At 47.8% G+C, this 131,695-nt stretch overlaps 2 protein-coding genes across 3 annotated transcripts; both read right to left on the minus strand.

The window, feature by feature from the left end:
• Positions 1–1,007: 1,007 nt before the first annotated feature.
• On the minus strand, positions 1,008–109,270 carry ACOT7 (acyl-CoA thioesterase 7). Of its 2 annotated transcripts, XM_073316626.1 has the most exons (10): positions 109,158–109,270; positions 89,666–89,783; positions 82,406–82,562; positions 70,699–70,790; positions 59,694–59,808; positions 55,052–55,066; positions 53,856–53,942; positions 37,284–37,400; positions 21,309–21,493; positions 1,008–3,113 (listed from the first exon to the last, which is right to left on the minus strand). In XM_073316626.1, exons 1-10 carry the CDS (start codon positions 109,208–109,210, stop codon positions 3,009–3,011), a joined length of 1,044 nt encoding a protein of 347 aa, XP_073172727.1. In that variant the 5' UTR covers positions 109,211–109,270; the 3' UTR covers positions 1,008–3,008. The 2 variants fall into 2 exon arrangements, with proteins under 2 accessions (XP_073172727.1, XP_073172728.1); XM_073316627.1 differs by lacking the exon at positions 55,052–55,066.
• A 19,543-nt stretch (positions 109,271–128,813) lies between these two features.
• HES2 (hes family bHLH transcription factor 2) lies at positions 128,814–130,803 on the minus strand. The gene is made up of 4 exons (XM_073316912.2): positions 130,672–130,803; positions 130,411–130,506; positions 129,731–129,824; positions 128,814–129,380 (listed from the first exon to the last, which is right to left on the minus strand). The coding sequence occupies exons 1-4, from the start codon at positions 130,765–130,767 to the stop codon at positions 129,100–129,102; spliced, it is 567 nt and encodes a 188-aa protein (XP_073173013.1). The 5' UTR covers positions 130,768–130,803; the 3' UTR covers positions 128,814–129,099.
• Between the last annotated feature and the right edge of the window lie 892 nt (positions 130,804–131,695).

Here is a 131,695-nt window from a genome sequence, read left to right on the forward strand (position 1 = left end):
ATTACAAATTGAATGAGCCAACAATCTGATGCAGTTGCAATAAAGGCTAATATTCTGGGGTATATGAATGGGAGAGTTGTATGTAAGATGGGAGGTAACTATCCCACTCTACTCAGCACTGACGACGCCTCAACTGGAGTCCTGTGTTCTGGGTGCCACACTTTGGGAAAGATGTGGACAAATTGGAGAGTCCAGATAAGAGCAAAAAAGAAAAGTGATAAAAGGTTTAGAAAACCTGACCTATGAAGAAAATTGTCTAAAACTGGGCATGTTTAGTCTTGAGAAGACTGAGGGGGGCATTTGTTAAGTCTTCAAGTATGTTAAGGGCGATTATAAAGAAGACGGTGATCAATAGTTCTTCATGTCCACTGAAGATAAGACAAGTCATCAGCGTAATCTGCACCAAGGGAGATTGAAGTGAGAAATTAGGAAAAACTTTCTAATGCTCAGGGTAGTTAAGCTCTGGAACAGGCGTCCAAGGTAGGTCGTGGAATTCCCCACCACTGGAGGTTTTAAGAATCGGTTACAAAAACACCTTCCAGGGATGGTCTAGGTTTACAGGGTCCTGCCTCAGCACAGGGGGCAGGACTAGATGACCTCTCAAGGTCCCTTCCAGCCCTACATTTCCATGATTCTCTGACTGGCACACTCACCTGTCAAGGCTATGTGTTTTCACCTCTTTTACCTGGTTTATTGAGGAGATTAGAGTTGTAATTTCAATGCAGCTTCTAATGAGAGCTTCTTAACCCTTGGGGGGGGGGGGGGTGAGTGACCACAACACTAATGACACAAATGAATTCCATGGGGATTATCCGAAGACACTCAGTATGAAGAGCACTGCACATTTTAGTCCTGCAGCTCCTGTTCCAGGGGCATTTCCCATTCAATCCAATGAACACATTAGCCCAAGTCTAACCCTGAAGAGAACTCCTGGGACACCTTGGAATGATTATTTAGACCACACACAATTTCTGAAAAGAAAAAAATGACACCCTATTTCCTTCAGCTGAAGACTGACCGATTTTATTCATGTCACAGTGCACCCTAAATAACTTAGATGTGCACATAAATATTACATAGATTTGAATGGAATGAACTGAGAGTCCCATACAATACTGAGTAGCATTTATACTTGAGTAATATAAATAAGCTTTGGTGTACATATTTTAGGACATACTGTAGATCAACACTGCATTACAAAAAGTCATGGCCCTGTGTATTCTTTGGTATGCCCGTTGCTTTCTGTGCCACTCCACCTATGGCAGACTGGAGTTATTTTATTGAATGGTGTTGGAATGAATAATACCCGGTGTACAGTAACCTGGTAGTATTTACTTGGACATAAATTCAATTTTATGCTGCTCCTACATATTCAATGTGCCTTTTAGAAACATAAAACACAGCTGTATTGCAGAACTTGGCCTTTGGGAAGCTAGTGGTTTTGGGGAGTAGGCATGGGCCTTTGGCATCCAGAAAGGCACAGCAGTTTGCCTGGAATTATGGAACAAACATTAGACTGGATGTTTCTGCTAAAACTGCTCAGTAGTTTAACAAAAAAGTGTGGGCTGGATGAATGGACGATAAGGTGGATAGAAAGTTGGCTAGATTGTCGGGCTCAACGGGTAGAGATCAATGGCTCCATGTCTAGTTGGCAGCCAGTATCAAGTGGTGTACCCCAAGCGTCGGTCCTCGGGACGGTTTTGTTCAATATCTTCATTAATGATATGGAGGATGGTGTGGATTGCACCCTCAGCAAGTTTGAAGATGACACGAAACTGAGAGGAGAGTTAGATACGCTGGAGGGTAGGGATAGGATGCAGAGGGCCCTAGACAAATTAGAGGATTGGGCCAAAAGAAATCTGAGGAGGTTCAGCAAGGACAAGTGCAGAGTCCTCCACTTAGGACGGAAGAATCCCATGCACTGCTACAGACTAGGGACTGAATGGCTAGGCAGCAGTTCTGCAGAAAAGGACCTGGGGTTACAGTGGACGAGAAGCAGGATTCGAGTCAACAGTGTGCCCTTGTTGCCAAGAAGGCCAATGGCATTTTGGGATGTATAAGAAGGGGCATTGCCAGCAGATCAAGGGACATGATCATTCCTCTCTATTTGACATTGGTGAGGTCTCATCTGGAGTACTGTGTCCAGTTTTGGGCCCCACACTACAAGAAGGATGTGGAAAAATTAGAAAATGTCCAGCGGAGAGCAACAAAAATGATTAGGGGACTGGAACACATGACATATCAGGAGAGGCTGAGGGAACTGGGATTGTTTAGTCTGCAGAAGAGAAGAATGGGGGGTGGGATTTGATAGCTGCTTTCAACTACCTGAAAGGGGGTTCCAAAGAGGATGGTTCTAGACTGTTCTCGGGGGTAGCCGATGACAGAACAAGGAGTAATGGTCTCAAGTTGCAGTGGGGGAGGTTTAGGTTGGATATTAGGAAAAACTTTCACTAGGAGGGTGGTGAAGCACTGGAATGCGTTACCTAGGGAGGTGGTGGAATCTCCTTCCTTTGAGGTTTTTAAGGTCAGGCTTGACAAAGCCCTGACTGGGATGATTTAGTTGGGGATTGGACTTGAGGTCCCCTCCAACCCTGATATTTTATGATTCTAATTCAAAAACTGATTTAAAATTGGCATCATTACGGTTCAGATTTAACATTCAATTGTGACGAATGGTGGCACAGCTCAGACTTCAGAACGATTGTTTCAGTTTATGTGTGAACGCAAAAAGACAAACACTCCATCTCAACGCTTGAGTCATATCTGAAAGGCTCACTTTAAAAAAAACAAAAAGGAAAAACTTATCTTCTGGAGTACAATTCTGCCGCACAGAATGAATTCTGCCACCATTTGCACAGGTACAGGATCAATGAATACACAGGGCCCAATGAACACTTCATACAACACGAGTGAAAGGTTAGTTTTATTTGTCCAAGTAAATAATTCTAAAGTGGTTATGTTTATTTCTAGGCAGCTCTGCCATAAATATTTAGGTCCAAGATGAAGGGTCATTGTTGAGTGAGCGGTTGCATCTGTGCCTGCCTTTTGGCTTTTGTTTGAAGATATCTCCCTTTTCCATCTTCAAAACGTCTCTTCTCATCTTCACTTTCTACCTGTTGATCAGAAAATCAAAAACCTGAATATTATTTCTGTTCTCTTTTGGATGCTTGCGAGTCTGACAGCGAGCTCTTAGCTTACTTCATAACAATTCAGTCAACATTCTAGTCTGCCTTCCAGCCTGAAAGACCCCAAGGACTTTGCAACTATGGGACAGATTCTGACCTCAGCAGCACCAGGGCAAATCTAGGGTAACTCCACTGAAGTCAAATGGAGTTACTCCCATTTACTGCAGCATAACAGAGTAGAAACTATTGACAGGAATCTGATCATCCACCCCAGGGAGAACAAGCATAGGAAATGGCTTGGAGAATTTATGCAGGAATTTAAGATAAAAAAGCTCTTCCATGAATCTTAGGGGTGAGAAATGAGTGCACTGCAAGCCCGAGTGGCCACACATAGCAGCAGACAGTCTCTGCCCGGCAGACATGCTTATTTCTTTATAGTTCAGAGATGGAGGATATTCAGCAAACTGATCCACAGCCAACAAGTGCTAAAAGGAGATCACCTTCAAGAGACGCTTCCAACTGAATGGCATGCAAACCACAGGAGCCATGGAAGGTGCCCTAGTGTCATTAAGAACAGCCCTCAGCCTCCCTTGCAGGCCACAGACACACCTTTTGTAGGAGGGGAATGTTCTGTTTTGAACGAAGATCTTTTCTTAGTTCAAAAGCTGTGGCCCTTCATTGCTTTTTAAAAGTCGATCACCAAATAAAAGCCCTAGGAGCCCTGCAGCCGCAAGGAAGCCAGCAGCCTGAGATTCCTTAAGTTAAAAGGCAGCAAGAGTGCAAGTTTGTCAAACGTTACAGGGAATTCACTTATTTATGTACAGAGATGTTTGTTAAGTGGGTTAGCCAGGAAGGTAAATCAATTTCTCAGACACGTATGGCAGCTTTTAATTTCTTAGCCAAGTACACACTGCCAAGTCCCTGATGGGATAACATCTTCATGGCCATTCATTTTATAAATTACTGAATTTGTTACACTTTAGGTACAATTTACATGGTTTTATAAACACTCTGCAGAACACTTGGCTGTAGGTAACCCTGCTAATAGGATTTGGATGAACAAATTCATTTCACAATGAAGAATGCATCAGCAAAGTTATCAGTGATTTTGGGTTACAATCAGAGGCTAGCAGCAAGAGAATATTAAAATCATATTCTCTCTCGTTTAGACAGCACCAGGGTGAATGCTGCACTTTCCAGACAGAGCCCGGCACAACCCCAGACTTCGGGAACTTGCAGTCCAAGGACTCAAGCCTGCAAACCCTTATGCACATGTGTAACTTAGTAGTATCATCAACCCATAATGCCTCCCCAGAGCACCCACCTTTGGGTCCATCAAGTCCTTTAGGACCGGATGGTGAGGTCCAACACATTGACATTTCTGCTACTGGCTCTAACAGAAACAAGTCAAACCTCTTGGAGCCCAAACAAACAGGTTTGTGTATAGTGAAAATATCCTGCAGGAGCTAGGAGACCAAACCAGAGCAGGGAGTCTTTACTTCCAGATGTTTCAGAGTAAGAGGCTATTGGCAAAAATGACTAGAATGAGCTTTTGAATGTATGGTTATAGCAAACCCTTCCTCTCACAGACATCTCAAACTGCTCTCTACATGCCCCCAGGTCCCAGCCTGGCAGCCTCCCAGCCAGCAAAACAGCAGCTCTGGCGCAGTTCAAACGCTGGGGCGAGTTCTCTTCTGAAATGGGCGATAGAACCACACAGCTAGAGTTGGTTTTTCCAAGTCGCTTTATTATGTTCCCCACCCCCACCTTTCTTCAGTGTTGTCTATGGGATGGGCATTTTCTTCAGGCTGCTATGCCTAGCTTGGCCCAGTAAATGGGAGTTGAGAGTGGGGCAGAAGGAGGTCACTTATTTATAAGCTACTGAGTAAAAAGCCCCTAAAACCTTTGGCTTAAGTTTTCAGCAGAAGGCTCATCTATAACGTGTGTCTGCAATCCCTTGTCACTTGGATAAACTCATGAGCTTCCCCTCAAGGCTACGTCTACACTGCACACCCCTGTCAGTGGTGTAGCTCCATGCTGCAGTGAAAAGCAGGCTAGCTACACATGTCCGTGAAAGGCTCTGGCAGGGGGGAGGCTGAGCTTTTCCGCACCTTGGGAGTCGTTCCCCGATGCCATATTCTTTTCCTGTGGTGGGCAAAGGCTCCAGCAGTGCGGAGACAGCAGGACACTATACAGGAGAAAACAGCAGCACAGATGGGATGCACAGCTTGGGCAACTGGGGAACCACGTAAGTTACATACCGTGTCCGTACTTTACTTGTCTTAAGCTATGCCTCACTGTCTATACTGCTACTTAAACCCGTGCTTGGGGCTTCCCGAGTACATGCTATGCATGCCACCAAAAGAAGCGTGCAGTGCGGGTGTAGCCCAGCAACCAGTGAAATCTTAGACTAGAGACTCACACGGCTTTCCCAAGCAATGTTCATACCAAGATTATCCAAACACCATGTGCAGAGACAAATCTCACATGCCAAGCGTGCCCTGGCTGAAAAATCTGTCAGTGCAAGAGACATGCAGGCCAACCCTTCATGGCTTAATTGCAACCAGCAAAGGGGACGTTCATGGATCACATTTATTTATTATGCATCATCTTGGTCCTGTTTTTCAGCCACAAGAACAGCAGTATGAATGGATTGTCGCTTTCAAGGATGCTCCTTGCTGAACCATTAGCCTACATTCTTTGTAAACAATGGGAAGCTTTTCCTAGCCATACAGGTAGTAACAGCGCACTAATTGACAAGACAACGGCCCTGTTGAGGAAGAGGAGTAGAGAGAAGCTTGTTTTCTGCGTGGGCTCCACTCTCCATTATTGTTTTCCTGGCTGTAAATGACAAACAAGTAAACAAACACGACTAATTTAGCTGAAGTGCTCTGGGAGGTGAACACCGCTGCACATGCAGAGAGAACCACTCCAACAGTGGCTTGAGAACAATTAGAGTCACCCACAGCAATTCAGAGAAGGAAACCTGATACATTCCTGAGCACTCGTTGGGCTGGCAGTGCAGGAAAGGCTGCAGGGTGCTAGCTGCAGAGCTCAGGCCTGGTGCCTTCACCTCTCCCGAGGTGATTCTCTCAAAGCGCCCTGTGTATACACCATGGATATCCAGCAGATCCAACTGGACTCGGTACCTACAGTTCTTCCCGTCTGGAGCGTGTGACCAGCAGTAAATGCAGGGGCTCAGAACAGCCTTCTTAAAACGAAAGTACTGTTAGTGAACTACAGGAGCAAAGCACTAGATGAGACTAAAAGGATTTTAACAAAAGGTTTTTTTATTATTATTATTTATATGCTACAGCTTTATTTCAGTGTCCACTTCACTTTTCTGGTTTGGGCATACAGGCACATGGATCTTACCTAGAGGCTTGCCATTCCTTAGCAGAAACTCTGGGCAGGTCCCACTTCCCAGACACCCCACACTCCAGAATCTGGGTTCACCTTGGCTTTCCTTTGTCCTTAAATCCAGACAGCAGCCCTCTGACGCAGGGTTTGTCTACACAACAGTTGTGTCAGTCTCACTAATGTGGCTCAGGGCTGTGAATCAGCCTCTCTCAGGGAGGTGGTTTTATTGTGCTGCCGACAGCCCTATTCTGTGCTCTCCCAACAGCAGAAGGCAGCTGCACGATGTGGTGCTTCTCGTGTAGACTAGCCCTTACTTTCCAGGGTGGGACCTGTTGCCCCAAACCCGTTTGCTCACAGGGGGTAGAGTCAAAGCAAAAGGCTCCTGCACTGACTCACACCACCCCTAATATTTGCTGAGAGAGGTCTTATCTCACGTCATTGTGTTGCCTTCCTGTTCGGTTCCCAACCCCCCTGGGGGTTTAGTCCAGGACAGCCATACAGTAAATATCCCATTAACCAAGTCAAGAAACCGTATTCTTAGCTTATTACACAGCAGCTCCATCTCTCCCACAGTGGGATCCAAATTAAGTCCTGATTTCAGTCCTTTGCCACCAGCCTCATCTGTCTAGCAGTTGACTGTACATATCCCTCTGTCAACACTGCTAATACAGCCATTGTGCCTCTGATGGCCACTTACAATTACTTCCCAGGTTGGGACGAGGTGAGGGAGGTTGGTAGGGCTTGACAGTGCAGTAGGGGCACTCAGAGGAGTGCCTTCTGTCCCTGCTGCCATCGCCACTCTATCAGGGGATGGGCAGGAGAAACTGAAAGGCCATCTCCCAGCTGGAAGGGGCTCAAGAATCCCACTGGAGAGACCTTGTGTTGCTCTTAATTCGCTGTGCGACGATTGATGGGAGCTACACACAAAGGCAACAGAAGCTACTAAAACACTTTCACAAACTCAAGTAACTGTTACCCCAGAACAGTGGGGCTGCCCCAGGGCCAGGGAGCACACAGCCCACATGGACAAATGACCATCCGCACGCTGCTCACCAGGAGGCTTTTGCAGAGCCGGCACAGAGTTTGCGTTAATGCTGAACAAGCAGCAACCTCTCCCCCGAGCTGAAGTTGAGGGGACTAGCCTCCGAGCAATCCTGGAAACATTTCTTCCTACCACTTGAATTATGGAAGGAACGGCCAAGGGCAAAAATATAACCATGAATCAGCCGTTCAAGGGGGAATTGGAGGGGGTGGAGGCGACTGACCTGACTGAACAGGAACTCCGATGCATCCGATGAAGCGAGCTGTAGCTCACGAAAGCTTATGCTCAAATAAATTGGTTAGTCTCTAAGGTGCCACAAGTCCTCCTGTTCTTTTTGCAAATACAGACTAACACGGCTGTTACTCTGAAAACTGAACAGGAAAAGAAACTCCATCTTTAAGGGGAAAATAGTGCACTAGTTTCACAGAGATGAAGGGCAGAAGGGACCATGAGATCATCTAGTCTGACCTCCTGCCTTTCACAGGCAGGAACATGTCACCCCGATGTGGAGCCCAGTGACGAAACTAAAGCAGTTTAGTCAGCAGGAGAGTAACTGTTGTGTGCCCCAGGCTGAGAACAGGAGAGACTGAGGCCTCTGGAACAGCAAGGGCTCAAATAGGTGAGATATGCCTCGAGGATCCCAGCCTGTGATCCGGGCCTGTCACTGCAGAGGAAGGTGAAAACCCCCAAGGGTCCCTGCCAATCTCACCTGGGGGGAAATTCCTTCCTGACCCCAAATCTGGCAGTCAGCTGGACACTGAACATGTAAGCAAGACACACCAGCCAGGCCGCTATAAATAGGATTCTCTGGACTAGCCCAGACAACTGGCCCACCCCAGCTGGCATCCTGTCTCTAGCTGTGGACAATCTCTGATGTTTCAGAGAAAGGTGGAAAAACAGCCACCCAGATTGCAAATGGGTGTTTGGGGGGTGGGGTGGGGAATTCCTTCCTGACCCCTGCAAGTGACATGCTGAAGCTCTGAAGCTTGAGACTCCAAGGCCAGATGGGACCACCACAGACATTCAGCCCGTACCCACGTCCACTGTCCCCAGCCTGCAAACCTCTCCCAGACACAACTTTCAGAAAGATATCTAATCTTGTCATAAAGACTCCAAGAGCTGGAGAGCCCACTGCCTCCCCAGTAAACTGTTCCACTGTTTAATCACCCACACTGCTAAGAAGCTGCATCTTATATCAAAGTTGAATTGAATCTTGTTGCGCCTCTGTCAGCAAGGTTGAAAAGCTTCTCACGATCAGATCTCTTTTCCATGCGTCAGCAGCACCCATGCACCACGATCAAGTACCTCTAAACCTTCTCTTCAGTACGCTGAATACATTTAACTCCTTAAGCCTTCCAGCCCCGGACCACGTTTGTGGTCCTCCACTGAACTCTCTCCAATATCTCCACACCCTTCTTGAAGTGTGGTCACCAGAACTGGACACAGTATACAAGCAGCAGTCTTACCAGGCAAGACCACTTCCCTATCTCTATTCGATGTTCCCCTTTTTATACACCCAAGGGCCCCATTAGCCCTTTTCGCCACAACACTGTACTGAAAGCTCACACTGAGAGGATTATCTGCAACGACACCCAAGTGCTTTTCTGAATCACTGCTTTCTGAGACAGACTTCCATCCTGTATCTATAATTGGCATTCTTTGTTCCCCGATGCAGGTACCTGGCATTTGCCTGTATTAAAGTAAAAGGCTAATGGAGTGCCCATCTTTAAAAAAGGGAAGAAGGAGGATCCTGGGAACTACAGGCCAGTCAGCCTCACCTCAGTCCCTGGAAAAATCATGGAGCAGGTCCTCAAGGAATCAATTCTGAAGCACTCAGAGAAGAGGAAAGTGATCAGGAACAATCAGCATGGATTCGCCAAGGGCAAGTCATGCCTGACTAATCTAATTGCCTTCTATGACGAGATAACTGGCTCTGTGGACGAGGAGAAAGCAGTGGACATGTTGTTCCCTGACTTTAGCAAAGCTTTTGACATGGTCTCCCACAGTATTCTTGCCAGCAAGTTAAAGAAGTATGGGTTGGATGAATGGACACTAAGGTGGATAGAAAGCTAGCTAGATTGTCAAGCTCAACGGATAGTGATCAATGGCTCCATGTCCAGTTGGCAACCGGAATCAAGCGGAGTGCCCCAAGGGTCGGTCCTGGGGCCAGTTTTGTTCAATATCTTCATTAATGATCTGGAAGATGGAGTGGATTGCACCCTCAGCAAGTTTGCAGATGACATTAAACTGGGAGGAGAGGTAGATATGCTGGAGGGTAGGGATAGGATACAGAGGGCCCTAGACAAGTTAGAGGATTAGGCCAAAAGAAATCTGATGAGGTTCAACAAGGACAAGTGCAGAGTCCTGCACTTAGGACGGAAGAATCCCATGCACCGCTACAGACTAGGGACCGAATGGCTAGGCAGCAGTTCTGCAGAAAAGGACCTAGGGGTTACAGTGGACGAGAAGCTGGATATAAGTCAACAGTGTGCCCTTGTTGCCAAAAAGGCCAATGGCATTTTGGGATGTATAAGTAGGGCATTGCCAGCAGATCGAGGTACGTGGGGATTTGTCCTGCTTTGAGTAGGGGGTTGGACTAGATGACCTCCTGAGGTCCCTTCCAACCCTGATATTCGATGATTCTATGATCCTATGATCATTCCCCTCTATTCGACATTGGTGAGGCCTCATCTGGAGTACTGTGTCCAGTTTTGGGCCACACACTACAAGAAGGATGTGGAAAAATTGGAAAACATCCAGCGGAGGGCAACAAAAAAGATTAGGGGACTGGAACACATGACATATCGGGAGAGGCTGAGGGAACTGGGATTGTTTAGTCTGCGGAAGAGAAGAATGAGGGGGGATTTGATAGCTGCTTTCAACTACCTGAAAGGGGGTTCCAAAGAGGATGGATCTAGACTGTTCTCAGTGGTAGTAGATGACAGAACGAGGAGTAATGGTCTCAAGTTGCAGTGGGGGAGGTTTAGGTTGAATAGTAGGAAAAACTTTTTCACTAGGAGGGTGGTGAAACACTGGAATGCGTTACCTAGGGAGGTGGTGGAATCTCCTTCCTTAGAAGTTTTTAAGGTCAGGCTTGACAAAGCCCTGGCTGGGATGATTAGGTCGGGATTGGTCCTGCTTTAAGCAGGGGGTTGGACTAGATGACCTCCTGAGGTCCCTTCCAACCCTGATATTTGATGATTTTATGAAAATACATTTTATTGGATTGTTCCATTTAACCAGGTGATTCAAATCACTAACAGTAAGCTGTCCCCCTCCTAGAAACAGTCCTGCTTATTGATACTTCCCTATTGTCAGCTACATTCTGGGATTATCTGTGAGACAATTTTAAATCCAGCTAATGTGTTAATTCCATAGAATTCAAATTTTTTAATCAAAGTATCATGTGGTACTAGGTCAAATGCCTTGGAGAAACCCAAGTATGCCATATCAGCAGTTACTTCATCAGCCAGATCATGTTTTATTTAAGACTATAAGGTGGGAACAGAAAAGCACTCACTCAGATGCACAAAGGAACAACAAAGACTCAGGAGAATATTGTGTGTGGTCCCACCTGTGTGACTCTGGGATTTTAACATCAAACACTAGGCGACTGAGAATCACAGGACCTTAAAGGCTTATAAATTGAAGTTCTAACTAGTAATACTAATGGTGGGCATCTGTTACCAACCCCCGAATTCCCTCAACTAGCACATGGCAAAAATTAAAGGCAATGCAGCACCTGGTGCAATTGCCTGGGGGAATCGATTAAAAATGTATAACCCTGAACTACATGGGAACAATACAGATTAATTATTAAATTATTGCCCAGAGATACACAGATGTATCTGCCAGTCAGCTCCAGGAGCTGCATCTGACATGGCTGCTCTGGGCCTGCCAGGGACAGGAGCTACTCTGCAGCTGAAACATATGGGGCTGAGATCAATGTGGAATGTCAGAGCCCCCAACCAATGACCCTACAGTGACTCAGGACACTGCTGTCTGCTACAGCACAAGGGGACTTGCCATCCTTTTGATGTTAAAAGTATCTTCACCCACATATTTTGCTGATGTTGCATCATCTGCCCACACAGCCCCTAATGACCTAGTATGGAAACTAAATCATGCTCGACGGAACACCTGGAGGTGCTAACTTTTGAGTGAAATGAGACAAAAAGTTAACACCAACTCCAACCACTGTTTTGTTTTTCATCTCTTTGGGCACGTTTCATCTTGCATAGCAGGGCAAGTCCCATATCAGATCTAAGGTGAACTCCAGAGGTTTTAAAAGAGACTCAGTGGAGATTTGGTGCAAGGACCAGAATCACCTCATCAGCTGAAATAGAAATTCTGGCCTTGGGGTTGCCAGTATCTCTAGTTAAACTGTAAGCACTTTAGGGCAAGGACAGGAGGATTGAGATAGAGCAAGAGACATGCTTCCTACACAGACTGCTGGCTAGCAGTGAACACCTGACCTGGAGTGGCAAACTCTGCTTCCCTTGCCCGGTAACATGCCATGCTACTGCTATGCCAATAGAGTCAGCCCTGTCCACTCCAGCACTAGATGGATCACATTCACATTCTCTGCAGTACACAAGGGTTTTGATGTCCCTTTCCACTGGACAGAATAATACGGATGTAAAAACCAGCTGTTTTCTAAAAGCAATTACAAAGTAAGCAAGAACATTCCTTTCCAGAGCAGATGCTCACTACTGGGGAGCCAAAAAAACCTGGCTCGCCTTCGGATTCAGCATCCTCCTGTGACTGGAGTTTCCGCAGCGTTTCTGAAGCGTCTGGCACACGGGGCCAGCTATGCTGCACTCAAGCAGGCTGCTGCTCAAGAGCGGCACAAAGAGCTGGTGCACACACCTAGACAGGCACCCTGAAGGCCGAGTTTGGGCTGGCACTCAATTAGTAACGTGCCATTAAAATACAAGCCCTGCTGGAGTGTCCCTGATGCCCCGGTGGTATCAAGGGGGTAGAAGGACACACGCAGCCAGGGTAAGGCTGAGTCCACACTTCCATTTTTCAGACTTGAGGGGGAAAGGCCTGAGCTGGTAGTAGCCTGGCCTACAGCTATATCCAATGGGAGCGAAGGGCCTGAAAATTCCAGTGCAGGCTAGACCAAGGTCTTCAAAGGCAGCGGGCTGTTTCGTTCCCCTGGACCGAACAGAGGAAAGATAGCAGCCCTGCGCCCTGGCCAGGGCCGCCTGTTTCGCCTTGCTGCTCTCCAGGGCAACGGGGGCCAGAATCTGCCCTGTGGGAGCAGAAAGCTTGGCCTGCAGCATGGACTACATGCCTGTTAGCACCTGCAGATATTTTACATTATTCAAGTGACGCTCAGAAGCCACCACTCTGCTGCTTTTCTCTTGCTACACTGACAAAGTAATGGGAGACGAAGTGCCATCTTGCAGCCCTCCACACTCCAGCTGGCTCTGGGAGGTCACTCCCCTCCTCCCTATAAAACACTTACTTTTCAGAAGACACATGCATTTTTAGAATGCCAAGTACAGCTGCAGAGAAAACAAGCGAAGGAGTCTCTGGACGAGTCTGAGTGCGTCTGGCTAACAGTGCCATGCAGCAGACAGCACAGCTCATCCACTTTACCACAGACCATCTGAGCTGGCTACCATTTGGCAGTAAATACACCAGGGAAAAGGAAGGGAGCGGCGGGCTGGATCTCAAAGCAATACATGGAAATCTACAATTTCACAGACTTTAAGGCCAGAAGGGATTATAATAATAAGCTAGTCTACCTCCTGCATAACACAGGCCAGAGTTTTACCCAGTGATTACTGCATCAAGCCCAACTATTAATGGACAAGATACAGCATCCTTTAAAGAGCAGCCCATCTTGACTTAGACTCCAGGTGGTCAATTTGCCACCTCCCTAGGTAATCTGTTCCAATGGCAGATTTACCCTTGCTTAATCTGTGTCTTATTTCCAGTTTGTCAAAGTAAGGGTGGGTAAAGAACAGAGCTCCACAGAAAGGCCACAAAACTGTCCAGAGTCACAGGACCTAGTGCCAGGAGTGGGCTCAGAACAGGGGTCCAGACCCAGACCCTGCCCTATCCACTCAACTAAGCTGCCAGCCCAGACTTCCAGGCAAGCAGGGCTGGAGGTTCTAGTATCTGTTGGTGCTGCCTCCTACAAAGGTCCCTTGAGAGGGCCATTAAATGCTCCCAGCTCTGCCCCAGGCCTGGAAGGCAGCCTGCTTAGTGAGAGCAGCTGAGTTTGGCCCAGAATTCTCATCTCCCATATGGTCTCCAGCCTGGCCCCACTGCGTGTGGGTGTAAGACTAATCTACAGTGGAAAACATTGTTCTAATTTTCCAATAGGAAACTTGCAAACAAAGCGCTTTGGCATTTGCCTTTCCTGTGTGTGATTTGAGAACACACCCTGATAACTTGGCATATGAAATAAGTAATGAAGTTCACAATTAGCAGAGTCAATAGCCTGTCTGTTTTAGAATGAATGGCTGTCTAGGCTGATCAGGGCTTCGAGGGGTGGGCAGAACAATTTCCTGTAAGCCTGACAGTTACAGACCTCTTTAATTAGTGAAGTCTTACAGAGAAACCTCACTTGAGTTTATAATGGGAAACATAAGGCGTCTCTGGATGATAATGAGTGCAATTAAAACTTGTGTCTAGATTATTTTAGATATTTAATTGAGCAGGGCAAGCGAGGTATTGCCGAGCTCTGCAATGACTTGCACCCTGTGCAAACCCACTGTGCCAGGCAACAGCCAGGGCAGAATTCAGCCCTATGGCCACAAACATGTATGGTCACGAGGCATGTGAAATGCACTGATATTAGCGTCCGGGGGACATAAGCACGTTGGTGATGGTTAGCTGCTGGAAGCCACCATTCCCAGCCAGGACCTATGTGAAAAACTCTGGGCAGAAACTGCCCAAGGCCTTTTGTTTAGCATGTGGTAAAATACCCACTCATGTGCACCGCTGAGGTACAGCAGAGTGGCACTGGACAGTAGATGCCACATCGCTGCCTGTTAAGCCACCAGAATTGACATGGCTTTGCACCAGCTAACACACTGCACTTCCTATAGGAACAAGGCTTAATGAAGCAACATCTCATGGAAGATGCTGGAACTCACTGCAAATGACATTACTGCACAAATATCCCAGTGCGCATCATCCCCATCCCATTCCCATCACTTTCTAAAGGTTGAATTAAATTGCTCATATTGGGGACTTTCAAAGCAGAGGAAGAGGCTGATCTCACCATCAGCCAGTTCTTAAAATAAAGATGCTCTTATGAGTGGTAACTAATCTCATAGGCCTTATCAGCAACTCTCTTTAAACAAAACAGACCCATGTGAGAGGCCGATGGAGAGAATATGCTGCTGAAATATGAACTCCCACAATAATGAAGTTGCTATTTATATTTCACGAAACAGGCTCCTAATCTGAACATTAAAACCCAACAGACTTCCTGCTCCTCTTCTGGGGCTTTGCTAAATGAGTTCTGCTCTGAGCTCTGCCGTTACTGGATAAATGTGCCAGTAGCTCCATGCAATGCTCATTTACAGCACACTGCTCTTAATCACACCCAGCGAGCCTGCAGAAAGGGAGTACATCTCCTCCAAAACCCTTTCATTTTTAAAGCAACGTGCTTTGCATATTTCCTTAAAAGGTCTTTGTGCTCCAAGGTGGTCCCGCTATCAACAATCCCAGTGGCTACGCACAGTCCAGCTAAACATCTCCTCTGGGACTTGGAGGAGGGATGTTGCACATTAAACAACTCAAACACTAGCCAAATACTCCCAGGTGGTTAGTCTTGAGTCTGTGTGATTAATATTTCTTTCCGTGGGTAGAAAGAAACCAAATGTGGGCACAGAGTGAAATCCCCCCAAAGCACTGCTTAAATCCCATGTGAGCCCTCCAAACAGGGTTTAAGGAGAGCATGGGTCATGTGCAGGCCCTCTGCTGAGGAGGTAATTCCAGCTACTCACCAAGGATAGGGAATGTCTGCTTAGGGGTCTGGGCCGGGATTGGGAGTCAGGGATCCCTAAAATTGTAACTCAGGAAGTGGGGCATGTAATACAGACCAGCTGCACAGAGTTTGTCTTCTGATCAAATCAGATAATGGTTGTGAAGTACTATATAAATGCCAACTATCAGCTTGATAATGACTCCATTTGCTATAGACCTGAGCGGACTCGGGGGAGAGAAACAAGGATGGGAGGAGGATAGAAAGCTCAATGTTCCTAAGTCAGCTACATTTTAAAATGCCTGTTTCAGAAGTTTGAGGGCAGCCCTCTGCTGCCTCATGACACACATCAACAGGATGCAAAGAAAGTAACTTGACAGACAAAGGCAAATTCATCCAAATGAAGATAGTTGGTGCCTAAAATCTCCACAGTTGGTATAAAAGTATTTTCCCTGTGGGAAAACACTGAAAATGTCTGTGTGAGAAGGACAGCCACATCGGACACACATGTGATGGGCACACTGTGAAAACACAAACAACCTGAAATGGCCCCTTTACAATGTAACAGGACAGGCTCACTAGAGCTGGCTGTGCCTCAACAATCTAACAGAAGCTTCAGGTGCCCCAGTTGGTAGATTTTAGATGAATGCAACTCCTACACAAATCATATTCTTGATGTATTTTGAACAATGTCTGTTCATGTCATTAGCAGAAAAGGGCTGCAGTCAATGATTCTATAAGGGTACTAGTAATTGTCTGGAAGAACAAGCAGCCAAAACTCCAGCTTAGGGCAGAAACTCCCTTTCACTCACCTCTGGTGTGCTTCTGTATCATAGGACACCATGAGATCATTCCGATTCTCCTCTCACCTTGGGGCAACTCCCTGACTTCACTGGAGTTACTCCCTCCTGACATACACCACTAGGGACATGTTCCAATCAAGCCGCTTATAGCTCACCGTAATGCTGGATTTGGACAGTTTCACACAGCCCCTGAACAGGATTTTAATATACAAGCACAGTGACAGAAATCTTTTATTTTTAAATCTCAATTGGAGAAACGCCTCTCAGTTCTGCCTAGAAAGAATTGGCTGATACAGTGCCTCACAAACCCACTTCCTTTAATGTCCAGCAGGATTTCACCTTTGCACAACTGTTAATAAGCATAATTTTAGGAGACCCATTGTGGCTGACAGTGTCAATATATATTAAGGTCACCATCGCATATGGTTGCGCATTAAAGGCTTTGCTAGGTAAAGCAGTAAAGACTATCCGTATGAGTTGATGGTTTTGAGGGGTGATCCTGCTTCATATACCCCTGTCTACTCAAGTGTCTGCAATCCAGAGCTCAGGCAGGCAGGATGAGTATGGTGCTGTTTCCCCCAATATCATTACAGCCAGCTATGCTTTTCCAGCTGGGGGGAAAACAGCACTTCTTTTAAAAGCATTCAATATGCAAAAAGAACTTGAAGTGGGAGATAAGTTTGACATCATCAAAACCAGCATGGGAATCATGTTCTGTGGGTGTTGATACAGGCATCAGCATGATGCTCAAGGTAGCACAGAGCAAATCATGAGCTTTGTGATGTCAAAATTCTACTAAGTTACTCTATAATATTCAAAGGAACAAGTTCACAAAAAATAGCACATTTCATTCTAGTAACATTCGCATTCCTTCAATTATTCAGCAATTTGAAAAAAGACCTCATGGAGTTTAATTTCAGCTAAAGACGGTAACCAGAACAATGTAAAGGTCTGAAGCAAAAACATGAGTGCAACTCTCTGCAAGCAAACCAGAGGATTTTTGCAGCCCGTTACAATAAAATTGACCCAATTCTCCCCTCTCACACACTACTTTTCACCAGTGTAACACCACTGCAGTCAGTGGTGAAAATCTTATGGTTCATTCTTTAAGCCATACAGTCCTCTACCGTCTCTAAAATTGGGCAAGTTAAATATGCAGTATTGTATCTTCAGGAGGCAAATACATGACTGCAGGATGTCTCGCTACCAGATACTTGAATGTGAGTGTCTGGAATTATATAAAGCCTCTAGATTTAGAGACTGGGAAATGACTTCTTCACTCATTGCCTTTTCTTTCTGATGGACAGGATCCCTGAACTGAAAGATATACAGCTGGCCAGACTACAAACACTTATTGCCCCATAGAAATGGAGTGTTTTTATTAGTTTGTTGTTGTTCAGACTTTCTAGCTGTGACTTTAAAAGCCATAGCACCCAGGAATTGTAACAGGTGACTCACCTCGAGGAGTGTGGCTGGCTCTGAATGAATCCAGGCAAGATGAAAGTGATGTTTGGTGTCCCAGGACACCAGGCGAGTGTCATTCAGTATCCAACCACCCCACAGTGGGTCCCCAGCTACAAGCCGCTGTATAGTAAGTTACCAAGTGAGACAGTCATTTCATTGTTTGTTTTTTTCATCTTTCAGATAAACAAAGAGAATATATGGACCCTACAGAAACTAGCCCAGAAATACCAAGCAGGGCCCCTTAAAAATGTATGGGATAAGAGTGATAAACAAACAGAGACCCTCAGACCTGTCAATATACAGCTTCCACTCAAAGAAAGCATTAAAGAGCAGCAGCTATCAGGAATTAAAGCTTCTTCCAAGCAGCACATTAAAAATGTATACAACAGGTAAATACAGGTGTGTAAAAATACATAAATGCTACTCTGCTGGCTAAGTTATAATTAGCTGACAAAATGCTGGAGTGCAGAAGGGGATCTACACGGTATAAAATATTAAATCAAGAAATAACTCCAAGTCAGCAGTGCTGCATTATATGTCAAAGAACAGTGGATCAGGAGAGCTAAAAATAAATGGGAAGGCTGAAGCAGAATTGACAGTAGCAAATGGGGAAAGGGGTTCATCAGCAACATACAGACATGGGATGAGCTACAGCTCGGGAGGTTCCAGGGGGCCAGATTCCTTGCTTCATTCATAAAACATTCAAATCTCTACATAAGCTTTTACAATTAACAAAGGAAGAAACGTGAATGAAGCTGAATTCAACATGAAACAATGGGTGTTACCATTCTCTGTGTATATAAAATCTCCCCACTGTATTTTCCACTGAATGCATTCGATGAAGTGAGCTGTAGCTCACGAAAGCTTATGCTCAAATAAATTGGTTAGTCTCTAAGGTGCCACAAGTACGCCTTTTCTTTTTGCGGATACAGACTAACACAGCTGCTACTCTGAAACCTGACAATGTTTATACTTAAATCTATTCATTTTGAAGGCTGTTAAGACTGACACTTGCTTTGGAAACTCTTATTTATGCTTATATTTTTCTGATGAATAACTGAAGGAAAGAGGTCTTGTTGGACAACAAAACCCGAAGGACAGCACATAAAAAGCTGAAGTCTGTAAGATACTTGGTCTTTAATGAACAAGAAATGAGAAGCTTGTAACCTTGAAGCAATGAGCCGAACATTTGTTTTTAGAAAGACATATTTGCAAGTGCAGTTTGAAGGCTTTGTGTTAGCTGTTTACTAAAGACAAACCTCCCCACAGCATTTCAAGTGAAAGGAACAGCTACAGACACTTCTAAAACCCTTTGTGCTGTGGCAGCGACCCTCCAAGGAGCTCTCGCACCCCTGGAGTCATCCAGATCACGACAGAAAAAATCAAACATTTTACAAAGGTATTTTGGGCCTTGCTCCCCAGAATTAGGGTTAGGAGCCATGTCATCTTTGTCCCTGTGTGTTTGTACCACTGGTGAGCTGGTATCTATCAATGAGATGCAGGAGCACAGAGGCAGGAATTCAAGTACAGGTGAGGTTTCCCCAAACTACAAAGGGCAAAAAGTTTGCCTTTCCTTTCCCATGACTCTGAGGGGGAATTTGCCCACTCCAGTATTGATAAAGCAGTCAGCGACAACTAGGAGAGAACATGGAAATGGAAGAATGCAGGACAAGAAGTGATATGGCCAGTGATGTTCTGAACTCATTCAGCTACTGCTCCCCAAAGAAAAGCAGCCGTGACATTACTGGCTCGCTCCTGGTTCCCCCTGGCTCCAGACCAGCTGAATCACCCAGAGCGCTGGGGACAACTACTCCCTTGCCCTCTCAGGGTAGCATTCTCTGCCCTGGGAGCTATGGCCATTTTAAACAACAGTAGAATACTGAGGTGTAACTGCATTAACAGATTGGACAGATGTAGACAGTTATTAAGGCTAAATGAAACTGGCACAGCAGAGCAGAAATGCAACACTGGACAGTGAGCGGATGACAGCAGCCAGAATTTGGCAAGTTCACATGCTAGCAAATAACTCACATTCACATACCTAAGGCAGCGGTAACATTTAGGGCGTAGGACAGGGGCGGGCAAACTTTTTGGCCCTTGGGCCACATCTGGGAATGGAAATTGTATGGTGGGCCATGAATGCTCGTGAAATTGGAGGGCTCCGGCTGGGGATGAGGGGTTTGGGGTGTAGGAGGGTACTCCAGGCTGGGACCGAGGGTTTTGGAGGGCGGGAGGAGGTCAGAGGTGCAGGCTGTGGGTGGCGCTTACCTCAAGCAGCTCCTGGAAGCAGCGGCATGTGCCCCCTCCAGCTCCTATGTAGAGGCACAGCCATCCGCAGGGGCCTCCCCTGCAGCTCCCGCAGCAGCATGTCCCCCCTCCAACTCCTATGGGGAGGCGTGGCCAGGTGGCTCTGCACGCTGCCCTGTTGGCTGGCGCCACACCTGCAGTTCCCATTGGCTGTGGTTCCTGGCCAATGGGAGTGTGGGGGTGACGCTTGGGGCAGGGACAGCATATGGAGCCCCCTGGCTGCCCCTACACATAGGAGCCGGAGGGGGGACATGTCGCTGCTTACGGGAGACGCGCGGAGCCACAGCATGTGCAGAGCAAGGCAAGACCCTGGCCCCACTCCCCAACCACAGCACCAGAGCAGGGCAAGCTCCAACCCGGCTCCCCGGCAGTAGCTCAAGGGCCAGATTAAAATGTCTGCTGGCTGGATTCAGATGCCCAGCTGGCACTGGGAGAGTCATCTATAAATAACCCCTTTCTTACCTTGCTGTCCAGGGGCTCCAGAAGCTGCCCATCTGTGTGTGGGGGGGGGGTGGGGGTGGGAGAGAGAGACTACCTGGAGTTGGTTGTGCGTGTTAGATCCCCTTAAAGAGGGATCAAAACCAAGCAGAGAAACACCCAAACACCCTGCAGACTCAGCTTTGGAGAACTGCACAACCCTGGCGTGGCTCCTCTTGGCACGTCTCAAGGCAGGACAGTTGCCTTTTGCCTCCCCTGGGCATCCAAACTGTGACAGTGAATCAGCCTGCTGGGACATTTTTCTTGTGTACTCAGTGGTTTCCTAGCAATCACTGTGGCTCCGCAGGCCAGACAGCCAAAGCTGAGTCAAGGGCTCCAAATGTGGTCATAGTCTATCGCTGATCTCCTGTGTTATTCTGCAGCAAAATTACAGGCTTAAGATGGGGAAATGCCAGGAAAGACGTGTGGGCTTTTGACCAGACCTGCTCAGCCCAACACAAATACGAGTCTGACCAGAGTAGCTAAGAACAGGAAACGTACAGGAAACATGAAGCCCACTGGCCAGGCAGGCTCCATCCTCCCTAACACCATGACTCTCCTGAAAATTGGCTCATTCGAGTGATTCTAGCCTCAGCACAGAAATAGCCCAAATCACCCTTTTCAGAGCTACGGGGGCGACCAGAAAGCACTGGGTAGTACCTTCTGTTTGTGAAAGGAGCGAGGCCTTACAACAAGAAGTTATTCCTGTGCTGCTCCACAACCCGGGGCTTCACATAATGCAGCACAAAGGTTGAGCTCTTTAAATGAAGAATTCTTACCACCAGCTGTGGAACAGGTAGAGGCTTCCCCTCCTTGCTCAGGGATACATAGGTAAAGAATGCACTGACAGCGCGATATCTTTCTTTAGGCTCATCAACAAAAGGATCAGCATCAACGAAGACCTCAATCTCCATGGATTTATTGCTCGTGAAGGTCATGCGTCCGGAAATAGTAATGATACAACCTGCAAAACACAGATGGCTTGGTTAATCAGTGGCTCCCACAGTGGCAGCAAGAAACAATAGCCATCCATTACTTAGACTGTTAAAACACTATACGGCTAAATGGGCTAACATTAGGGTTAGGAGCAACTGAAAGGCTAGACCGATTTTTTGTTAGGTAACAAAAGAGGAATGACAAGTCTTGGAATATTTCTTTCCAATTGTCGCTGTTATTTTTGTTTCCCTTTCTCTGGTTGTGGGAATTTCCACACTCCAGGATGGCACTAGCCAGCTGAGAGGAGTAACTGATATCTCGTCTAGCCAGGCAAACTCAGTCTCTATCTGGAATGTCTGCAACCAAATGCCAGTCAACCTACAGTACCATATCCTTTATTAAGGTGTCAGCAGTCAACCTCCACTATGGAACACCTTTCACAACAGGCTCTGACTGCACCCCGAGCACCCGTGTGAGCTAAGAGACATAGCGATTTCTCCCACCACTGAAATGCATCCATCTCTCAGGCAGAACATGGCTGCTGTTAGCACAAGAGCAAAACAATACCAGTTTAGGACAGGAAACGAGGAATACAATTTACAACGGGAAGCTCAGGGGGAATTTAGGGAGGTAAGATATTTGGAATTTGGTCATATCATGGCAACTCCACTATTCTACTAGCAGTGCCATAGGAGCTACAAAGGACGACAAGAGATCAGGATTTTGGTTTTGTATCTTCTCTGTAATACAGCATTGCTTCCCATCACCATGCTGGGGCAATGACTCCGAGGGAAGAGTAGCACCAACCGAATCACAAAAACACCTTCCTGGAGCGTCCAGCCAGGCAGTTTCCCTTCAGTGCACAGCCCTGAACAGACCCAACTAAGCCTGAGAGATCAGATAGGATCAAAGCACAGGGGGTATGGAGTATGGCTGGAGGAGTTCACGTACACGGAAACCAGAGCAGAACAAACATTGGCTGCATAATGACATTTGTTGAAATCTGCCTGTAACCTGCTGACCTGAAATGTAACTATTAATTCTAGGGCCAATCATTCTGGATTTTAACCGAAGGCATAGTAGGTAAACCACGTTCCACCGCATGCACGGATATCAAAGCGAGTTAGTTGGGATGTGGAGCTGGATACTTCAGCAGAGAAAATGGAGCTGAGCTCTCCCAGGACTGGTACGAGGAGAGGTTTTTCTGGGATGGGAAAGAAGCTGTAGTAGTGTGAGGGACCTTGCTATGTAGTATATTTAAACATCAGTCCTGTGCTTAAAGGCAGGAAGGGGTTCTTTGTCACATCATATTTCGGCAATGGGTCAGGGCGACAGGGGCTCCACGGCACTGAAAAAGGTCCATGTAGCTTTAAGATCTACCCTGGGCTGATACTCAATGTTCTGTAGCAATAGCAGGAGAGATGGGGCATGAAGGCAGCCTTGGACAGGCTGTTGCACACACAGCTGTAATGACAGTGCGTCCAACATCAAAGCATTGTACAAACGTTAGCCAATCCTCAACCGCCCACTGAGGCAGGTGAGCATGAACCTTCTTTCAGAGACAGGAAACTGAGGCACAGACACACCAGGTATGTCCAGCTCCCCAGAGTTCAGGCCTAAAACTTAGGTGTTCCTGTTTCCCAGTCCTGAGCTCAATCCATTAGATCACAGTGCCATGAGGTCTGGCAATGGGGGAGGTTTAGGTTGGATATTAGGAAAAACTTTTTCACTAGGAGGGTGGTGAAACACTGGAATGCATTACCTAGGGAGGTGGTGGAATCCCCTTCCTTAGAAGTTTTTAAGGTCAGGCTTGACAAAGCCCTGGCTGGGATGATTTAGTTGGGATTGGTCCTGCTCTGGGCAGGGGGTTGGACTAGATGGCCTCCAGAGGTCCCTTCCAACTCTGTTATTCTATGATTCTTTGATGCTAGAAGAGGAAAGAGGAGATGCACTGTTTGTATACCAGGACTATGGATGGACTCCCCTACACACTTTAGGCCACGACTGACTGCCTCAAGCAATGAGCATGCATAATATGGCAGCTTTTGGGGGCACAGCCCCATGGAGAGGCCTAAAGTCCTTCTACCCCATCGCCCTGAGAAAGTGTTCTGTTTTGAACACACTTCCCACATTAGGGACATTCCTGAAAATACACGTCTATGTGGAGCAAAACCGAACAGGCGGAGTCTCTGGCAGACTCAGGAGATGGTCTCCACGTGCTATGCAGACAGAACGCATTAGTCGTAACTAACGGTTCGCAGCATACGGGTCTTTCGGAAAAGTTGCAGTTCACCATAGAATCTGAACTTGGAGTGCTGCAGCAAGTCCCTCTGTTCAGTCTCCCGCCGAACCTACTCCTCATTCGCGTTGGCTTAGCCAAATGCAGATGCACTTCACATTTTTAACAATTAAACTTTTTTTTGAAGTGGGATTGCACTTTTATTTCAGTACAAAAATACAGTCTCTGCCCCTTAAGTGGAAGAACCAATGCAGCACATGGACTAGTGACTAGTAATTTAGGAGACAAATAGTTAAGGGAGGAGATGTGCAGAAAATCAGCGACGGATAGATTCACCTAATGAGTTTTGATATTTAAAAGAAAAACCAGCAGGCTCCCCATGCTAATCATTGCCATGACCTATCATTTGAAACCTACTTTATAAGACGAATAAGTAGAAATGAATTCCAATATATTTCACTTATAATGGAACACAAATACGGTCAAACTCCACAATGAAGATAATCACATTTTCTCAGAACTGTTACAGAACAGCAGAATTCTTACCAGACTGCAGTAATGTAACTTAAATAGCTCTCAGTGCTAGTTTGGCTGTATGATAAACGTACTGCAGGTCAATTGTATTAGAATCTCTTTCTGGACTATGGGGCTCCTGTCTTAGCTTCTTTGTTTTCTGGGACTCCATTACATCCTGTTACTGTAACATTTCTGTGCACATCTTGAGACCAAATGAAGGTAGGAACTGCCATATTAGAGCAGGCCAACGGTCCATAATATCCAGGCTCCCATCACAGGCCACAGTCAGTAGCTGATGCCTCAGAGGAAGCCAAAGTTCAAACCGAACGTGCACTGTGCTTCACATGGGGGACCAAGCCAACTCTCCAACACATCCCATACGGAAAGAATGGCTGCACTATGGTACACTGCAGCGCTCCCTCTTTCTCGGGTTCTGAGGTATGGAGAAGGACAGAGTGCCTTCAGGGTAAACCTAATCAGAAAGGGGAAACACCACAAGGATGGACACCCACAGCCTTCAGCCACAAGCCCCTTACCTAAATGGAGAGACGTCATCTTGCCTAAATCAAACGATTGCCAGGTATAAAGTCCAATGGAACAGCACTGCAGAGCTTACAGCACCAAAGTAACACTCAGAACCTTTCACCAGGGAACAGGGACAATGTTTTGGGCACGTACAGCCCTTTCCCTGTGCATCGTGCCATGAAAGGGTAGGCACAAATTGCCACCTCATTTCTACCATGCTAAGGTGCCTCGGGGCTTGCCAAATCATTTAGGTGATTATGAAGTGCTTATTGAACCTATAACTGTGAACTCTCTACAGCTGTCACTGAGTTAATGCAACCCACCAGCATGAAGAATCCTACACACTGACATGCCGAAAAGGATATTTCGCTTTCAATACATGTCATTAACAATGGTCTCATTTAGGGATTTATACTCACTGCATTCTTGGTAGGATGTTCCAGAAATCCCCCAACAGACAAATCACAGATATTGAGGGGGGTGAACTTTGCTTTTTCCAAGTGCCAATCACACCAAAATGTCTGGCATCAAACAAGTCCTGACAATGGCTAACCAAACCTTCACAGGGGAGATACAATCCCAAGAGTAGATTTCTTGAAGTATTTGCTGCTTAAATGACCTTGGCCCTATAGGAAAGATTTTTCTCTGTGAATAAGGGGTATGGTAAAGTTACGTGTGTCTGGAGCTGCTGGATTAACATCAAAATTTAATATAATCAACTGCCAAACATTTCAAGACTGCCTGCATTGCTTGACTAAGATTGCAAATAGTTGTAGGAGATCATGCGTGTTTACACAACACCTTGAAACCATGCACCAGACTACACAATAGAGCACCGTAAGTATGTTATCCAAAATAGTTACTATAAAAGGTAGTAAACTATTCCAAAGGCATTCAAGAATGCATGTGATCTCACTTAGGATTGAAAAAAGGAAACCTACAAAGCCACAGAATTAAGTCCTTACTTCCTGTAGGAAACAGAGACCTCGCCATCTTCCACTCCAAGGGCAGGGCACACTTCAACTGTCCTTCAGCATGAGCACAGAACACCACGTGTATGACGTATTTACCACGCGAAAGCCCTACCAGTACAAAACACTCCACTGCACATACAATTCTCCCCCTGGGAAAACTGAGAGAAAGCAAACCACCCGTAACAGATGGCAGTCGCGTTGCTTGATGAGCTACTGGAAGCTCGTGGAGGAGGTGGCTAAGACCCCAAATGGAACCGAATTAGGCTGCCAGCAGCAGCAGCTGGAAAAGGAGCAGCAGCTAAAACCGTGAAGTCTGCTTCTCTTCCAAATGACACAACTGGCGAAGTATTGATGGCATATCACCAGGTATAAATGCAAAGAAGAGAGTGTCGCTTCTCTCAAGCTGGTACAGTCGATCCCTACGTAACATGCATATTACGTGCACGAGGGGATCTTGTATACTTCAGATGAAAAAAAACTGCTTGAGCCAGAGGAAACAAAGTTAGGAATTCATTGAAAATTACGAAGCAAAGGCCAACTGAAGTGGGAAAACATGTCCTACCCTGCACTGAACGAGCCGGACCCAAGTTGGTCTCATGTGACGCTCGTCAACGTAGAGTCATTACTTGAAAAATCGTTACAGTATAAGCCCGTCCGTGGTGGAGCTGCCCCTCTAAATTCATGTAATTTTAAACTCAGCTGTCCAAGCTGCCACCTCGAGGGAATCCCCGCCGGGTAACAGTCAGTCTAGCACAAACAGGTCTCGGGAAGAAGGGGCAGAAAATGGCCACCATTTTTTCCCCCCTTACCCTCACTCAGTGAGACAGTGTCTCTCATGCTCACACATACAGAACAGCAGCACTGTTAATCAACTAAGCAACGCAAGGTCTGTCTTAGAAAGACAGTTATTTGGATCAAGAGGTGAATTCACGTTCATTCCTTCCGGTTTGAAAATTACGCTGTAAAACACCCTGCTTCCAAAACCCACAAACATTCTGGCTTAGGAGAGGGAGGAAGGAGGGAAAATGGGCAATAATTTTTTAGGAAGTTTCTCTGTGGGTAAAATTCATCCCTCCCTGTGCAGAGGCCAGCAGAAAACCTATGAACTACTGATGTCCCATTTATGCCCTACTTTGGAGGACTTAATCACAGTCCAGGACCTCTGCATAGGGATGAATCACTAAAATTTGCAGGGCCTGCAAATATCTGGGAGGAGTGAAACTAACTGGAGCTAACTCTGAAATAGACAAAAGTACATAAAAAGCTGGTTTACTTTTCTCCCCCTCCTCCATGGTATTTTACGGACCAGAGTGGAGAGAACAGAGGAGGGGGAAGAGTTTGAGGTTTGATTACTTTTAAAAAGGAGAGTATGAAGCTGGCAGCATCTCTCACCCTTTTAGTTTGCTGGAATTCTCTCTCTTCACTCACAGATAGCTTGGAGGGTCAGCAGGGCTATGACTGTAGGCTCAGTAGTATCCAATTCTAAGGTCTCTCCACAAGACAAGAGCCTCAAAAGGTTGCTGTGCAAACAGACCCTTCATTTTTGGTTCTCCAGCCAAGTCTAAACTGCATGTCCTGCTTTAACCTTCCCATCCATCTGGTATCTTCACTGCTTTACAATTCCTTTGCAGCACTGCAAGCAGCATCACTACTGAGACTAGAACAAGGAGTCCACACAATGAATAATTCACAGTCCCAGCGAATGCAGACAAGCCTTCTTGGGAACCCAGCCTCCCCCAAATGCTCCACTGTGAACCTTTAGCCAAAATTCTCAATTTGTGACACTGGAATCACGTTCCCAGCTGACAAGTCAAACACAGGATTGTGACCTCAGGTAGGGAATAAGCAGGAGATGAACCTCTCAAAGCACTGAAAAATCACATGCTCCTACAAACGGGCCTACAGGGAAGAAACAAAGGAGGCACTGTAGGAGGTAGAGACCACTCTGAACAGAATTTTTTACGACTCTTCTGTGATATTAATAATCTGGGATTTTATTGCTCTTCCTGGAAAGTTTCTCTGCCTTCATTTTGTTTATTTCATTATTTTGTATTACTCTGCACACTTTGCTCCTCCTTCAGCAAATCCCGACTGTGCCAGGCTGCCCTAAATATTGCATGAGGGAGTGACTCAGATGTGCTAGCCGTTTGGTCAAAGCACTGTAAGCTTTCAAACTTGTGAAGAACATAGGATAATAAATAAAGCTGTGTCTCCCCCTGAGCGCCCAGGAGATGAATGAGCATTCCAGATAAGGCCCAGCCATAACTGCCTGGATCCTGCACGAACCCAGACCATACTCTTCCAGATATCTGCTATGGAGGACAGGAGAGGGGGCACACCATTGGAGGTGGCTATGGGTGACGGAAAGGGAATGCTCCGCCAGACAATACAAGGCTACTCCAGATTAAAATAGTTTATTTACAGTTGTTAAAAATCAAGCCCAGGCTCACATCAGCAGCCAGCACTTCACAACTTCCTTCCTCCAGTCCAAACCCCAGTGGTCCTGAGCATTTGTCACCTGCAGCCAGCTTGAAGGAGCATCAGTATGAAATCTAGGATTTATTTAAATAAAGTTACAAGCAGTTTCTGGTACCTCACCAGCCTGAATCTGCCTGCCTAGGAAATCTGTTGTAAAAGCACAAGCTAGTTTTTAAGAGATGTTTCTCTCTCCTCTATTGATGGATGACGAGACTCATACAGGAAAAGGGAAACTACTGACCAACTACCCCGGGGAGAGAGTGAAACTGGCTACACAAAGTGCTGCCAAATGCAGAGTAAACTGAAAAGAGAATTTTTTTTCTTTAATCCTGTAGGAATCTCAGGACAGGGCTACACTTGCAGATGTAGAGCGCTTTGAGGTAAACCCACCTTTGGAGAGCACCGTAGGGAAAGCACTGCAGTCTGTCCACACTGACAGGAAGAAGCACACTAGCGTGGCCACATTTGCAGCAATTGCAGCAGCATTGGGAGCGGTGCATTGTGGGCAGCTATCCCACAGAGCACCTCTTCCCATGCTGGCACTGTGGCTTGTGGGAAGGGGGGACAGGACCCAGAATGCCCTGCACCAACGCCCCGTGATGCATCAGTTCACATCCCAGCAATCCCTGTGCTTCCATCCACATATGGCGCCATCTTTCAACATTTTTTGTACTGCGCGTGCTGTCTTCCCTTTCGGTGTGCAGGAATGGAGCCCGAACTGCTGAGGAGTACGCTGACGAGTCTCGCCAGCACGTCACGTTTGGCAGTTGAGTTATTCCTTAAGATCCAAAGTGACAGTGAGGACTCAGACGATATCGACGCAAGTAACACATACAACACAAGATTGCTTTTGGCATTCACAGACATGCTCACCACCGTAGAACACCGCTTTTGGGATCGGGAAACAAGCACTGAGTGGTGGGATCACATAGTCATGCAAATCTGGGATGATGAGCAGTGGCTGCAGAACTTTCGGATGAGAAGCGCCACTTTCATGGGACTGTGTGAGGAGCTCGCCCCCACCCTGCGGCGCAAGGACACGAGATTGAGAGCTGCCCTGACGGTGAAGAAGCGGGTGGCTATTGCGATCTGGAAGTTGGCAACTCCAGACAGCTACCAGTCGGTCGCTAACCAGTTTGGAGAGTGGGGAAGTCGACCATTGGAATAATGTTGATGCAAGTTTGCAGGGCCATTAATCACATCCTGCTCAGAAGAACCGTGACTCCTAGTAATGTGCATGAAATTGTGGATGGCTTTGCACAAATGGGTTTCCCTAACTGCAGAGAGGCGATAAAAGGCACACATATTCCAATTCTGGCACCAGCCCACCTAGCCTCTGAGTACATTAATCAGAAGGGGCATTTTTCTATGGTTCTCCAGGCGCTTGTGGATTATTGTGGGCATTTCATTGACATTAACGCAGGCTGGCCCGGTAAGGTGCATGATGCATGCATCTTTCAGAACACTGGCCTGTTCAGGAAGCTGCAAGCCGGGACATTTTTCCCCAGACCAGAAGATCACTGTATGGGAAGTCGAAATGCCCACTGCGATCCTTGGAGATCCCACTTACCCTTTAATGCCATGGCTCACGAAACCCTACACAGGGAGCCTTGACAGCAGCAAGGAACGGTTCAACAACAGGCTGAGCCGGTGCAGAATGACTGTGGAGTATGCTTTTGGCTGTTTAAAGGGCCGCTGGCGCTCTCTGTATGGGAAGCTGGACCTGGCCGATGACAGCATCCCTGCGATTATATCCGCATGTTGTACCCTCCATAACATTTGTGAAGGAAGGGTGAACGATTCACTCAGGCATGGAACTTGGAGGTTCAACATCTGGAGGCTGAATTTGAACAGCCAGAGAGCAGGGCTATTAGAGGGGCCCAGCGTGAGGCTGCAAGGATTAGGGTTACCTTGAGGAAGCAATTTGAGGCTGAAAGCCACCAGTAATGTCTGGTGCCCTGCACGGGAGTGGTTCCATGGTAGTGCTCTGCCTGCATGGCTACGAGCGCCTGGATAGAGTCCTCTTGGTGCTTCATTATGCTTATCAGCTGATCCGTGCTTTGCTGCCGGAGCACCGTGCTTTTGTGCTGGCGTGACTCATTCTGCTGGCAGATCCTCCTTTCACTGTCCCACCACTCCTGCACTTTTTGATTTTCATTACTTGAATGCTGCATTACTTCATGCAACATGTCTTCCTTGCTTCTACGTGGCCTCTTTCTGATTCTTTGGAGTCTTTCGGCAGGTGATAACACAGTCAGCTGAGATCTCAAGGTTGCATCTGTAAAGGCAAAATGCAACACTTGACAGAGGCAGCATTGTTCACAACAGACAGAGCAATGATTCCCCCGTACTTAAGGGCAAGCACAGTCTACACAATAGCATAATTTGCCCATCCCAAAGCAAGCGCACATAACCCACGGGAGCCCCAAAATGGTGAGTAAGCACAGGGTCAAGCGTGACTGTTTCATGGCTGTACTGTCCTCTGGGTATCTGTGCCTTGTGGAGAGCCAACAGCGGCAGGTGGCCCCTATACTGAACACTGTCCCCACGTTTTCCACAGGAGTTCATCCTGGAAGATCTCACTGCTGAGGGTGACCTGGGAAGCAAGGGACAGTCTTCTACTGCAATGCGGCTTCTGCCCTGGCCCACCTGCAACTTGCCTGTGTGCAGCAATGGTCCTCCCGCCCCTCACGGCACAGTGGCATGGACAAGTTAGCCTTATTGGAACAAGGAATAAAGTGGCTCTCCCAAGAAACCTGCACAAGCACATTGCCCAAGTTCTGGATGAGACCTTTGAAAAGATCACTGAGGCCAATTACCACGATGCGAGAGAGCAAATCAACGCCCTATTCCGCATCTAGGCATGCATGCAGCCCTAACCCTCCTAGCCCCAAGACCCCGCACTTTCTCCCCAAAATAAAAGCCGCTTACCGGGAACCTCCTCTGGTGTTTGTCCTTGTCCAGGCACCGGCCACTACGACTGGCTACCTTCCTCCTGGCTTGAGAACAGCCCCTGGCTGCATGCATCTAGGGATTCTGGGGTGTCTTCCTCCACCTCAGCACCCTCGCTCCCCCTTTGCTCCTCCTCCTCCTGCCTTGTTGAACTGGGCTCTGAAGTGTCCATGGTGGTACTCAGAGTGGAAGTGGGGTCGGCCCCAAGTATCGTGTCCAGCTCTTTGTAGAAAGGGCAGGTCGTGGGGGCAGCACTGGAGTGGCTGTTTGCCTCGTGGGCTTTGTGGTAGGCATTCCACAGCTTCTTCATTTTAACCCTGCACTGCAGTGCGTCCCGGTCATGGCCCCTTTCCATCATGGCCCTTGATAGCTGCCCAAGGGTATTGTAATCCCTACGGCTGGAGCGCAGCTGGGACTGGACAGCTTTCTCTCTCCCAAACACCGATGAGGTCCAGCACCTCGCCATTGCTCCATACTGGTGCTCGCGTGGCACGTGGAGGCATGGTCACCTGGAAAGATTTGCTGAGAGCACTCCATGCCTGGCTGAGCAAACGGGAAGGGGATTTTCAAAATTCACAGAGAATTTAAACGGTGGGTCTGATGGTTGGTCACCTGAGGGCAGGGCAGTAGAGTTCAAAGTGATGACCAGAGTGGCTAGAACTGGCATTGTGGGACACTTCTGGAGGCCGATCAGAGCGCACTAACAGACCAGGGCGTCCACACTGGCGCCATGGCGCTCCAGCGGGGTGCACCAAACGTTATTCCACTCACCGAGGTGGATCACCAGCAACACTGTAGCCGCGAAGTCGGAGCACTCTACGTGCCTTGCCAGTGTGGATGGGTAGTGAGCTAGGGCTCCCGGGGCTCCTTTAATGTGCTATAACTCACAAGTGTAGCCAAGCCCTGAGGTGTTAATTGTAACAATAGTAGGTAAATAATTTGCAGGAAGAGGTGCGATTTCCCTTGGGGCTGTCCCTTTTACATAGGGCAACAGCTAGAATCTCTTGTAATGTTCTAAGTACGACTTCTCTTGCTCCTGGACTGAAACGGCGACATTTGCCACAGTGCTGGCACACATGATACAGAATAGGTAAGGAACAGGTGGGTTTCTTGAAGGGAAGGATGCTCACTGTCAGCATGTGGAAATCATTTAATTTGATCCAACCTGCTTCTGAAATGTCAATAGTTATTTCTGCCTCATGTCTCCTACTGCACCCCCAAAAACAAACTCTGACAGAGTCAGAGCACTGATTGGGCACATTTTCCAGGTTCTCTGTAGCTCTTGGAGACTTCCACAGTGCTCAACAAAGACATACTGAGACACTTTCAATCCTGGTGTAAGTGGGAGCAAATCTATTCGCGTTAGGGACACTGCAGCACCATTCAGCAGGTCTGAATTCGGCCAACTGCTTTTATTGAACTGGCCATTGCACCGCCACTGAGGTTCTCCATTTTAAAGCACTGGGCAGCAACACATGAAGAGAAGGCAATTGCTATAGTCCTGAAGGTCTCTCTAACCAGATGGGGATGTCCCCTTTGGGAACTCCAGCTAGATTCTCCATGGAGCAACAATATGCCAAAGGGATGAAGCAGCAAAAAGGGTAAAAAACATTAACTTGCCCTGACCCTGGCCTGATGTTGTACATTACAGACATCTAACAGCCCATTATTTAAGCTAGATACGCTTCAAGGAATTCTGTCCCAGGAGATGGCTACGAAACACAAAGGAATAAGACTGTTCTGTGTTCACGCGGGGACTCTCTCAGTCTGAATTTACAGAAATTTTCCACTATGTCCAAACTGTTAATTGAACTGGGAAAGCCTGGGTTTTGGGAGACAGCTTCTCTCCACTCAGGGATGAGGAAATCTGACCCACATTTTCTCCTGTAAATGGCTTAAAAGCTATTTAATGAAATTTAACCTTTTGGTTTTTTTTAAACATTCCTGTGCAATTTCAGCTCCTTAAGGAAAAGAGGTGTTTTTCTTTACATTTCAGATTTTAAACCAACTGAAGCCAGAAGCAGAGCAAGTGACCTGTATACTAAGTTTACGTTTTGTAGCTTCATGCATTTCCCTTAGGGAAACACATTATAAAAACAGAGCGTGGAATAAAAGTGATCTCTGAAAAGAGCCATGATACAGTAGTAGATAAAACAAAGGAAATGCCCAAGATGGGGTTGAGATTAAAGGTAACATTTTCTAAAAAGGGACATTTTTCTTTAATCATAAGAGTGCGTCCACAAGCACTGGGCCTGACTCTGGAAGCAAAACTCCCCTTGACTTAAACAAAAGCCCACTCAGTCCTGTAAGCTTAGGCCTGGGTTTTGTGGGAGGTTAAATAAGAGCTTCTTTTCATTTTCATGAGAGTCCTGAGGGTGCTGCTGATTGGATGGGTCATGCACTCAACATGAAACCCTTGAGTTAGAGAGAGGGAAAGACAGCCAGCTGGCAACTTGGGAGGTGTTTTATACTTTGTTATTTAAGGACATTACTCAATGAAAGGAGCTACAGTAGAAGTCCTCGTTTCCCTTCTGATTTGACACATCAATTACTAAAATCCAAGAAACCACATGTTCAGTTGGCACCAACAAATCACAATGTACCAACCTAAAAATGTTAATTTGCCCACATTTTGGGGAGAGGTAGATTATTCGGCCACTTCCATTCAGATGTAGAAGTGTACGTTAACATAAGAATGGCCATACTGGGTTAGTCCAATGGTCCATCTAGCTCAGTAGCCACTGTTGGGAGACAGGATGATACCAGATGTTTCAGAGCCAATGAACAGAACAGAGCAATTATCATCGAGTGATCCATCCGGACGTCCAGTCCCAGCTTCCGGCAGTCAGAGGTTTAGGGACACCCAGAGCATAGGGCTGCATCCCTGATAATCTTGGTGCCACTGATGGACCTATCCTCCAGGAACTTATTTAATTTTTTTGAACCCACGTACATTTTTGGCCTTCACAATGTTCACTAGCAACAAGTTCTATATGTTGACTGTGCATTATGTGAAATACTTCCTTATGTCTGTTTTAAAAACTTGCCGCCTATTAATTTCACTGGATGACCCCGGTTCTTGTGTTACGTGAAGGGATAAATAGTTCCCTATTCGCTTCTGTCTGACCTTCATTTGGTAGGGGGAGAACTTGTAGGTGGCACACACATTGGTGATAGGACCTTTCCGGTCACACCAAAAAAATGCTATCTAAATTAGGGTCTCATACAAACTCTGGGCAGACTTTGATGGACACACTCATTTGTTACGCCAAATCCCCAAGTCTTTACTCAGGCAATGGAGTTTTGGTTTCAGAAATGAGTAAAGACTTCATAATTTGGACTCTACTGGTGGTAGTTAGGACTTCAATTTTATTAGCTTTTAAAACAAAGATTTGCTTGAGTTTGTCTCCAAAATTACTTTTCTGCACTGAAAACAGTCTGTGTCCAAAGCAGCTCCTGTTGGAGGAAGAATCCTATTACAATCCTGATTTTTAAAATTAATTGCTGGAGAAAGTTCCTTACTCTCTTGAAGTTTGTATTCATAAAGATTTCCTTTAAAAACCCCAGCACGCTGTGTAAATTCAGTCTGAAGGCATCTGCAAACTTTCCCTAGGATGTAACTTTAGCCAAATCATACTCTAATGACATGAGTTTACTGGCTATCGCATGTTCCTTTCCACTCATTTTTAAAGCACAACATTGGGTTTCTCTGCATTGTTTTTATTGCAGGATATTTTAAAAACTCATTTTGGCTAGAACCCTAAAAACATCCTGTCTCTTCTGAGCAGCTGGATAAAATTTTGCTATGGATGGAATATTTTCTAACAAGAACAAATCACATTAAGTTTACCATCTGCACTCTATACATTCTAAAATGGTTGTAAAAATCAAGGCTACTAGAAAAAAAGATTTTGATTTCATTACTTGTTTTTGAATGTGCAGTTTCTCTGCTCACTGAGGGAGCTGCATAATTATAGATTAATGCTGACATTAATCATGCCCCTCTGAGCTGGAATTTTGAGAAGCTGGTATTTCAGCCGTTATGTAATTTTCTGAAATTCCCCACCAGCTCAGACCTGAAGAGCTTTGTGTGTCTCAAAAGCTTGTCCCTCTCACCAACAGAAGTTGGTCCAGTAAAAGATATTACCTCCCCCACCTTGTCTCTCTACCAGTTCAGAGTAAGATATGAAGGGCTCACGACCAACACTTATACACGGTAAAGAAACTGGATCCCTCCAACTTTGGGATTCCATTTCACTTACAGACCAACAACAACATAGGCCAACTACTTTTACAAATGAGCTAACAATAAGCTTGGGAACCTTAAACTCAACTGGGCTAGACACTAAAAATCATGGTATTAATAAAGACACTGGATTTATTGCATATTACACAACAATCTGTAACCCACTAGCCTCCCTTTTTGTCCTGTGGCTGCAGGGTTTACCCTGAATGACCCCTAAGAATGTGTTAACTACCCATGCTAAACAATCTGTTCCACCTTGCATGTAGCACTGATGCTGGGAGTACCCTTCCCAGACCTGAAGAAGAGCTCTGTGTGGCTCAAAAGCCTGTCTCGTTCACAAACAGAAGCTGGTCCAACACAAGATATTACCTCACCCACTGCTGCAAATTAATGGTGCAAATATCCAGCACTCATTTCCAAAGTAATAGAAGGCAGAATTCAGAGTAACAACTGTGTTAGTCTGTATTCGCAAAAAGAAAAGGAGGACTTGTGGCACCTTAGAAACTAACCAATTTATCTGAGCATGAGCTTTCGTGAGCTACAGCTCACTTCATTGGATGCATCCATATGGATGAATATCACCTACTCCCTTCACCCCTATACCAGGTTGGACAGTCAATGAGCTTATACATCGTTTTATGTCAGCAAATCAGATTTTGGTAAAAATGTGTGTCCTGAAGTGACAACTCAAAATCTCAGTTATCCCAAACAACAACAAAGTCTGCAACTTGGGGGGGACTGGTCACACTGAGGCCTTGACAGCCTGTGCAGCAATAAAGAATATCCAGGGTTGTCAATTTTAGACAGCAAAGGTGAGTGTTAGGCAGACACAGAATTTCACTGATTCTGACTGAATACGTACTTCATGGTGCATTTAGCAGTGTCATTTATTTAGGTAATTTGTAACAAAACTGCACAATGTCAGGCATTTGTTTCCTTTAGTTTAGCACTGGCAGGGAGTACCTGCTGTGTGCAAGATGGGAACCGAACCGCATGAACTAAATGTTAAGTCGTCTAGGGAGCCCATACCAAGCTCATACCACAGATATTCTGCTTGCTTTTAAACCCACATGTGCTGCTCCATTCAAGCAGATTGGGTTGCATGCATGTAAATGAGAGGGAAACCGGCTCATTTAGTCTTTTTCTGCGGCATGCTTTCACCTCAGGTCAAGAAATGCTGCAAGCCTGACTCCCCACACGGCAAGGGGGAAACAACTTCATAAATGCTTATGTAAGCCCAAGTGCCCAAAAGGTGGGGGGGCCTGTCTGAACAGAACGCCCACAGAGCTCTGCCTCCAGCATCCATATCCCTAGAACCGGAACTTGCCGACAGGAGTTCTGCAGTGTGGTCGGGAGACTAGGTTTCCTCGTTGACTATTTTTATAAACAGGAAACACACCAGGAACACGAGACACAAGTTAATTTGATAACTATAGTTAATGAAGTTCTCTTTTCTCAAGTAGATAAATCATATATTGTCTGCCTGAAACATTTCTATGAACTGTTTTTATCTGACAACAAGTAGTCAGAATAACCATTACCGCTCCTTGTGACAGGGACGCCATCCCTACGCATGTATAGATTACCTATTATGGCCTTGGAATCCAATGGAGTGGGATAATATTTCAAGATGAACATTTTGGCTCAGTTTTACCAAATCAAATTCACTGGGACCAGTCTAGCAGCTAGGGCGCAGCACCAGACTGATTTCTCCAACCCGGTCTGCCTGTCTCAGTCTCGTTTCTCTGGCCACAGACTGGGCTTTCCCTTCACTTGGCTCCCTAGCAACCAGACACAGGTGTCATGACGGTGCTTCAATGCAACACTAAGAACGTCCAAAACATTTAAGGAGCGGCTTATCCCCTTATGCTTAGGGCTGGTCCTTTACCTTTTTTGATCTTCTCATGGAAGTTAATAGCATCCACAGAAGCTGTGACAATGTTGGTCTTACAATGGCGAGCAGCTACAATGCCAGCTACCTCATCCATTAACTTCATAGTGACACCTGCAAGGGGAGAATTACAGATTAGTGATCAAACTGAAGACAGGGTGACATTCCTCGACTCAAGGTTCTTCTGAAAAACAACAGTAAGATACATTTCAAAGAGGACAAATTGTAAATGAAGAGTTAGCTACTGCCATGGTTTCCTGCACTCTGAACGGGCATTCACTCTATCCCCATTCTGCAGGAGGCTAAACTCACTCGAGTGGAGGGGGTCGTCTCTCTGGGGCACAAAGGGCAGCAGACTGCGCTCCCCTCTCCACTGAGATGCTGGGAAAAGCTGACCAGGGTTGGGTTTGGGTCTGGTTTGAAATGAGGAAGATGTGAGCAATAGAAATTCCACTAACTAAACTTTTACAGTCTGTCCTCCAAAGAGGCCAACATACACTTGGCTTTGGGAATATACTCACTAGCATCTCTGCATCGTTTATTAAGAGACTACTGTACCAACTAGACACTTCACAGAAGTAACCGACTGGCATGGCCCCTGCCCACAGGCACTTAAATTGTCAGTGTAGCCACGAAGCAATGTGTATGGTTGACAAACCCTGGAAAGGATGGATTGACAAGGAATCAGGATAACAGGAATACACCCCCACAGCCAGCCAGCCAGCCTGAAGGCACAGGTACATTATAATAAATATCTATAAACTGCGTCACTGACCCCTTTATTGCAGGCATCCCACAAGGCATGACTGTCCAAGAGGGATTCAAATGAAAGGATGGTACTGGGTTGTGAAGCAGGTCAGCAAGGGCATTCCACAGCCGGTTATACTCTGCATGTAGCGCACGTCTGCACTAAAAACTTAAGTTAGCCTAAATTGACTTACAGCCACCACAGCAATTACTGCGTGGTTCACGTCCACACTACCCTCCTGTCGCTGGTGCACTTCCATTGACTTAGAGGGGCGGTGTAGGGGCTGCCCTGAGGCTCCTGGCTTCCTGCCAGGCTGTTGCCTGGGCTCCCTGGCCCCCGCCAGGAGAACTGCAGCCGCTGGGGTTCTCTGCTCCTGTCCCCACGAGCCCGGCAGCCACCCAGCAGGGACCAGAGAGGGGCAGCCATGCTCCTGGCAGGGAGCAGAGAACCCTGGCAGCTGCGGTGCTCCCGGTGAGGAGCTAAGAGCCTCGGGGGACAGGCCCCAGGCTCCCAGCCGGGAGCCTCAGTGTGTCTGGGTTCCCAAGGGGAACAGGGAGCTAGGCCCCTGGGAGGCAGCCCAGCTGGGAGGGAGGAGCCTGGGGGCAGACTGGCTCTAGCTGGAGCCCCTGCCCCACCAGGCTTTCTTATCAATTTCACAGCTCTAGTATGGAGCCATGAAATTGACAAGAATGACAGCCCACAGCCAATGTAAGTATCCCGCAGTGTCTACCCAGCCACTGCATCGCCCTCCTACATCGACATAAGCCTTACACCTCTTGTGGAGATGGAGTTATGTCAGTTTAATAGGGCGCTTACATCGGAGGGAGCAAGGCTGCAGTGTAGACACTGACATAATTAGGTTGAAGTAAGTTGCCTTTTGTCGACCTAACACTGTAGGGCAGATCAAGCTTAGACTTCATTACTAAGCAGTTCAAGCTTTAAGGTCTCATGTGGCATAGTTGTATACTGCTCCCCAGTTATCAGAAATCTAATATGTTAAGAACACAGTCTCTGTTGCCTTTCACGGGCTGAAGGATTGTTCATTACACTCGCAAAAAACAAGTGAAGGAAGCACTGATCATTTGCTTGTCTACCCAATGTTTAGCCATTACAGACACCTTATTACATAGCCTTTTGGCCTGACAACACGGCTTATAACAGCAACAGAGTCTGTGATTGAAAAGAACAGAGATGCAAAGGAGACCCCACCCTGCTAATGGATTACAGTTTATTTTATTAATTCAACTCGTATCAAATGTGACCTGTAGAGCTCCATTCTGTGGTGATAAAGGCAGACCACCACCCAGCTTCTCTAAGCACTGCTCCGATGTCTGCATACACCAGGGATATTCAGAAACAAATGGTCTGTCCTAGAATATGCTACAAGGACATACAGTCTTTAAATCATAAATTGCAGGTTTCACAGCCATCAATTGCTAAAAATACTGTCGCGGTTTTGTTAAAAGGCACTGAGGCAAAAAAAAAAAAAAAAGCAGTACTGAGCACCCTGAAATATATTTAGCACAGTCTTCAATCAAAGGTAACCTGCACTTCACCTCAAAAGCTCTTATTCCCACTATACCCAATGGATGCGAAAATGAAACTATCAATCTGCTGTTTATCTGCAAGTCGGGTAATTTATGCCTTTTACTTCATGTTTTCACACAATCAGATGACAGATTTGTGACCCAGTTGTACAGTACTGCAAAGAACGGGCAGAGAAAATTTTTCAGGTAATCCAAGCTGAATCTTCGAGTCACTGCCAGCAGAATAACCATGTGAACCAAATGACAGACAGAAAGATGGACCAATAAACATGGAGGATCTTTGTCTAAGGTATTTTGTGAGAGTCAGCACTGTACTGCATGCTCATTTTGGGATAAAACTACAAAACAACCGGAAACTTAAGGGCGCAATCCTTTTGCCAGAGACCAATTACCAATGGTCACGGCTGTGCTCTGCTTTGGACACGGACACACTGGCATCCTCCGACTCTGGGGACAGAGGATAAGGAATTATTTGTATTACCCTGATCCCACTGAGCTAGGCCCTGTAGAAACACCTGCAGAGATCTCCTGACCTGAAAAGCTTGCTGTCTCACAACTGAATGGTTTATGATGATAGAATGGAACAACAGCTAGCAATGCACAACTGTTTGAAGTGCAAACCCCCCTAACCTTACAGGGAATTCAGCAGAACTGCTCAGTTTTCTGCTGTCCAGTCTATACTAATAGAGAGGGAAATCAAGTAATGAAGTAAAATGAACTGTACCTTTTCAGACATCACGCCCCCGCCCCGACACGCCCACCCCCAATCCCAGTGCTCCTCATGCTCAGTTCCAGGACATTTCTTCCTTCCTGCAGATGCTGACTGCTCTGCAACCACTTACAGTCTTTCCAGATGCTGGTGCTTAAAATAAATTGTTCCCAATGGATTTCTACCAAAATTCCATTCCTGCTCATTTAATTTCATCCAACACATCCCTTCCACTAGGAAGCTTTTCAAACACACCACGCCCAGGAAAGGCCTAACAGCGTTTCCACTAAAAGAAGGTTGCCACTGGTGGCTGAGACTCCTGCACATTGAAGGAGTTGCAGAACCAAACTCTGGGGCACCAAGCTCAGATCCTTAGGTCTCTCTTTTAACCTCATTCCCTTGAGAATTCCCTCAATTCCCCATCTGTAACATGAGGCTAATACCACCCCCTCGCCTCATGGTGGTGTTGTGAAGGTAAGTGTTTGCCAAGAACTCAGATACTAGAATGATGAGTGCCATACAAAAAACCCTTGATGAAACTGATAATTCTGACTTCAGAGCAGGGCTTGAATACTACACAATAAATAAGGTGCGCACACTGAATCATGAGGATAAAACAAGATACTGAATACCTGCTCACTGGAGTAAGCACCATCCACCCTGTGCACTTAGTGAGGGAACCTTAATCCTTGCAGCTCCTAAATTGTGAGTGCTTGATCGTGTAAGCTTAATACCGTTCTTTTAACCGTTTTTGCATCAGATTTCGTGGATTTTTTTAAAAAGCAAACCGGAAAAAAAAAACAAAAACAAATTCCTTCATGTGGAATCATACCGACACACCCACATGGTTCATCAGCAGAGTGGGAACCTATAGATCCACTGCACAGACCTCTGCCACCTGAACTGAGTAACTGATAGCAGTAGTAGGCTGTCGCCCCCTTTGTGTACCAGCACTACTGGGAGAGGAGACACTGCCACTGGGTCTCACAGATATTTTTAATAGCAGAGGAATGGAGACACTCAGGAGTTTTGGGTTCCATTTCAGGCTCTAGTGGGGAATGTGCTCTAGGACACAGACTTCTGCCCTTTCCTGCCAAGCTTGATCCCTCCTGCACCCTCCCCTCAAACCTCTCCAGTCTCTTCCCCACCCCCAGCTCCTTGCGCCAGTCCCATTCTCCTTGCCCACCCAGTCCCAGGCCTCCACTCCCAGCTCCCGGCCCAATCGGTCTCTCCTTTCCCCTCCCCTCTAATCCAACACTTCCTCCCCAGGCTTCTCATTCACTCAGTATCCCCTAAGCACATCCCCAGCTCCTCCCTTCTGGCTCCTTGCTTCAGACTCTTTGCCCAGCCAGTCCCAATTCTCCCCCAACTCACAGGGGGACATTCAGCCTGGGGCACACACAGGGCATGCCAAATTTCAGCCCAAACAGCTACAGTTTGCTCAAAAGCACCTGGAAACAGAGTCTTGTAATGGAAGGTGTCAGGCAACACTGAGAGGCAGTGGTACCAGCCCCTTCTCTAGCAGAAACCGGCTGCCACTCTCTGTACTAACAGTGCAGCAGGTACGAGACACTTCCTACAACCCACTTCCCACAGATTAAGGCATTTAAAGCACGTTCCCCCTTCTTTCGAGAAATGAGCGCTAAAGTAATAGTGAAGTCGGACCATTCATTCTTCACGGCGGTCTGGATGTCTGGTGAAGGGAACTCACCTTCTGTGGATAAGCAAGCTGTTTTATACAGGCTGCATTTATCATATTCTATTGTATGTAAGATGCTATAAATAGCTTAAAGATTTACTAACACAAGGCAAGTCTGCCAAGTACAGTTTATTAAATATGTCATTTTATTCCACTGAGATTTAGCCCTGCTTGGCCTAAAGCAGAGCACACTGTAAGATTCCACTGACAGAATATCTAACGGTTACTAAAAATAGCACAGCGCTGCAAGCATGCGAAAACGGTGACATCCTCTCCAGCTCCTTTTACTGCTTCAAAGCACAGGATATGAGCTATAAAGTAATAAAATTGCATTTTTCTTCAAACAATAGTTTTTCTACCAAATATGGACAGTTCAGGGAGTAACATGGAGGTTTAACACCTTTATTTCCCCACCTCAGTATCTGCAAGCTTCTCAGCAGCGCTGCTGGAACAATTTGTATAGTGGGGATGCTGAAAGCCACTGAACCTGTAAATCCTGTATATAATGGAAACCACTTCAAGCCAGGGGATGCAGCAGTGCCCCCAGCACCCTAGTTCCAGCACCTATGCTTCTCAGAACAAACAATATTAATCCACGTTCCTGACAGCATTGTGGGGATCTTTGACTAAGTGCGGAGCAGAAGTATTTGTGCCATTCCTCTTCTAGTCAATGAGAAATTCATAGGAGAACTCTCAGTATCTCTGATTAAGCACTAGACCAAGATTCTGAGAGAAACCCAGAATTTACTGTACGCTCTGTACCATAAGTGCTGCTATGTGAACTGTAAATGTGTGTGCAGCTGTAGATGTTTTAATCTGTTTTCCTATTTTGTTACGCACATTTGTAGAATGCTTTGGGATCCTGCAGGACGGAAGGTGATGTGTACAGCTACACAAAGCCACACATTGATCTATGAGCAGTCCCAGGATAGACAAAGATTTTCCCCCAAGGCCAATATTCTTTTGCCCCAAAAATCTCTCTGCACTTTGGATTATGGAACCAGAAACCCAATATTATATTCCGCCCTCCTTCATACAAACAAAATCCAGAAAGGTACTAAACTACTTGCATCTCTGAATTTGACCCAAAGTGGAAGAGCTCTCCTTTTACATCCAAATTCAATTACATTCTCTATACCCACTGCTCTCATTACAACTGTCAAACCTGGTTAGAGCAGAAAATGCCATATCAAGAAACGGAGACAAAGAAAATATTCTTATAAAATAAACAATCCCTCGCTATTTTTCATGTCTTCATTCTGGATCTTTGGCTTATGCTGCACCCTCTGTTAGTGCCAGAGGGTTGAGGGGTGTAGGCTGGATGTTACCTACGCTTTTGTCCACTGCAGTTGGTATTGATCTGACCTTTTTACAGTGTATTTGGGAACTCTCATCTACTTTCCCTTTCTGTACACACCTCTTTCCAGGTTCACACTGTAAATCCTTGCCATTTTCTTATTTCTCAGACAATGGATGCTGCCAACCAGGGGAACATTACTTCAGCAAATTACAGTAATTGCATGTTCTGTATTTATAATCTGAGATTTGCAACTTAAAAGATAACATAATTGTAGGATTTACATTACTCAAATGTTCACTTTGTTCTTTCCCACATTAAAAAAAGCAGCCGTGCTTGGCCTAAATGTGAATCCAAACATCTGGTACTGCAGATATTTTTGAATGTAACATTTAACTGTCTGTGGATCTTAAATTGACAGCATGTTGACTATCTTTGAAAACATTGTTAAAAATAGATCCTTAAAACAACTTTTCAAAGGCATCTGATGTATGACGAGGTCATGTTTTTCTCCAAACAGGAGCTACTGGAGCGTTCTGAACTCATGAGCAATGCCTAACCTTAATTGGCCAACACAGTGAAGAAAATCTTCCCCTTTTACCTTTTACTTATCAAAAGTTGGGTAACTGATGAATTGGGAAGAGTGTGCCTGTATTATCTGTATTCTAGCAGTGCTTAGTCATTCCAGTCCTGGCCCTACAGTCCATGCTGCCAGGTGTTGTACAGACAGCACACAGTCTTGGTGTCAGATAGGAAGACAACACAGATGAATGGAGTGGGGGAAAAAGAGGTAACAGTGAACAGAGCTTAGTGGGGAGGAAGAGGGAGAAGTCTCAGCTCAGCACTTGCCAAAACAAATGCCAGATGGGAGTGATTTGGAGGCATTATGCCAGGGGTAGGTTTCAAGGAGAGAGAACGATCTAACAGTAAGCATTAAGAGTAGGACTGGGAGAGGAGAGTATTTCATTTATTTTATTCCATTTTTGATTGAAGGGTTTAGTTTTTTTTAATTAATAGCCTGATCCAAAGCCCACTGAAGTCAAGAGGAACACTCCTGTTCATGTTAAAGGGGTTTGGATCAGGCCATAGAGTAGGGAACAGCATGCAAAAAACCAAAATACCTGCCCCTGATTCTAACACTACACACCAAAAGGATTTCAGATTACTTTAAGGCACCCAAAGTGCCTTCTAGGCTTTTAATGGGTGAGTTAAATAAGCCCCTCTGAATTGGGGCTAAAAGTTTATAAAAAATGTAATTATATTTTATATATAGATATTTTTAAAGTTATCAAAATATCTGTATCAAAAGACTTCTTGTGAATTATATATAATTCACAAGAAGTCTTTTCTAGCATATTCTCACTGCTTGCATCTAGGGGGAATACTGCAGCACGTTTGTACCTGTATTTTACAATTAGGAGCCTCGCTGCACTTCTCTATAAAAGGCTAAGTGGTGCCTGTTCGTGCCATTAGCAAGCTGAAGATTTCTACTGCTACAGAGAGGCCACCCCACCAAACAACGGTTGGCAAGAGTGGGACTTGGGATTTCACTCAAATGCTGAATATCTAGATTAATTTATTCCAGGTTATCTCTCTCCCCTCCCCCCCCCCAAACACACCCCTCCTCACAACAGGAGCTGCCATCACAAGATGGATTGCTAGATTGACTTAGTTGCATTTTGGTAAGTGCCTCCTTAAACTCAAACTGCCAGTCTGTAACTGGTTACACTGATACCCCCATTCTACACTTGTTACAGCAATGGTACAGTTGGGAGATTATTTTACCTTTCTTCAATAGCAGACCACCACAGTGGTTAGAGCTGGACTAAACCCAAGCTCTGACTTACTCTATAAATACCATCTGATTCTGCTTGAAGTGTATTATACTACTTGTCACTATGCAGTGTCACTGCCATTTGCTGTGCATGATATTCACTGTCCATCCTCTTAACTTACTTTTAAGGGAGATTTGGGGGTGGGGAGACTTTGCTGAGTTTTCCTTAAACCCAGAATAATCAGGAGAAGCATATTGATTTAGGCACCAAAGAGCTGTCAAGTGCTGACAAAGCTTTGGGCAGGAAAGCATTCTGTTGGGGAGAATAGAGACACGGTAATGCAGTTTTTACTTCCAGGAGATACGGAAGTATCCTTGTCTTCAGGCTTCCCACGCATCCATAAAATGCACCAGAACTCAGTACCTCTGGAATGAAATATCAAGCCAGACACACTAAGGCCTCATTCAAGCAGCAAGGACATTCACTATGTGAGTTTAATTAAAATGGCTAACAAGGAGTCAAAGCCCAACAAATACTTATACATGAAAGCTTCCAGGGAAACAGGTGGCCCAGAGACAATACATATGCATGAAGTGTTAGCTGGTTAAACAGAGGATATTGTGTCTCAAGAACTGATCACACACACCACACTGTTCAAGAAGAGTCTCCTGCACCAGATGAGACAGAAATGCCAAACTCTGCATATGCAGCCACTGAAGAAACCTATTAAGGAAATATGATTGAAATAAGCAATTGGGTGGATTGCTGAGACTCACTGCCACTGGTCAAGTGGTCCACGGCAAGTGTGTAATAGAGTCTGTCTACTGTGCTAGACAGGTGTCCATGTGCCACAAAAGCCACCCTCACAACTGTCACCAGAGGTGGCTCTTGAATTCAGGCTCTCCCAGCGTAGCTTGCAAGGATGAAGAGGGGTGTCATAATGATGAATGGCTTAGCACTACAGCTGTTTGCTTGCATCCCATCCTGTACACTGGAGTTCCAGTTATGAATTCGCTCCACTTCTCATGCCAAGTGATTTAAGTTCTCTCCCACAGAAACACCAGTGTTACGGGTATAGTTACTGATAGCAGCAGCAATGCACATGTCCTAGTTGTGGGAGAAGCAGATCCCCTATCCCACATTCTGGTTCTCATCTAACTAATCTCCTTGATCAGTCAGAACAGGCTTCATTTCCATAGCACAAGGATTGCTCTGGAGAGGGAGATAACAGTTTAGTACAGACTAGCTCTGAAAGAGACATATGTGCACGTCTCTGCTTTTCCACGTTAGCCATTATTGCTAGCCTGTCAGAGACAAATGAAATCACATTAACCCTGATTTAGAAGAGGGCTTTAAATGCAGCATCCCATTACTCTTTAGCTAAAGCCAATTAATCACACCCCCAAAGGGCCCATCAAGTCCCTTGTTCAAATCACAACAGCTACTTACTATTACCAGCTACACACAGAAATCTCAGCCAGCGCCTGTATGCAAGCAGCTCTGTGTAAAATGGAGACACTGACACTTGCAGGCCAACAATGGCTGCATAGAGACAAGTGTTCCAAAGCTGAGCTTTGTGACGTAAAGCATTTACACAGTTTATGGGACGTCACTGACACCCAATACTTACTGTTCAGCCTCTTCAACCCCATCAAGGTTGGGGAAGGTCAGCATTATAAGACTGGACCCTTATTACATAGAAGTCTACATTGACTTCTTCTGTGTAGTGCAAAGCACCCAGCATACTGACCAACAAGAAATGGGTCAGCAGACCCCGCTTCTTCGTACCTGACAGGCCTTACTCTTTCCCTGATCACCATCAGCCCGCTCTCTTTTGACACTGTTAAGGAAGCTGTACCTGCTGGAGCCAGCACTTCCTCCCTTTGATTTCTAACAAAGTGGACTCTGATGGGGTCTGGCCAGAATCTCAGCCACTCCCTATAGACATGGAATTTCCTTCTTCTAGGTGCTGGTGGAGTAAAAAGGAGATGTGTCCTGTCTGAAGGGGGCCAAAGGGCTTTATGCAGCAGTTTCTCCTCATGAGCAGGCTCCAAACACCAACAACAGGCAGGAATCTGCCTCTTCTCTCACAGTCCGAGGGACTAGCAATGAGAGAGACTTAACTCAGCTAGTCCATCTGCATGTAACTCCTCCCCTTTGCCCAAAGGAAGGCTATTTCCTACAGTGCATTGGCTCGAGTTAGACCATCAAAGCAGCTAAAAAGTCAAAGTGGCCCCAATCCCTGGTAATGATGTAAACCTTCCACTAGGCTGCCAAGAGATTGGGACTGCCTAAGCAGCAGGCTAGAACCCGTGTTTGCTGAGAAAGCATTTGGAAAGCAAGGTTCAATTTGTCATCGCTGTTACGGTTGAAATGTTCTTCAGGGATCTGGCCCCTGAATAACCCCCCGAAGGCAGGGGCTTAATGCACAGCAGAGTATTAGTCACTGTAACGAGGATGGCAGAATTCGGCTTCAAGTTTTGCTCTTTTCAGGGTTCCCTTTCCCCCTTGCTGACTACACACAACCCAGTCATATTAAAATTATCCACAGGCAACAGATCATGTGAGGCCTCAACGGGAAATCAATATCTGTAATAAGCCTGGGAGACAAAAGCAACCAAAAGCAACTAGACTAACTCTGCCCAAGTTTAACTCTACTCCAAAGTCACCGTGCAGGGCTATCAACTCAAAGAAGCCTGGCAGCCTTCAAGCTATGCCTGCCCTATTAGAATTAATGTGATAAAAAGCTGCCCCTCTAGGAGCATCCCCTTTACTTTCCCCACTTCCCCCCCACCCTCCAAGGGTTCAGTGTGCAGCAAGCTCCCTGTGTAGGAAGCCATTCCACTGTGCTCAGCATGTCCGCCAGGGAGGTAAGGTCATTTAACCAGTATGCATTCTTCCCTTCAAACCTCCGAACTGAACCAACTGTTGGCATGGAGTTCTCCGTCACCATTGGCTGAAGAATAACCCGAGACCCGGTGCTGCACAGCCATAAGGCTGTCCCCAAACCAGTCCACCACGCACAGCTGAAGTAGCTGTTCTAGACTGTTTTGGGGGGTGGACAGAGGTAGGATGTTGCCAAGCTGTGTTACATCCTGAAGCAAGCAGCCACACAATAAACAGGGCTTTTAAAGGGGACCCTGACCTGCCTTCCCTTAAATGCCAACATAGTCACTTTATAGGAAGTGCTTGTGTTCCCCAGACTGTTTTAATTACATAATCCCAGGCGGCAGAGGAATGCTTGGTAATGACGAGTTACTATAGTAATCACTCATTTTATTAGCATCACAAATGGTACTGACTCACCTGCCAGAAGATACAATATTTCTTCCTTTTTGATTAAGGAAATCTCTCAATAATGGAACCACCACCATCACTGCTCTAATTGTTTCAACTTTTACATACACAACTGCAGTTGCACTGACGAAATCACAGTTTGATGTTAGTGACTCCATGAGAGCACTAACCACTGTGACGAACACAGCATTAACTCGGTCAACTGCAGACCTTACAGTGGCTAACTCACTCTGTCATACACAGTCCAGCAATATTGCAATCCCAGTTTTCAAAAGAGTCATGATGCAGGCTCCCCCAAATTGATATTAGCTTAAAAAGAATTTTAAGTTTTCATTTGCCTTCTGTTTACACCTTTCAGCGTCCCTCAGATCACATCGTGAAGCTGGTCTCTACCACCAAGAGTGCTCGAAATGGACATTTTTAAAAGGAAAGCGGAGCTCCATCAGCAACATCGTTCTGCATGGAATGGTTATTTACTCCATTCGCCGATCGCTCCTCCTTGACATCAGGGCGGAAAGAAAAAACACAAACCCTGCAAGGGTTGGCAACACCACGTAAGGCGCCCAGAAAAATCAACGTTCCTGCACGCAGTTCCAGAGCAACAGCTCATTTCTCCACTAGCTACAACTGATCGTGCAGTGAAGAGTTACTCCTACAGAAGTGATTACACTAACGTCCTGTTACAAGCTCCCAGCTGCTCACTGAATGCTTTATGTGTGTTCTCAAACAAGACTTCGCATTCACAGCCCAACAGGGCAATAGAGGGCCCCTCGTTTGTCCCTATATATAGCTTGTTGCTACTTATTTTGACTTCAGAAAGTACAGAAAAGAGCTATCCGTTCCCTGCTCTGGTCCCCTGTGCAGGCTTTCCTGAGGATTCCCATTACTCAATCCACTAATTCCTCAGCCCTTAAGTACATGGCAAAGGGGCATGGAAAAGGAGCCAATTGCTATGGTGAGCAGAATCAGAAGCAGGCATACGAAGGAACCCTTCTATTGAAGAAGCCAGCAAAAAAGGAGGGAAAGAGCACTGCCTGCTTTAAGTTAGTCTGGGTTCCAACTCACTCCCTTTCATCTGAATTTAGTTACTCCTTTGAGCCCTCAGAGCCCTCCAGCAGCTGGGCAGCATAGCTCAGTATTTCAGAAAATGGATGAGGACACCAGGACTGGTCAGACAGCGCAGAGCAAACCCTTGATTTCAAAACCTCCATGCTCACCAAGGCAGAGACTGGAGCAGAAATTCAACCTCCTATGGAAGTATCCAATTAACATTACATGGGACCCAAATTCTTGTTGAACAAGTGAATTGAGATCCAAAAACTCAATGGCATGTCTGGTTACCTAGCCATAATGCGATAACTTCTGAATCCGGTACATGATCAACTCCTGAGTACCAGGGAATGTTCTAGGCATCAATGGAAAGGAGCCTGTTCAGTTTGGTGACAGATTTTCATAGCTCCCATTTGATGCGGCAGTCATAGGAGCACTGGGAGAAAAGAATATGGCCAGTCACCACTCACTCCCTCAAGTTTGTTTGCATACTTCACTCCCATTTGTTGAAATGAGTCAGCAAATGAAACTGCAGGTCAGGACTGTGGGCTTCGGCAGCCGTGGGGGGCCGGGGTACAGGACTGGAATAGCGAGGCCTGCTTCAGATTAGGATCTACGTTGGCTGAGTAGAATAAGGCTGGAAATTTGCATGACGTCTCCCTTCATACTATGACTGACTTAAGCAAGATCATTTACCTTTCCCAGCACTAACATTAACACGGTTGCATATGAAAGAGAAATGAGAACCAAGTGTGGTGTTGGCTTTCACTCCTTTCGAAGTGTATGGAGATGTCTCACAGACAAAGGTAGAGTTAGGAAGGGGAAGCGCTTGTATGACAACTTCTTACAAACAGAGAAAAGCCATTTCAAAAACTCCTCATTTTAATGAGCTTGGGGAAAATGCCTTCACTTCCCATCTATTAATTGAGTAAGAGCAGCAGCTGAAGACGTTTGAAAATGTAAAAACAAATTAGAATGAATAAGTAAAGTTTCAAATGAATTTTAAGGCAAAAACTTGTAAGCACAGATTAAAGCTAGAGGTTGAATTTAAACAAAGGTTCACACAGTACACTGAACATCACATTTTCACAGCAGACATCACTCCACAGCTTTAGTGGGATTTTTCCAGGACCCTGTGACTTACACGGGGTTTTAAATAGAACATGATGCTGTGTTTGCTGCAGCATCTGTTGCTTTATGCCACTTAACCCTCACAGCTGCTAATTATACCTTGATTTCTGGGGATGATATCCCAGTTATATTTTTGTTTAGAAGAGGAGCAGGAAACTGGATACATTTGCCTGTACAACCCTTTTGAAATTGCAGGTGCTCAAAACTGAAGGCTTTCATTTCACACGTTCTGGAATCAGACTGTGTGCATCTTCCACAATGTGCTATCAGCAACACCATTCTGCTTGGAATGGTTATTTACTCCTGTAACACTTCCATTCTCTGATTACTCTCGTGACAAGATCCAGAATGAGCAATGAATTGGGCCTGATTACATCTGCATACTGGAGAAAGTAGAGCCATCAAGTTGGTTTTGCTTACTAGCAGGTTGGACTTAAATTTGTAAACTCAAAAGTAAGGGTGTTGCTTTCTCCCACAATTCATCCAAACAGTTTTATTCTCTCTTCCTTTACGTTAAGACAGATTTGATTTGCTCTTATGTGATCAGTATTTAAGGGCACACCTCTCAATTTAAAAACTAAACTCTGCTCTCATTTATTTCCCTGTCAGCTATCAAATTCTCTTCTACATGGGAGAAACCAAAAGTTTAATTATTCACTATTCACATCAATTGAATGTGGAGGTATGTCTGGCTGCATGTTTCTGCCATATTCTAGAGCTAGATGTTAGTCACCTCACCTTTGAGTTCCATCTATACAGATGGCGTACACATTTTAGATTACAGCATTGGCCGTACTATGTCTGGTTAAGACGTGACTGTGCAGAGCTTTTGTTAGCCAAAGGCACCAGACTGTTTCCCCCCCTCAGTGTATACTTCCTTTGCCAGAACCCTTATAAATTAACATGCTATAGTTTATATGTAGAGATTTCCAATGGACAGGCATTGCTGATGACACTGCGAGCGGATCTACCCATTATAAAAAGTTTTTAAACTCTGTTTAAGAGCTGTACAACAGATACTGCCGAGGGATTTGGAAGATGACACATGGCAGGGAGATTGCCCTGTGAGAATTGATGTGAAAGTAATTTTGACTTGGCTAAGTTATGACACACAGAACCCTATTACATAGCCAGCCCTGGTGACCCATTAAAATGGGGGCATGACCCACTTTGGGGTCCTGTCCCACAGTTTGAGAACCGCTGCTCTAACCTCAATATACATAGCTAAAGCTACTCTCTGGATGCCTGATTAACTAAAGAGCATATTAAAATGTAGTAGGAAGGTCAACAATAAGTGAGGCTAAGGGCTTCTCCATTTCTTCAATGTGGCTATGCCCCAAATCTTTAGGGCTGGTTCCAGTGGCTGCAACAGGAGGAAGACACCTGGTTCCCCACACTGGAGTGAGGTAATGAAGACATTTGCATAACATGACACATTAGCAAACAAAGAAGCTAACTGAATATCCCCATGCACTTTAAGACTTTACAAGGAGCAACGCTGCACTCCTTCCATGTAAATAAAGGGGCATGACCATTTAATGGCTCTGCAAAGAAAGCATTTATTGAATTACTGCTTCGCTAGAGTGTCTGATTTATTTAGTTTCAGATTCCTTTGTAGGTAAATGAGAAAATTGCACCACTCCATTATCTTGAGACCATTACTCTGTTTATCCAGTCTCAATACTCCCGCACGGCATGCGCTGTTCTCTACTGTAGTAGATGACTGTGCTTGGTGTTATTAGGCACAGCTTATGAATCAATTGTATGTATCACACTAAACAAGGAAATGGTGCATTGTGAAGCTGCTGCTAAACAAATCCCAATTACCAGTTGAAAAGGGAGCATATGTCAGTAGAGGCTTTTTGCATAAATTGACAAAGATGTTGCAATTATAGAAAGTTGAAGTAATTTAGCATCTAAATATTCCTTTCTAGTCTGAATGTGAGTTAACAGGCACTTGAATGTTATTGATCCTTCCAGAATACCAACAGGAGTGGCTCATGCAGATATCAAACTCCGAACTAGTGAATAAGTTTCACACATTGGTACATTAAAGTTGCACTCATTTTTGCATGCAAATGACGTTATAAAACTACTGTTTGAAGTGAGCCGAAACCCAGAAACCAAGACGCACAAGGGTAAGGAGAAAGTGTCATGCAACAGCATCCAAAGCAACAGGGTCACCATTTAGGTGATTTTATTGCAGTTAAAGTCACTAAAACTGAAGTACTAGGAAAATCAGAGCTGGAAAACCAGTTCCTTCAATACAAGGGAAGTACTTTACAGTACAGGCGTTAACAAATCCAGTTCCTATAGAAGTAGATACCACACACATATATTTAGTGATGTAGCAAATCTGTGCATATGCGTTTAGAATTGATGCAGCACCGTGGGTACGCAATATACTCTCCTTGGGCAGCACTTGCAGAGCTGGTATCACACATGGTTACAAGTCTCACTACCAAAGTAGATGGGAATTTAGACACCTCTCTCTGAAAAGTGCTCCTAGTATCTCAAACAATTCTCAGCACAACCTAATCTAGTCTGGCCTCACTGACTCACTTTGTATCTTCACACAGTGCCTAACATAAGTGCCTGGGCCACAACAGGGGCTCCTAGGTGCTACCACCCTACAAATAAAAAAAATATTATATTTTCCCACTTCTGTTCTTCTGTAAGAGCCCCCAAGGGCCTGTTTACACAGTCCACGGCAACGAGCCTCCCAGCCTGGGTCGACTGACTCAGGTTGGCAGGGCTCGCACTAGCGGTCTAAAAATAGCTGTGCAGACCGCACTTCGAAGCGGTAGCTGGGGCCGCAGCTCAGGCTCAGAAGCCTAGGGACAGGGCTAGCTTCAGAGCTCAAGCTGCAGCCCACAGCTTCAAAGCCCCATTTACAACAGTTTCTTAGAGCGCTAATGCAAGCCTGCCAACCCAAGGTTGCTGACCCAGGCTGGGAGCTCACTGCCACGGGCTGTGTAAACGGAACCCAAGTCAGAGTGTGATTACATTCAAGGCCCTTAATACCCAGCATAAATTTATTTCGGAGTGGTAGCCGTGCTGGTCTGCATCAGCAGAAAGAACGAGGAGTACTTGTGGCACCTTAGAGATGAACAGAGATGCATCTGATGAAGTGGGCTTTAGCCCACGAAAGCTTATGCCGAAATAAATTTGTTAGTCTCTAAGGTGCCACAACTACTCCTCGCTCTCTCTTTAAATTTATTGTATTTTAGTTCTTGCTAAACAATGGCTGGGTGGTTGAGTTCTAAAGTTACACATCACACTTCGATGCAACAGTGGTAAAACCAGAGCCACTCACCTCCATGTACAAATCCATGTAGAGTGCAGTCTGAGGGGCCCACCAGATGGATCAGGCTGGACTGGCTATAGCCCACAGTGTACGGTTCTACGGAAAGAAAAAACAGAGGTCAGACCTACTATATATAAAGGATTCAGACTCTAATCATCAGAATTCCCACTGACCTACAAGAATGCCATTAAGAGCTTGAACCAGACTTTTAGCTCACCTTGTATGGGACAAAAATCTTTGTGCTACCTTATTAAAAACTGCGATGTACATTTAAAGTCAGCAAGTCTTTGAAAAGAGGAAATGGCACGTGACACACACAGGTTCACTGTGGTCAAATGAAACCTCTTTCTTTAAGCTACAAATTTGGCTTTATTTTTAGTCTAGATCTTCAGAATAAGCTAACATTTGAAAATCAGTAGTTTTAAAGTTACTCCTATTTCCGTTTGGCAATTGCATCCTGAGCGGAGCCACCTTAACCAAAGCAGCCTTGAATCGAGCCCATTCTTGCCTGCCTGCGGCCTCACAGGATACTCCTGCTCTCAGCCCAACCTCTACTGCCCTTGCTGTTCCACCAAACTGCTTCTTGAAAGGTCTTCCAGTTCAAAAGGGACCAAAGACCTGCAAAATGGCTTCCGCAGCCAAGCCCAATGTAGAAGGGATTAACTTCAACATTTCTAAACCTCAGTTTGGTGGGAGAGAACAAGAGATTGTGTGTGTGTGGGGGGGGGGGGGTGCCGCTGATTTCAGTGTGTGTGCGCGCGTTGGTTTCAGTGCCACAGATCATAGAAAGGATTCTGAAAATGTGCTGGGAAACCAATACGGTAAAGGACTCCGCTTGCAGCCCAGCATTAACACTTTCTGGTTTTGTACCCTCTTGTCACTGCAGCTGCAACTGGTATCTGAACTGATCACTGGTGCGCCATACACAGCCGCACTGAAGTGTCTAAGTGAAAGCTTTTGCCCATATACGCTGGTTAAAAAAATGGCTTTTCAAAGCCTATGTTCAGTGAGAAGTTTGTATGAACTTTGGCTTATACTGAGAAAAAAGTAAATCTGGTAGACAATTGCCTGCCATTATGGCCTTCAAAGGGAAGCTCAATAATTCGAGTAACAGAAGAACAAATAGCATTTAAAAATCTCCCCTTAATGTGCATTTGCCAGCTACAGCCACACGACACAGCGTCAATTAACTGAAATAGCCTTACCTTTAGTCTGTCTATCTGTGAGGCAAGGAGAGCAAAGAAAAAGGGTATATAAGCAGCTTTCATTATCTAGGTACCCTCTTTTAGCAAACAGATATGGACGTCAGCCCCCCCCCCCCCCACGTGAGCTAGAACTGCAGGTCTGCAGAGTCAGCATGCCCTGTGACGTTGCAGAATTCTATCTTCATGGGCTCGAACAGCAAAGGAATTCAGTGTTGGTAACAGACACTTTATTGGGAGCCCCAAACAATGAAGTCTATCCACAGAACAGTTACTGCACAGCAGACAGGCAGGCTTCTCCATGCCAGCCCAATGTGGAGGAAATGCCCATGAGTAGGAAGACAAGTCAGCCGTCCGCCTTCATGCCCATTCAGTTCTACATCTGTTTCAACTCAGGATTGTCAGTGTCTATTGTGACGGTGACGTCTAATGTAGACACTTATCCAATTTCACACAGGCAGCCAAATGATAGTTAATGGCTTTCCATCGCTGCCAATGTGGGCCAGATTTGAACCGGGGGCTAAAAAGCCTATTTCACTGTGAATCCCCTAATCTACCCAGCTCTTCACCTTAGACACTTTTTGGAACAGGTGTTGATACCAGTGTTTGAGCATGTCGCTGCCCAACTTGCATTTCCCGCTGCTGCCATTTGGGACAGGAGCTGCGGGGAGGGGGAGTACAAAGCCTGGGCAGGCCAGCTCCCCCATCACCTCCAAGCACCGGCAGATATCATTAGGAGTATTCAGGCTTTCATGCAGCCAGCTGCGGTGCCAACGTTCACACTTATTAAAAAGTCACGTTTTCCTGATCTTTATTGAGGAAAGCTTGTCACTGCTGTAAAAATTAAGCCATTTCATCTTCACCTGGATATAGACATGTGGCGTAGCAAGCAAAACGGTTTATAAAACCTTTCGGGCTCCGGAACGAGACCAAAGGAACGCAGTTGCCCCTTGTGACTTGTTGCTAGGCAACTACTGTCCAAACGCCTGAAACCTTGTACTGTTCTCAAATTTTAAAGGTAGTTAAAAAATTAACAAGCTGAAGAGAAAGAGCCTCTATTCAAAATGGCAAAAATAGTCTGCATGCCATCTCTTTCATAACTCCACCTCAGAAAGGGACTTACAAGTTTACTTGGTCACATGCTCTAGCAGCTTCTCAAATTAGATTTCAAATCTCACAGCGTTATGTTCGAGTACAGACTCTCAGCCAGAGCCCTTGAACAAAGCCAGAATTGTCTTTTCCAATCCACAGATGCACACTCTTGGATTGCACATGCTAGGCTACGTGAGGGCTATAAATAGCCGAGTGCAGCAGCTCAGCTCCTCAGTGCTCTGAACTTCCAGCGTCAAACCCAACAGCTCCCTGAAGACAAGCAAGGCAGACGGAGGGGCGGTCTCTGAAGGGGCAAACTCAGGAGGCCTCAGGCTACAGGTAAGTAACCTAGTTTAGTCTATTCGTTTTCCCACCTGGAGACTAGTGGTCTGGGAGACTGGAAACCACTGCCCTTTTACAGTGATGGGCAGACACACTCCTACCCAAGTGCATGGAGAGTTCTGGGTTTCTGATTACAAAAGGCATGAGTCCATGGAAAGTTTCCTATTGGCAATAACGGAGGCAAGAATGCCAAGAGAATAATGGCTTCCTTAAAGTGAGCTCTCTCACCTGGGAAGCAGCACTTTGCAGGAGCGAGGAAACAAGCAGCTCTTATAAATCACTCACTAAGGACACAGCGGGGCAGAGCCTTTTAGAATGGCATGACAAGTCACCTGGGCAGCAAGAAATCAGACATGGAACCCAAAGCCAGCTGGCAAGTCAGAATTTCTAAGCCAAAGGGACAGCCAGTATGATCATGTCCCTCATGGAATGCCAGGAGAATTCCAGATGCTCTTTGATGATCTCCAGACACACCTTGACAACTCCAGCCAAGAGCATTTGATCTCATAGCTACACACTGGATCTCCAACACTGGTTAGCCAAGTCCAGGAGTTATGTTAAGTGGCATACGATGGGTTTCTTCAGCAAGTACACGCAGAAGGAAACCTGATTCTCCAGCAACAGATGAGAAGATGCGTAAGTGAAGGAGGCCATTCAACCATGCTATGGGAACGCCCAACACACAGATTCAGACAGAAATGAAAGTTTTTCTACTGAAACCAAACTCTAGGTATTGCAATTCTCACAATTTTATGACTAGCAATTGTGGGGCATTTACCACCTGTCTTATGAAAACATGACAGACCCAACTCACGAATTTTCCAACTCACCAATACTAAAGGCGGTCACCATCTCCCATTAACAGGACTGGGGTTGAAGCCAGCAGGATGGCTGGCTGCCACCGCCCACTGATTTCAGTGACATTGAAGCCCTGGCCACAGGCAAAATGGCTGCCACTGCACAGTTCAGGCAGCGAACAGGACAGTCCGAGGAGCAGCAGCCACAGTGAAAGATGAATGAGGCGCAGGGGACATGATGGGTAGTGGGGGAAGCTGAAGAGGGTGCAGAGAACAGTGATGGGATGGCAGCTCCCCCATCTTGGGGGTAGTGGTGGGGAAGGGGACTCCTCTCCAAACAGGCAGGAGAAGAGGCAGTGTTTCCAACTCTCAGGAACCGATTGCAAATCACGGGATTTTGGCACCTGCAGGAGACACTGTTACGGTGATGCAAGAAGCTCCTCAGATCCCACAATTTTCAGGGATGGGCATAGGAGCAGAACTCTGAATGACAGCCTTGTGGTGGAGCGGATAGATCTGCCCTGCCGGCATGCATGGCACTAGATCAGAGAGGGCCCTGGGGCAGCAGGAGGCAGGGGACTCAGAGCATTGGTGCCCCTGGGACACAGGCAGAGAAGACACTGGGCAGCAGGAGGTAGAGAAATGTTGTTGCGAGGTGAAGACAGGAATGTGAGAAGTCAGCTTCTCCTATCTTGGGGCCAGGAGGGGGTAAGGGAAGTCTTCATCTGAGCAGCCAGAGAGAGGTATGTATTTTTGTGCACATTAAAAGGTTGACTTTTCAACCTGAAATTCTCTCTCACACATCGGCAGAGGAATAGAGGAGAGTTAGAAGTCAAGATGATTTAAAAAAAAACACGTTTTTTAGTCTGATTTTTTGGGGCCAATCATGACTGATAGCCTGAGTCATGAGCTTTGATCTCTTGAGGTTGGCAATACCTTATCTTGACAATATCCAGGGAAAGATCAGCACATCCTGGTCTGAACAGCCTTTAAAAAGCAGGAGGAATGAGCAGGGAATCATCCTTAAAAGGTCAGGGTATGCAAGGAATAGAACTAGTAATCTCGAAGGTTAGGTACTGATGGGAATGCCTGGGGCCCGGGCTGTAAGAGGCCAGTCTGTCAGGCATAGCTACAAGTACATCTGAGTGGAATGGGCAGCCACAAGGCGTGTGATTAACACGTCAGGGTGGGAGCTGAACATGGTCTCTTACAACGCCAGTCTTGCAGAAACAGGAAGAGAATGAATTGCAGGGCTGCCCTTCTTGTAGCCTAGAACAGCAGCCTGTCTATTTGCAGGCATTCCCAGAGCACACATCACCTGCGGGGAATCACAAGGTAACAAGAAGGAATATGGAGTAGTGGTAAGTCCAGGGAAAGTGTTCTATGACTCCTGGGTTTATGGACTGGGAAGACAGGTCCCACCTGCAGTTTGAGCAGGATCTTACATGGAAAAAAAAATCTATGAATAACAAACATGCCGATATTAACCCTAAGAACCATTTTCCTCTATCAGTAAGTCATGGAAGAAGTTCCTCCTGAGCCCTTCTACCAGGGACAGGAGGATGAGGTGAGGGGAAATGGAAAGGTGGGTTGAGGCATACAAGTGAGAGAGAGAGAGGGGGGCGGGGGGGTGCTTGGCTAGCCTTTAAAACTGTACTTCGTTCCATGCCCTCCGAGCTGGATACCTCACAGTCTGAGGAGGGCAGACAGTGTTGCCTAGTGGATAGAGCAACAGAATTTGACTATCCCTGGCTCTACCACTGGCCAGCTGGGTGACCTTGGGCAAGTCACTTAACTTCTGTGCCTGAGTTTCTCCACCTGTAAGATGGCAGATCTGATCCTTACCTCCTTTGTAAAGAGCTGAGATCAATGGATGAAAAGTGCTCTTTAAAGACTTACTGGCAATACACCCGGGTAATGTGTCAATACACGTTCTAAGCAGTATGAGGGTAAGAAAACAAGGCTGAAAATTCAGAGGAAATGTGGGTCCCTATCAGTAAAGTGCAGATCTCCACCATAGCCCAAAGTCAGCATGTTATAAGAACTTACAGAACAGGTTTTTCAGTTTCTTCCCCAGAGTCCTAAGTTAACTGCCCCACAGAGATGGAGGCCTAAGTCCGACTCTGGGGCTCTCATCCTGGAGTCTGCAAACAAGTTTTGGGGGTTCCAGCCAGTCCCACCCTCTTCTTTTAGGCAAACGGGAGTGGGACCCAAAACCTTTTTTGGTTACAACATGGAGTCTCGGGACGGACAAGGTGGAGAATTCGTGTTTTGGTGCAGTGAAGACCTTGTTGTACCAAGTTAATACTCTGTCTTATCCTACTAGTTTGGAAGCCTGAGAAGGAGCGTGTGAAGAATTTTGCAAGCTAAATAAGGATTACTTAAGAAATCACCACTCTGGCTGACTGCATTACCTGGGTTGATTACAGGGAAGATGATGTCCCCATTTCTCTGTTTAGTTACCAGTCGTTCCAGTTTTTGCTCTTCGTAGCGTTTTTTTCCTTCCTCTTCCAGCTCTTTCCATGCATACTGAAGGGAAAGAACACACAGGTCACACAGTTACACCACAGAGGAAAGACCAAGGATGTGTGACTAGGGATCCACAGATGAACAGGTACTGACCTCAGTACTCAGCCAGATGCTGAGAGATTCCATGGCTGCCCTAGTTGTCACATAAAACCAGATCTGTCCAATTACTATTAGTGCAGGGCCAAAGACGCACAGCGCCATGCTGGCTTGTGAGGGGGGAAAATGGGTGTGTGCACAGCCACTCGCTTCCTCCTCTATGCCAGAATCTCTAGTGTTCATCAGTCACTCGCTGCCAGGCGTTCCTGCCCTTGGAGGTGTCACAGGTTGAAAGATTCAGCCACCTTCAACGCAGCCAGTCACTTTAGTTAGCCCCTAACCGAGGCCATGCACATCTTGTTCACAGAATTCATTCGCTCCTGGGTACACATATACCTTGCTGGTTTTCAGACTGATCGACTTCCTTGCTTCATTTAGGGGACAAAAACTTTGCTACTTTCTCTAAAGAGGACCAAGGCAAGTAAAAAGGAAGCGACACCTGGTGTGCCTGCAGACAGACCACAACAGTTCATTTCTATAAGTTATGTTTTCCTAGGGTCTACAAAGCAATGCAGCTGTTTCATTATGGTAACACACCGTCTTTGACTGAATCACTGACCTCTCCAAAGTACTGGAATAACCTGAACACACCTTGTACATGTTCTAATTAGAGCTGTCGATTAATCAGTTAAATCAAGTGATTAACTCAAAAATGAATCGCAATGTTAAACAATGGAATAGCAATTGAAATGTATTAAATATTTTGCAAGTTTTTGTATATTTTAAAATATATTTCAATTACAACATAGAATACAAAGTGTACAGTGCTCAACTTTATATTACATATATTTGCACTGTAAAAAGAAACAGTATTTTTCAATTCACCTCATACAAGTACCGTAGTGCAATCTCTATCATGAAAGTGCACCTTACAAATGTAGATTTTTTGTTACTTAACTGCATTCAAAAACAAAACAATGTCAAACTTTAGAGCCTACAAATCCACTCAGTCCTACTGCTTGTTCAGCCAATCGCTAAGATGAACAAGTTTGTTTACATTTACAGGAGATAATGGTCACCTGAGAGTGAGAACAGGCACATGGCACTTTTGTAGCTGGCATTGCAAGGTATTTACATGACAGATATGCTAAACATTTGTATGCCCCTTCATGCTTTGGCCACAATTCCGGAGGGCATACTTCCATACTGATGATGCTTGTTAAAAAAAAAGAATGCGTTAATTAAATTTGTGACAACTCCTTGGGGGAGAACTGGATGTCTCCTGCTCTGTGTTTTACCTTCCTTCTGCCATATATTTCATGTTATAGCAGTCTTGGGTGATGACCCAGAATGTTGTTCCTTTTAAGAAAACTTTCACTGCAGATTTGACAAAATGCAAAGAAGGTACCAATCTGAGATTTCTAAAAAGGTAGCTACAGCACTCAACCCAAGGTTTAAGAATCTGAAGTGCCTTCCAAAAATCTGAGAGATGAGGTGTGGAGCATGCTTTCAGAAGTCTTAAAAGACCAACACTCTGATGCAGAAACTACAGAATCCAAACCACCAGAAAAGAAAATCAACCTTCTGCTGGTGGCATCTGACTCAGATGATGAAAATGAACATGCATCGGACTGCACCGCTTCGGATCATTATCGAGCAGAACCAGTCATCAGCATGGACGCATGTCTTCTGGAATGGTGGTTGAAGCATGAAGGGACATACAAATCTTTAGCACATCTGGCATGTAAATATCTTGCAACACCGGCTACAACACTGCCTGTGAATGCCTGTTCTCACTTTCAGGTGACATTGTAAAGAAGAAGCAGGCAGCATTGTCTCCTGCAAACATAAACAACTTGTTTGTCTGAGTGATAGGACTGAGTAGACTTGTAAGCTCTAAAGTTTGACCTTGCATTCAAAAATAAAACCTTTTTTTGTGCATAATTCTACATATGTAAGTTCAACTTTCATGATAAAGAGATTGCACCATAGTACTTGTATTAGATGAATTGAAAAATACTCTTATTTTTACAGTGCAAATATAATATAAAGTGAGCCCTGTACACTTCATATTGAAACTGAAATCAACATATTTGAAAATGTGGAAAACATCCAAGAGTGTTTAAATAAATGGTATTCTATTACTGATTAATCGTAATTAATTTTCTTAATCGCGTGACAGCCCTAGTTTAACCAATTTTCAGCAGCACATAGCTACAAACAGTGAGACAAGTGTACCTTTCAGGAATCATTCATTGTTATAATGATGAAATTCTTAAGTATTTTGCTGCTGACATTTCATTTCAAAGTTGAAAGAGAGTAAGTCTTAATTATAGACCTGTCAAGTACAGTTACTTCCAACTCTTTCCAAAGCGTTTACAGTACAGAACAAATAGTTATCCATTTCAAACAGCAAAATGTCTCTGTAAAATCCCTCAAGCTACATTCAAGCATTTTCCTCATTGCATCTCCCCCACCTCCCCCCCACAACTAGAGCTAGAAAACCAGCTTCTGACTGGACAGAATTAGAAGCACTATCAAAAGGCATTAAATGGAAGAGGCACCAGTACACAGACCCTGTTTGTGCCTCTCACACAATGCAATCTTAAAAGCACTGATAATGGGCTCCGACCTCTACAAGAGGTAAACAAACACTCCTTGCCTCAAAGAGCGTACAGCCTAAGGAGACAGGTGTACAGCATGCGGGACACAGGATGCGAAACTCCCATTACAAGAAATTCCTAAATTCCAATTGCAACGAGAAACTTGTTCTGAAGGCTTTACCCAACACGCACGGGCAAGTCAGAACAATCTGCAGCGGCCACTAGTTTAAAAGAGCGGAATGCTCTGGTGGAGTTTTGACGGAAAGCACCTGCAGTGTAGGACAGAGCTTTCAGCCAGAACTTTAGGGGCGATTTCCTCGAATGACACTATTTCCAAACGCCTTCTCGTTACTGCAGCAAAGCAGTGGCAGCCTGCTAAGCATTCTTTCATTGTCAATGCGAAACCCTGAAGTACAATCTCTCAGTCTGTCGTTTGGTCAGATCTCATTCACGGTTTGCACCAAGACACTGAGGTGCTTCTGAAATCTATATTCCACAGGAGAGCATCCTGGAGATGGGCTTAAACTCTGGCTACTTCCTGGAACAACTGCACATAAAACAACAGTTGTCCTTTCTGGGTGAAGCAAGGATGCTTCACTGTCAGCTTGCTAAAGCCCCAATCCCCCCACAGGGGACACAGCGCTCCATAAAGTGGAGAATTAATATTGAAAGGGACAGTTGCTCCAAGCTAATTATACATTGTTGATCAGAGACTTAAATGGGAACATGAAAGCTGCCCTCTTTCAGGTGCTGTTCCTTTGCTTGGAAAGCTTTGGCTCCAGATGGCAGGGCTGGAGTCATACAAAATTTCTTTTATGTAGCTCCAGACGCCAAGGAAAGAAACAGGCAAATTGTTTTAGTACAAGGAAGCTGGCATGTGGGTTACTCATTCTCCTGGGGTCCTCTCCCCTCAGAGGAGGGGCAGCACATGTCACTTCTGAGAGTGCTACAGATGAAGCCTCATTCACACTGCTGGCTATTCCTTCCAAGTCCATTCCCCCAGCTGCCTCCTAGCACACTCTCAGAGGACTGTCCTGGCGAAAACAAGGTTGTTGGAAGGACTTGTCCCTGAATATTTTTTCATCCCTTAAAAGCAGACATCGGAGATTCTCTCAGGCTTTGCCTGCACTCTACGATTCCCAAGCAGAGTAGCTGTATCTGTGCCAATCACTAAGCCTAGACAAGGGCAAGCCAGGTTTTGCAGAGAGAGTCAGAGGAAGTAGCTGCTGCCATTGTTGTCGAAAGACATTAAGAACATAGCGGCCATATTGGGTCAAACCAAAGATCCATCTAGCCCAGTATCCTGACCTTCCGATAGTGGCCAATGCCAGGTGCCCCAGAGGGAATGAACAGAACAGGGAATCATCAAGTGATCCATCCCCTATCACCCATTCCCAGCTTCTGGCAAACAGAGGCTAGGGACACCATCCCTGCCCAGCTTGGCTAATAGCCACTGATGGACCGATCCTCCATTAACTTATCTAGTTCTTTTTTTCTCTGCAGTATGCTCATTCTGCTGTGTGTGCCAGTGTGTCTTGTTTTCAGAAATATAAGAGGTAAATGCTGGGTCAAATCCTGCTTGGCCACACCCACTGGAATTGTAGAAAAACTCCACTGGAGTTAGTGAACAACTGGAATTAATTGGATTTACGTCACTGTAACTGACCAGAATTTGGCCTACTTTAGAGTTATCTGGGGGGGGGGGAACCACCACTCACTCAGAGCCTACCACTGATCTGACTAAATCGTCCTTAGCAGCTCCCAGCTGAAAAAAAAAAAAAAAATTACTCCTTTGCCATCCCCTGCCCCACCTGCTCTGGTCTATGTGGAGACAAACGGGCAAACCTGAGCTACTGTTTTGAACACAGTGTATCTGGCTGTGTACAGATAAAGGAATGCACAGTCCCTGTGTTGGGGGTGAACATCAGCTGTTTAAGCTAGACTATTTAAATTAATATTCTTCACTCAGGACATTGTGGGGTGGTTCAGCATTTAAAAGCTGTAAGTGGCTTTTGCAAGGGAATTCTATGCCTATGTAAGAAGAGGGAAAGAGCATTTCAACTTTATATAATGAATAGCTGTGTTAGCTTGGTAATACTATCCCAAAATGTAGTTTCTATTTCACTTGAAAGCCTGGAGGATACTAAGCAGTGACATCAGTTAGCTATGTAGCCCTGACACTGGAGTGATGGCTTGCTTGATCATACACTCAGTATATTGGAATGACAAAACTCCCCCCATTAAGACTTTCTGCACATGACCCCATTTGCCCAGCTACTGAACTTCACTAGCAGTCTAGTCAATCATTCTTTGTGACACAAAGAAATAAGATCAGTAGCTATCGCTCATAGGGTGCGGGTTGGGAGCTCATTACGGCCATTTCAAACAGAGTTGCCTGTCCCAGTGCTCGATAGGGGCAAAGTCCTATTAAACTAAAACAGTTTCTTTTCACAGCCAACCACACAAGGGGACAAGTGCTTCCCTGCTTTCGGTATTGCTCTCAATGCCTGGTGTGGCATACACTGCCGCATAGCTGCTGTGCCCCTCAACACATTGTACAGAACAACTAGGTAGTCTACTCAATGCAGTGGGGCAAGCAGAAATGTGTCTGCATTATACATCTTGACCTTCTGACACTTACCTCAAAACGTAAGATTCTGACCATTTCCAAGGTTAACAAGTCTAGCTCTGCTCACTCAGCTTCAGCAGCTAGGATTCTTTGTCCATTTCAGTTACTAAGAACAGGTCCCCAGAAGAAGCGTAAGCGTGTGTGTTTTTAAAGAACAATCCCCTCTTACTGCATATTATGCTTCCCAACAATGCAGAAGTATCAGTTAAATCTTATGATTTCTGGTCATTACCTCCAGCAAAACAGATTAGTCCAGGGAGAAGACCCTTCCCCATAAGAAGCTATTACAGTAACTTTACTACACTAACTCCATTGTAATTAGCTTCATTCCAATACCTCTCATTGTAACTTTGGGTTTGGGTTCTAAGGCTAACCCTATGTCAAAGAGTTTTCTTCCCCTTTACCATTTTAATAAATGTTGCTCAGGAGTTATTGAATTCTCTCCCCAGGGAAGAGTTGAGCGAAGCTTTTAAAAGCCACACAGGCAAAATTATTGTTTGCCTGAAGACTGGAGGTGGGTTGTAGGAAGATTAGAGGATACATATGAATATATTAGGTCTGTTGTTCTAGTGCTGTCTAACTAGTTTTCTTCCCATGGTTCTGCTTCCCCAATGAAGTGCAAAGCCACTTTTAATCAGTGTATGAACTTCCTTTCAGCTAAATCGTATTTCCTCTAGAATATCATGACCGTGCCCTATCAAACAAAGTTAGTGCTTGTTTACAGGAGGGCAGCAGAATGGTCTTATTAGGTGTTCTCGGCTTGGGGGTGCTGGAGAAACCTGGTGAGTACTCCAAAGAAAGATACAACCATTTAGCAATAACTTAACTGGCTTTGCAAACTTCTCTCAGCTCCCTAATGGTGGTGGTCATCTTGAAGAAGAGTGACATTTGCCATTCCCAGCATGGAAGAAAGTCCCTGCAAGTCTTATGATGTATCAATAGTGAGTTAACAGTAAGAAGTATTTAATATTAAACAGTGTTCAGACAGGGAAGTGCTTCCCATTGTGAAGCCAGCGGGGAAACTGGTGCCCAGCCTCAGCCATTTGTCTCCAATGCTGCTAACATCAGGACATTCCCTTTAGTGCTGGAGGCAAGTGTTGGAGAAGGACAAGTAGTGGGTGGGGGGAACTAGAGTATCACAACAACAGGATTAGAAACTTTCTAATGGAAGTTTATGTGCTACCTAACCGAGTAGGTTAGTGAACAAGTGTTGGTGGCCACTGCATTCCAGATCGGTTTGCTGGCTATAGTGGATACCAGCACAAGGCTCAGGAGCCAATTTCAAACAATATGCATTGTGCAGTGGGGTAGCTACAGCAACTACAGGTCCTATTATGCAGCACTTGATCCTGAGCAGAAAAACACACCTCTATAGTTGAGATGCAGGCAGCTGAACTTGCTCAATGCTAATATAACAAGGGGCAGTTCTCTGGCTCCTACTAAGTTGCCTATGTAATCTTCCAGAATTTGCCCTAGTGATGCCCTGGACAGAGGACTAAGCTAGGCTGCCTACGAGATCAACTTTTATCTCCATCATTTTCAGCAAACAGACCTACAGATGCCAGTCTAGAGCCCAACAGAAGCAAGATGTCTAAAGTCTTTGGCCCGAAGAGGGCCGCCTCTCCAGGTGGATGTTTGACTGCCCACTGCTCTCACATGGAAGACGTGCAGCACAGCAGGACCCTATTAGCTCATAGTCAATGCCCTGTACTCACAGTTCAGGTGTGCCAATAACTTTGGTCGGCACAAACAAATCAGAAAGTTACTAGAGAGGACTTTGCCCTATGGCTAGTTAGTTTAGCATGGCATTTTTAGAGACATGCGGAGAATAGATTTAAGTGTAACTTTTTCCATAAATTACACAATAGCAATGGCTATGGAGAAGCCTGGTATCTTTGGTGAGTCAATGAGCATTAACCACATCATAAGACTAGAACTCAGAGGTGAGAACCTGGTGGAGTTACACATGGTGCTGACCACTCCTGAAGGAGTCAAGTCTGCAGCCCAAGACATATTAGAGTGGGTATCTAACAACATCTGCCACACTTCAGGGTACTTTCTTACAAGCCACTTTCCACACACGACTTCCTGAAGCAGTCACCCTTTAGGTTGAAATTTTCCATGCTTGGTCTCCTTGCCTCTCTCACCCACCCGAAAGATCCAAATAAATAAATTGAGCATAATTGCATCAGTACCAGTCCTGAAGAGAATACAGCTTAGACAACAGCAGCTTCTCACCAGTAAAGAGAGTTTAAGTACTGGGTAGGCAGATTGTCCCTTGCCATTTTGATTTGGAGAGCACATTCATACATGTGAGGGGGAACACGTGAAAGGTAACCTAATGCCCTAATTAATATTTTGCTGGCAATAGCACATCTATTATCAGGCCAATATCAGACATAACAATGGCTTTTACTGGAGACTTTAATACATTATATTAACTCAATTAAAACCAAGACACATCAGCCAGCTCATTCAGACCTCAGAGGTGTAACTGTAAAGAACTCAATTAAGTTTGGATGGTGTAACAATGAAACCTCATTTATCATCTAAATGAGGCATCAACCTCTTGTTTCAAATGGTTATTTGGGCTCTGACCAAGACGACAAGTTAAGATGGGTTTTGAAACTCTCTAAAATGACCAAAGTCTGAGCTTGACAAATTGCATAAAAGATCACAGGAAGAGTAGGGTTTTAAGTCCTTTCAGATAGGGTAAGAGGAGAGGATGTTTGGGAAACGGACTCAAGTCCTTAGTACTCTGGAAGAAGAGTAAAATACCAGATAAATAAACTTATTCTGATCTGGAGGCAGAAAGGAGAGATGTGTTTGGTGAGAGATGTAGCTTGGCAGGGAAAATGCTGGAATCACAACTCTGTGCTCAACAAATCTTTTCCAGGTAAGAGGTATATGAATCCTCCATCCTGCTAGATGAAATATTGGTCACTAACATACTGGCAGGGGACTTCAAGGACTCAAGAGTTCCTGGAAGGAGACATCCGAGTACAGGGAGAGAGAGAATGTGCTACCCGAAGTCTGAAGCGAACAATTGCTGAGTAAAGAACAAAAATATCCCGCTTTAGACTCTCGATTCATTCGGTCACAGGAATTTTCCTCTAACACGTACTGAGAAAGATCTTGGAGGTGGAGCACACCAGAGGGAGCAGCTCATTAACAGGATTAACCTCTCTTGGCAATGCAAATCCAATGCACTCAAAAGTAGAGTAGCTCCAATGACTACATTGGCAGAGCCAACTGAAGAGCTGTGTTGATGTTTACAGTTCCCTTAAGACTCTGTTAGGCAACGAATGAGTTTATGTCAAGGCACCTGACATGCCAAAACATGGACAATCATTTGGAAGTAAAATTATGCACCCAATCATTAGTTATGAAACACCACAGGTATGCATGATTCATTAGGGACTGGAAGGAGAAAGGCCTCACGCTATCAGAAAGCAAAATGTAAGACCACCACCACAAATGAAAGGTCACTTCACATGTAAAAGTAAGTGGTTTACTACATGTAGTATTCACCAGTGAATATAAAGACTTTGGCCAGGACAGGAAAGTCCATAAATCTCACTTTTGAGGCGACCTGCAATTTCACTAGACAGTTACACCCGTTTCCCACACCTCTTTTCTTTAGTCTCACCTTCCAGTTTTTTTCTTACTATTCTTAACCTTTAAGAACCTACCTAAATTCTTCACCAAGAGCCTGATCCAACTCCCACTGAAGTCAATGGAAAGAATCCCACTGACTCAAGCAGGCCAAATTGGATCAGGCCTCAAGTCCCAATACTGAGCAAACCAAGTCAACGCTTTGGCAGAGAAGAGCTGGGAGTAGTGGAAAACCTTCCTCAAAACCTGTAGCCCCAGAGAACTCAGGTATTTCAAACTTGACATTTTGGTCACTCAGTCATATCTGACTGGGAGGGGGGGGCCGGGGGGGGATATTATATATTTTTTTAACAATAGAAGGGGTCAACCAAAAGATATTTTAGAGGACTGCATACATGTTAGAACTCAGATTGTAGGAGAAGGAGAATTACAGGACATATGGATGGGGTGAAAAGCTAATTCTAACTTGACAAAGTATTTTCTGTTTTGATGGGGTGCCTTCCCCACCCTGGACTCTAAGGGGTTAATAGAGCCCTAGGGAGGCTGCGCAGGAGGCAGCCAATCAGGAAGGGCTGAAGGGAGCAGCCAATCAGGACCAAGCAGGCCCATATGAAAAGGGAGCTGCAGGGCAGAGGAGTTCAGTTCTCTGCTGGGAGTCTAGGGAGGAAGGACTGTGTCTCTGGAGGGCTGAGAGAACTGCCAGCACCCTGGACAGAACAGTGCTGCGAGCAGGGACAGGGGGAGTGAGAGAGCGCTCCTGGCTGGCTGCTGCATTTGCAGGCTGAGGCCCTGAGACAAGGGCAAAGAGGACGCTGGGGCCACGAGGAAGTGTCCAGACAAGTTGCTGCAGTAGCCACTAAGGGAAGTGGCTGAACAGCAGACTGCAGGTCCACCTAAGTGTGTGGCACGGGCAGAGGGCTGTGTTGCTGAAGAGGATGATGCGGTCCTTGGAGAGACGTGGGCCCTAGACCAGGAGTGACAACAGCAAGACACCACCTGAAGAGGGCACAGAGCTAATTCCCAAGACGGCCAGCAGGCAGCACCACCATGGTGAGTGAACCCTGTTACATATGTACACTTAGCAGGTGATTAGTCTAGACTAGCTAGAGATATTTTCTGGCGCACACATGGTTGTACAAAGCATTTCCCTGAACATATGTTTATTTAGAAGGAGAGTTTAGGATGAGTCACTCATTTATTTTTACATCCTTATCCTTAAGGATTTGTCACTCTGACACCAAAATACAGACTCTGTTTCATCCCTGCACTTTAATTACTTGAAAGCCAAAGAAAGTTCTTCTAGAGTCATTTTGTTGCTCTTCAAAGCACAGCTATTTTATCCGGTAAGTTTAGTACCAGCCTTTTTGTGGGTTGCACACAGGTACTGAACCCCTTCCAGGTCTACGCATCTTGGTCGCTGTACCTAGTGAAAATAGAGCTCAAAAGTACAGTCTGTGGCCTCAGAGCATCTACAGATCCTTCTGGAAACAGCCAGTCTGAGTCCTGAAGAGCAGCATCCTCTCCTTCTGCAAAGCCAAGTCTGTCAGCTCTCCCACTTAAAGGAGAAAGGAGAGACTTCAATAGCTTAATTTATGCCTTGCTCTCTTGCATTAACTGGTTAAGTCTCACTTGGCTATGGCGTAAAGAAGTTCATTTTCTGTAGTGCAATATTTCCTGAGATCACTGCCACCTGCTTCAGTACCCTCAAAGTGGTGAAGATACAGTAGTTGCATTAGTCAGAGCATCTTTTCCTCAAAGAGGAGTGAGGGGGGAGAGAGATGAAACACAAAACTGCCCACACCCCTGAAATCGGACATCGTAATAGCAAAGCTAGTATTACTCTGATGCTGCACCTGCTCCGACTGGCCTGGAGGGAGACATGTCAACTTTTAGTTAGAAAAATGAACGTTAAGACTCTGGAATAGAATACGCCCTACTCCAAATCTCTGCAAACGCATACACTAAGTTCTGAGTGTAAGGATTCTGAGCGAACGTACAGGTAGTTACCTGAATAGGAGGAACTTCCAGGACTTTGTCCACGTTCTTTAGAGAAAGAGGCACATACCACAGAGTTGCCCTATTAGTCACCCTCTTCGCACCTTAAAAAAAGAAAAAAAAAAAGTGTTAAAAATACAGATACATTGGAAACACCTGGCAGTAAAGCCTGTGTAGCACTTTAGGAGCATAAATTCTGTACAAGGAAAGCTACGTTGAGGATGATGGGTAACAAAAGCAAGAAGCCCAGATATAGCAGCTAATTTCCTGGAGATGCACCAAAGAGATTGGAGAATGGCAAAGAGCTGTATAAACCATTAATTAAGCCTCCCAAGGCCTAGGGCTTTGCTCCAGTTGATTATCTGATGTCCTCCCTTCCCCATGCTCATTCGATCGGAATACATAGGGAGAGCATCACTGAGGACAGAGCCCACCCCCCACATTCCCCCCCGACCAGGGAATGGGCTTGAGGAGACTTCTCTGGATGCCATGTGCCAGCATCAGAGAAAGAGCTGAACAATGGCAGAGAACCATCATCATGTTTTTGCTTGTGAGCATGGAACGCTTGCTACAGCGGACCTCTTTGGTACCTGTCGTGTCTGAGCTGCACACGAGCAAGCAGCTGATCACCAAGTGACACTGTCATGGCTTAAGAGACTGAGGCTCCAGTATAACATTAGCACATGCTGTGTTCTGACCCCCCACTCAGTCTGTTATGCCACATTGGGTCAGACTGAGGAATTCCAGGACTGGCAGAAATGCATGCGCCAACCGCTGCGTTCGGCAAGAGATGGACAGGAAGCTATCCTGCCAGCAATGCTGCTTGAACCTTCCAGAGCAGCCCTACAGACAGTTAGCGCTTTGTCCCTTAAATGTGTAAGTGTAGCACGTTGTTTAGTGACACAGGCCCTCTGACCGCAATGTTACTGCTAAGTGGCACCTTGACCTGCTAAGCAGGGTGACCTCTTAAAAAGCAGATTTAAATGCTAATGATTGCTAGAAATTAGCTGAAACAAGCATCCAGTATAATGCAAAGGAGCTGGATTTTATCAAGTGCTGCAGGGGCTCATTAGCTTCTGCTGAAGGTTTAGAATGCTTAGAATGTGCACTGTACATGAAACAACCACTGAGGTGGAAGATCACAGTTCGTGTTTAGAGCAGGGGTTGGGAATTCATGTGTTTAATGTTTATTTGCACAATTTCTAAAAACTCGTGGTTTAATGAATCCTACCTTTGGGGAAGCATCTAAACACAATACATACAGGTATAAGATTAGCTGGTGGAAGGATACAGAGCAGATGTGAAAGGAGACCAGATGAGCTCTCGCGTTGTTCTTCAAAAAAAAAAAAAGTCAGTCATGTTTTCAGTGCCAAATTAGCTCTCACACTGAATTTAAAAACTCCAAATATCTTGCCAAAAAACCTTATATAACAAAATGTGGAATTCCTTCTGACAGGATTATTTTATGTCTAAATATTTCCAGAAGTCAAATGGTCAATGACTCCAATGACATCAAGCTCAGAAACTAGCATCTATGGCGCGTGCAAACTATTCAGCCAAGACAGAGCTGTTAGATAAATGGACGGTAATTCACCTCTGGTCTGGGCACTCAATCACATGCACTGGCCTGCTGTCAATACAGCCATTAACAAGCCAGCCGGGGGGGTGACGGATCCTGGGCTGACAGATCTTTAAGTCGGAGATAGGTGAGGCCCATCTACTCTAGCCCTGCTGAAGTTGGCTGTGCCATCTCCTTCCAATATTCCCAGCAGCAAGTTCTGCATGTTATAAAACAGGAGAGTTTGTGGCATGCCAGGCAAACTGCAGAGGAAAGCATACATCTAGAATCGGTAGCATTGTGGCCTCCCTGTGCAGCATGGGACCCTACATCATCTCTTCTTCACAGTGGAGCAAGCACCAAACTGTAGATGCAGATTCCCAAGTGGGGATCTCAGCCTACACAAGTGTGAGTCATTTCTATACTAGACAGCGAGGTTCTCATCTGTCTGAAATTTGAAGGGTCAAACTCCAATCGTCCAGCTAGCCCCCAAACTGCCCCACACGGCTCATTGTGATAAACGAATGCCTAAAATTCATTGGAAGGCCATGGGGGACATTAGGAGAGCGCGCGCTCTGGAGTCGGACACAAAAGAACTGGCAATAGGACCTGGCAGTGAGGCAGTGTCTGGGTGGGTGCTCGAAGCACAATCAGACTTCAAGGCACACCCTCCCCTTACTTTAACTACAAAACATCTGACTTTCATCATAACAGTTGCTGCTGACTATTCTTTTAATGCCTGCAACAAATAAGCCTGTCCCTGTAGCCTGGAGACTAGTCCAAGCCAGCACTAGGTACCTGTATCTCTAGTCCCCTGCAAGAGACCTCCCTAAAAAAATTGGGAGCTTCAACAAAACATCCCCAGTAAAGAAGAGCGTACCCAGACTTCCCAGGCTTACCTTACAAGCCTCTCAAATCAGCTTGGCTTCCTCCAAACCTTTCCCGGCAACAGGAGCCTTTCCCTGCAGAACCCAGGGCCTGGTTTCACACCCTGAGCAGATCTGCCACGAAAGCAGGCTACCCACACAAGAGCAAAATATGGGTACAAGAATGCACTGAGCTTGAATAGATGCTGCTAAATCACATTCATTAGGCCAGGTCCTGCCAGGGCTGCACATGAACTTCCTGTCACTAATAGAAATGCTGCATTTGGCTACGATTCTGCATCATTTTTCAACTACAGGCAAATAACATGGAAAACGTTTCTGCTGCACTTTGACTGAAAGTGGACTTGACAACACGCTTTTGGGAATAAGAATCACTGTTACACCCAACTAAAACTATCCTGACAAGATGGTTACCATGGCAACCACATGAGCAGACCCTTTTCAGGCCTCTGAACAATGTGCACTAAATTATGCAAAACAAGTTCATTAAAAATCCTCCCCCCCCCCATTCTTTAATAAAAATAATCAGAACCGTAATTCCCAAGGAGTATTTTAAGTCTCAAGAGCTGCACTTCTCTTCCAGTGTAATTCTCCCGCAATCACATCCATATACGGTTACTATTTTGCTATTTAATATTACTGTTGCAAAGCTGACTGTGTTAAGTATAAAGGCATGTGCCCGAACTGACTAGTAAAATGGAAAATCCTGGCATTGTTAGTGCTGCAGGTGAGGAGGGGAGAATTGGGAGAGGAGGCTCTCTTGCTTTGCATGGTATTTATTAGCTGACAATTTGTAGAAGAGGAGATTGAACCTGTAGACATGCCTCTCGCTAACAAACAAATATTTTCTGCAAAGGAATGGGCATGAATGGCCATCGCCAAGAGCAGCCATGTTGACCCCCAAGCCCCACATAAATTAAATGCCTACAGGGATAGTAGAGATACTCAAATTCTTTCTGAAGCTGGATGCAGGAACGCATAAAGGTCAGCTGTTCCTATGGCCGAGCAGCAACATTTACAGTGCCAAGTCTCCAAAACATCTCCCAACCCTCTCTTCCACTGCGTGGTTCATCACCATTATAATGAGGTCACTGACAATACAGTATGCTGCAGCAGCTCCCCGTCTTAGCCAGAATTTTCTTTGCACCAGCAGCCAGCATTCAGACCTCTGCTGCTCCTTGCACACACTGCCACATCGACCTGCTGTTCTTAATGTTAGTGACGCTCTTGCCATTAAGCTGCTGCTGTTCTTGGGCAGAGCCTGGCTTACTGTTGCTTTTCCCTGCAGGTGCTGCTGAGGTGGTTACCACAATACTCACAAAGTGACTCAGTCTTGTCATTGCCAGACCTGCTTTTACACCTGCCTTCTATTGGTGGTCTCAGGGCTCCGAGAACAGCAGCAGCTTCACAGGAGAGTCAATGCCCGAAACACTGCGGCCTTGTAAAGGAATCCTCTACCCAGCTGTGCTTTTAGGTGATCAGTCTCTCGCCCCTCTTCTGAATAGCAGTACTTCGAGATCTACTTCTAAAACAAGGGGTTTAGGTAAATCAGGAAGATAGATGTGGCTTTCAAGGCTACTGCTATGGATACTCTAGGCAAATGTCAAAGCAAAATTGTTCCTCATCATGATGCTCTTGTATGAATGAAGCCACTGGAAACAAGGGTAGACTGTGTAACAAATTTGGTTAGATCTATAAACTCTGCTTTTGGATGCAAATCTCTGGGACAGCAAGCACGAAGAGACCTTTACTGCATAAAGGTAAGACTCCTATCTTAGGTGTGTGGCTTCCATTATCATTTCAGAATGCCTCAATCTTTAAAGCATTTAGCCACCATCTCTGTGAGGCCTGGAAGTGCCATTATCCCCATTTTACAGATGGGGAACTGAGGCACAGAGAGACTAAATGACTTGACCAAGATCACACAGGAAGTCCGTGGTGAAGGGCAGAACTTAAATTGAGTCGGAGTTCCAAGCTAGCACCAAAACCATCCTGGGCCTTCTTGCTGCTCAGTCTATTCTTCAGAAACTGTAGTTGCTGACTTCAAGGATACTGAGGAACAAATCACTCCAACTGTCAAGGAAATAATTACTATAAGGTTTATTTTACCAATACTTACAGTAGCATATCATTTAAAAACATCAGTTGAATTAGCCAAAGTGTATTAAGACAAGTGAGAAAAGTTTCTCTAGTAACTCTAGCCTGAAATCTTACATCACATTCACAGCAAAGCAAAATCACTTAAGTGTCAACAAACTCAAGAAAGGTAGGGTTTCATGACTGTTCCAAATACTGCAAGTCAGCAAACATCCAGGCCTCTGGCTCATTGACAGAGCTGCGGGTTATTACTCTGGACTATTAGCCTCAGTATGGATGCCCCCGACACAGCTTTTCCTGTGTACCATTTCGTTAACACGGAGGCAGCCACACCAACGGTAGTGCAGGTGTAGACGAGGCATTGGCAGCTGGCGGCTTTCTTCCCTGAACCACGTCATCTAGCCTTGCTGGGAGCAAGGTTAAATGCACCGACAGGAACAGCAGTGCCTTGTCTAAGCTAGAGGGCTGTCCAGTGGCAGGGAACTCGCAGGACATTTTCAGAGAAAGTGAGGTGTAGACACAGCCTTATACTCAACGGAAGGGGAAAACCATTCAAGACTATTGAACTAACCTGCACAAACCGTTCCTTAATGGTAATACCCTGTAATCCTAGAACAGTGGTTCTCAAACTTTTGTACTGGTGACCCCTTTCCCATAGCATGCCTCTGAGTGCGACCCCTCTTATAAATTAAGAACACTATCTATTTAACATTACAAATGCTGGAGGCAAAGCGGGGTTTGGGGCGGAGGCTGACAGCTCACGACCCCCCACATAATAACCTCGTGACCCCCGAGGGGTCCTGATGCCCAGTATGAGAACCCCTGTCCTAGCACATCTCTCACATGAGGCTCTTCAGCTACTTTTAAGACATATACTAGTTAGGGTTCAGGTGAGCAGTATATGAAAATACATTCAGGACCTGATAGCTTAGGCCCTAAGTGTAGGCTACATTAATAAAAAGTTTAGTATTTATAAGAGGTTTCAAAAATTTTCCCTAGAAACAGTTTGGATGTAAACATTTTCTTTCAGTGTCTGCATCTCCCAGATGGCAGCACTGTGACAGAACAAGAAAAACAGAAGGTGAAAGCGAGTAATTTTTTTACACTTCTCTCAGACTGGTAGCGCAGACAAACTGCAGCAGTGGTGAGATAAAGCGTAGGGTTTTCAGATGCTTTTCACCCTGCAACAGTGAACACATTACTTTGCAATCCATTGATCAACCAAGCAAGAAACCCCTCTCAACACACAGGATGCTGAGAGGCTTCTGAATGACTTGCATTATGAAGGCAGCACAAGGCTAGGGAAACTGACTACACAGGTGGTCCACCGTCCCACTTCAGGCACAAGGGAAGGGGACAAGCCATGAACTGGATGATAACGAGATGCTCTAATATGCTGCATCACAAACAAAAAAAAACCACAGGTTAACATTGAATGAGAGAGGAAAACCAACCATTAGTTTCTCTTGATCTCTTTCACTGGAGGGACTGGTAGGTTCGCACAGGTCTGGAAGGGTTTGACATTAACAAAAGGTGTCAGTTAACAATGTCTGCTCAGATTAGCCGCCCAACCCCCACACTGGCTCAGCCCTCAGTGCTACAAGAGGCAACAGGAGACACAGGGTACTATACAAACAAGATTTATTTTCATCTAGTTGCTACCTTTAAGCGCCGCAATTAAAATAAAGGACATTTCTGCTTTGCTCAAGAGTTAGACAATCTCCTCCAGGCCTGTTACTCAAACAGAACATTGCATCAACTCCCAAGCTCAGATCCAACACTAGCGTTTGTTCTCCGCAACCGTTCACATTACTAGATTGAGTAGCAATTTGTTTGCAAAAAAACTTGCTTAAAATGGAAATGATTTGACAACCTTTTGATGCAGTTTTTAGTTTAGTCCTTTGCTTCTCTTAAAATCAAATGATGTCAAATCTAATCTATTCGTTTGTTATGAATAGCTTAGGCTGAACTGCAATTTCCACTGGTTTCCTCATGTGAAACTGGGGATTTTAATATTTTTGCTGTTTAAAGTCACAAGATGATGAAACTTGAGGGCGAAACTTTTTTTAAAGTCACATTTTCCTGACAAACTAGACTGACAATTTAAAGCAGCAAAATCATTGTACCTAATTTCAAGTTTTACTTTACAGGATATATTTAGATTTTTTTTTTTTTACCCTGACAGGAGTACAACGCACATGTCTGAAAAAATTCACTAGAATAAGTATCCACCTGCTAGAGAAGCGTGGGGGCTGCAACAACAGAGCAACTGACGCTAAATCATGGTTCTGGGAAGAGGGGGTGGCTCCGAGAGACAGGGCTGGGGGCGGATTAGTCAGACACCAAACTATGGCAATGAACAAGACCTTGTGCAAGCAAAAGGAAAGTGAGGAGAACAGGAAGATACTCCCTTCCAGATGGAGTTACTATGTCTAGCCACAGGGGGAGCCCAATGGAGATTGTAACTCTTCCCTTTCCTTAGCCCTAATCTGGGATGAAGGGGTGGTCACCCGCATTGGGCCTTCTAGCTAGCACATGCCCAAATCCACACAGCCCTTCCTGCTATTTCTCCTCAGTTATCTACTGTAGTTTGCAGACTGGGGTGTTGTCCATTGTGAACTGTACCGAGATCACCAGCATTCCAGTGAGAAGGCCAAGAGGCAGCAGGTTTTCAAGAAAGCTGCAGACAAGCGCTGGTTGTACCTGTGTCCAGCAGGCCAGCCAGAGCCTTCACGGAGCCCTCTGGAGACAGCGTGCTCTCTTCGCTCCCCTTATTGCCCGCCCCCATGCATTCATTCCGCTAACAGCCAGGGTCAGACCAACACTGAGGGTTGGAGAAAGCTAAGAAGTCTAGCCTGAGCCAGCAACACTTCACGTCAGGCCATTCAGAGTCCCCAGTGTACATGCAAGAGTCAGCAGTTTCCCAGGAACGTGTGTTCCATGTACACAGACCATAGTACTAGACAGAATGCAGGAGGTTCTGCACAGCGGAGCTCCTCCCCGCCCAGCCACCCCCCTTGAGGGCACGTCTTAAGGGTTTCAGCTTTCGGCGGGGATTCCGGGGCGCTGCACAGCACAATCTGAAGGTGGAGAGTTTCCTACGTAATGTTAGAATAGATAAGAGCACCTATCTACTCCCAGCCAGGTGCTGCGAGTAACAAGGCAGGAAGGACATGACTATCAGCACACAAGCTCTCTGCTAATTTTAATAGTTTTCCCTAGAAGCTTTGAGTGTGAAGGAGCCTTCAGCAGTTGGCTGGTACCAGCAGCTTCTGACATTTGGGTTTGAAAATTTTGGGGGTTTTTTTCCCCTTCTGTATTGGAAAGAGACCTGTAGGACTTTACCAGAGCACACATGTACCAACAGATTAGGCTTAACAAAAACCTTGGAATCAATTAGGAAAGTCACTTCTCAGAGCGCAGACACGCCAGGTCTGCAGCACCGCTCTGCCGAGAGACTCTGACACAGGGAGTGTTGTGCCTATGTCAACGCAAACACCAGTTTAAGAGAAACGTAAAAAGCTTGTGCACATAGCCTCCTGCCGTTGCCATGTGGGAAGATGAAAATGGGTTACCATGGTTACTACTGCCTGGGAAGAGAATATTCAGCTCAAAACAGAGCCAAAGGTTCATCCTATTAAGCTACAGACACCATCCTGATTAACTAAAGCCTGATGCTGCAGCCGAGTCTGCAAATTTAGTACTACGTCTAATGGATCAGAACAACCCTGCCTGAAAATTTAAATCAGCACACAGCAATTGTTTGAGTTCCAAAACCTAAAACACGTACAGGTATTAGAATCCCAGAGCATGGAGTGCAACAAAGAGGGAACGTGGTACCTGCTCCAAATCTAGTGTAGACAGAACATTCTGATGCAGATAGCAGATCAGATGCCAGGGCAACTTAGAGGTGGGGAGAAATCACACACCATCATTAACATACAGCATAGATGGCAATAATTTTTTCTTTTTTCCTGCCCATCCTCTCATCACTATTAAAATGTAAAACTAAATATTTACTGCGTATGCTGTCAACACTCAGTTCTAATTAGACACACAAGTGGAACACTAAGAGCACACCACAATGCGGGGCTGCTCTCTTCAAAGGAAGAGAGTACATTTTAAAGAAAATCATAGCACCACATTTAACTGCAGTCTTCTTTTGTGGCCATGCATTTAAACCTTCACTGCACTGAGAAAACAACTGCAACCAGAGCCAAATGGAGTTCTGACCATTTCAACAGCCCTGAAAGCGTGTATGGTGTTCACACACTTGGCTTGCCCTGAATGCGTACTTCCCTAATGGTTACATAAACACGGGTGCTACATAAAGAGCATCTAGCAATCCAACTACATTTAAAGACTTCAAGCAAACTTGTCAGGGCTAAAGACAGACTCGTAAGGCACAGGTATCACCCCCCACTATGCCCCTACTGCAAGTCAGGCAGGCTTAGAAAGAGAAACAAGGAAAGATTCCTTCTCCACCAATGAGAAGAAAATTCTGACCACCAGGAAAAAAGCCAGCATGAAATAGAAATTCAAAACCTGAGAGATCACTACACCTGAACCAGGCAAGAGGGAGAAGACAACAAAGAGGCAATCCAATCACTTTTACAGCAAAAGAAGGCTTTCTTCAGAGCTAAGTGTTTTGTAAAGCACTGCTCTCCTGCCACCCTGCTCTAGCTTGAAGTCCCAAGCTGCCTTCATCAGCCATGTTATCCTTGCCACATGGCCAGCATGTTCCGCCAGAGTAACTCTCACTGCAAAGCCCATCTGTACAACTAGAGACATGGTAACGTCTCTAAGGTGCCACAAGTACTCCTTTTCTTATTACACATACTAAATCTATTTCCCTATGTTAAGTATCCTCACACCTTCTTATCAACTGTCTAAATGGGCCATCTTGATCATCACTACAAAAGTTTTTCTCCTGCTGATAACAGCTCAGTTAATTAGCCTCTCTCAGTTGTATGGCAACTTCCACCTTCTCTGTATGTGTATTATATATATAATCTTCTTACTATATTTTCCATTCTATGCATCCGATGAAGTGAGCTGTAGCCCACAAAAGCTCATGCTCTAATAAATTGGTTAGTCTCTAAGGTGCCACAAGTCCTCCTGTTCTTTTTGCGTCTCATTCTCCTTACCGTTGTATAATCATGTGTTCAGTTACTTCACAGCCTGCACATGGAAGAGAAGGCAGCCAAAGGGGCTTGACTTGCGCAGCACATCTTTCTTCCCAGACACAGCACTAAGTCTTAATCATCATGCAGACATTACAGCAGTAATGAAACTGAACTCTCTGCCACCCTGCCTTCTAGAGAGACAAGGGAGTGAAGTAATAGCTTTTATTGGACAACTTTTGTTGGCAAAAGAAAGAAGCTTTGAGCTACACAGAGCTTTTCTTCAGGTCTGGGCCAGGTCTAGCCCTTGTGTCTCTAATATTCTGGGACATACATGGTTACAACAAGACTGCAAACAACCCTGTCTTCTAGGCTTTTATCAATTCACCTGCTAGCTATAGTCTTAGATTGCATCAGTATCACTGGCAATCTAGCTAACAAGAATAGACTCAGGATGACCTTACAGCACACTGCTAGTGTCATGCTACATCCTAGTTCTTCCGTACCACTGAAGATCTGTTGGAGCCTTTCCCAGGAAAACGTGTGCCAGAGAAACTTAATACTCGTTAGAGAGCTTTCCCCATGGACTCCACTGGCCCACAGAACTCATTCGGTCTTGGGGCTATTCTACCACTAGGATTGCTCATACAAAATATGCCTTTGTTAGCTCAAGTATCTTCATTCTGAAACTTGAGGAGATTACGGAGGCAATGGCAGACGTGATCACTGGACAGTGACATCTCTGGAACCTTGGATAGTTCCAAGACGTTAGCTTGGCTTCAAGACATGGTTAAGGTTCCAGCTAGGCTACTGCTTGGCATCATGTTGTAACTAAGTCAGAGGACAACTACATATTAACCAAACCTCCTGAGGTACATAGTGTAGGCAGGCTCTTAGGAGACCCTTTTACACACATTTACCCACCCGGTGCGGAGATCACAGAGCGAGGCAGGGAGAGGAGGAAGGAAAGCCACCAATGGGAATACGGAGCTTGCCACAGACCCCTATTTAAATTGCTTCACAGTCCACACGGATTCTACTGGCCAGAAGGAAAGGAAAGGAAAAGCCTTTCGCCTAGGGAACAGGACGGCACCAGTGCTGGCGTGCTGGGAGCACTCAAAGGAGGAAGAACTGGGCTTAGCGGATTGTTCCCCTTCCGCAAATACGGACTGAAGCGCCCAGGAAACCCTGACTGGCGAGTTCTGGGCTCTGCTCAGGAGGCCTCAGCGCAGAACGTGGAGCGACGACATGAAGGTTACATGGATCCCAGCAAGAGTCTGCACAGGTGTTGTCCAGAAACTCTGAACAAGACAAAACTGCCCTTTCACTCTTCGCTGAAATGGCCCAGCCACCTGGAAACCATCTCTGTAGCTATCATTGCACAGTCTCCAGGGAGAGGCCAATCAGGAGGCAGCTACTGCACAATGGCCCACATCTCAGAAAGGGGAGTTCACCTTTCCCAGCACACCCAAGCACAGACTGCCACAAGCCATCCTGCTGGACTTCTCCAGAGAGGCGATTCCTGTTAGAGGACGTTAACTTAGCTGTTCATTACTGTCCAAGACCTGCCTTACCAGGCCATTCAGCCTTTGCCTATTAGTCTCCAGATTCATTCCCTAGGTTCCTCTTGCTCCAGGATCCCCTCCTCAAGGTGAGCTGCTTGGGACTGGCGTTTCGTATCTCACCACAGTATTCAGAGTGCAGCAAGGGAGAGTCCATACTGGAGGGGACTGGTAAATTATTACCAGCTACGACAGATTATCAGAGAAGGATGCTGTCAGACAGATGGAAAACCCGCGCAGCCAGCCAGTATTCAGTTGCTGATTGGTGGACAGACAGAAGCAACTGGGGAGCAGCCATCATTTTTATTGGCTTTCCAAATATGAAACTGAGGAGAGCTTTTTCGACTGCCCCTCAATACAGGGCTGGCAATCAGGCTCCTAGGACCCCATAAGGCAAGAGCAACTCTCCTGCCAATTAACCTGCTTCATGCTCTCCCGGGAACCAACTTCCCCAGAGCAAAGCAAACGGAACATGGCAGCCTCAGGAGTTACCTGTGAGGATGTTTTCCGACAGCACGTTGACTTGAACTTCCACGGAATGTTTGGAGGTGTAAGTGATTTCCGCACTCACGTGAGCCACTTCACCAATGCACATGGGCGAGAGGAAGTCTGTACGCTCCACACGGGCCAGCGCAGACACACAGTGCTCCTACAAATTGCAGACAAACCATGGTTAGACAGCGTCCAGTGCACCAAACCCAGAGTCACAACAGAAGTGCTTACAACCACCGCCAACCAGACCCAATGGCAGAGTAAGAGCTTGGAATACCCCATAAAGGCAGAAGCTTGTCCCTCAATCTTCCTAGCACACCGTATAAAGGTAGGACCACTAACTAACTAGGAGCTCTTTACAAAGTCCTGCACCATCCACAGTGCTGCTAAGGGCTCTCTGAGCTTCACCAATGCAGACTGGTAACCAGTACAGTATTGGAATTTGGAGTGGGGGCAAGAGACCCTCTGTTTAATTGAGCCAGACTTCCCACCATAAGAGGGACTCCACCTAAATTCCAGACTCATTTAATCTGATCTCCCATCATTATCTTGGTCCTGGCATAGTCCAACTCTTTAGATCACATCCAAAGTATAAAATCAGGCCTGGTTCAATTTTGGTGAGGAGATCTCAGTCCAGTAGAAGTGGTGTCAGATACAAGTGAAGCCTTTCACTCATTAAACACAAACATACTGTTCACTGTCCTGGGACTTTGCCAACCATTTTGTTGATTTAGGGGGGTTGGTTTGAGGGTTGTTTTTTTTTAAATTTTTTTTTTTTAATTCTGGCTCAGAGCTAGCTTTGAACAAAGATTTACAGTTGGATTACATTTGGTGGCTGCTGAATGAGATTAAATTAAATTTGTGGACTGTGCACACAACTCCGATTTTGTTTTGCCACTGCGTGATCAATACATCTATAAAAGAAGGAACTAATGGCGGGAACAGGAGCCCACTGTTTCTTAGGTCTTGTGCATACGTTTAAGAGGCTGCCGCATGCTACATGCTTACCAGAGAGCTGGCTGACAGGAAATGCACTTAAACCCTTATTATTTGCATTGGTGTTAGGAGGGGTTTTTCTGATCACAGAAAATGGAAACTAAACAAGCCATGGAAATCAAGGTACTTAGAGAGAGACAGAGGAACACAGAGGCCTACCCCCAACGAAACAGCCAGGGGAACAGAGAAGAGTAATTTTGCTTTACTATTCAGGGTGTTTAAGTTGCCACAATTTATACAATAAGACATTCGTCCAACTTCAAGAGCCTTCCTGGATTATGCACGCATAGAGAGGAATTCAATTCATTGTTCTGGTTTTGCTCAAAAAGCCCTATTCCATGAGCAAAGTGAGGGGCTGCAGCACCACCTGCTGGCAACTCAGTAAAGGAAAAGGATTTTGTAGGATTGACAAGATTTTTATTTGGCCAAACTGTAAGAAACACGCACTGACTGTGGGTGCTAAAATGGAGACTCATTTTTCAGAGGTGCTGCAAGCCGGCAGCTAACATGGGCCCCATCTGAAATTGTGGGTGCTCAGCACCTCTGGAAGTCAGATCCTAGGTCTCAAAGGGGTACCCTAAGATTAAGGCACCCAAAGTCAGTAGATGCTTTTGAAAATCTGGATCTTAGAATTGTGAAACTGAACTCTCTCCACCTCAGAGAGCAAACTCAGTCACCGAAGAGTTATTAGCTAATTCTTATTGCCAACCTCAGAGTCCATCCTGCCCTGCGGCAAGGAGACCTTCGTTTCTACACAGCAGTTTTGCCTGCACTTGAATTATCAGTGTCGTTTACCTCCAGCCCCCATGACAGAGACACTCATTGCTCCACTAGATCCCGCCAACACCTGCACTAAATGGGTTCAGCTACAGCCCCAGCAGCCCCTGTTAGTGCTGCAGAACCAGGCTTGGCAGAACCCCCCTTTTTGGGGGGTGGGGGTGTGCAATTGATTTGAATTTTTCCAATATAACAGTTTTTACAGTTGCAAGAAATTAAGGGGGGGAGAGGAGTCAGAGCTGGGGTTAGGCAGAGCTCGCAGCAGGGCTACAGAGGGTTCCCAGTACTGACAGCAGGGGGCTGCCCCTGTGAGGGAGGCCGCACTTGTGCTGATTGTTACCAAGTTTTTCATCCATTTCAGTGTGTGGGCTGAAATCGACGTTTATATCAAATCCTGCCAGGCCTCTAACCCCTCTCAGCCAGCGTTCAGAGCCACTCTGATTTCTGAGATTCTCCAAGCACACTGCAAAGGCAGCCTGCTCTCTGCATGCCTGGCCAGCGGTCTGTGGAAGCAAGAGACCAGTTAAGGGGAGCTGGTCAGGCTTTTAGGGCAAAGGTAACAGACCAATGTTGCTTAATGAAAAAAAAATGGTGAGTGTCACTTTTAATAAAACACTTAATGACATGAATAAAGCATCTCTAATATTAAACAAAGAATAAAGCAATACAACTATCAAATCACCAAGTTAGTTCTGATACTGGAGTGGAATTGAGCCAAAGTAATGCCAAAAATTATCAATCCTTATATAAATTTTAGGAAGGACTCTTCTGTGGTGGCTGACTATCTGGTTATAGAGCCCAACTAAAGAATGTTACCAAATATATAATTTGAATGGAAATATCTTAACACTGAAACCAAATCCCCCAATGTCTCCCCCACAAAACCAAAGAATTATAAAGCTTTTTTCTTAGACTTCATTTTGCATAACTAACACTGCCCTCCTATCCAACCCTCCACCACCCACCCATAACATAGTATAGACCAACAGAACATGCCTGATAAGAAGTCTGACAACTCATTTAGCAGACAGATTAACTGTCTGAGACTCGAGGTTGACACAGAACACACTTTCTTTATGAGACAATATTTAGGGCTGTTTAAAACCTGGAAACACTTTCAGGTGCTTGCCTGGTGTGGACTTTAGGGATGGGGTCACACAGACATGCACACAACCTTTTACTTCTAGGGTGTGGAAGTGACAAAAAGGGAAAATATATATAAGATAACAGGGAGTTCGGCCTCTTTAGCTCTCGCAGTTTCCTGGACACTCAGAGTGGGAGATGGAACTGCAGCCAAGGAGTGAGATGGTGATGTTCTGCTGGCACAGTGCTTCTTGCTAGAGGGCGTCCTTCCAGTGCATGGAGAGATGGGTCAGAGGCTGGCACAGCTTGTTTCATGTGGTGACTTCCTCTCCGCAAGGAGATCAGTCTTGGAGACAGATTCCAGAATCTCTCTCAGGTGTTGACTAAAAAGGCTTCTTGGCCTTACCCTTGATTCTTACAGTTTGCAAACTTCCCGTACAGCACCTCCCTCCAAGGCCTTCAGACAAAATCAGGTGCAAGGCAGACCTCACGGCCAGCAAGTTGGTCTAATCAGGTTTGAATCAGAATCCTCAGAAAGCACCAGTTTGGAAAAGGCTTACTTAAATCAGCAACTTAAAAAATATTAAGTGTTTTACCAGACACTATGTCTGACTACACTCCCTCCCCTGCAAAAAAAACAAAACAAAAAATCCAAACACATGAGGCCACTTTTGAGGAAAGTGGCAGAGTCTTAAAATGACACTATGTCACCAGTTTATGGAAGTTCAATATACCAATAGCTAACTGGAAAAATCCTAGCAACAAAGCCAGTCACTCAACATTCATTCAATCAGCAAAGTTCAAACTGATCAGTTTCATCATCTCTAGTTTCTTCTTCCACCTTCCTCTTGTAGAACTGGGCTGTACGTCAAACAGCTTATCTGAAATCTTCATCTCACTAGAGGAAAGCTACTTTGAAGTCTACCAAGATGAAACACAACTTTGAAGTGCTATACAGGATCTGTATTCCTATAGAAGCTAGCTGTCCCCAGGGGAGAGGTATATTGAAAGTGCAGGGGGTCAAACCAAGTTGCTGTACATCTTTCAGAAAAAAAGGGCCCCATTCAGATGCAGCCTAGGGGCCTCCAGTCAGACTCTGAGCCTATAATTGGAGTCATCCAGATAGACTCGTGCCCACCTGGAGCCCCTGTGAAGTCAACAGCCATGCAAAGATCGGCCCCCACGGATCAGATTGCAGGATCAAGCTCCATGGAGCAGGCTACTCCATTGGCATCTAGCTTAACAGTTCTAGGTTAAGGGGTCTGCAGCTCCCAAACCTGTCTTCTGCCCGGAGTCGCCAGATCTAAGATTTGGTGACTAGGACATGTTGCAAGGAGCACCTTCTCCCTCTGCCCCGCCTAATAAGCTCTGGGGCCGGTGCACTAAGTGAAGGCTGGGGAGACCTTAGGTAGATGTTTCCAAATAAGGCTTTGCTGGGGCTGAGAAGGGTTTCTGGATGCTTGTTTGTAAGAATGTATTTTGTTACCATTTGTAGATTTATTTGTTTACACTTTGTTAGTATCCACAGGCCTCAATCAGGACCAGAGCCGCATCCTGCGAGGACTGCATTCACAGGCAGAGAAGGGCCCTGACCTGAAGTAGCTAGCCATCTGCCTTGTCTTAGCCGAGAACAAACAGAAGGGAAGAGGGGCAGGGTTGACACAGGTAATTAAGAAGTCATTCAATTCCATAAGCTGGCTAAGATGCAACTGCTTCAGTTAAAGTCAGAGACAAATAATCAGCAACACCCACAGGAAGTCTCTAGCTGGTTATTCCAGACAGTGTTTCCCTTTGTTACTGATAGGCCTCTTAAACTTGTAGTTATTACTTTTCATAGAAGTGACTCATGGCCTCTGGTATACACAGTAGTGATCAATGCGACAAGACACTATAAGTGTGGCAAAGATTGTTGAAGGATATAGTATATTGTATTTGAGACCGACTAGGAACCTGGAGAGATGATACTGTAACACAAAAATAGGCAGAGTTATGGCATCTCAGACATGTCTACACAGAGACAACCAGGAAAGTTATTCAGAATTAACTAAAAGTATGAATTTGAAGTAGATAAATTAAACCACAATAAACCCATGTGAACACCTTAATTCCACTTAGCTTTTAATTGACTCAGTGAATTAAGCTACGCTGAAGAAAATTAACCTAATGTAAAGAAGGGTAATGTAATTAATTTAAATTAACATAAGCTTATGGAAAATAGACCCTGTCACACTAGCTTGATATATTTTTTTGATGCAATTATAAGTTTGGTAGATAAAGGTAACAGTGTTGATGTAACAGGCTTCTGTAAGGTATCTGACTTAGTACCAGGACATTTTGATTAAAAAGCTACAGTGATATAAAGTTAACAGGGTGCACATTAAATGAATTAACAATTGGCTCACGGATAGGTGTTAATGTAACTGTAAATGGGGAATCACTACTGAATGGGCATGTTTCCAGTGGGGTCCCACAGGGATCGGTTCTCGGCCCTACACTATTTAACATTTTTATTGATGACCTGGAAGAAAACACAAGATCACTGATAAAGTTTGCAAACACAAAAATTGGGGGACTGGTAAATAATGGAGAACAGGTCACTGACTCAGAATGATCTGCATTGCATGGTAAACCATAAGCAAACTATGCACTTTAATACAGCTAAATGTAAACGTATACATCTAGAAAGAGAATGCAGGCCATACTGACAGGATGGGGGACTCAATCCCAGGAAGCAGCGATGGACAAAGATTTGGGGATTGTGCTGGATAATCAGCCGATCATGAGCTCCCAGTGCGATGCTGTGGCCAAGAGAGCTAATGTGATCCTGAGATGCAGAAACAGCGGAATCTCAAGTAGGAGCAGAGAGGTTATTGTACCTCTGTATTCACCACTCGTCTGACCGCTGCTGGAAACCTGTGTCCAGTTCTGGTGCCCACAATTCAGGAAGGATGTTGATAAATTGGAGACTGTTTCAGAGAAGAGCCACGAGAATGATTAAAGGATTAGAAAACCTGCCCTTATATTGACAGACTCATGGAGCTCAATCTATTTAACTGACCCCTTAACCTACTCTATTAACATGATGTACCTATGTAGGGAACAAATATTTAGTGATGGGCTCTTCAATCTAGCAGAGAAAAGTCTAACAAACCACTGGCTGGAAGTTGAAACTAGATAAATTCAGACTAGAAATAAGTTGTAAATTTTTAATGATGAGTGGTTAACCACTGGAACGATTTCCTAAGGGGTCATGGCAGATCCTCCATCAGTGACAGATATCATGCAGAGGACAGCAGACCACATGCACTCTGTAACAAGTTATGCAAACATCTCTGCTAACAGCAATTTAAAAGGATAGGAATGTACTAAATTCAACAACACTGCTCCAAGAGCGAAGATACACTACATTCCAGTGGCCAGGGCAGTGACCAACAGCTTATTTCCCCAATACCCACCTTTGAATAGTCCAAGTTTGAAAGGTGACAAAAGTAGCTTGAAGTCTAAGACAGCCCTTTAAAGACTTCAGAAGACAGACCCTTTTGGAAAATCAATAGAAAGATCACAGATGTGCTGTAAGCCTTGGAAGGTATCAGTCCTGTCTGGCTTTGGGCATATCAATTCGCTGTTAAATAGAGACAAAAACTTCTGTTTCCGAAGTGGGGAAAAAAGGGGAAGAGAAGAGACTGAGTGAAGTACAGTGCTTCTCTCTCCAGGAAATCTCAAAGCTTGGGAGATAACTCACTAACAGAGTATACTCCCAGCCACTCGCAAGGTTTAGGTCTTCTGAACTTTAAGGAAGACAGGGCCATTCATTTTTAAATGAAATGGAAAGAGAGGAAGGAAATTGCTAGTTTCACCCCTAGCATGCCAATAGAAAGTGCTGACATCTGAAACTTCCATGTTTTCCACTAGATGGCATTTCTAAAGAAAATGACACCAACGAGATACCCGATCAGACACCTATCTATGTACAGAGTTGAGGGCCAGATGCCTTACTCACATTTACTGCCTTGGGACTGATCATGCAAGAAATGGGAGCTAAGGCTGCATGACTACGTGAAGAGAAGCCGGAAAGGAAAAGGTGAAGGTTACAATAGCAACATAACCACAGTAAACATCCTGTACAACATCAAACACAGACAAACACCATCATCTACAGAGAACCACCACGGGAATGGGAAAGGCACACACGCTACTTGATGTGGGGACATGAACGTTGGTTGCTGCCATGATTTTCTCCCGTCCTTGCAGTTCTCTTCTTGTGATTTTCAATGAAACATGGACAGACTCACTTGGGTCCTTCCAAGTTGTTGCCAAACAACATGGGGCTGGGCAGTTTTACATTTGACCCTGTGTCAACAGCTGCAGCTGGAATGGACACTCTCTGGCCGCAACAGTACGTACCCCTGCCTGGGAATTGCAATGTCGGGTGCTGATGATGGCACCTGCCTCTTCGATCATTTTCAGGATGGTCCCCCCATGGACATTCCCTGCGATGTTTGCATCATCCGGACGCATTATCCTGCAATGGATGAGGAAAGATATAATATCTCACACTTCAATTCTTATCCCATGCCCCCTCGCCTAGAGAGTTGCTGCAGAGCCAGCCAGCCTGAAGAACGTCACAGCACAGCTAATCCCTTCACTTCCAGTCCAACTCCAGCCACAGTGCCTTTCCCAGCAAGAGGGAGAAGTGCAGCAAACCAGCCCCTGAAGCGAGCACAATTTAACCTGAGATAATAGGACGGAAGGCAATAATTCAGAATGCAGTGGATGGGGCAGGCCAACAGAGTTGCCTGTTAATTTCACTTTCTGCTTCTTTTACAACTAATTTAGTGCTGGTGAAAGGGGCCAGAGTCCCAGACAACATCCCAGCCCTCCTCACCCGAACCCCATTTGTCAGAGGATCTTGAAGTGCTTTACCAACTGTAATTAACCCAGCATGATCATTCAGTACAATCCCCATTTCACAGAGAGTTAATGAGGCCTGGGGCCCAACCCCATACCAGTTAGTGACAGAAGTAAGAGCACCCAGATGGCTTAACTCCCAATTGACCAAGCTCCCTTCCCAAAAGTTGGGAGGAGTTTGTTTCTGCTACGACATAATTCCCGACAGACTGTTTAGAGAAAGCAAGATCCCTCCAAAATAGCATAGCTAACAGGACAAGTAGCCTCTGTCAAAGCCTACAGGTCAGGTACACAGCTGTCAACAGACCTCCCCGAAAGACAATCTGTCCACACTAGGAGCGTGGCCCAAAGCAGACAATAGTCAACAGGACCAGCCACTTCGCCCCCACCAAGTGGTATCAAGAATGGCTTAATTGTGAGCAGAGGGGACCAAAAGCATAGTCAGCACCACATCCTACCAGGACTTGGCCTCACCCTCCATAACAAGGCAAGGTGGTTGTGACACACTGACAGCACAGCTCAACAAGCTGAGAGGGTCACTGCCAGCAGCGGGGCATTCTGAGAATGTGCGTCCTGTAGAAAGTGACCTATAGGTTTCACAGTGATATTTAGAGAGTCTTTGAAGCACACAAACAACCCCAAGTGAGCAACAAACTTAGCTAGGTGCTTTTTCCATCACAGCTTTCAGATAGACCATATGTGCGGTGGACTAGTCATTTAATGAAAGCCACCCAGAATGCCACTACGTCACAAGAAAGCCCCTTCTCCACATCCTCCCAGGGAGGAGAATTCCAGAGAGTGGTCAATGTAATTGCCCCTGTGCTCCTGCCATCCAGATGGCAGTAGCGCTGTGAGGGATCACGACTGCTGTACCCATCCCTGTTCAATTGAAAACAATGCAAAGTAAAATCCATGGTAACCATATCTTTTCCCCTCCCTTACCATAACTATGGTTACCAAACCACAAAACCATGTTAGAGATAGCGTGTCAAATACAGTGATGGTTAGGCAGTTTGACACATACTCTCCGGCAGATATGATGAATCAACAATTCAGGCTCATTCCAGGCAGGAAGAGGTATGATGGTCTCTCACTATAAGCCAGAGTGAAGTCAAACGTGGCATTCCTTGCAGAGTTATGTGTAACGGAGCAGCCTCCCAGCTTCCTGTGCCATCACTCTCTTCAAATCCCACCTGAACGCTCACCTTTGTGAGGTTTCTTACACTGATCCTCTCACCAATGCTGGATCTGAACCAGAGGCCGCAGACCCAGGGGTGGAGGACGCTAGACCCCCACTCTGGAAATACTGCGGGGACTCTGCTCCCGCACGAACTTGTGCATGCCAGAGAGGGACAAAGGTGAAAGCAGGATCCAGAGGGGCTGGAGGAGCTGCCATAGCAAAAAGGAGTGAGCCAGGGAGCAGGACCTGGACAGACTGGAGAGGGCCTGGGGGCATGTAGGAGCCCCTGGGATGATACTCCGCCGCCAGGAGCCAGCAGCCTATCAACCACATACACCCAAGTCTCAGTAGCTCCCACTCACCCCCCTTCCTATCCCTCTGGCCCCCATTCACAGGGAGTCTCCTCCCTGACTGCTCTAGACTGTCTCATGCCTGACCTGTCACCTCTCAGTCTGTTTGAAAGCTCTTCAGGGCAGGTCTGTTTTAAGGCACTGTGTCAGGCCATCACCTGCACAGCAGATCAGCTTTTAAAGACCCTGAAAAACTAAAGCTGTACCAAACACCCCTAGCAACTTCAGCATCTCATTCACTGATCAGACTTCTGCGAGACAAATCAGATGTAAGCTGCGGAAGCCATTTCCAGATAGCATTATCTGGACATACTATATAAAACAGAACAGGTATTTCTCTTTTTAACAACTGCATAGCTGGTAGCTTTGTTAATTATTATTACTACTACTATTATACAAAATGGTTTCCAAAAAAAGTTCTTTTAAAAGAAAACCAATCCACTTGACTAATTGTGGATTACTGGGTTGATGGGTTTAGGAGGCGGGGGATCATCACCGGGCATGGCTGCGTTAGGCCTCAGGTGCAGAAATCAATTCAAGGTGCAGCTACTTCTCTGCAATTTGGGTCACATATACCGGAGAGACAGCACCTTAGAGGGATGGACCATTGGACCAATCCGATCTGTTGCGAACGCTTTCTGTATTCATAGGAATTAGCGTAACGTAACAGAACAAACCCACGAGCACAGTATTTGCAACTAGAGCAGCAGCTGGTGTGGGCACTGCTAAATCAAAGAGTTGAAACAAAGTGCAGAAGACTTCCAAACCCACAGCAATTGCATTCTACAGTTCCAGCTGGATTTCAGTGCAGGCAGTCGCTTATGAAAAGCTGTCCCCTTTGAGGGGGAGAGCAGGATGAATAACTGATTTTTTTTTATTTGCTATCAGTTCCAAAAAATTCAGGTCAAACCAAGTTCAAATGGTTTGGGAATTTTCAGCACATCAAAAACGATCTATTCTGGGTCGAGTGAAACAAGCTGGCTGATCCGAAACATTTTGTTTCTAGGTACTTTTAAAAGACTAGATTCACAAAACAGGAGGTGGTGGTGCTTGGCATATAACCTATAGCCCAGTGGTTAGGGCACTCACCCGGGGTGGGGAAGACCCAGGTCCAAAGCTCCAGGCTATAGTGCCTCTCACTAGCCCAATGACTATTCATGTGTTTTATATGAAGCCCCCTCCCCACCCAGAATGCCCAATATCCTGGTGATCGGGGCGCTCACCATGTGGGGAAGGGGTGCCTACATTCAAATCCCTGGTGCAGAGGGAGATTCAAACCTGGGGGAGTGCCCTATGCCCTGGGCTAAAGGTTGTCAAAAGGGCACCACCACCATCTCCTTGTTCTCTTGTGGTAGGGATGGCAACCAAGTCCCCTTGTTGCCATCTAGTTCCCCTTCCCACAACTATTCGGGAAATGTGTCAAATTCACAGATATCTCCAGCTCAACCAAAACTGTTTTACTGGGGAGCAAATAATCTTTGTCTGAAAAAAACCTGCCCAGCTCTTGTGAGCACCTGGAACAAACCCCCCCCCCCCCCACGTATAGATTTATATGCAGCCTGACAGTCTAATCTGCTACAGCCACACGGCCTAGAGACAAGACTGTCACTGAGAACTTCCTCCTTGAGAGATCAGCTATAGCTAGACTAGCCCCAACTGCTTTCACTATTTTCTGTCGTCCTTGCCTAGGAGGCTCGCACATTGTAGTTTTCATTCGTACTCCCAGTTACTATGCAGAATTCAGACACACACAGAGTATACAAGAGAAGCATAAACGTCCCATACCCGATGAGCTGACAGGCCATCCTTGTGAGGAACAGACCGAGTCTTTGAATCTGTGTAACTCTCCAGAGTCAGACCTGGGACCGGGTTTGGAGTTACTCATTCATTATTTGCATCACACACCACAGCTGGTGATGTCATTTCTGCTGCTCCAGCTCAGTCACAAATACCAAATTAAGAGCCTAGTGGCTTCCTGTGTTGCTCAATCAAATATAGGAAGATGGGTCCTTAGCCAATCAGAATGACGAGCTTAAAACTAGCTTGTGATGGAAAACCTTCTGTTATAAATAATTACAAAAGAGTCAGTCCCCAAAGCTGCTCCTTCCCACAGGAGATCCAGTCCCTACTGGGCTGCAAGCAGCTGGCTGCAGTGCTGAACACACTGCATGCCCAGGAAATGCAAACAAGGGCCTGACAGGCAGTTTACCAGGAGTCCTCCCACCCATTTCCCAGGGCCACCCCCACTTTGCACCTGAGGTTTAGTCAAAACCCCTGCTACATTTGCTTCTGGGACTGCATTGATGGATGAACAGAAATCCCTGCCTGTTTCCCGGGTCAGCCAGCTCTGTCCTCAGCCTGCAGATCCAGGGAGAGGGGCGTGAAGGCTGCAGGACTACACCGTCCACACTGGCGCCTCAGCACAGAGATCCGTGTGGAACAGGCTCCCCACATCCATGTGCACAGAGCACTGGATTCCTCCATTCCAGGAGTTATTCCCCCACCCCGGGCTATTCCTGCTACAGCAGTGGATGGTGCACCTAGACAGCAACCCATCCCAGTTCTTAACATCCAAGGGGTGCAGGAGAGGATCGGGGGACGATCAACAACAGTAACATCCTTTAAAGGCTACACAGAGAGCAGAGACTCATAGAAGGGACCTGGATTCCTCACATCCTCTGTTTGGTTTGAAGTCCAAGCACTGCCCTGCCAGAGCAGACCATTGGCCCAACTAATCTGGTTCCTTGCCCCGGCAGTGGCCAATACTAGACAGTCACACATACATCACCATGTCAGTTTTACTATTCTGCAAGTTTCTCCCCTGGCCTTGTGGTGAGGCACTTCTGCCCAGAAGCACTAAATGACAAGTCTCTGCAAAAGAACTCACCCCTCTTAGACTGGGCCTGATCCTGCGTGGAGAGAAGCTCCTGCCACTCCCATGGCTGATGCAGATGTGCAGCCCCTCACAGGATCAGACCCTTGTGGGACAGAGGAGGAGCCATGAGGAAAGAACAGGTTTCCCTTTTCCTAGCTTGCAGTCACTTAGTTAAGAATTGCAGTCATTCAGCAAGAGGACCAATCTTGTGTGTTCAGCCACTAGTGAGCTTCCTTAAACCAGGGGTAGGGAACCTACAGCCCGCAGGCCAGATCCAGCCCTTTGCTCATTTTCATCCAGCCCGGAGGCCACACACATTCAACTCACCCGCCGCGGAGTGCTGGTGTGCCCTGCCATGGGTGGGAAGTCCCAAGTCTCAGCGCCCCCCTGGGCAGGTGAGTTGAATGTGTGGGGCCCACCATTGATTTTTTCAGTTGGTCAGTGGCCCAATACAAAAACGGTTCCCCACCCCTGCCTTAAACTCACTGACTAGTTCCAAGTAATAGAGGACAAGTTTGGAAGCGAAGTTTATATGGGCATGGAAGAAAGAGACAGGCTTTTCACAGAGGCTACATAAAATGATTAATTTCCCTCTGCATCAGACTAACTGACCCCCTCCCCCCCCAAAAAAATGATTTGTTCGTGCAAAGGTCTTGCCTAACTAGAAAAGCCGGCCTTGTCAGGGCAGGTGGAGTCATGACAGGTTTAAGGGCTTCATGTCAAACATTTCCTCCTTCCTGTCATTTTCTAGCTGGAGGAATAGCACTCCACGCCACACCTTTACAGTGGAACCAAAGCCTGGGTACACCTAACACTTAGGTCACCCTAGCTGCTTTGCTCATGGGTGTGAGACATTCACACCCCCCCCCCGAGGCTAGGTCTACACTACAAGAGCTACAGGGGCACAGTAAGGGACACTTACTACAGCAATGGACGGGATTTGCCACCCCTTGGGAGGCAGTAGCTAGGTTGACAGAAGAAATTTTCCACTGACCTAGCTGCGTCTGCAGCAGGGGTTAAGTCACCCTAACTATGTCGCACAAGCGTGACATTTTTCTTAGCCCTGAGCGATGTAGATAAAGCCAACCCACGTTTTACGTGTAAACCAGGCTTGAGACATACAGTTAAGCTGACCTAAGCCCCGGTAGAGACATTCCTGGGGTTGATGGAAGAATTCTCCATCATCCCAGCTCCTGCCACTTGAGGGGTGGATTTACCAGTGACAGGAAAAACCCCTTTCGTCGCTGTAGCAAGGGTCTCCAGAGCCAGCGCTGCACCGCTGTAAAGTCTTCAGGTCCTCCTACCTAAGGAACAAGCTAGATTCCAGTGGAACACAGTACCACCTGCAACTCCATCCCTTTAGAGGGTCTGGTCTCCGGAGTCTTCTCCACTCTTCCCCCATGTCATGGGTTTAACCAAAAACCCAAAGAACTCCAGACTTTGTGAGAGCCCGAGGTATGCCTGAGACGGCAAGTGAGACGCCTGGACGCAGCTATGATGAGAAAGTCACTGGATTACACAGCGCTGCTCATTTGTTAATCTGTACCTCTCGCGTGAGCCAACAATTTCAGGTTTTTGATGCTAGTGCAGATTGGCTGCCCTGGACAAGTCAGCAGGATGGAGTAGAGGAGTAAAACTACTTGTAAATACCTCAAGAGTCTCCATTTCACGAGACATGCGACAGCAAGTCTAGCATGAGCCCACAGGAAATTACCTCCTAATCTCACTGGTTAGAGTCCCTACCTGGCACAGCATCCTTGTCACAGGCAGTGACCCCTACTGCTAAATGCAATGGGAAAAACAAAGCATGGCACATAATCCCATCTCCCTCACCCACCTTGGGGAGAGGCCTGCTGATCTGATAGACAGCGTGTTGAATTAGCTAGCTGGAAGTCTGAGGGCAGCTGCACACAGCTCACTTTCTCCATCCCAGTTGTTCCAATCCTGCTCAACCATTTCAAAACCATAAATAAAGCTGTACAAACAATTGTACAACTACGCTAACCAGTTACAATCTGCCATGGTCCAACTACAATTGCCATTTGAGCGCCTTCAAAAACAAATTTACAGTCACATTTTACATTTAAAAAGAAAGAGGGGACTTGTGGCACCTTAGAGACTAACAAATTTATTTGAGCAGAAGCTTTCGTGAGCTACAGCTCACTTCATCGGATGCATTCAGTGGAAAATACAGTGGGGATATTTATATACATAGAGAACATGAAACTGTGGGTGTTACCATACACACTGTAAGGAGAGTGATCACTTAAGATGAGCTATTACCAGCAGGAGAGGAAGGGGAACCTTTTGTAGTGATAATCGAGGTGGGTCATTTCCAGCAGTTGACAAGAACATGTGAGGAACAGTAGGGGAAAAAATAAACATGGGGAAATAGTTTTACTTTGTGTAATGACCCATCCACTCCCAGTCTTTATTCAAGCCTAAGTTAATTGTATCCAGTCCGCAAATTAATTCCAATTCAGCAGTCTCTCGGAGTCTGTTTTTGAAGTTTTTTTGTTGAAGAATTGCAACTTTTAGGTCTGTAATCGACTGACCAAAGAGATTGAAGTGTTCTCCAACTGGTTTTTGAATGTTATAATTCTTGACGTCTGATTTGTGTCTATTTATTCTTTTACATAGAGACTGTCCAGTATGATCAATGTACACGGCAGAGGGGCATTGCTGGCACGATGGCATAGATCACATTGGTAGATGTGCAGGTGAACGAGCCTCTGATAGTGTGGCTGATGTGATTAGGCCCTATGATGGTTTCCCCTAAATAGATATGTGGACACAGTTGGCAACAGGCTTTGTTGCGAGGATAGGTTCCTGGGTTAGCATTTTTGTTGTGTGGTGTGTGGTTGCTAGTGAGTATCCGCTTCAGGTTGGGGGGGGGGGTGCTGTTTGTAAGCAAGGACTGGCCTGTCTCCCAAGATCTGAGAGAGTGATGGGTCGTCCTTCAGGATAGGTTGTAGATCCTTGATGATGAGTTGGAGAGGTTTTAGTTGGGGGCTGAAGGTGATGGCTACAGGTGTTCTGTTATTTTCTTTGTTGGGCCTGTTCTGTAGTATGTGACTTCTGGGTACTCTTCTGGCTCTGTCAATCTGTTTCTTCACTTCAGCAGGTGGGTATTGTAGTTGTAAGAACGCTTGATAGAGATCTTGTAGGTGTTTGTCTCTGTCTGAGGGGTTGGAGCAAATGCGGTTGTATCGTAGAGCTTAGCTGTAGACAATGGATTGCATGGTGTGGTCTGGAGGAAAGCTGGAGGCATGTAGGTAAGCATAGTGATCAGTAGGTTTCCGGTATAGGGTGGTGTTTATGTGACCATCGCTTATTAGCACCGTAGTGTCCAGGAAGTGGATCTCTTGTGTGGACTGGTCCAGGCTGAGGTTGATGTTGGGATGGAAATTGTTGAAATCATGGTGGAATTCCTCAAGGGCTTCTTTTCCATGGGTCCAGATGATGAAGATGTCATCAATGTAGTGCAAGTAGAGTAGGGGCATTAGGGGACGAGAGCTGAGGAAGCGTTGCTCTCAGTCAGCCATAAAAATGTTGGCATCACCGATGGATTGTAGTTTCCTCAGGAAGTCAGTGGTGTCTCAAAGATAGCTGGGAGTGCTGGTAGCGTAGGGCCTGAGGAGGGAATATACATAGCCAGACAATCCTGCTGTCAGGGTGCTAATGCCTGAGATGATGGGGCGTCCAGGATTTCCAGGTTTATGGATCTTGGGTTGCAGATAGAATACCCCTTGTCGGGGTTCTAGGGGTGTGTCTGTGTGGATTAGTTCTTGTGCTTTTTCAGGGAGTTTCTTGAGCAAATGCTGCAGTTTCTTTTCGTAATCCTCAGTGGGATCAGAGGGTAATAGCTTGTAGAAAGTGGTGTTGGAGAGCTGCCTAGCAGCCTCTTGTTCATATTCTGACCTATTCATGATGATTACAGCACCTCCTTTGTCAGCCTTTTTGATTATGATGTCAGAGTTGTTTCTGAGGCTGTGGATGGCATTGTGTTCTGCACGGCTGAGGTTATGGGGCAAGTGATGCTGCTTTTCCACAATTTCAGCCCGTGCACGTCGGCGGAAGCACTCTATGTAGAAGTCCAGTCTGTTGTTTCGACCTTCAGGAGGAGTCCACCCAGAATCCTTCTTTTTGTAGTCTTAATAGGAAGGTCTCTGTGGGTTAGTATGTTGTTCAGAGGTGTGCTGGAAATATTCCTTGAGTCGGAGATGTCGAAAATAGGATTCTAGGTCACCACAGAACTGTATCATGTTCGTGGTGGTGGAGGAGCAAAAGGAGAGGCCCCGAGATAGCCCAGCAGAAGAATCTGTCCTAAGAGTATAGTTGGATAGATTAACAATATTGCTGGGTGGGGTAAGGGAACCACTGTTCTGGCCCTTTGTGGCATGTAGTAGTTTAGATAGTTTAGTGTCCTTTTTCTTTTGTAGAGAAGCAAAGTGTGTGTTGTAAATGGCTTGCCTAGTTTTTGTAAAGTCCAGCCATGAGGAAGTTTGTGTGGAAGGCTATTTTTTTATGAGAGTATCCAGTTTTGAGAGCTCATTCTTAACCTTTCCCTGTTTGCTGTAGAGGATGTTGATCAGGTGGTTCCGCAGTTTCTTTGAGAGCGTGTGGCACAAGTTGTCAGCATAGTCTGTGTGGTATGTAGATTGTAATGGATTTTTTACCTTCAGTCCTTTTGGTACGATGTCCATTTGCTTGCATTTGGAAAGGAAGATGTCATCTGTCTGTATCTGTACGAGTTTTTTCATGAAGTTGATAGATTTCCACTCCATACGGCTAAATTCAGTGCCTTGCACAATGACAGGTTTCAGAGTAGCAGCCGTGTTAGTCTATATCCGCAAAAAGAAAAGGAGTGCTTGTGGCACCTTAGAGACTAACAAATTTATTTGAGCATAAGCTTTCGTGAGCTACAGCTAACTTCATCGGATGCATGTAGTGGAAAATACAGTGGGGAATGAAGGACGACCCATCAGTCTCACGATCTTGGGAAACAGGCCAGTCCTTGCTTATAGAAGACCCCCAACCTGAAGCAAATACTCACCAACAACCACACACCACACAACAAAAACACTACCCCAGGAACCTATCCTTGCAACAAAGCCCGTTGCAAACTGTGCCCACATATCTATTCAGGGGACACCATCATATGGCCTAATCACATCGGCCACACTATCAGAGGCTCGTTCACCTATCAAGTGAATGTCATTACACAAAGTAAAACTATTTCCCCATGTTTATTTCCCGCCCCCCCATACACACTGTTCCTCACATGTTCTCGTCAACTGCTGGAAATGGCCCACCTTGATTATCACTACAAAAGGTTTCTCTCTCCTCCCGCCCATCCTGCTGGTAATAGCTCACCTTACCTTATCACTCTTGTTACAGTGTGTATGGTAACACTCACTGTTTCACGTTCTCTGTGTATATAAAAATCTCCCCACTGTATTTTCCACTGAATGCATCCGATGAAGTGAGCTGTAGCTCACAAAAGCTTATGCTCAAATAAATTTGTTAGTCTAAGGTGCCACAAGTCCTCCTTTTCTTTTTGCCGATACAGACTAACACAGCTGCTACTAAATGTAAAATGACAGGTTTCAGAGTAAGTCAAAAGACCAGACCACCCTATATTTTAGATCAAGTATCATTGGCTATATTAAAGCAGTCTGTACATTTCAGAAACAATCATTTGTAATCTTTTCTCTGTAGCTCTACCAGGCAACCCCTGAAGGGAGCTCTCACCTCAGCAAAACTAGCAGGAACCACAGAAAGCTGCTATAGGCATCTCAGACAAGACCTCCAGTACCTGGATCTAAAAATGAAAGCTAGGTGCCACACCTCCCACTCACCTTTTGGGCTTCATGTTAATATGCAAAAGTTTTACTCCTTTCTGAAAGGTACATATGGATAGCCGTACCTTCAGCATTCTTGCATTAGATCAGTGACTGATTTCAGCATAGGAAACGCATGCAAATGAAGTCCTAGAGAATTCTGTGGTTGAGCAGAGCCCCTATCTGCTTAGGAATGATCACATGAAGTTGTGTAGAGCATTCCAAGTCCTCCATGCAGACTATGTATTTAGAGAGGAATATGTTCTGCTCTCGTCAGAGATCTTGACAATACAAAGTGTCCTGGGAAGAGGGATTCCTCTGAAGCTACACAACAGAACTTAAAGCAACAACTAAATATTTTACATATTTATAGCAGGGGCAGGGGCAACGTTCACCATCTATTTCCTCGGGGGAGGAGGGGAGAGCAGAGGGGGTATTTAGACAAAAGTTTTTAAACTTAGAATTATTTGTAACAATTTCTTTAGACTACATAGAGAGATTGTCCCCCTCCATATCACAGCACTCTGGAAGATAAGCTTCCATCATTCCCGGAGAGAGGGGAGTAAAGATCCTTAGGAGCCAGAAGACCCTTCCAGAGTTTAACAATGTGTAGATCCATAAGTTTCAGGCATTTTGGTGTGTATTTTTTATGAAAAAGCAATCTGCAAATTTTTGCTCAAATGTAGTTTTAGGTTGTTTTTACACACTGGAATGAGAATTCTTAGTTATAGCCCAATAAGCCACACCCTTGTTTTCACAAGCATCAGATGAAAGACTGGATCATTATGTAGTGTTTTAGAAAACATGCAAGTTAAATCAATAATGCAGATTCCATTAGTCACTGGACTTTAAGATACTGCTTTTAAACTTCCACTCTGCTTTATACTGGCTGATCTCAAGTAGGACTGAAAACATTTTGTACTTCTGTAAATAACTATTAGTTTATCTTCAAAACAGTCAGTGCCAAGAGGTGCAGGTACCTTCTCAGTTATCTGCTCCCTACAGTCACCTCTACTCTCCAGGACTTGGCAACCCTGTTAGAGCTGCTAGAGGGCTCTGTATACGAGTCCCGAGGAGCTCGAAACATTGACAAATGCAATGAAGGGTTTGTGCCACCGCACCAATGGCCCCTGCTGGTCACAAAAGGGAGTGCCCATGTATAAAGTATCACAAAGGCTGCAGCACAGAGCATGTGTTTATCTCCCTCCAGCTGGGATCGATCAGCAACCTTTCAAAAGAGCAGTGCCAGTCAGTCAGCCTATAAATGCTAGGCAGTGTCTGTCAGGGGCGTAGCCACAGGTGGCCTGTGGCCACCCACTTAGCATCCAGGCCCAGCCAGGTTGAGCAGGGGTGGAATGCTGCTGCAGCAGCCCGGCACATCACTCGGGCACCTAAAACGCAGGACGGAGCTCTGCGCCTGCCCTTCAGAGAGCTACACCCCGACAGCTCTGCCCTGCCATTGTCCGAGCCGCCCCATGCACCTGGCCCGGGAGCACCAGGGCTAGGAACAGGGAGCAGCATCAGGGGAGAAGATGAGCTACCACAGTGTGTCATTGCCCATCCACCCAAAAGTTGGGGTCCCTCCAAATTTCCACTCCTAGCTACGCCACTGTATCTTTCACCCTTGGGGCATCTTATTAAAAATAGGGGGAAGTTTGTTGAAATAAAAGATCATCTAGAATTAAAACTACTTACCAAGCGAGACCAGCAGCAGCATGTGATCTGTTCCGGTCTAGGGCACAAAGATCACTTGTTGTACCACCCTGGACAGACAGGGCACTAGTATCCCGTACTGCAGCTAAAGAATTAGCTCAGCCTGCTTCCCCAGTGATACCTGCCAGGGAGGGAGCAGCCTCCCTCCACATGCAGAGTAAAATCAGAGTCATATTTGTTGTCACTGCATTTAAGCCAACTGCCCGAGCAGCATCTATACCATTCCGAGGAACGGACAGACTACACGCTGAACCAGCGCAGCTTAATGCATCTCCCCCCACCGCCCTTTCCAACAGGAGATGAAGGTCTGGCCCTGGCCTTTTAACATAAATGCTGCTCATAGTGTGGCCATGCAAATAAGCTAACCTGCAGGACACTGGAAGCAGAGATGGAAAGCTAGCCTCCTACTATACATCCTCACAAACCCCATCTGCACTCCTAGCAGGCCCTCTACTTTACCATCCTCATTTCCACCTAGCCTCCATCAGCTACTGCCATTGCACATACACGTCCAGTACGTGTCTTATTCCAACGTAAGATGCCCACCAAACCTGCAGCAAAGGGCAATAAGGGACTCAGGACATTTCGTTCCAGAGCCTACCGAAAGTCCTCTCCAAAACTAGCCAACTTACCTAATGTCAAACAGAGCCATTCCTTTTGTTAAGAAGGAGCACTGCCAGGTTAAAAATCTCTTAAAAACAAGTTTGCTCACCTTAGACTGCTGAAATCAAGTTTTTAGGACAAGTCCTTTTCCGTTGTTTAGGACGCCACTGGTTTATGTTCTACACGTAACGCAGAGTTACCCAAGAATGCGGATTAGTTGGTTTCACTTTTTAGAGACTCACCACCAACGTTGGTGGTGTGAGTATTGCAGGGGACATTAGCAAACAGTTTTATTAAAAGTTATCATGTATTTTACACACCCAAACCTCATCTGTGACTCGAAATGGACCCTGACCCTTTAACAGTACAATGCCTGTGTGTAAAGCAGCAACTCCCCTGAGATTTGTAATGCGCTGTAGAGACGAGCATGGTTTGGCACGGAGGGCATTAACCCAAGAAAGGCTTCTCCACCCTCCCTGCTTCCAAGAGCTATTGACAGGCTCACCAGCAGAGGGTTGATACAAAGTTCAACACCTGCAGCTGAAGCCTGGAGTCCAACACGCAGAGAATGTGCCAGCAGCTTAGTGGCTGCAAAAGTTACACTAGAAGTTTCACCTCCACTGCTCCCTGTGCCACATTGTCAACACCTGCAAGGAAGGCGAAAGTGCAGCAGGTACATTGCCACTGAGATACTGCTGAATTCCACCCATCCTGATCAGTTTCGTTCTCACTTCCCCAGCTGTGTTTGATCTGAAAACAAACTTATGAAAATACTGGATTCTTTATACCAGCAGGTGCCACTATAAAGATCTCAGCCAACTTCACTATCAACAACCAAACCTGTACCTCATAAGTTAATTTATACTCCCCAGGGTCCCCTTTCATTTGTATGACAAACCTCACGGTCATTCATGTCTACTTTAATCAGAGAATTATTGGCCCACTCAGTTAACAGCAAAGTTCACTTATAACCAGTACTTGCCCAGCAGATGCCCTGGCTTCCTTCAATTGCATCAGCACTATATTTGCTTAGGTTTTGTTAGCAATTGGGGCAGGGAGTGTCAGTCATTTTCCCAGCTCCTGGGAGCAGTTCAGTACATGACAGCCATCCCAATCCTAACCACCGGCATCTTGCTTCAGTTGTGCAATAGTCCACTGGTAAATAGGAATTAATGAAAGGATGCCAGGTTAGATAGGGCTCCCTGTAACAGGGAGAACGTGTTTGTTTTTGATTTGGTTTAAAAAAAAATCTTCCCTTAAAAACAAGAACACACAAATGTTGTAGTTTAACAGTTGTCTTGATTATTCTACCAGGGAAGTGAAATGGCTCCACTTCCAGATCATGGAAAAAGAGAGCCCTGAATAGTGCCCTTCACCACTGTTGCACTAAGAAGAAACCTTGCAAGAGCAAGAAAGGGACAACTTAATGGAGCATGCTGAACTGGGTCAGTCTTTAGTGAGAAGCAAGTTCTATTGATCATGGTGGGCATGTCTTTTGCCTTAAATCTACTGCAGCACTCCCCACCATAAAGGGCTCTCAAGAAAGCCTCTTGGCAGGAACACCTGTAACCTCTGCCACAAAATACACAGATCCACACAATCCTGTTCACAGGGAAGGGAGAGAAGCAGCCAGGTCTAGGAAACCAAGATCAGCTACAGGAGCATCCCCACGGGAGAGGTAGCATTGTTTTTGCTGTAAACTGATGCCATTTAGTTGCCTGGCATTTAGATACCAAGACAAGAGGCATTTAAATCAAAGCTCAGCAAGAATGTTTATTTGGTTTTACCTTAGTCACCCTCAGACTCCTGCAGAGACCACTTCAGGAACACAGCTGCAAACCAATGCCTAAGGTTAGGCCACACTATGGCAATGTTACAGCAACAGAAACAAAACCATGCTCCAAACTGGGTCAACATCAACATATACCAAATGGGATTGAACTGTAAACACACAAAGTGAGACCATCTTACACAAAATGCATTTTCTTTAAGTACTACAGTCATGCAACTTCATCAAGACTTTACAATAGCAAAGGAAGTAGCCACGCCTTTGCCACACTACCCCCTCCTCCTTCCATCCTAGACAGTGAGCTAGAGAAGGTATGGTCTCAATCTGCAGTCTCTCGATGCATTAGAGAGAACAGGGCCTCCTGAGGAATTCTGTTCAATAAGGGACCAAACCCCGTAGGAGAAATGTTATGCATCTAAGAAGATCAGGTATTTATTATCATCTAAAACTCAAAACCTTGCTAGGTGCTTTACAAACATTTAGAATAGATTTACAAACATGGATTTAGCTAGACCTCTTAATAGCACAAGAAGATGAAATCCAGTGAGTCAGCATAATTTAGGAGAGAGTGGATTACAACAAGCTATACCAGTGAGTTTCTCAACTGAATTCTGATCATAAGTGCATTTAGATAAAGGCCCCTGAGGAATAAATAGATTACTATACCCCCAAAGGAAACTGAAACCTCTTGCAGCCTGTTTTTAAACCCTAATTATTCCCATGTGCACATTACTAAAGATGCCAGGAGACAGACGCCAGAGCAATTCAGATTCGTCCAGCTTGCGAGTTCCAGTTAGCAGACTGGGTCTATTGATCTGGCCACCGGGAGGGTTTTCATTGACAACGTTCTCGGCACACGCATTAGAGGCAGTGAGCGCCTGGTCCCGGCACCCAGTCACTACAGACAAGCACCGCAGGGCAACAGAAGCGGTTTGTACCATTCGCATTCTGCGCTCACCAACACCTCCCATGCCCCTGCTCACCAGCACGGACTGGGCAAGCGGGGGGCAGAAAGGTGAACCGACTTGTCTGCAGCCACCCAGCTCATCGCCTGCAGGGTGGAAGGAACCACAGTCTGGTTCACAGCCACGGCTCCCCTTCCGCTGGAGGAAGGGCACTGGCTACAGGCCCCTGGCCCGCCACGGCCTGTGGTCTCTGCGGGCACCAGCGCGGCTCCCAGGGTTTCTGGGGCTGAGGGAGGCTCCGCGCCCCCCGGGTCCCAACGCTTCGCCCCCAGGGGGCCCAGGCTAGACTCACCCCACTGCTGAGCCCGGGAACCATGGCCAAGGGCTGCCCCTCGCCCGTGCCCAGCCTGGGCCGCCCAGTGCCCTGGGCCAGGGTCTGAGCCACTGGGACCAGAGCGGCGGCTGTCCCGGACACACACACAGGGGCTGTGTGGGGGGGGGAGAAGGGGCTGCCCCCCCCGGACACACACACAGGGGCTGTGTGGGGGGGGGGAGAAGGGGCTGCCCCCCCCCGACACACACAAAGGGGCTGTGTGGGGGGGGGAGAAGGGGCTGCCGCCACACACACATAGGGACAGGGACACAGGAGCTGGGGGAGGGGGGAAAGGTCTGCTCCCCCCCGCCAGACACACACAGAGGCTGTGGGGGGGGGAGGGGCTGCCGCCCCTCCCAGACACACACACAGGGGCTGGGGGGGGAGGGGCTGACGCCCCCCCCCCAGACACACACACAGGGGCTGGGGGGGGAGGGGGGGAAGGGGCTGCCGCCCCCCCCCCCAGACACACACACAGGGGCTGGGGGGGGAGGGGGGGAAGGGGCTGCCGCCCCCCCCCCCCAGACACACACACAGGGGCTGGGGGGGGAGGGGGGGAAGGGGCTGCCGCCCCCCCCCCAGACACACACACAGGGGCTGCGGGGGGGAGGGGGCTGCCGCCCCCCCCCCCCAGACACACACACAGGGGCTGCGGGGGGGAGGGGGGGAAGGGGCTGCCGCCCCCCCCCCCCAGACACACACACAGGGGCTGGGGGGGGAGGGGGGGAAGGGGCTGCCGCCCCCCCCCCCCCAGACACACACACAGGGGCTGGGGGGGGAGGGGGGGAAGGGGCTGCCGCCCCCCCCCCCAGACACACACACAGGGGCTGGGGGGGGAGGGGGGGAAGGGGCTGCCGCCCCCCCCCCAGACACACACACAGGGGCTGGGGGGGGAGGGGGGGGAAGGGGCTGCCGCCCCCCCCCCCAGACACACACACAGGGGCTGGGGGGGGAGGGGGGGAAGGGGCTGCCGCCCCCCCCCCCAGACACACACACAGGGGCTGGGGGGGGAGGGGGGGAAGGGGCTGCCGCCCCCCCCCCCCCAGACACACACACAGGGGCTGCGGGGGGGAGGGGGGGAAGGGGCTGCCGCCCCCCCCCCCCAGACACACACACAGGGGCTGCGGGGGGGAGGGGGGGAAGGGGCTGCCGCCCCCCCCCCCCAGACACACACACAGGGGCTGGGGGGGGAGGGGGGGAAGGGGCTGCCGCCCCCCCCCCCCAGACACACACACAGGGGCTGAGGGGGGAGGGGGGGAAGGGGCTGCCGCCCCCCCCCAGACACACACACAGGGGCTGAGGGGGGAGGGGGGGAAGGGGCTGCCGCCCCCCCCCAGACACACACACAGGGGCTGGGGGGGAGGGGGGGAAGGGGCTGCCGCCCCCCCCCAGACACACACACAGGGGCTGGGGGGGAGGGGGGGAAGGGGCTGCCGCCCCCCCCAGACACACACACAGGGGCTGCGGGGGGAGGGGGAAGGGGCTGCCGCCCCCCCCAGACACACACACAGGGGCTGCGGGGGGAGGGGGGGAAGGGGCTGCCGCCCCCCCAGACACACACACAGGGGCTGCGGGGGGAGGGGGGGAAGGGGCTGCCGCCCCCCCCAGACACACACACAGGGGCTGCGGGGGGAGGGGGGGAAGGGGCTGCCGCCCCCCCCAGACACACACACAGGGGCTGCGGGGGGAGGGGGGGAAGGGGCTGCCGCCCCCCCCAGACACACACACAGGGGCTGCGGGGGGAGGGGGGGAAGGGGCTGCCGCCCCCCCCAGACACACACACAGGGGCTGCGGGGGGAGGGGGGGGAAGGGGCTGCCGCCCCCCCCAGACACACACACAGGGGCTGCGGGGGGAGGGGGGGAAGGGGCTGCCGCCCCCCCCCAGACACACACACAGGGGCTGCGGGGGGAGGGGGGGAAGGGGCTGCCGCCCCCCCCAGACACACACACAGGGGCTGCGGGGGGGGGGGGAAGGGGCTGCCGCCCCCCCCCAGACACACACACAGGGGCTGCGGGGGGGGGGGGAAGGGGCTGCCGCCCCCCCCAGACACACACACAGGGGCTGCGGGGGGGGGGGGAAGGGGCTGCCGCCCCCCCCAGACACACACACAGGGGCTGCGGGGGGGGGGAAGGGGCTGCCGCCCCCCCCCCAGACACACACACAGGGGCTGCGGGGGGGGAAAGGGGCTGCCGCCCCCCCAGACACACACACAGGGGCTGCGGGGGGGGGGGGAAGGGGCTGCCGCCCCCCCCAGACACACACACAGGGGCTGCGGGGGGGGGGGGGGAAGGGGCTGCCGCCCCCCCCAGACACACACACAGGGGCTGCGGGGGGGGGGGGGAAGGGGCTGCCGCCCCCCCCAGACACACACACAGGGGCTGCGGGGGGGGGGGGGAAGGGGCTGCCGCCCCCCCCAGACACACACACAGGGGCTGCGGGGGGGGGGGGGGAAGGGGCTGCCGCCCCCCCCAGACACACACACAGGGGCTGCGGGGGGGGGGGGGGAAGGGGCTGCCGCCCCCCCCAGACACACACACAGGGGCTGCGGGGGGGGGGGGGGAAGGGGCTGCCGCCCCCCCCAGACACACACACAGGGGCTGCGGGGGGGGGGGGAAGGGGCTGCCGCCCCCCCCAGACACACACACAGGGGCTGCGGGGGGGGGGGAAGGGGCTGCCGCCCCCCCCAGACACACACACAGGGGCTGCGGGGGGGGGGGAAGGGGCTGCCGCCCCCCCCAGACACACACACAGGGGCTGCGGGGGGAGGGGGGGAAGGGGCTGCCGCCCCCCCCAGACACACACACAGGGGCTGCGGGGGGAGGGGGGGAAGGGGCTGCCGCCCCCCCCAGACACACACACAGGGGCTGCGGGGGGAGGGGGGGAAGGGGCTGCCGCCCCCCCCAGACACACACACAGGGGCTGCGGGGGAAGGGGGGGAAGGGGCTGCCGCCCCCCCCAGACACACACACAGGGGCGGGGGGGGGGGGAAGGGGCTGCCGCCCCCCCCAGACACACACACAGGGGCGGGGGGGGGGGGAAGGGGCTGCCGCCCCCCCCAGACACACACACAGGGGCTGCGGGGGGGGGGGGAAGGGGCTGCCGCCCCCCCCAGACACACACACAGGGGCTGCGGGGGGGGGGGGAAGGGGCTGCCGCCCCCCCCCCAGACACACACACAGGGGCTGCGGGGGGGGGGGGAAGGGGCTGCCGCCCCCCCCAGACACACACACAGGGGCGGGGGGGGGGGACGGGTCCATCTCACGCCCGGGGTGCGGTGCCCCCCCCCATGGCTCCCGGGCGCAGGGACCCCCCGGGCCGGCGGCGCAGGGACCCCCCCCCGGGACCCCCCCCGTCACCTGCTGAGCTGGATGGCGGCCGGGCCGGCGCCCGCGGAGCCCCGCGCGGCCATGGCGGCGGATCTGGGCGCGGCCGCGGACGCTCGGGCGGCCGGCGGCAATGAATGGGGGGCGGGGCCGGCGCGGGCCCCGCCCACCTCGCGCGGCGCGGGCCCCGCCCCCGGCCGGCTCCCGGCGCCCAGGAGCCCCGCCCCGCGCAGCGTGAGGTCACGGTGCTGCGTCATCCCCCCCCCCGCCCCGGTGTGACGTCACCGCCCCGCGGGCGGGCGCCCGCCCGGCCGGCCCCTCAGGGGGGAGCGCGTGGCCGGTGGCGGGACCTCACCCTGGCCCCGCCCCCCCCCGACGTAGTTAAGGCGACCGAATCCCTGGTGTAGACGGTGCTGGGCAGCGGGTTAACCACGGGAGCGGCAGAAGCCCTCCCTCGCCCGCTGCTGCAGGGCGCTCAGTGTCAACCTAGCCCCTGCCCCAGGGGAAGAGAGAAGGGGGGGCCTCGTCCCCTGGGCGCGCCCCCCCGGGGGTGTGATTCAGGGTCGCCTCGGTCGTTCCGTTACGGCCCATGTTCTAATGGGAGCCGGCCTCCCCATCCGTCCCCGCAGCCCATCGGTCCAGCTACAGGCCGTATCCGTCCACCGAGCCGCTCCGGCTGAGGTAGCTGCTGGGGGCGCTTGTCCCTGCGACTTCCAGGCAGCAGTGTCCTTGGGGCTCTCCCCCCCACGGCCCCCACGCGGAACAAAGACACGGGCTGAGGAGGACGCAGACAGTTCTTCACGCAGGACAGCAAAGAGGGTGCGGGATTCTTCCCTGGGGTGTAAGTAGCCCCGACCCGGTCATAAATAGAAAGGGAAGGCTAACCACCTTTAAATCCCTCCTGGCCAGAGGAAAAAACCCTTTCACCTGTAAAGGGTTAAGAAGCTCGGAGAACCTCTCTTATACTTTCCTCGACAAGTATAACCTTGACAAGATACTTTCAAAAGCTGGGAAGAGGGAGAACGTCAAAGGGTCTGTGTCCATCTGGGTGAGGCTTTTGCCGGGGACAGAACAGGAATGGAGTCTTAGAACTTAGTAAGTCATCTAGCTAGAGATGCGTTAGATTATGATTTCTTTAAATGGCTGAGAAAATAAGTTGTGCTGAATAGAATGAATATTCCTGTCTGTGTGTCTTTTTCGTAACCTCAGGTTTTGCCTAGAGGGATTCTCTATGTTTTGAATCTGATTACCCTGCAAGGTATTTACCATCCTGATCTTACAGAGGTGATCCTTTTCTTTTCACTGTTTCTTCTATTAGTGTTTCTTTTCAAGAACTGAATGCTTTTTTTTTATTGTTCTAAGATTCAAGGGCTTGGGTCTGTGGTCACCTATGCAAATTGGTGATGATTTTTACCAAACCTTCCCCAAGAAGTAGGGTGCAAGGGTTGGGAGGATTTTTGGGGGGGAAAGACGTTTCCAAACAACACTTTCTCAGGAACCCAGAGAAACGTTTGGTGGTGGCAGTGGAAAACTAAGGGCAAAGGGTAAAATAGTTTGTACCTTGGGGAAGTTTTAACCTAAGCTGGTAAAAGTAACCTTAGGAGGTTTTCATGCAGGTCCCCACATTTGTACCCTAGAGTTCAAAGTGGGGAAGGAACCTTGATAGACCCATTAGTCTTTATAGCTGAAGTCAAAGGTGTCAGCCACAAAAGTGAAGGGAGAGTAGATCTGTGTCACACTTGGGTGACTGGGACTGTACCAAGTGACATGCGAGGGGCATGACAGCAGCTAACCAATTTACAACTAGAGCAGATTGAAAATTTGGTTCAGTGAAAATTTTCCATCAGATAAAACTATTTAAACAAAACCAGTTTTGTTGCATAATATCTCCATCTCGATGACATTTCCCACCAAACAGAAATTCCAAGTTTTGACCAACTCCCTTAGTAACACAAAATTGTCATTCTTAGAGGGGCGTCAAGTTCTGGCCCTGCTCTCCTCCCCCCAGTGAAAGGGTGGCAGTCACCAGTCGTTTTTCAGACAGCGTGGAGTGCGTGCATGCTGCTTCAGGTGATACGATCCAACAGAGACACCTAGAGTCTGATCTCACACCTGTGTGAAATGTCACTGCTGCCATCTGACCCGTGCTCTCAGGATACGGAATGATCTCATCAGGGTGAAGCACAGTGCTCTGGTTCCAAGAACAAGAAATAAAAATGAATGACTCACTCTGGGTATTAAATTCCTGCCACACCAAGTTCCTCAGTCTTTTCAGGAAAGTCACTATGCAGCTCAGGGCTGCTCTTCTTAGGATTAACTTTTCAGATCACAAGTCAAACACTAACAAGCTGCTTCTGTCTTTTCTTGGAACATAGCAACACAACCCACATAACTAGAACCAAGAGTGAGAATTTAATGTTCTTTATTATCTGACAAAGAACGCTACTCCGTAGGAATTCCAAATTGAAAGTCATTAATTGCTTCTTAGTGTCTAGCTGACCTATTGTCATTTCATAACTGACACCAGTTTTCAACAACTAGGAGGAATAGCTTAGAGACTCCATTGACTTGAATGGGGTAATTCCAGTTTCACACCAGTGCGAGAGCAGAGTCTGTCCCTACGTGCACTTGCTGCTGAATAGTCATTGTTGAAAGTGATTGAAATTTGATTTCAAATTCAAAGAGAAGTCTACACAGAATCTCATTTCTGCTAAGCATTCCTGCCCAAGGCTTAAATGTTTGCTAGAGACTCATACTCCAAACCATAACACAGGCAGCTCTAGAGGGATTCCGCATCAGGGAGCGGGTGTTGCAGGTGAAGACCAGAAGAAAGATTTTGTGTTTATATTTCCAGAATGATAACTGGCCCCAGCTGGAAAGCAATGTGAAGGACAGTAGTATTATGCTCTCTGGATCCTCAGACTGGCTGAATCCACTGTGACATCTTATACATAGGCACAAAAGAGACGCAAAAATCATCATTTTTCCAGAGTTGTAGTTTATATTACAATACCACTGGCATCAGCATTAGTTAACGGCCAATTCTGCAAGCCTGGCTGAGTCTGGGTAATGATCACTCTTACAAGTGAACTGTTCCACTGACACCAGTGAAACTAAGTGCTACTCACAGTGACTAACTGTTGCAGAAATGGGCCATAAGGTGACTGACTGGAACTTATTTTTAGAGAAATAATTAAATGGATATTTCCATCTAAAGCTAATGTCTCCTTCCAAACATCGCTGGGAACTCTCCCTTTCTGCTCATCTCACTCACCTTAGACTCTTGTAACTGGACTATGAAATGACCCACCTTGATCATCACTACAAAAGGTTTTCCCCCCCGCTCAACTGCTGGTAATAGCTCACCTCACCTGATCACTCTCTTTGCAGTGTGTATGGTAACACCCATTGTTTCATGTTCTCTGTGTATATAAATCTCCCCACTGTATTTTCCACTGAATGCATCCGATGAAGTGAGCTGTCGCTCACAAAAGCTTATGCTCAAATAAATCTGTTAGTCTCTAAGGTGCCACAAGTCCTCCTTTTCTTTTTGCGGATACAGACTAACACGGCTGCTACTCTGAAATCTATTAAATGACTAACACCATTCCATCCCTCTTCTCTACATTTCTGGGGGCTTGGCTCACCACTACGTTACTGCAGTTTTACACCAATGTAACTCCAGTGGGGTACCACAGCAGTGAACCAGGCCCTTAAGTTAGAACATTTTACTTCTGTTTAACAAGTTTGATTCCTGCGCAGAAAAGAGACCAGGCTTTATGATTATTGTAAGCGGCCAATTTATAAGTACTTACCCTCTGCAACTCACTTGCACCTCCCCGGCACAAGGTTAGCTTTCTTGTGCTATGCTGTATCCTCTGCAGCAGCAGCCATGACTTGGTAATCGGTCTCCATCTTGTGTTAAAACTTCACTTCTTTTCCATGTCTCTTTGTGGATTTTTCTCTGCCTCATCTATTATTTAAGGCCTCAGTGGTTCTTTCATTTTCTAAAATGCCAGTTATTTGTACTGATTCACAGTTGGTCTGTTTTCGTTTGCATTTTATTTAAGACTCTAAGAACTTCGGTGGAAAGATCCATGGGAAAGAAGCAGAACCTACACCCCTCACAGTATATCTGTCTACCTGCCTGTCTATCTTACTGCTTTGCACTGCTTCCTATCACCAGAGTATTTGAGTGCCTTCCACAGGAAGTGATGGTTAAGTCCATGGAGCCTCTGACACTTCTCATCTTTGGGGTAAAAGCTCTGCTTGTGGAAGGTTGCATGATTTTGAGTTTGTACATTTTATTCATGTACTCTGGGGGGATTGGCTGGGGTTTTGGGGGGCACAAGGGGTCTTCCTCTCACCATTTCAGCTGAATGCCAGGAATCACCGTGGGGTCTCAGCGTGTCAGTCTCTTCCAACCCTGGAAAGGGGAGAAGCAAAGAATGAATGTGCTTAGTAACACACACCGCTCCACAAGCCATTGGCCTAACTTCATTCAGAAACTCAAGTTGCCTGAAGTGGAGGGAGTGAAAAGCTTCTGGGATTTGTAGTGACACAGGGAACTGGCTGGAATCCAACTGGCAGCCTTTGTGAAATGAGTCAGTGGTCTCAGCACACTTCCTATTGGGCAGCTGCCCATAACAGTAAAAACCCATTTCCACAGGCCTTTTTACACACTAGCAAGAGACACGGACTAAACGGCAGTGGAAAGAAAAGGAAGCAGCTGCCACCTGCAGGAATTCTGGCTCCAAAATCTAGTATTCCTCAGAGGGCCTCCAGCCCCAGTCCCTCAGTGCTCTTGTCTAGGGCGCCTGTGGGGGCTCCAGGCAGGGTCTTGCCCTTGGTTAGGCAGATCCTGAGCTAACCCAGAAGGATACGCATAACACATGAGAAGCGGGAAAGGCCAGTGTAAACAGAGGAGATGTCTCTAGAGTGAAGGGATACAGAATTTCTGGCTTGGGAATGGCAGGAATTAAATAAATCTGCACTGGAGAGGCAATCTGGAAATCTCCTGAGTCAGCAGCTGTAGGGAATCCAGGAGCATCTTAAAAGTCTAACTAGTCCTAGCAGCAACTGGAGACTGGTACTGTGTATTCTGGTTCATTGCCAGGCAGTCACAGTCTGGCATCAGGAGGGAAATCAAGAATGAACCATAAGCTGGCCTGTGAAATAAAATATTTATAAGGAATCAGCCATTCCTCCTGAAAATAGGAAAACTGACTGACACAGTGCAGCTGATACAGTGCAGAGGGTTTAGTTAGAAGTATTGGATGGAAGTGGGGGTCCTGTATCTGCTTGGCAGCTATTGGGATTCATTGTGTGGTGGTGTGGTAGAGGGGAGGTCTTCAACACCTAAGTGCCAGGAGTAGAGGATATGGGTACTTTCAGAAACCCCTCCTTTGGGAGTTGACTCTCAACAATGCATATCTCAGGGATCAATCTGAAAAGCTGCTGGATTTCTTGACTTGATAGAACATGCATTATCTCACTAATCTACCTCACCCAAGTGTTCAGGGCACCCTACCATTGTATCTTCATTAGACTGAATCATAATGCAGTAGGATAAAATACACCTATCTATGCTGAAGTCATCTGGAGAAAAGAGTGTGGTATTTCTAGGCAGCATGCCAAGGAATCGATCAGATGTGGGCAACACACAAAAATATTTTTGTACTAAGATGCACCCCAACATAGGGATTGAATGCAATCCCTTTTGTGATTAAAGCAAACAGCTTAATTATAAATAAATGCCAAAAAACCCCTTGAGTTGGGAAGGGGGAGGGGAAGTTCCAGAAATGGAAAGGTGAAGTTTCCAGCAAAGTAATTGGAGATATGTCCCATATGGCATGTGTTTCACTGGGGGGGGGGGGCTGTAGAACAAACAGTAAAACATTAAAGTACATTCTTTTTTTTTAAACCAAAAATCCCGAGAAGACATGTTATATGCACAACCTGGGTGAGTGAACTTTCCTCTGGGTTTCACAAGAAGATCTACATATGTAAGGAAAATAGGGAAAAGTAAGTGAGTTTCAGTGCAATACGGCACATTGAACCAAATGAGAATAAAGGGACTCTCTGCTAAGTCTGCAGCCTTACATGCTAAGTTGTATTCCATCATGCCTTAGGAGTTCCCTGTCGGATTTTGACAATGAGCAGTGTTAATTTGCTGTAAAACATTCTACATAAAATGGAACCTGAAAAGTACATGTACAGTCCCACTGCAAATAAATGTAATTGAGAAAACCTGAAATACAATGTCTCCTAATACTTAAAGAAAGTCTCCACTGTGTGTACTTGCAAAGGAACATGGTGAATTCTGCAACCTGCTGAACCTTGGAAGTTCCACCTCCACCGTCCTGTGAGTCATGTATCAAATCTAAATAGCCAGGAGCTCTGGCAGATGGTTCTGTACAAATTGCCAGCTCTCTCTTCTGGCTGAATCACTTAAGGAGAAATTTTCCCACTGGTTCCACCCTCTTACTGGACATGGCCAGCTCGTGTCCTGACTGACAACACCTAGAGGCTTACTGGTTAGCATGCCCCCAAATCCACTGTGACTGTCTGGACATGCAGACTTGCTCTTACACAAATTTTCCTTCTACAGGGAATGAAATGGCACCATCCAATCCTTTTAAGCAATTACCAGTCTTATTACATTTCATTGGTTATCAGACCATTCTTGGAAGGGCACACACTTACACTCAAACCCAGATTGTCAAGACTTAGTGGCCAAAGGTATTTGGCCAAGAACTCCACCCAGGAGTCCTAATTCCCAGCTCTGGCCCCTGCTCTAATCACATTCTAACCCTAGGTTATAATGCATTAGCACTTAGCAGAAAACCTAGCTTTTCCTCCAAACAAATTCTCAGCGTTGCTGTCACTGTTTCAGCTCTACGACTAGCATCAATGCTGGCCATGCTAGTGCAGACAGGGTTCCTACAGGTTTTTTTACCACCATGCTCAGGGAGGTAAAAATGCCAGCATCTGATCTGTACTAGGGCTCCCTCCAGTGCTACGCTAGTGGAGCGGCATTGGTGGGAGCAGAAGGAAGAGGCGAGAGGGAGGAAAGCTAGTCTAGCTAAGGCCAAAGAGTCACTTACGCGCCTGCGAACAAAACAGGCTCAAGAATGATGCAAGCACAAAAGGAAAAGCAATCCATGTAATCGAGATTCTGGGGGGACCAGACCCTGGTGGATCATTGCACTACCAATGCACACACTGCTTATCAAAGACACATCCCAGACCTTGATCTTTTCCAAAGCACCATTATTAGACCTGGCTTTATCTGCATTACAGGGTCCACTCTAGACAGGCAAACTAGGCAGCTGCCTGGGCAGGCACATTGTCTTGGGCAGGCTCTGACTGCATGACCAGAAGAAGAGACCATTACTGGAGACTTTAAAGGAGATAAGTGAAATTTCTGGCCTACCCACCTTGACAGCGTCTCCCTGTCACTCATTCACACCTGGAAAACATTGTTAAAAGGAAACAAGTGTAAGGTTCACTCTAATTTTCCCACGTCTCGCCTAGTGTTAGACGAGCAGAGGCAAGGTGTAATTATACAGTTTGAGTACCCTTAGGGCAAGCTGACATAGGCTTCGTGCACCAACTCACGGCAGTTTGAACTCCTGGAGGGATCTCATTTGTTAAAGCTGTTTGCATTGAGTTTCAGATGCATTAATGGATTATGAAAGACACACCAGACCGAAACTGTGATCCCAGCTCCACTCGCAGGCTCAGGGAGACGCTGTCAGGCTGCAGGGGTTATGCATGGAGATGGTGTGATGCTCATTATGGGAGTTTCCCTGGCAGAAGATTTCCAGGTCAGCTTCCGACTGTTCCTTTGAACTCCAGTTTTTGTTGTTTTTTTTTATTCCTTTGCCCCGTGGCAGGAGCACCACTGATTTTCCTCCCCACACGTCAGGGAATAATATGGAAAAGGCTCTGGCTTAGCAATGGGAAAAGTTCAGTCTACTCTGGATAAGCACCCAAAAATTCCAACGCTTCTCTGAACTTTAGCTAAACTTCTCCAGAGTTGGCTTGGGGCTGGAGGACTCCTGAGATTAGGTTTCCTCTAGAGATTTCTGCCACTTCCACTTCTGGTCCAGCTGGAAACTAGCAGAGAAAACATCCCAGCATTTCAGACCCATGACCAAGGCTTGGCTCAGGTTTGGTTCTAAATGCCAGCACAGGAGTAGGAAGCAAATTTCACCTGACACACCTGTTCTCCTGCCCCTAGATCACTGGGATCATATGGGGATTGGGGCTCGCTCTCTCTGCATACCAGCCCAACCGTCTTCAAATGAAAGGCCTGCAGGAGGGGAAAGAAATCCTTGTGATGCTCCCTAGATCCTTCCCTCACAGGGGCTAGGTTCATATCTCCTGCAGAACAAGCAGGGGCTTCCATTCCTCAGAACCAGGAGAGTGCAGGAATCCTTGGGGACCCAGGCCATCAGCATGGGGACCCCAAAGCCCCTCCAGCTGCCTGGAAGTACAGCTCCATAGTGCTAAGGAACTCCCCTGCTCATTGCTCTGCAGGAAGCCACCCTTAAAGGGTGCTTTCCACAGCGGCTGCAGGCTGCATCAGTATTTCAGCAGTCACTGCTGCTCACTGGGCAGGAGGCTGGGTAGAGGGGCACATACATCCCTAGACCCATTTCTACACACAGATCCCTGGACACAAAGGGCCCCCAGGAATCTGGTCACAAACACAGGCCATGCTGTGGTAGCAGCTGGATCCCCTGGCCCCAGGAGTGGATCCCGGTGCTGTGGGGACAGTCACCTCCCAGGTGTTCACAGACTTGCTGGGAGGCTCTTGCGCTGTAGCCCTTCCAGGGAGCAGTAGTTGCAGTATCTGGAGCCAGGCTCAGACAGAGGCACCACCTGCGGCAGCCGTCTCTGCAGCACGTTGACCCCATGCCATGCAGAGCGGGCAGGTCCCTGTGGGGCAGGGTGCTGGGCTGGAGATGCCCAGCCGGCAGAGACACTGCACTTTCCAGCAGTGCTACTGTTGTGTGTGTTACAAGAGGACCGAGAAGCCCCCAACCCCAACGTGCAGACATATAGAAAGAGGCAATCCCCACTCTGAGTTTGCAGTCTGCGTAGCTCTTCGCAGGCCTGCGTCACGTGGCCTCTGCAGTCGATGCTAGATCAGCTGGGAGCAGGGGACCAGCCATCAGATCCACATCTGACCACAGGTGCCGGTGCATTGCCACAGTCTCACTGCGGTTTGCTTGTGCAAGGGGAGCTGGACCGTGAGATACTGCTCTGCCCTGGTGCTGCCAAGTGCTGCACTCACCTGATGCTTCCTGCAGGAGCCTGGTGGAAGTGAGACACGCTCACCCAGACATGTGTGTGTGTTGGGGCCAAGTCACCATGCTCCTTTCCCACGCTTGTGAAGCTATTATTGAAAGGCTTGTTACCAATCCCTGCGGTGCCCGAGGCGTGGCCCGGCACCCTGGAAACGTTGAGCGAAACTGCTTACTCACTGGGAGCCACTGTGGGTGGCTGAGCTGCCGGTCTCTGTGCTGCAAGTCTGGGCAGCTCTCTAGAGCCCTGCAGCGCTGAACAGAGCGCCGCTCCCATCCAGGAGCGCCCGCAGCCAGAGACACCAACAGACACCTGGCAACAGAGTGAGACACTGACAGATTATCAGGCTCACAGAGGTGGACAGACATGTGTACCCATCTTTTACAGAGACAGAAAGACAGCCCCAGTGCAGACTGGAAAGTTCTGGTTTGTCTTTACATCCGTCAGAGCTGTAGGAAATGAGAGAGGGTTGGAGTCTTCAGCATACAGAGGATTCCCACGGTCAGAGTGCAGACGCCATGCACATTCAGTCCTGGTGCAAGTGGGTGCAGCATCATTAGATGTTGATTAGATGTCTGCAATCCCATTGCCCCAGGAGGTCAGAGCTGAATGGCTACAGCTTGCTCTCTTTCCACATACACAGGGCCTTTCCTTTTTAGGGGAAGTCCTGCATGTGGACTGAGCGCACTCCATGGGATTGCCAAGGTGGTTATACCTAGTGACTGACAAAGGGAATAGAGGGGGTTACATTAGGGTGAATTCAGAGTATCCCCACTGAAGGCAGCAAGAAACTGAGATAGAATGGAGCAGAATTTGCCTAGTTACCCCTCGTAATGAGCCATTTACCCATCTTACCCACACCTAAAGAAACTCATATTTTGACCTCTTCCTCCCTGTGCCAGAGTCAGGCTAACCAGTGCCAACATGCAGCGCGTCTGAGTGCTTCGCAGCCAGGGCTGCAGAGAAGCTGTTGCACTTGTACGTTCCGTCACAATCTGTTTGACCTTCTGGATCATTTGCGCAGGGAGACAAATATCTCAAGTCTTCAGATTAGGCGTTTGTGGAGCCCTGGGCCAGAGCAAGTGGGGGCCCCTCCCCACCCGTTCTGCCTGCAGTCCCATCCCCCCCAGTGCTCCTGCCAGGGAGCAGGGGCTTGTCATGTTCAGCCCACCCAGAGCTCCTCCATTTTTCTGAGGGGGCCCCAGGGATGGGCCCCGTGACTAACCCACCACTGGCAGGAAAGAACCTAACAGGAGAAACCCAATGACTGGCCAACATGCTGTTGACATGTGGTGTGTTCTGTTTTATATTCCAGCAATATAGTCCTTCAGTACAAAGCCCACATCACAATATCCCCTCAAGGGACGCAAAAAAATCCTGAGCTAGGAGCTGGGACTTGGTGGCTTCCTTTCCAGTGGGAGAGACAAAAACTCACCACAGGAACAACCCTGTGTAAAAGCTGGGTTTACCTTGGATGCTGAGTAAAAAGCAGGAGCCAGAAAAACAATAAGGCTGAAATAGTCCCTCAGAAACAGCTCCCCCTGGCTTGGGAAGATTCCCAGATGTCAAATTCCAGGGGAGTATTTCAGATTCCCTGGGAGAGGCTGAACATTCAGCTGGGAATACCAGCCATGTCCCACAGGTCACAGCTTCAGACAGAGTTGCCGTGCCGGCCGGTCTAGGCAGTGCGTTGGGCACTGGCCTGCTGCACAGGGCTCTTGGGCTGGTAGAATAAATGGGCTTTGTGGCCTTGCTCCAAATAATCGAAGCATCCCAGACACAGGTGACTCCGGGCTTGGCTGTCAGTGATGTCACAACTGAGGCAGACACACCTTTGACCCCTAGCACACAGCTAGAGCAGACCTCTCTCTTCAGGGGCTTTGTATCAGCAGAAGAGGTGGCTCTCCCCACTTCTGGGGGGTAATTGGCCTTTTGTGCTCTGATGAAAGTTACTTGCCCTCAGCTCCAGGCCTTGTAATGCCACCTGAGGCCTGCAGTGGTGGCCTCTCCCTGCCATTGTTAATTAAGGGTTTCTATTGTCTGCAGAGACACCTGCACTGAACAAAACCTTTTGGCTCATGAGTCTGAACCCCCACTAGCATTTCATTGTCAGAGAGATGCAGCTCCCAGAGCAGCAACAGGAGCTCTGTCAGGCCTAGGGAAAATGGGCTAAAATTCCCCACCATTGCTCCCCTGGCTCAGCAAGGTTAAGCACCTAAGACCTGGCTTTCAGAGGTGCCCAGCACCTACCTGCAGTTCCTTGCAGAGTCAGCTGGAGTTTTGCTTATCCAGCCCCCCCTGAAAAATCAGGCTCAGCTTGGCAAGATCCTGAGCGTGGTATTTACATCGCCAGCCACAGCTAGTGGCCCATCTGCACTAAGGCCTCCAGGACTGTCAGAGCTGGTGGTAACAGTGGGAATTTTTTGTAGAATTTCTCCTGCAACTTAAGAAGTGTTTCTGTCTTTAACACTCAGATGCCCAACTCCCAGTGGGGTGCAAACCCCAACTAGATCCATTTTACCCTGTATAAAGTTTACACAGGGTAAACTCAAATTGTTCACCCTCTATAACAGAGAGAGATGCACAGCTATTTGCACCCACCAGATATTAATACATACTCTGGGTTAATAAGTAAAAAGTGATTTTATTAAATACAGAAAGTAGGATGAGTGGTTTCAAGTAGTGACAGACAGAACAAAATGAATTACCAAGCAAAAAATAAAATAAAAACATGCAAGTCTAAGCCTAGAATAATAAGACTGAATACAGATAAAAATCTCACCCTCAGATATATCCAGTGTGAAAGAATCTTACTGAAACACCTTCCTAGTCTGGGCACAATCCTTTCCCTAATACAGCCCTTGTTCCAGCTCAGGTGGTAGCTAGGGGATTTCTCATGATGGCCGCCCCCTTTGTTCTGTTCCACCCCCTTATGTGCCAAAGCCATAAGGTGGGAATCTTATGTCTCTGGGTCCCCCCCATCCCCTTCTAAATGGAAAAGCACTAGGTTTAAGATGGATTCCAGTACCAGGTGACATGGTCACATGTCCTGCGACGACCCCCCCCCCGCCCCCCCCAAGCCTTCATTCCTCCCACCCTGACACACAGGAAGGCCTGCCTGCAAACAGAGCCATCCACGGTCAATTGTCCTGGCTGATGCCCCCCCCCCCCCCCCATCTAGATTCCCAGCCACCATTAATGGCTCACACTTCGCATAACTACAACAGGACCTCAGTTATATTTCATATTTCTAGTTTCAGATACAAGAATGATACATTTATACAAATAGGATGACCACACTCAGTAGATAAGCTTTGTAATACCTTACAAGAGACCTTTTGCATGAAGCATATTTGTTATATTATATTCACTCATTAGCATATTTTTATAAAATCATAGTGTGCAACTTCACAGTAAGATTCTCTAAAAGCGGTCTCTTTGGTGTGAGATCTAAAATGCAATCAACGTGGGGTAAGTGCCTAGTGCTTTAAGACTGGGAGTAACCTGAATTATTGCTGTGAGCCTTGATGTAAGGGACCTTCTATCACAAAGGTAAGATTACCCCAAGTAGCAAGACAGACCAGAGTACCTCAGGGCACTGTCTGTGACGCATGGTTAAGCGGTTATGGAGCCTGAAGAGTTACACTTGATAATTGCTTGGTGAAATCTAAGTATAGAACTCACCACTAATTTGGTGTTTGTGCCCTGATTCTTAACAGTCTGCCCTGAGGTTGGTATTCATGCTCTTGAATCACTGCAGGACAGCTTGACAGTAGTACAAACTTTCTACTGGTAAATGGCAATGATCATTTCATTTCTTTACCCATATGTATTGCTGATCAGAGAACATTCAAAGCTTCTGAGAATTATAAACTCTTAACCAAGTGCTAATTCACATTAGAACCATTTACCTGTGTCTGGCAAGCAGGCTGTGTCCTCTAACACTAGGTAGTGTTTTTTGCTTCAAAGCATTTTACAAACATGAACCCTCACAACACTTCTGGGAAGTAGGCAAGTCTCCTCATTCTCCTTTAACTGAGGCAGAACCATTAAGTGATTAGTACAACGCCAGAGAGGGCATTGGTGTCAGAGCTGGGGTTAGAACTCCAGTGTTGCAGGCTCCCAGACCTGTGACTGAATGAGGAGTTTGCAGCATATCAGTAAGGAAGCTCAGCAGCAACCTTCTGTGTGGGCTGGATTTTTCTCCCCATCATTGGGACATACACTCATATGTTCTTTACTGGCCAGGAGTAAATCAGTCAGAACTCAGTCTAAGGCGGCTCTGCATCTCCGGTGTGCCCAGAATGGGGGTTATCTTCAGGCAGACAGACAGATTGTTTGGAGCAATTAATTGTTGGGAGTGGCTGACATCCTCCTGTAGGCTGCTCTCTCTGCATTTGGAATCATCTGTTCAAATACCCAACAGTCTAGTGAGCAAACAAATTCAGAGATGCCCATAGGGGAATTCTCCTGTGTCAGGGTCACTGTCTCCAGCCCTGCAAAGATGCCATTGCTAGGACATGAATGCTCTAAAGATGGATATCATCCCACATGAAGTGAGGGTCAGTCTGCACAGAGAGTAGTCATTCTAGCCTTCACCATGGTGCCCTGCTAGGCCAGCATTCAAACGGAATAAAAACTTTTCCTCTCAAAAGGATCAACTCCTCTCTCATTGCAGAGCCAAGCCAATGCAAAGGCCATCTTACTGGCCCTCTTATCTGATGGCACCTGCACTGAGCCCAGGTTGAATGGGCCCAGCTAGGGGAGATGGTTAGGGTCCGATTGTCAGAAGCCCTAAGCACATGTAACTCCACTTAGAGCCAAAGTGAGTCACATGTTCACACCTCGGGGGCGGGGGGGAGAATCAGACCCTTGGTGCATATTCAGAGAATGTAACTAAATCAAAGCAGGGGGCCATGATGGGAAGAGCTTTGGGAAGAAGTGCCTTTTTCTCCTGGCACCTCCCCTGCAGTGCTGTGTGGCCTTATTCTCCCTCCAGCTAGTGATGTGTTGCACCAGGCCTTTCCCTTGGAGCCGCACCACAGCAGTGGGGTCACTTCCCAGCAGGAAGGGCAAGAGCTCCCTCAGAGGCTAGCGCCAGCCAGCTTCCTGGTGCAACACACAGCCTCGCCTAGTGCCCTGCAGCCCACTGACAGGGACTGGCATTTCCCCACAGCAAGGCGCTCAGCCAATCGACAGCAGGGGAATGACCCACAGCTGGTCCTTAGGAAGGCAGATTCCTGGAGTTCCCGTCACATCTGGGGCTCACATGTGTTACATATCCCAGTAGCACCTAGAGGTCCCAGGTGAGATCAGGCCCCCATAGTGCAGGGTGCTGTACAGCCTGCCCCAGACAGCTTGCACTCCAGATACACCAGCCACACCAAGGGTGAGAGGATCCTTATTGCTGTGTGAAAGTGCCCTGCCTGTGGTGCTCTCCTGCAGCAAGCCTTGACATCACTGGAGCATCTGCCTCAGTTTCCCCTTGTTTGCCCATTAAGGAACAGCATCTCCATGTCAGATATAGTCACTCATCTCTGGGCATAATTTACATAGACCAGCTCCCCAAGCTTTTATAGTAACACCACTCTTGACAAGCCCACACTGAACACACAAAGGGGTACAGCAGTTCCTCCATTCACCTCTTCAGGGGCAATGCCTCCAGGTCACCTATCCAAGAGTTAATAGCAGCACTGTGTTCCCAGTCCCTTCCCCCCCAGTCTAGGGCCTCACTCTCCAGGCTGCCAACCAGAGAGCAACCACACTCTGGACTCTTACCACAACCCCCAAGTCAGGTCCCACAAGAGAGGGGCCCCACCCTGTTCCACTCCACAGGCCACCCTGCTGAGACTTCTACCCCTGCTCAGAGCATAGCCCTCCTCTTGCTCCTAGGCTCAGCTTCCCCCAGCCTTTTGTCCAGGGCCACAGGTTGAACCTTCCACTCATCAGGGGTCCCCAACCTCAGTCAGTTCTCACCAGCAGCTCTGTTTCAGCTCCCATCCAAAATCAGCTCCCTCTTCCACATCTCCTGAGCAAGTCTCAGAAGCCCTCTCCATTGCTTTCTGACTCCCCCTAGCCACCAACACTCTTATCCCACTGAACTCCTCAGCCTGCAGCCCAGATGCCCTCTTTTAAGGTCAATTGGGGGGGGGGGGGTGTCAGCTGACCAGTCACAGGTACACTGGCCTCTTCCCCCTTAAAGGGCCAGTGTCACCCTTTGACATCCCATTTGACAGGTGAGGAACTGAGTCCCAAGGTGGTGGAGTGACTTGGTGTGATGATCTGGGGAATCTGTCTGTACAACTTAAGATATTGTGCAGTTGTCCTTATGAAAACTGATGTAACATAAAATGCCTCTGTATCTAGATGTATCCACCATTGCTGACAAGCCTGAAAGCATGTTTCTCCCAAAGTAGATACAATGGAGAGTAGTTAGACGTAATGACTATACTCTGGCAGGTCAGTAGGTATGCTAAGGATGTTAGCTGGAACTGGGAAATGCCACTTCCTCCAGCTTCTCTGAAGGGGGGCTAGAATTTGTTGGGGGGGAAGTGGAAATTAACAGCAGCAGGACAAAGAAACCAGGTGTTGATGGTGGGACTCTAAACTCAAGGGACTCAGACAGATACAGGAAGCTTTGGGCAGGAGAGAAAGAGACGGAACATAGGGGTTGGATTTAGCTGTGGAACCAGCCAAGGTCAGAGAAAGCGAGTGGCCCTAAAGGGAGAAAGAGGCTCCCTGGCTCAGAACTCAAGCCATGAGCTGCAACAGAAGGGTCCTGGACATCTCAGAGGACGCCAACCTAAAAAATGCTCCAGGGTGGTGAGGAAACTGAAGCGGGTAAATGCCCAGAGGACATAGATCAGTGTATTTCTTATGTCCTTAAAGCAAAAGTCACGGTGTTGTGGAACGCTGTGCGGAGACTATCTGTTAGCCTGTGGACCCGCCTGGAGTGCTGAGGAAGGCTGTGTCTCAGCTATGGGGGGAACTGAGGGTCTGCGCTAGGAACAGGAGCTAGGCAGTTGAACCCAGGGGGAACTCTGCACCCAGGGACCCTGCCTGGACTCGGTTCAGACTCCGCAAGACCCAGTAAGATGGATGCCCTCAGCAGCCTGGTGAGATGCCAAGAGGGGGCACCTGACTGCATGTGTGACACTTGGCCAGGCTCACACAGGGTGTCTCTTGCAGAGCCAGGAACTGAACACACATCTCTGTCCAGTGTCTTAAGCACAAGGCCATCCTTCCCCACACACCATTCCAACCTCCCCGAGACACCAGAGCGTCCAGACACTCCTTGCTCTCCGGGGCCACAATAATTTCCTTCAACCTCCCCTTGCACCTGGAGAGCTGAGCTGGTAGCGGGGTTGAGAGAGCTCATGAAGATCCTGACCCACAAGCTGGGTCTGCAGTATGGATGGGAGCAGCACAGAGAGGGGAAATGTTTGCATCCTGACATGCAGCTGCTACACCTCCTGCCCACAAGCCGCATGGGTGAGCGTTACATGGACAGACGGGGGGTGGGCAGGGCAGCATGGGGAGAGCGAATAGCCATTAACGGCCCTAGGAGTGTATGGCTCCAGTTCTGCTGCTTGGCCCTGACAGAGACACAGCTACTGCGCCAGCCACCCGCTGTTGTGGGCAGAGACAGAGGTGCTGTGCACCTGTGAGCAGAGAGATGCGGGCGGGCGGTGTCCGAACTCTGGCCTGTGCATGCCATGTGGAGTGCCCCATCTCAGCTCCACGCTGCTTGGGGGAGAAGGTTGGCACAAGAGGTTTTGGAGTCTTTCCCCTCACATGGGAGAGGAGGAGGTGATTGGACTGTAATTAGAAAGAGGAGGAATGACATGGTGGGTTGTGGGGTCTGCAGCTCAGGTCCCTTGCACCATGTGCAGCCCCAGGGTGAGGATTCTGCTGTGCCCCAGTGTAGGAACCCACAGCATTTGAGATCAGCTCCCCTGGTTTTTAGGTGAGTGCCTGGCTATGGGAAGGACTAAAAACTTCTCAGGCCTGGACAGAATTTGACTCAGTCTCCAGAAACTGCAGGGTTTGGTGTAACTTTCAGATTCCCTCCCCCTCTGCCCTTGGGCCCAGCCTACTAGGGCAGGTTGTTTGTCTGGTTTGTACCAATCTACTTCCCCTCATAAAGAGATCTATAAGTGTCTGCCACCTCCAGGCCTGTCTAGCTGGAAGTGCTTGCATACCGAGGACCATGCTCCCCAAAGGAAGGGGTGGTCCATCTCCTCCTAGCAAGTATAGCAGGTTTATACCACTGTCATGCCCCTGCCCTGCCATGGCCATGTATTTGCAAGGGTCCCCCAGGAGGCAAATTCAAGGCCTGAAAAAGGTTCTGGTTTGCCAACCTGCAAGGTTAGGGACAAGACCAGACATGACCTTAGTAGCTGAACAACACAGGAGATGCCAGAGCATTGCATCAGGGAGAGAGTTTGTGCTGCAGCATGTTGACGTAATTAGCGTGATGCCTGGCTGAAGCTGGGCTGAGGGGCAGCAGCTGCTCAGACACATTCGGGCAGCTATCAGGATGCTGCTGCTGTTCAGGGCCTTCTTCTTCGAGAGCAGGTTGGAAGCAGGTTTGCAGGACTGACTTTATAGTAAACGTGTTTCACACCTGTACTAGGACAGGCTAGGAATATTCTTCCCAAGAAAAGCATTCATTTCTCTGAACACAGATGCTGGGAATTTTAATCTGATTTAAATTAATTAGCATTTCCAGCCCCCCCAAAGCTAAGCAGCCATCTCTGCCACCTTTCTAGGCTCCTGGACTCCAAAAGGGCTAAAACTCACATTCGTGAGCCCACAAACTACAGAGAACCAAAACCAGTGAGCAGACAAACCCTTCAGGCAGGCAGTGTTTCACTGGAAACTGCCAGGCCAGTTTTTGGTTATAAAAGAGAAAACCTTGGGATTTCTGATTCATAAAAAAATAATATCTACAAGTAACCTCAGAGCTGAGAAACTGGACTTTAACACTGCAATAATAATGTGCACTGGGGGTGGGGGGTGTGTGCAGGGGAGAGGCAGGCTTGCATCCAAAGCACTTAAAGGTGAGTAAGTATTATCAGCCACAATTTACAGCTAGGGAAACTGAGTCAGATAAATGCCAACATTTTCAAACTTGGGTGCCTCAAATGACCTAAACAAGTTTCAGAGTAACAGCCGTGTTAGTCTGTATTCGCAAAAAGAAAAGGAGTACTTGTGGCACCTTAGAGACTCTGTGGAAACTGCAGTATGCGTCCGATGAAGTGAGCTGTAGCTCACGAAAGCTCATGCTCAAATAAATTGGTTAGTCTCTAAGGTGCCACAAGTCCTCCTCTTCTTTTTGACCTAAACAAGGAGCTGATTGTCAGCAGTGGTGGGCCTCCATCCCACTGCTGGAACCACTCTGTGTTTAGGCACCAACAGGTTTCAGTTCTTGGGTATAGTCATGCACTGAGCCAGTGGCAAAGCCAAGCTGAGAACCCAGGGCACCTGACTTCTCACCCCAATACAAGCCGTTGGACCACAGCTGCCCCTGTGTCAGAGGGGGTCAGCAGTGAGGCAGAGGGATTCCCACCAATGTTTACTTCCCTGTTAAGTACTCCCCCTCCTCCATTCTAACCTGACAGAACTTCTAGTGGCCAGGGATGGCCCCATTTGCAGAGGAACAGGAGTACTAGGCCCTGGCCTGCAGAATCAGACTCAGCACTTTCCATCTTCAGATCTCGGCACAGAGTATAATGCTCGCTGCCCCCATGTCCAGGTACCTGTTTCGGTCTCAGGAGGAACATCCCCATGCACCCCCCTGCCTATGAACCATCACTAGACCCGTCCTCTAGCCAGAGGCCGTGTGCATCCACCCGACAGGCACTAGGCCCAGACTAGCGTCCTGACCAGGGTGCCACACAGCGATACCTTGGCCTCCGGGTGGGTGGCAGAAGTGTCAGTCGCGGAGGGCAGCACTGTCATCCCTCACTGGTGCCACTGCTCAGTGGTGACTGGTGCATGTGGGGAGCTATCCACTCGCCGAACCCAGAAGGCAACGGGTCATGCGCCCATGCTTCATCCGCCCAGCTGAGTGCCAGGGATTGGCCATCCTCACAGCAGGGGACTTGCAGTGCCTGGGCCAGCAGTAACACACTCCCCAGGCCCACTGCAGCCCTGCTCCCCCTCTGCTGCAGGGGGCAGCTTCTCCATGCTGTGCACCCCTGGATGTCAGGAGCCCCCCCAGGCACTCAGGGCAGCTTCGGCTCTCGGCCTGGGTCACCCGCCCGGCTGGCAATGCAGGGCGCGACAGGGCTTGTTCATGCCCAGGCACCACACAGGCCAGGTTGCTTCAGTCAGAGCATTTTATTTGTATGAAAATATAAAGTGTCTCCCACATATTAAACTCCAGTGACTCCAGAGCAAGGGCCAGTCAGCCTCTGGCCAAGCAAGCAGTGTGCAGTTCACAGGCCCAGGAGACACCCTTTGGGTTTCTGCTTCACCCCACTGCCTTGTCACCTGCATGGGGCCAAGTGCTGGGCTCTCCTGGCCCAGGCAGGGCTCTGGCAGGGGCTGTACAGGGATATTTACACCGGGGGGACAGGGGGAAGAGGGCGATCAATGTACAAATAAATAGCTGGGCTCCCCTATGTACAGGCAGATGTGTGCAGAGTCCACCGCTCTACCAGGGCCTCCAGATGCTCAAGTTTGCAGCTTGGGGGTGGGGGGGCAAGGCCTCCCGCACCCCCCTGGCCGAGCTGGCTGGCCCTGCCCTCTGCCAGGCTGGGCACGAGTCCGTGGGGCTGCTGCAGTCCTGGCAGCTGCTGGGCTCAGTGCTGGTCCTTTGCAGGTGCTCCAGCAGGCAGCTGCCGGAGTCTCTGCCCAGGAGGTGGGACTTTGCCAGCAGGCTGGTGAGGCGGGACAGGCAGGCTCGGTATCCCTCGCGGTAACTCTCGGCTGGGTCTAGAGGAGAGAGACAGCGAGTCAGTGCTCAGCCGTGGAGCCAGGGCTGCCTTGGCAGGGGGGCTTGGCCAGCCCCTGGCAGGGAGAGGTCCGGTCCCAGCGGGTACAAGGGGAGCCTGCCCTGGCACGGAGAGGGGCCCAGGGCTGCAGCGGCAGGTCAGTAGAGTCCGATCCTTGGCAAGGGATAAAGGAAGGGGAACTCCGGGGAGCAGGAGCAACACGTGGTCTGGCTGGGGGGGTTCCCGGGGAGGGAGGGGATTCCCCAGGCCGAGCGATTTGAGGAGCTGGCCCTGTCCCGCGCTGGGCCCGGCTGCGCGCAGGTGTCTGGGCTGGGAGGAGCCAGCACTCACCTGGGGCGGGAGGGCAGGGGACCGGGATCTCCTTGAGGAACTGCACGGTCATCTCCAGAATATCCGCCTTCTCCAGCTTGGAATAGCGCGAGCTCTGCGGGAGAGCGACAGGTCAGGCGGCGCCCGGCCCCAGGAGCGCAGCGCCGTGCGGGCCCCGAGAGCGCAGGAGGGAGAGCGCAGGGCGCAGCGCGGTGCCGGCCCTGGGGGGACGCGGTCAGGGCGCAGCGCGGTGCCGGCCCTGGGGGGACGCGGTCAGGGCGCAGCGCGGTGCCGGCCCTGGGGGGACGCGGTCAGGGCGCAGCGCGGTGCCGGCCCTGGGGGGGGCGGGGGGTCAGGGCGCAGCGCGGTGCCGGCCCTGGGGGGGGCGGGGGGTCAGGGCGCAGCGCGGTGCCGGCCCTGGGGGGGGCGGGGGGTCAGGGCGCAGCGCGGTGCCGGCCCTGGGGGGGGCGGGGGGTCAGGGCGCAGCGCGGTGCCGGCCCTGGGGGGGGCGGGGGGTCAGGGCGCAGCGCGGTGCCGGCCCTGGGGGGGGCGGGGGGTCAGGGCGGTGCCGGCCGGGGGAGACGCGGTCAGGGCGCAGCGCGGTGCCGGCCCTGGGGGGGACGCGGTCAGGGCGCAGCGCGGTGCCGGCCCTGGGGGGGACGCGGTCAGGGCGCAGCGCGGTGCCGGCTGCTGGTACTCACGTCTTTGCCGATGAGCGGCAGGATGAGGGTCTTCAGCTGGTTCAGGCTCTCATTGATGCGGGCTCGTCTGCGCTTCTCCATCAGCGGCTTGAGGGTCTGCGGGCACACAAGGGCACGGGTCAGTTCCGGTGCAGCGGGGGCACAAGGCGGGCGCGCGGGTCAGTCCCAGGGGAGGCGGGGGCTACACGGGGGGTGCGGAGGCCGAGGAATGTGGGGGCGGATCCGAGGGGACCCCAGTGCTAGAGCGCGACCCTCGCTCACCTTCCGCAGCTCAGTGGCCTCCCCGGGTTTCCTGTGCGCCCCCAGCCTGGAGCTGTAGCTCCGCGCCGCCTCGGGCGCTGCGCTGCGTGGGGACATAGGTCCAGGGGCAGGATCGCTGGGAGCTCGGTCCGGGCAGAGCTGCTGGAGGCGGAATCGTGCTCCCAGCCTGGGCTGGAGCTTTTTATGGAGCCGCCTCCGCTGGGCCCCGCCTCTCGCCTTTGTTACAGGGCTGGGGAGGGACGCCCGGGGCAGGGCTGGCTCCTGAAGGAGGCCCCGCCAATTAACAGCCGCCCCCTCTGCTGTGCCCTGGGCTCAGGGCACTGAGCCCTGGGCACTGGCTGCAGGTTAGCGTGCAGCCCGGCCCATCACCTGCCCGGCTCTGGTCTGCCCGCCTCGCGGGGTGCGAGCGGGTGTGCCAGGGGAACCCAGCAGCCCCACCCTGTCCCCACTCCCGCAGCCAGCGCCAGCTTTCCGGCCACTCTGCGGCGTGCATTACGCGCCGCCTGGGAAAGCGCTCGGGATTCGTGCCGGCCCCCCGCCCCCGACGGAGGTGTGCACAGAAGTACTTGCAGACACAGGCCGGGATATTCGGGGGGTCCCTCTCCTGACACGTGCTACGCGCCCGGCTCTGTGCAGGCGTCTCCGCAGTTTAGGACGCGGGTGGACCTCGTGCGGGCACAGAGCTCCTTTCGGGGAGCCCCGCTGCCTCCCTCAGCTCAGCCCCGCCGGGGGGACGCCGGACACGCGGGGGCCCCGGCTGGGGCCGGTCTGCGGCATGTGGGAGGCTTTGCTGCGCGGCGCGTGTTGTCTCCGGCCCCGCGGGCGCAGCTGCCCGCGCCGCGCTCCGCGCACAGGGACCCGCGGGACCAGCGGCCGCTCCCTGGGCCGCCCCTCGGGGACGGCGGCGTCGCTCTCGGCTCCCCAGGCGCGGGCGGACAGGGGGGCACAGAGACGCCCCGGCTCCCCCCGGCGCAGCCCCCGGCCCCGGCCGCCCGAGCTGCTGTCCAGGGTGCTGAGCGCAGGG

Source organism: Lepidochelys kempii, chromosome 18 (assembly GCF_965140285.1).
Source record: "Lepidochelys kempii isolate rLepKem1 chromosome 18, rLepKem1.hap1, whole genome shotgun sequence".
NCBI classification, from domain to species: Eukaryota; Metazoa; Chordata; order Testudines; family Cheloniidae; genus Lepidochelys; species Lepidochelys kempii.

What these genes read in the sequence shown, in the direction of transcription:
- ACOT7 (XM_073316626.1), bottom strand. Translation starts at nt 109,210, where the DNA reads ATGGCCGCGCGGGGCTCCGCGGGCGCCGGCCCGGCCGCCATCCAGCTC. An exon ending in ACATGGATTTGTACATGGAG is followed by an intron (nt 37,401 to 53,855) that starts GTGAGTGGCTCT and finishes CTCCCCTTGCAG; the next exon opens with GTGTCACTATGAAGTTAATG. An exon ending in TACCTGTTCCACAGCTGGTG is followed by an intron (nt 3,114 to 21,308) that starts GTAAGAATTCTT and finishes TCTGATCAACAG; the next exon opens with GTAGAAAGTGAAGATGAGAA.
- HES2 (XM_073316912.2), bottom strand. Translation starts at nt 130,767, where the DNA reads ATGTCCCCACGCAGCGCAGCGCCCGAGGCGGCGCGGAGCTACAGCTCC. An exon ending in TGCCGCTCATCGGCAAAGAC is followed by an intron (nt 129,825 to 130,410) that starts GTGAGTACCAGC and finishes GCTCTCCCGCAG; the next exon opens with AGCTCGCGCTATTCCAAGCT. An exon ending in CCCCTGCCCTCCCGCCCCAG is followed by an intron (nt 129,381 to 129,730) that starts GTGAGTGCTGGC and finishes TCTCTCCTCTAG; the next exon opens with ACCCAGCCGAGAGTTACCGC.